We start from the raw sequence: 133,024 nt of genomic DNA, 5'->3' as shown, positions 1-133,024 counted from the left end.
TTTATAATGTCCCTGCCTGGGGACCTGTTAGAAAGCACTTTATTTTTTATATATTAAATATTTATGTGTGTACCTGGTTAGTATGTACAGTACATATACACAGACACCATCTGCAGTGTTCCCGTCGAAGATGAGCGGTGATGTTGTTTGGAGCTATTCTTACTGTTCCCTCCCACCCTTTCCTGTGGCTACTGATTTGCCCCTTCCTGGAAGACCTGCCTTGTTCCTGTGAACTAGGTCCTTACCTTTCTTCTGCCCTCACTGGATTTGAAGGACTAGTTAACTCCCCATACAGGTGCATTTGACTCTGTTAAACACTGAAAACAGGAAATCCGCTGCCTCTTTAACAGCTGTCACCTTTCAGAGGGTGCAGAGATAGTACCACAATTCCTATTAACTAGGATTGTTATATTTGAGCACTTACAGTAGGTTAGGTTGAACTGTATGGAACTGCTGTTTTTATAGGTCAAAAGGGGCTAGTGATGGCAATTTTATGGATAAACACTAGGCGTTTTGCTAGACCCCAGTAGCTCTCAGACTTTCTATCCATGTCTCTGTTTAAATCGTAGTTTTTCCTCTCTGAGCACTATTCTGCATTGAACAACAAAACAAATTTAGTAATCATGCCTCTCTATAATTTGTGCCATCCATGTTCTTAATCTATTTTTCCTTGGTAGTTTGGAAACACTAAACAGAAACATGTTGCTCCCCACCTCCACCCGCATAAGCCCCCATCCTTTCTGTAGGAACCTAGGAACTGGGGTTTATTGGATTTTTTTTTTTTTAACATAAAGGCTCAGATCCCCTCACAAAAGTTTGCATTATTCCTTGCACTTCATACCATGGTTTTCACATCTTCCATGTTTCTGTATATGTGCTGGAGGGGATGAGGTATCTGTGATTGGAAAGATTTTGTCACCTGAGTCTCTGCAGCTAACTTGGTGCCTGTTAGTCCAGAGATTCTCATTCAGCAGTGTGCTGCCCAGGAACACTCAGATACTCTCCCTCTGTACATCTGCAGGTGGCTATTACTTAGTTGCTCAATGTCTTGGTGAAATCCCTATAAAGTAAAATATCTCCTAATCACATCCATTCCATTGTTAGCATCCCCCTGTAAAATGAAAACACCACCAACAAAAGTCAAGAACAGTCACTAGGAAAATTAACTCCAGGATCGGTAGGTTTGTATTGTTTAGATAAGTGTGAATGTTTGGTTCCAAGAAGTGATAGAATTTGTACTTTACCTGAACTTTCCATAAATGCAAACAAAAATAATGAACTTTAAATATAGTAACTTAAGTCAAATTTGTGCTTTGTTTTAGTTGGGCAAATTTCCTTTTGCCCCAAATTTCTTTTTTCCCATTGGTTAATGGCACTGCCAGAGTGAAAAAGAAGGTGTCATTTTGTGAATTTCTGTTTCTTAGTGAACTAGTATGTCATCTAGTCATAGGATGGAGTTGTAAGTTCATCTCAACTTGGCAAGTCTCCACATTTTCTGTATATGAGGATAATCTGAGTAGTATGGAAAAACAATAAAGGCATCTGTCTTTTTACTCAATAAAGATTCAACACCAAAAGAGTTGAAACCTAAACCTGTCTTCCTTTTTTAGAAACTGGGCTACCATCAGCTCTGAACTGTTTACCTAATGGAACTATGTGCCAGGTTCAGGAGCTATAATTAGATAGTGAATTTTACAATTGTGAAGGAAGAAAAATAGGATACTTATAATGACTGTTTTTGTGGAAATAGTATAAAAGTAAGGTAAAAATGATAGTAGAAATGTCTGCAGTATCTGAGTTTAGATTGTGTATGATTAATCTTTGTCCTTTTCAGGGTAAACAATCACCTCTACTAATAGTTGGGGAAAGAATTGGGTGGTTTTGCCGTATTATTTAGCTGGAAAGGATGCTTAAAAGCATCCTACACCATGAATAGAACAAGTGTATTTAGCTAGTCTACCTTTATAATCACTGGCCACGTACAACATTTACAGTCCTCACAGATGACTTTCAGAATTACAGCTATTTTTCTCAGAAGGGCCAAGCTTACGTTCTGTTCTTTTTCTAGGACTTGTAGAGAAAATGCTTCTTGGACACTGTTTCTAGAAATCCTTAGTCTGAAGTGTTTCAGGCCATCCTGTAGCCTTTGGACAGACTATAGCTGTCCAAAGAGCTCCTGGGGGTTCTTCAAACTTGGGGGAAACCCTGGTTTTCACAGATGCTCCACATGGCTGTCTTTAAAAGACTCAAAATAGTTTTTTGGGGGATGGGGGTTTTGTCCACTTTGTCATGCTTGGAACCACAAACCCAACCCCAATGTGTCAAGTCGTTGCAAAGAAACCTATAGATGTGGTTCACAGGTATATGAATAAGTATCTGTGTAAAACAGTGAGTGTGCAGTGTGTAAATACTTTAAATTATTATGTTAGAAAAATAAAGTTACATACTACGCTGTGGAATGTTTGTTCTGTGATTATAGTGACACCTGCTGGGAGAACTGAGAAACTCAGGACCAGAAAGTGAGGGTGTTTACACAAAATCCTTTGGTTACTGACAGTAAGTTGTTACCACCTGCCCACAAACCCGCTTATTTTCTAAACTATCTCATTCACTACTGTACCGGGTTCCTTTTAAAATTTTAAACAATTGCTTCCAGAAAACCAAGGGGAGAAAATAATTAAAATTAAGTGAATGCAAAGAAGCCAGTATCTGAAATCGGCCCTCAGGTATTGTAAGTGCTTTAGTAATAGTATTGGGCCTGCACTTTGATTCTTTCAAGGCAGCATGGACTGCACCACATGAACTGACCTGGTGGGAAGTCTTGACTTTGGAAACTTGCAAATCCTCACTTCTTGAGTGTTCTATGAAGAGACACCACAAGTTCATCTTTGTTCAAGAAACACCAAAAGGTAGATAGAGGTGTTTGGAAGGGAAATGCAAGCTGAGAGCATTGTTACTGGTAGAATACTAAGTGGAGCTAAGTGTGATGGTATTTTTATTTGAAATTACCGTTCTCCCCTCAAGTACCTCTGATAAGCAAGATGTCACTATTAACTAAAAGCAATAGCACGTGGTCCTTTTTACCCACATGTGATGTCTGTGAGGTGTGTGCTTAGACAGTCCTTGTGTCTCATCTCCATGTGAGCAACATGCAGTTTACAAGGAGACTGGGCATCTGGGCCCAGGAGAATAGCTGACACGGAACGTGGGCCTTTGGCCCATTAGAATGGTGTTCGAGCCAACTAAGCAAACCAATTCTGTCAATTACATTAAAACAGGTTTATCAAAACCACAGGAAGAAAGCAACAGTTCGTTGTTTTCTAATTCGTGGGTGACAGTTCTATGACCTGTTTTATTTCAATAATGAAAACTCCCACCTCCTGAAGAAGAAAAAAAAGTAAGCTTCAGCCACCAGGTTGAACATATTGATACAAGACAAATGAGCCACATAAGAATTGCCGTAAATGAGATTAAAAAAGGCAGGAGTATCTATCAATAATGTAACACTGCCACAGGACATGGTGCTGTTTGATGGTACAAAGGGCTTCCGAAGCCTTCTAACAGGAAACAGTGAGGTAAGAGTCACTGAAGGGAGATGAGGACAATAAATTTATCTTCATGTGAGAACTTCTTTTGAGCTGCCAAATAGCAATGCCATTAATGCACTGTTGGCCATTGGTGCAGTGAAGTCTGTGGGGAGAGCTATTGATTGGCTTGCTCTAAGTACAAAGAAAGGATTCTAGTCTGTCCCCACAGGAATGTTCATCTTCTTGGGAAGAAAAAAGAAAGCTGTGAAATAACTGGAGATGGCACACAACCTCCACATCCTTCACTAGAAATTTCGATGACATCTAGAGGTTGAAAAGAGGTGAAGACTTATCTGGGGAGCTGGGAGGAAGGGTCGCAACAGGAAAGTAATTCCAGGATGATAAATAGCAACTCACTGATTGCATTTGGAGCCACAGGACATTATTAAGGATCAGACATACAAATAAATATTTATTTTACACATCCTCTTTTGGGGTGGGGGGGAGCAGGAGAGCATGGTTCTGGCTTGTAGGGGTGCATGGTTTTGAGTTCAATCCACCTACTTCCCTAGTTGTGTGGCCTTAGACATGCTGAGCCACTTTCCTCATCTTTAAAATTAGGGGTTCCTAATAGAATTTTGCACCACACACAAGGGGTTAAGGTGCAGCCTGTGAAGCTGTCCGCAGCCTGTGCAGCACAAGTTTGATCCCCGGCGGGCCAGGGAGCAACCCACATGGTGCAGGAGACCTCTCCTGATTCGCCCGCTGCTCCCCTTAGCAGTGTATTTCAGTCAATCTGCCTGTTCTGTTCCCCATTCTGTCTGTGGTGAATCCTCTCACCCCCACGCCTCTGTACCCCAGTTCTTGTATGAATCGATAAATAAATCTTTAAAAAAAAAAAAGAATTTAGCACCACAAACATTCATTGTAAAGGTTAAATGTATTACAACATCTAAAAAGTTCTTAGCACAGTACCTGGTACAGACTTAGTGCTCAGCATACCTTACTTAGAAATGTACTGGGTTGATACAACAGTCAATCTGTAAGTTCTCCAGAGCCACTCATTTTTGTCCACATCTATGCTAATAGCACACTGACCGTTGTATTTATAAGTCTTGAAATCAGGCAGTATAGTTTTTTAAACTTGAACTTTCTCAATATTTTTCGATTATTTTTTAATTAACTGTTATGGCATTATAAATGGGTTTGTTATTTTAATTTTATTTTTCAATTATCCATTGGCCATTTATAAAAATAGAATTGTTTTTGTATATTGACCTTGGATTTTGCAACCTTTTTAATTCACTTAATGCTACCACCTTTTGGGATTTTCTATACATAGATGATCTTGTTGTGTGAAAATAAATACATTTTACAACTTGGAAAAAAAAAAGAAAGAAATGTACTGGTTGGAGGGGTTATATGTTCACTTTGGGGAACGATCAACCCTGTGAGCTATTTGTATTCATGTCCCAATGAAAATTTGGGGACGGGCCAAAATTCTACATACCCCTTAGCTTAGACACACTCATGAGGTAGGTGAACTCTGTGTCATGTCTCCAGGGTGAGCCGGTAAGACAAAATGCAAAACTGTCTCTCAGGTCCTGCCTGCTTGTTCCCTCTTGCAGCTTCTCCAGAAATCTCAACATAAATGCTTTTTAAGGCCCCACTAAAAAAGTAATCCTGACTTGTGAGCAACCATTTCCCAGGAGAGAACTTCAGGGGTTAAGGATGAGCTGGGACAGGAAGAACTCTGTTTAGATTCGACCAGCTATACATAACTATGTTCTCAGAAACACTTGTCATAGAAAAAGGAAAGAGGTAAGGCCTGGCTATCACGGCGGTGGACACAGTCACCCAGGTCAGCAAAGTCCTTCCATTCTCTGATTTTAGGATTTTTTTTCCCCAAATATAAGAAGTGAGAGGGAAACGATGAGAAATTGCACACACACACTAAAAAGGTAACATGGAAAATAAGTTGATAGGAAGATGTTTAAAAAGATAACAAAATAATAAAAACGGGAGGGGAAAATGGATAAAGTGAAGAAGTTAAGAGAGGAGGAATGATGGAGAAAAGTTGTATACAACTATTAAAACACAGAGTACAGGGCCTCCCCTGGTGGCGGAGCGGTTGCGCTCTGGGCTGCAAAGCTACCTGCAGCCTCTGCAGCGCTGGTTCGATCCCGGCTGCTGGCGAGGGTCCCACAAGGCGCGCAGACCTCTCCTGCCACGCCCACTGCTCCCCTCAGCAGTGTACTTTGTCAGTCTGCCTGTGCTGTTCCCCACTCTGGCTCTGGTGAATCCTCTCACCCTCCCACGCTTCTGACTGTACCCAGTGCTTGTCTAAATAAATAAATAAATCTTTAAAAAAAAACAAAGAAAAAAACCACAGAGTACAGACACAAAATTTCAAGCCCCTCTGGTGATATTTCTGAAGAAAAGCAGTGCTGGGGAGAATCGGATCGCCTCTGTAATATTAATCATGAGAGGTGACTTTTCATAGGAATTTGCTCATGTTATACTAGAGGCAAAAAAATCCTACAATCTGCTGTCTTTAAGCTGGAGAACAGGGAAAATCAGTGGAGACCTCCAGTGTGAATCCAAAGGTTTTGAGGGATGGGTGAGGGTGGGGGATAGTAGGGGGGGTGTATAGAGGGAGTAGGGACTTGAGCAGGTGGGGAAGGGGAAGGCGGCTCGTGTAAATCTTAAGGCCTGAGCTCTACGAGCTCCAAGAAAGGCAGGGCATGTCCAGTTCAAGAAGACAGATTTTTCCTTCCTCCATAGCTTTGTTCCATTCCAATGTCTGGTGGACTGGATGATGCCTTCCACATTAATGCGTGTGATCTTTTTATTCCACCTGCTGAAGCAAATGCAAATGCAAATGCAACATATCTTCTGGATACACTGCCACTGACAGAAATGATGTTTTACCAATTTTCTGAGTATCCCATAGCCTGGTGAAGTTGACACACAAAATTAACCATCATGTGCTCCTTTTATATATTTGCTTTTAAATTGTATTTTATATCCCTCAGGCATCTGAGAAGCTAATTATTGCCCAAGACTCTGGTTTCATTGACAAAATTCAATTCAATTCGAACTATCTGAAACACAAAGAGGGAAAGGAGGGATTTATTTTAAGATTATACAGGTATTTTTTTTTAAAGATTTATTTATTTATACAAGCACTGGGTACAGTCAGAAGCGCAGGAGGGCGAGAAAATTCACTAGAGCCAGAGTGGGGAACAGAACAGGCAGACTGACAAAATACACTGCTGAGGGAAGCAGTGGGCAGCAGGAGAAGTATGCGGGCCATGTGGGACCCTCACCGGTGGCCAGGAATCGAACCGGCACTGCAGAGGCTGCAGTCAGTTTCACAACCCAGCGCTCCACCTCTGTGCCACCAGGGAGGCCCCCATTATGGAGGTATTTTATGGAACCCAAAAACAATAGTGGGAGGTAGGCCATAGGGCTGGAAACAGAGTATGACATGTTCTGAAAAGCTACTGGTCCTCATCTCTGCTTCTGATTCTACTAACCCTTTGTTCTCTCTCACTCTGCAGGCTGATTTCTCTCCCACAAAAGTATTCCTGGGTGAACATGGCTGCCTCACAGAGTTTTGGTTCCCTCTACCTACAGCGTTCACATTACTGGGCAGGGGCTGGGGGAGCTGTGGCTTTGGCCTAGCTTAGGCCAGATACGAAAGCACAAAGCAAAATGGGCAGCAGGCATCTCCCTCACTCAGCCCAGGCCTCCTGATGCTTCAGCACTTTGCGCTCTGAGGCGTTGGTGCTGTGACCTCTATGTTCAAGTTTCGAGCATCCCACCCAATCTAAATGATAGCCCATCCGGGGCCTCCTCTGGTGGTGAAGGCAGTGGAGCTCAGCACTGTGAAGCTGTCTGCAGCCTCTGCAGTGCAGATTCGATCCCGGCCGGCCTGCGAGGGCCCCAAATGGCGGGGCAGACCTCTCCTGTCTCACCCGCTGCTCCCCTCAACAGTGTATTTCATCAGTCTGCCTCTCCTGTTCCCCGCCCTATCTCTGAAGAATCCTCTCACCCTCCCGAGCATCTGGCCTGCACGCTGGTTCTTATATAAATAAATAAATAAATCTTTAAAAAAATAATAAATGATAGCCCATCCCTCACTCTCTACCCTTAGCCCCTACTTTATTTTTTTCTCCACTATCTCACAATATGCTGTATTCCTAGTCTATGTGTTTATTTTGCCTCTCATGCCAGGATGTAAATTCCAAAAGAACAGACTTTTTTTTTTCTTTTCATGTTTTGTCCCCAGAAAAGACAATGGCGCCCACTACCTATAAATAGAGTATTTGTGGAAGGGCGTGGGGAGGAAGAAAACAAGCAGAAATTCAACTTGGTGATTCTTTACTGGTAAACTAGAACTGAAACTAAAACAAAGAATGGAGGAGTCAATAGCAGAGTGGCAGATGTGACTACTATAATCAGGGAGACTTCGAACTTTGGGTAATTGCTTTTTCAGACACTTACCTATTAGGAGTAACAAGGTGGAGGCTGTGTGAACGTGAAGGAAATGATTCTAGAACTAGACTGATCTTGCAAGCAACAGAAGGGGAAAAAGAGGGATCTAGCATTGTTGATCATCTACTACAGCCAAGGCACGATGCAGGCCCCTTGCAAACTCTGTGAGCAGAGAGGTTGAGTTATTAGAGTCTGATCATCAGCAATGAGGGGTAGAGCCTACATTAGATCCAGACCCAGTGGTATCATAAGGTCCCTGTTTGCCACGTGAAACCTGCTCCAGCCCAGTAGTGTTTTACTGTTGCCATATGGTTTACATTAAATTATAGTATCTACTTGAAAGAATATACTAACAAAGTCTGGATAAATAGCCCTATTAAACAGACTTGCTTTTATGAATAAGGGAATACTACAAATTACCATTTTAATTGCTTGCTGGGAGGGCACCTAAAATATTTGAGAATATTGTCATGAGAAGGTAAATAGTACTCATATAAACTTACTTATCAAACACTTTGTGTAACTATTATAAAAATGAAATTCTTACTTTAATTGAAAAAAATGAATTTCATCATCCTTGTTTGGATCTGTTGGATCAGAAACCAAAGAATATTTGGCCTGCTGTGTGTGTAAATACCTTATACCTTATAAACATGTGTGTGCATGTGTGTGTGTAATGTCAATAAAAACTTCACCATTACTAATTACTTTTCGAAAATGTGCTGGAACTTGTCAACTCATCACAATCACATTTTTTGGCAATTACAGAAAATGGTTATGAATTCAATGTATAAAATAACTCGCTGCAACTGAAAAAGGGTTTCAGTGAGTAGGAAAATTAGACTGAATGTGGTAACAATGGAAAGGGCTATTCATTCAATAGACATTTATTGAAATTTCACTAAGTACAAAACAATGTTGAATGCTAGAGAGTAAAAGCTGGATAGTCATATCACCTTACCTAGAGGGACTCAGAGTTTAGCAGAAGAGAACAGAATGCTCAACCCTCAGTCCTTAGCCCTGAAATAAAATGTTTTAAAATGGGTTAAATTTGGGCCTCCCTGGTGGTGCCGGCAGTTGAGGGCCGCGCTGTGAAGCTGTCCGCAGCCTCTGCAGCGCAGGTTCGATCCCAGCCAGCTGGCAAGAATCCCACATGGCAAAGCAGACCTCTCCTGTCTCTCCGCTGCTCCTCTCAGCAGTGTATTTCATCAGTCTGCCTGTTCTGTTCCCTGCTCTCTCTCTGGTGAATCTCTCTGGTGAATCACCTTCCCACGCATCTGGCCCATACCCCAGTTCTTGTATAAATAAATAAATCTTTAAAATAAATAAACAAATAGACGAAATGGGTTTAAATTGTTTGTATAGATCAAGTATAATTCATTTCTGTAAAAATCTATCCACAATTTCAATAAAGTCAAGTACTTTTTCTCATGATTATGCATATTGACTGGGCTCACCTGGGTGGTTCATCTCTGAGTTTTTTCATGCAGTGGTGTGGTGGTTTGTGGTCACTTGGGGTCTCTGATCTGAAGTCTTAATTGGGCTGGACATCAAAGATGGCCGACTCATATGACTGATGTCAGTGGCGCCTGTTGCTGAGAGGTGAGCTGAGAAGTGAACTAAAGAACCTGCCCATGGCTGCTCCAAATGACTTTGACCTTGGCTTCCCATACACAGGATAACAACTCTGGCAGGGACTATATCAAGAGAGACCATAGTACAAAAGCAGTTTCTTAATATCTAGGGAAGATAGCAAATCAAACAATGTTAAGGTTTGACCACAAATTAGCACAATGTCACTTCCACTGTGTTTCATAGGTCTAAGCAGTCACAGAGCTTATTCAAATTTAAGAACAGAGAGAGGGTCTCCCCTGGTGGCGCAGGCAGTTGAGCGTCATGCTATGAAGCTGTCCGCAGCCTCTGCAGTGTTGGTTCGATCCCACATGGCGTGGCAGACCTCTCCTGCCCTGCCTGCTGCTCCCCTCAGCAGTGTTTTTCAGTCAGGCTGTTTGTTCTATTCCCCGCTCTGTCTTTGGTGAGTCCTCTCACCCTCCCATGCATCTGGCCTGTACCCTGGTTCTTGTGTAAAATAAATAAATCTTTAAAAAAAAAAAAAAAGAACAGTGAGAAATAATTCTACCTGTTGATGAGGGAGTATCAAGATTACATTGTAGAAGATTATGTGGAATTAGCGTTATCTCTAGATATCTTTGGAAAACATCATCTGCCACACATAAGAAAGTCATTGTTTTGAGCAATGTTTTATTTCAAATTATTTTAACCTAGTGTTCAAAGTTTGAAAAGCAGTATCTGCAAACAAGCTTATCCTAATTACAATTTCCTAAGGGAAAGAAAGAAATGCCTCCTCTCAAATGGTGAGACAAGTACTTGTTCAGATCTAACATGTGCATCGCACACAGACACACCCCATGTAGCACTTAAAGAAGTCCTAATAGCAAGTGCAAGACGATAAATCCAGAGTTTTTAGTGGTAATAAATCTAAATGCTTCTCTTAGAGTGCCATGTATATTTCACCTCTTCATCAGATAAACAGCAATTATCCTAATGAAATCATCTATATGGTATTGTTATGTTTTATATTGTATAAAAACTTATAATCCAGAAATTCCTGGAATTTATAGATTTTGCCAAAGGGCAGAAAAATAGCATCTCTTCTTTAGCATTAGTCTCAGCAGTGAATGATGCATCTCTCATTATCGAATGCTTTTGTTTTACCTTTTCCCTCAAGTGTTACCGGATAAAGTTGCATAAAATATAGAATTAACTTTGAGTTGACTGCCTTTTAACCTGCCTTCCTTTAGAAACAGGTTCAAGCAACTCTTGTTTATCCATCTGTAGAGATAAGATCATAGTAAATGTCTCAATGTTCTCCCCCGCTGCTCCATATAAACGAATTATGAATAATTTTCACAATAACTAAATAAATTAATTCAAGGTAGGCTGTTATCAACTCTTTTATACTTGGAAAGTGTTCATAGGTAGACTTGGAAAAACCCCAAATATTCTCCTAATGTTTAAAGGCTTTTAGCTCTCTGTCTATTCAGTCTTCTTTAAAAAAATTTTTAAGTGGAGACTAAGAAAATCCCGGATGGTGATATATACAGGTTCTGGCATGGTAGAAGATAGAAAAGTGTATTAGAAGGTTGCAGTATTTCCTGCCAAGAGCTTTCTCCAGCCTCACTTTTGATCAAAGGAAACAAGTTTCTCCTTCACCTCATGTTATCTGGGAGCAAAAACTCGGTTCGCTTTCCTCACTTATATGCCCACTTACCGATATGGACAGTTATGAGGGCTCCCAAGTTCTCTGAATGGTGAGGTTGGAAAGAAAGTAGGAGGAGGCTGGTTCACTGGGAGATACTGTGAATCGATGGTGAACATGGGTTTGGTATAAAGATCAGTGAATTCTGGGGGTGGGCTCTTGTGGTTTGGTAAAGAAGGTTACTTCCTTGGGCTACCTTTGACCTCAATTTGAACAACTTACAGTTAAGGACCATATAATTTTTAACATGACATTAAAGTAAATTGAACGTACCAATTGACCGTACCAATTGAACGTACCAATTGAACGTACCAATTGAACGTACACCGCGATTACTCACTATGAAGCCCATTTCTTACAGGAAAAAGATGCATTTTAGACCTTCGGGAAAAACTTGATAGGGACCAAGATGAGGAAAGTGTGGGAAGAAATTTCCAAAATAAAGATAAATGGTTTATTTTTTAGAGAAATAAATGGGCCAGTGTTCCAAACACTCCATTTCATCAATCAAGTTGGCAGCAGCATCAACAAGTGCAATTGCTAGCAAAAGATTATCTGATTAAAATGGGAAAGACATGCCCAAGTAGGTACAGTGTGCACTAAATTTTATAAGATTTTAAAATAGTCTTAATACATTCTTTTTTGGCTGTCAGTGGTGTGTTGAGTAATGCTTTTTGCCAGGAAAAAAAAAAGCTCAAAGATTTACTTCTTCTTTACAGACTATCCCTTGTTCTCTTAAGAATCTTACTCTACTTCTCAAGTTCACCGTAATACAGTGACCTACTTAAAAAAGTAAACTAACCTCAGTTAACCTTGTTCACGCTGCTAAAAATGTGTTCTGTTGTCCATGTCTTTTGTTATCCCATTCCCAAATATCTCCAGGTAACTAAATACGAATTGGGGAAACAATGAAATCACTAAACAGCCACCTTCTAATATACTGTGGATGCAACACTCCCAAATTTCAGAGATGAAAGGAAGAAATGTCCTTTTCATTCTACCATGGAATATGACAATGACCAAAACTTTTGCTCCAAGGATGGGCCAGCAAAGTTTAAGATGGGTATCTAGGACATTTGTGCTCCAAGCCCTGGGCCTTCAACGCCTGTCTCCAGCACCTGGATGACTCAATGCAGCAGTCTGGTTATTCTGGTCCCCATTCACCTGGAACTCTTGCCTAACTAATCTATTATGCCTAACGAGATAACTTTCCCAACAACTTCTGCAATCTCTTTCTCATGAAATATTTTGCAAGAAAGCTTTCCCTTTAGTACCTTACTTGGCATAGTACTGTATCATGTGTAGAGTAATATCACACTTATTCCAAATCAGTTATCTGGCAGATTTAACAATCCAGAAGACAGTCAAGAATAAATAGGAAGATAAAAAGCCGTCTGAACCAGCAAATCAAGCTTTCAGAATATGAGCATAAAATCTTGAAAATTTTACTCCCAGGAGCCTCTCTGGCCACCACTCAGGGCTTACTTACTTCTATTTTACATACAGATTTTAAGTGCTTAATCAGCCAACTTCTTATTCAGCATCAGAAGGAAAGCTACAAATATGCATGGAGAAGAAAGAAGAATGGTAGAATCAGGCACCCTGGCAATAACTAAAAGTAACCTGACAGCTGCTTAGGATGCGGAAAGAGAAATTTCAAAACATCTATCACTGGAGCAAACAGGCTAGGCTCTCAATATCCCTGGGGGGCATCCCTGATGTTCCCTGTGGTGGAACCGAGTCACCAAGAAAAGCTTCAAGTACATTTTGAATTCACCAAATAAGATGGCAAAATGTGTCTTGTCCCTTGTGTAACACTTTCAGTACAAAATAAATAAAGGATGTCTAAAATTGGCTACAATAAAGAACTTCATGCATTCATTCATTAGACATCCAGGGCTTACGTGTGCTGCATTCAATCGCATCCCTTGCCTTTGGCTTTTAATTCTACATCAAGGAGGCCTGGAAGTAAAACGATCTACTTATTGCTAATGACATTCTCCAAGTTACTCCTAAAATCAGCCAAGCCGTAAAGATAATATGTGACCGGCTCACGGTGTTCAGCCTTCTGCACACCCGCGGCAGCCCAGACTGCTCTCAACACATTGTCATCGGGGAGTGAAGAGATGAGACAGGCCTCATAAAACCTGTTACTTCACTAACTCTGGGAAACAATAGATATTACAACCTGGAAACACGTTTCTCTCTGTTCTTAATATGAAGAGTAGGACTATTTCTTGCTATGAGTCATTTAACTGAATTCCTTCCCTATTCCCACCGCTTGGTATCTGAAAGCTGAAAACCAACAGTGTGAATCAAGGGCAACAACTTCTCTTATTCATGAAAAGGACTTCCTGGGGGGTGAATTGGCTTGGTGAACTGCATTTTTTTGTTTGTTTGTTCGTTTATTCGTTTTCTTTTGTTTTTAAAGGTTTTTTTCCCTTTTTCCCTTTTTTTAAAAGATTTATTTATTTATGCATACAAGAACTGGGGTACAGGCCAGAGGTGTGGGGGGTGAGAGTATTCACCAGAGACAGAGTGGGCGGCAGAACAGGCAGACTGACTGAAATATACTGCTGCACCATGTGGGTCACCTCCCTGGCCGGGGATCGAACTCGTGCTACAAAGGCTGTGGACAGCTTCATAGGTTGTGTCTTAACCCCTTGCGCCACCAGGGAGGCCCCTGCCTTTTGCTTCTATACCTTTTGTTTTTGCTTACATGTGCTGAGTCCAATCACATCCCTTGCCTTTCCCATTTTTACCTCATCCTCAATTATTTTGAATTTTTATCTTTTTGCTATATTGTGTTTCATTCTTTGAAACATGTAGGGAATTTGACATGTGCTAGACAGGGTTCTAAGCACTTAATATTAGCTCATTTATTTCTCATAATTACTCCTATGCAGCAGGTGCAATTATGTTGATTTATAGATAATTAAAACTGAGACACCTAGAGATTAGTTATCATATTCTTTAACCTACATAAAATCTTCTTGGAAAATAAGAAACATCTAGCAATCCAGATGAACAACAAATAAAGTTATCTGGAAATTTCATTTATATTTATATCCTTATTTCCCAGCAGGGTCAAGTTTCGAATATGTGTATTTTCTATTAAAGACATGTAATAAAAAAATCCTTAAAATTGATAAACTGAGAGGCACCTCCCTGGTGGTGCTAGTGTGGATAGCACTATGAAGCTATCCACAGCCACTGCAGCACAAGTTTGATCCTTGGCCAGGGAGGTGACCCACATGGCACAGCAGACCTCTCCTGACTCGCCCACTGCTCCCTTCAGCAGTGTACTTTGGTCAGTCTGCAAGTTCTGTTTCCCACTCTGTCTCTGGTGAATCCTTTCACGCCCTGCGCCTCTGGCCTGTACCCCAGCTCTTGTATGCATAGATAAGTAAACATTTTTAAAAAATTTAAAAAATAAATAAATAAAAGTAAACCTCAGAAAACAGTTTAGAAAATATTTTTTTTTTCTTTCATGCAATCAGGGTCTAAAAACAATTTAACACTTTAGGCTTTTTCTCAGTTCCAAAGATGATTAGTTTGAGCTGCACACTAGGAACTTTTGGTTACCTTCCATGGAAAACTATCCTGCCTTACTTGCAGTTGAGGGGTCCTTGGGAATTGAACTAGACTAAGAAAATGAAAAACAAGGCACAAATTCTAAAGTAAACAAAATATCATGCAGGCCAGACTGTAACCATGGCAGGTGGCCTCAGCAGTGTCTACGAAATCCTCAAAATGTGAAAACAACAATGTTCCTACTAAAGACATATTTACACAGGAAGATTTGCACATGGGAATTTTGAGGCACAATCTTCCTCTTTCAAAACTGAAAGTCTCTGCCTAAAACTGTATACTTGAAAAGCAGCAACACACACATTTTATTTAGTGAGTTGCAATCATCGGATCAGCAAGAGAAGGCAGACAACTCTAGGGGTAAAATGCATGAGACAAGGAACTGCTTTTTTTTAATAATAAAGTCTTTGTAAAGGTACCTGTCTTTATATTGTGTTTTTAGTTTTAATAAAAACCACAGAGTGTATTTCAATTGCTAAAGCTCAGAATACAAATTGGTATGTATTATGATATGAAGAATTAGAAGACATAACTAAAAAAAGACAAGGATTTGGAGGAAAAAAATGTCTTCCCTACTCCTTAAAATAGTGATTAAATAAAATTCAAATGTTGAGGCTGCATACCTGTGCTCAGTTTTTTTTTTATCATAATCTCAATTCAATTAATTTCAAAGGTACAGGGGTGAGAATAACCCTGCATTTTTTTTTTTTTAAGTTAGGACAATGATCTTCCTACTGACATACAGATTTCTAGACACTCGTGTTTCATACATAGTGGTTCTTAAAATTGTTTTGCCTATTCCCTGGGGTTGAACTGCTGGTTTTCCTTGTTTCCTTTTCAAAATCACCCTGCTCCTAAAGTAGAAAGGAAATGCACACCCTTCAAGTCCCCAGTCTTAACTGTGGAATCTCAACCCTCTTACCTTGATTTTAAAAACCTTTGGAGCAACAAGTCATGGGACAATTCAAAATATTGGTTATCAAGTGAATGACTCCAATGGGTGGGGAAAAATCATTTTAAAAATCAAGTCGTTTTCAGAAAATTCCTTCTTACCATAAAATAGGCAGATCTAATCCTGTTGTCAACTAAAAGAATGTTAACACATTTCTGAAGATCAATCACAATGTGACATATGTTGTATAACAATGGAAGACAAGAGTTCAAGAAATAATGTATTGCCTGAACAAAACTTGTTCGATGAACACCCATTTATGTGATCAACTTTGTCAGAGTAATGGAAATAAAACTGATGCTAAATCATGTCTCATTCTAAGATAAACACTACCTTTAAAATATAATCAACAAAAAACTATGAACCAGAGACACTTTTAGGGGGGCGGGGGCGGGAGGGGAGGGATTGGGGTCAGAATGGGGGGGCTGCAATTGTATGGGGAATATAACAATAAAATTTATAAAAAAAAATTAATTTGTGTGTTTAGTAATTATTTGTCAACATTTATAATACATTTATACTGTTGTGAGTAATTACATATTAATTATATTTTATTAACAACTAATAATTATGAAAATTTTTAAAACTGCACATCAATATATATTGTTGCAGAAGAATGAGAGGCTGACTAACAAGTATATATGTATAAAAAATGGAATTTATACACAATAAGCAGAAAAATGCAAATTTTCCAAATGTTAAAGAAAACATGTCCACATAGTTTTTATAGGAGTTGAATTTTGTTTAATTACTTAAATATAAGAATGTGGCCAGGCAGGGGATGGGTACTGGGGAACCACTCAAGGAAAGCACAAATCCATTGGGGCACTCCCTCCCCTGCACCCTACCATATAATTTTTAAGAGGATGGTTATGGGTATCAAATTACCATGTATTGAGTTAAATTCCATTTTAATTTCATTAAAAAATGTCAATGTTTAGGGCCTCCCTGGTGGCACAAGGGGTTAAGATGCAACCTATGAAGATAACCGCAGCCACAGCAGCATGAGCTTGATCCCCGACCAGGGAGCAACACACATGGCACTGCAGACCTCTCGGCTCACCCGCTGCTCCCCTCAGCAGTGTATTTCAGTCAATCTGCCTGTTCCCCGCTCTGTCTCTGGTGAATCCTCTCACTGACCACATCTCTGGCCTGTACCCCCATTCTTATATACATAAATAAATAAATCTTTAAAAAAAATAATAAATAAGTCAATATTTAAAATATACCAGAAATGGTATCTTATTATACAGAAAGTATATTGAAAAAATTTTAGATATCAACTTAAGTTGGTGATAATGATACTTTTTTGGAGTTAATTTTGGAAGTCTGAGAGGGAAATTTTGCAAAATATCTGTCAAAAATAGCTTTTCTGTGGTTCAGTTTCATGGATGGATTAATACTGCCCTCTGGTGGTTACAGTGATTGAAACACATGAAATACAAATTTGGATAAGTGGCCTTTTGGAAACACAGGAATTCCCTTTCCTTTTTACTGCATTGAATAAATAGCAACTTGTAGAGATGACTACATCTCACATATTCTCACAAGTATTTCAAAATGTGGTCATAGCAGAAGCATTTTGAAAATTAATACTTGACAACCTAAGGGATGTCTGATTTTAATAATTGAGACTTCATCTTGACCAGGCAAGTTTTTGCTTTTCCATATCTAAACAGGAGTCCAGGAGTCCAGAGACATAACACAGACATTCTATCAGCTGAATACAAATTGTTGCTTCATGTAAGTCTCCCTGTGGTGTCTCCATGCAAAAGATTTAATCCAATAATGAGGGTCATGTGAGAACCAAGTAACATGAAAAAGAATTGCTTAAAATCTGAAAAAATACTTTGCCAAACATGTTTTCCAAAGCCATAACTGGAAAAAAGATTCAGCAGCAAATAAGCCATACTTATGTCCAGAACTACATAATAAAGGCCAAGTTAAGAAACATTTGTTTGACTTCACCAATAATTAACCTAAATTCACCTGGAAAGTTCAGTTTACACCTTTGTATTTCTAATTTCTTATTTACTAGGTGAAATAACTAGTGAAATAATTTTTAAGATTAATTTCTGACTATTTCTCTATGAATAAGAACCTCTAAACATATCCATGTATTTAGTTCCAAAATACTTAAGGAGTATAAAAGAAAATAGTTTAAAATATAAAAATACTTCCACTAACTATACTAATATTGGCATCAATATACTGAAAACATATTATTAAAATGGAAGAATTAACTATTTTATAATTATTTGTATAGATCAAAAAAACATAAACCCAGAGAAAGTTTTCACCAAAAAAAAAAAAATCACATTTTCTGTATACATTTTATTTTATTTATTTATTTAAAAAAAATTTTTTTTTAAAGATTTATTTATTTATTTATACAAGCACTGGATACAGTCAGAAGCGCGGGAGGGTGAGAGAATTCACCAGAGCCAGAGCGGGGAGCAGAGCAGGCAGAAGGACCGAAGTACACTGCTGAGGGGAGCAGCGGGCAGCAGGAGAGGTCTGCGGCCATGTGGGAACCTCCTCTGGTGGCCGGGGAGCAGCCGGGGATCAAACCGGCGTTGCAGAGGCTGCGGGCAGCTTTGCAGCCCATCGCTCAACCGCTGCGCCACCGGGGAGGCCCTGTATACATTTTAAATGTGTATAAATTATTGGAAACTATAGCGCCAAGTAAATAGACAATGAGCAGAGAAAAACACATTTGCCTGAAGATGTATACATGTCCACAGCAGCTCTGAGAACAGCAAAGGAGGTCAATTTGCTCTACTACCTAATAACACTCTTACAATCTAAGTATAAAGTGATAGTAGTAAAGGATGGATGAGGAGTTAAACAAAATAGAAACCACACAACTGGACTCATGTATAGAGAGGAAGTTGATACATGTCAAAGGTTACAGCACAAATCAGCAGGAATAGGAAGGACTATTGTTAGATAGTTAAAAGAACTGGTTCACAATATGAAAAAGAGTAAACCTATATTCTCGCCTAGAACCATGAATAAAATAGGTTGCAAGTGAATTAAAAACATAAATATGGGGGACTCCCTGGTGGTGCAGGGGTTAAACACAGTTCTATCAAGCTATCGCCAGCCACTGCAGCATGAGTTCGATCCTCAGCCAGCCAGGCAGCAACACATATGGCGCAGCAGACCTCTCCCATCTCCTCAGCAGTGTTTCAGTAGGTTTGTCTGTTCTGCTCCCCACTCTCTCTGGTAAATCCTCTTATCCCCTGCACCTCTCACTTACACCCCAGTTCTTATATGTATAAATTAATCTTTAAAAAAATAAATGTGGATGTAAGATTATAGTGAATGAATGATAATATAGGAAAATATATTGTAACCTATGTAAAGAGAAAGGACTTAATATTTAACCAAAATACAAAATTAAGACAAGGGGGACTCCCTGGTGGCGCAGGGGCTAAAGACAGTGCTATCAATCTATTGCCAGCCACTGCAGCACGAGTTCGATCCCAGTTGGCCAGGGAGCAACACATATGATGCAGCAGACCTCTCCTGTCTCGCCCACTGCTCCCCTCATCAGTGTATTTAACTAGATCCTCCTGTTCTGCTCCCCACTTTGTCTCTGGTGAATCCTCTCACCCGCTGCACCTCTGGCCTATACCCCAGTTCTTTTATGCATAAATAAGTAAATCTTTAAAAAATAAATAAATGACTACATGACATTCTGGAGATGGCAGAGCTATGGAGATAGTAAAAGGGTCAATGGTTGCCAGGGGTTGGGGAGAAGAATGGATGAATAGGCAGAGCATAGGGCAATTATTCTATTCTGTATGATGTTACCATGGCAGATGCATTTCATTATATATTTGTAAAAATGCAAGGGATGTACACAGCCAGGAGTGAAACTTAAGTGGTGATGAGATGTCAATGTACGTTTGTTGATTTTAACAGATGTATCCCTCTAGTAAGAGATTTTAGTAGTGGGCCAATTGCACCTTGCACCTAATTTTGCTGTAAAACTAAAATGGCTCTAAAAAGTAAAATTCTTTAAAAAAAAATACAAACTAAAGCAGATTTTTGAAAGAAAATTGCAGTTTATATTATTAATAAGCAAGAGCATATCTCAGTAGACATTTATATTAAAATTTCTACAGAACCAAGAATAAAATGCCAAGCCCAATAAAAGGCACCTGTAAAAAACATTTACAGCTAATATCATACAATTTTAATTCCTTCTTTCCAATCAGTATACTTTTTCTTGTCCTACTGCATTAAGTAGGACCTCTAGGACAGTTGATGTCTGGGAGTATTAAGAATGGGCATCGGGGCCTCCCCTGGCAGCGCAGGAGGTTTAGTGCAGAGCTGTGAATCTGTCTGCAACCTCTACTGCGCGGGTTCGATCCCGGCCAGCCAGGGAGATAACCCACATGGCGCAGCAGACGTCTCCTATCTCGCCCTCTGCTCCCCTCAGAAGTGCATTTCAGTCAATTTGCCTGTTCTGTTCCCCACTCTGTCTCTGGTGAATCCTCTCACCCTCCCCCATATCTGGCCTGTACCCCGGTTCTTGGTTCTTGTATGCATGAATAAATAAATCTTTAAAAAAATGGGCATCGTTAGCTTACCCTTATCTCAGATGAAAGCATTCACCTTTCTCTATTAAGTATGATCTTAGCTGTACTGCCCCAGCATCTCTATAAACAGAGTTCAGTTACAGATTCTCCTACGTCTTTCTGCCAGACCATTGTTCTTTTTCAATGCTGTAGTTGTCTATTTGTCTTGTAGGGGTTATTAACTTTGTTTTGCTGCAATGAAGTTGTGACTATATGGAGGAGTGAAGCCAGCATCTTCCATTTATATACCATCTTGCTGGATGCCCTGCTGCAGGAAAGTTTAAATGTTCAAAGGAAACAGTGATAATATTCATCTGTAAAAGCAAACTACCAGCTTGGTGAGTCCAGTTACATCATTTGATTTTACTACATTACAAAGCTGGTTTTTTTGGTAGCTTCTTTGATTTAAAAAAAAAAAATTATTGGGCCTCCCCGGTGGCGCAGCAGTTGAGCCCTGGGTTGCGAAGCTGCCCGCAGCCTCTGCGGCGCCAGTTCGATCCCCGGCTGCTCCCCGGCCACTGGAGGAGGGTCCCACATGGCGCGCAGACCTCTCCTGCCGCCCGCTGCTCCCCTCAGCAGTGTACTTCGGTCCTTCTGCCTGCTCTGCTCCCCGCTCTGGCTCTGGTGGATTCTCTCACCCTCCCGCGCTTTTGACTGTACCCACCGCTTGCATAAATAAATAAATAAATAATAAATCTTAAAAAAAAAAACTTAATTTAAAAAAACAATTATTATGAGTAAATCAATGTGGAACAGGTAATAAGAGTAGCAGGCTTCAATCTGATTTCACAATTTAAGTTGTACAACAGGTGCATGTATCCTGTGAATGGGTACTTACGGTTATTTTAAGAATAGAGAGCAGGGCCTCTCTGCTGGCACAGGGGTTAAAGACACAGCGCTATCAAGCTATCGCCAGCCACTGCAGCACAAGTTCGACTGCAGCAGGAGTTTGATCCCCAGCCAGGGAACTAACCCACATGGCTCAGCAGACCTCTCCTGTCTCACCTACTGCTCCCCTCAGCCATGAATTTCAGTAGATCTGCCTATTCTGCTCCATACTCTGTCTCTGGTGAATCCTCTCACCCTTCACATGTCTTGCCCACATCCCAATTCTTGTATGCATAAATAAATCTTAAAAAAAAAAAAAGAATAGAAAGCAAGTGTAATTTTCTTTTAATATGTAAAGATTAGAACTCTAAGATTAGAAGGGGACTTCCTTAAGAAGATAAAGATCATCTACAAAAAATCTACGGCTAATATCATACTCAGTGGTGACAATTGAATTCTTACCACCCCTCACCCTAGTGAGGGATAAGGTAGACTACCATTCTTACTAATGTGCATAAACATGTCTAGAAAGTACATTAATGCAAGAAAAAGAGGCAAAAAGATTCGAAGATACAAATAAAATTCTTTCACAGACGATACATGTAGAAAATGTCAAAGTATCTGAAACAAACTATTAGAACTAACCAATGACTTTGTCAAGGTCACAGAATAAAGATCACATCCAAAAGTCAGTGAACATTTAAAAATTGAAATAAAAGGTCATTTGCAATGCAGAATAGTATTTAATCTCAATCAAAATCCGTTAGACTTTTTGGTATACACTGGAAGAGTAAAGGAAATTAGGCCAAAACAATTTTTAAAAAGAGCAAAATTTAGAACTCACATTACCTGATTTCAAGATTTATTATAAGTTACAGTAATTAAGATAGTGTGGTAGTAGCATAAGGACAAAAATACAAATTAATAGAACAGAAAAAGGAGCCCAGAATAAGGAGCCCAGAAATACACCCACAAATACATATTGGTAATTGATTTCAAAAAAGGTGAAATAAATTCAGTGGAAAAAGAATATTCTTTTCAAGGAATGGTGCTAGCACTATTTGATACAAAATAACCAAAACCCAAACCACCAAAAACCCCAAACTGCTGTCTCCCCCACAACTTTGATTCATCCCTCACAATATTCACAAAAATTGGCTTAGAAAAATCATAAATCTAAGTGCAATTCCCAAAAGAATAAAGTGCAATTCCCTAAAAAAAAAAAAAAACCCACAAGCAAAAATCTTTGTGACCTAAAGCTAAAAATTTCTACACACAGCATCTTTCCTGCCCACCTATGACTATACACGTGCCTCTTTTTCTTTACTTTTTCCTAACAAACCTGTTCTTTAGAAATGTAAAAAAAAAATTGTATATACAAATAATCACAAGAAAATAATGGCTTATGAATCAATAGAATTATAAAATTCTGCATTTCAAAAGACACTGTTAAGACTATGAAGACAAGTCACAGACTAGGAGAAAATATTTGCAGTTTGTCTGAGAGATGACTTGCATCAACAACTATATTTTATAAAATTGGAAAACATTTGAACAGATAATTTACCAAAGAGACCAGGATGGCAAGCAACACATTAAAATATATTGAATATCATTACTCATTAGCGAAATGCAAATTAAGTTACTACCACACACCTATCAGAATGACTCAAATGAAAAATAATCTACAATATAAAATGCTCACATGGTTATAGTGGAAATGTCTGGTGGAACTATAAGATGGTTTGTTCCAATCCATAAAAATAGTTGAGTTTTTATATATTAAAACATACTACTGCACAAACCAGGAATCCCACTACAAGGTTATTTATCAAAGGAAAAAAATAGATTATTCCTTTCTATAAATGTATTTAATATCATTGTTCATAACAGCCCAAAACAGAAAACTCAGTAGGAAGGATAAACAACTGTACTAATCCAATATAGAGTAGTATATCAATCATTAATAAAAAGAAATGAAGCAGTGATAAATTCAACATTATTCTAAGACACAGGCAGGCTCAAAACTCTACACTTTGTATGATCCTATTTATGTAAAAATATGGAAAAGGTAAAACTATAGGGACAAATCAGTGGTTTCCAGGGTTCATGAGTAGGGAAAACAGCACGGGATAACTTTTGTAAAAATGGAAATGTTCATGTCTTGAAAAAATTGGTGGTTCTTACTATCAGGGAAATCCAAATCAAAACAATGAGATACCAGCTCACACCTATGGGAAAGGCCTATATCAAAAAGGCGAGAAACAGATGTTGACAAGTACGTGGAGGAAAAGGAACCCTCACGCACTGTTGGTTGGAAATGTAGACTAGGTCCAACCTCTTTGGAAGAGTATGGAGGTTCTTCAAAACATTAAAAACACATCCATCATATGATCCATTGATCCTTCTTAGATATCTACCCAAAGAATATGGAAAAAAATTACTTTGAAGGACTATATGCATGCCTAAGTTCACTGCAGAACTATTAATAATAGCCAAGATAAACCTAAGTACCCAAGGACAGATGAATGGGTTGAGATGTGGTGTTTATATACAATGGACTCAGGCATAGAATAAAGATGAAATCTTGCCATTTGCAACAACATGGGTGCAACTGGAGGGGGTCATACTAAGTGAAATAAGTCAGGTGAAAGACAAATACTGAATTATTTCACTCATATGTGGAATTATAAAAAAATAAAGGAGCAGGCAAAATCAAAACTAAACAAACCCTTGAAATCTCTCCGCATAAGTGAGGCTACCAGCACAGGAGAGGAAGTGGGTGGTAACAGGAGTGAGTCCCAGTGGACTATTATGGAGCATTATTGGTGTTTTGGTGATAACAATCACCATTTGGTGATTATTGGGCTTGGTGATAACACACACCTGTTGAGGTGTGCCCCTGAAACTTAGCGTTATAAATCAAAGTCACCTCAATAAACAGTCTTTTAAAAAGTGAAAGAGACCCAGAGATGGGGAGACATACAGAAAGAATTGTGTGATGGTAGAGGGTAAATGATGTGTCTCTAAACCAAGAGAAGCCAGAGATTGCTGGCAGCACCAGAAGCGCCAAGAGGCAAGGACAAATCTTCCCCTAGAACCTTCAGGGGGCGGATGGCCCTGCTAAAACCTTGATTTTCAACTTAAAGGCTTCTGAAACTGTGAGGCTTCTTAAAACCTCTGTGTTTTAAGCCACACACACACACCTGTGGTTACCCAACTACACATGCCAAAGATCATTACACAGTACACCTAAAAAGGGTGAATTTATGTAACTATAGCCTACATTTTTAAATTAAAAGAATAGTCATACCAAGAGGGAAGATTTTCTGTTTCACTTTGAAAAATCATTGGAAATGCAACATATTTCCTTTAGTGTATTTACAAGTTGTGTTCTTGTGAGTAGGAATAGTAGTATAACTTGCCATGTAAAAGTGCATTTCCTCTCAAAAGACAAATGAAAATGTTTTATTTTTCTGTATCTCACCGTATCTGCATATATCATTGCAGTATTTGCTCTGTATCATTATAAAATGTAATTGTAAGTTAAAGAAATCAGTTTTTCATATCTATTTACATATAACATAAGTAACTTCCATATTACCCATCAATAAAATATTAAAATCTCTCAAAACTCATATCAATTGGGGTTTTTCTTTGACAATTTTAATTCCTAGAACTGAGTCAGATGTTTCTGTATTTATCAGTAAAACTTAAAAGCAATATGATAGGAAGTAGATGCTAGTAATAGAAACACTGCTAACATAACTATAGTAAAACAAAAAATTGGGTAATAGTATTTACAGAACATTGCATTTCTGAGAAAGACACAAAAATAATGAAATACATCAATATGTAACATAGCTTTAGATCTTGCTATACACTGGTGAACAAAATAAACTTCCTGCCCTAATGAACTTACATTCTAGTGAGGAAGCAGTAAATGTCAAATGGAAAGGAAAAAAGCAAGATAAGGGGTATAAAAATGACAGTTTAGAAAGGATACTGATCTGGACACATGGCATTTGAGCTAAGACCTAAATTAATAAAGGAAGTTTGAACAAACCAGGCGTAAAAGCATTCAGAAGTATTCGTTGGTATATATACCTAGAAGTATTCTTTGGTATCTATTCTAAGAAAAGCAATAGAAAATAGTGTGTGTGAGGCAAGAAACGGAAATAGCAAGGTGAGAAGTGCCATAGATAGGTTAAAGAGCTGTGAATGAGAGGCCATTCATTTATTAAAGAACATGGAACAATGGAAGTTTTCTTTCTTAAAAAAAGATTAACAATATAGAAGGGTTTTGTACCATTTTATATATCTTAAAATCATTTAGATATCTAAGGAGACACGAGTTCAGGGAAGTGGTTGAAGATACACAGTACAGAAATGCAAAGGAAAAATACCAAAGCTGCTGAGACAGAAATAAAAAATTATGTAATAGCAATAATATAGGAAACTAGAAAGATAATTGGTCAAGGAAGACCTCAACAAAGAAAACAAATAAAACTACAATGAAACTGTAGTACATGAGAAAAAGTTTTGAAAAGTAAACAGTTTACTTCAATACCACAGTTGATGAATCTGCATATACAGATTAAATGTCTGCAATAGTAACCTGCCATAATGTAATTATGACACAATCCACATTTCTGCCATATAAGGTTATATATACCATCAATGCAATCAATATCCTTATTTAATAGAATCAATCAATCAATATCCTTATTTAATTGAGTTAAATTTTATTTGAGATCCAGCAAATACTACTGTGGGGTATAGAATTAAAAGTTTGAACTACCAATCAATCCTGTTTCAAATAAAGGGTGGGTAATTTTTTTTAAAACAAAGGACAAGTTGTCTAATGGCCTTTTAGCATAAAAATCTGGTATACATATTTGTATAGATACTTGTAGTATTAAAAGGAATAAATTAGCATAAAGTGTTCCACATAAAATTACTAGTAATTGCAAGAAAATGTAATTTCAATTGAATTTTCTCTTAAATATCTAAAATTAGATGCCTGAAGAATTTTAACACAGGAGTTTTGACATTGTTTCAGATTTGTTCTTATACTTTATCTAGTTGCCCCGTTGAAACACACCCAACTTATCACAAATCTTACATGAAATGCTGCAATACTGCTATAAGTTTTATAGTCTTGAATTTAATCTATTTTTTGATATGTATATTAATATGCTTAAATTCATTAATTCAGAAATGTTAAAAATTGTTTGCATTATATGCTAAGTACTGAGCTAATCAAACTTTAGCCAGCGACATGTAGCAGTTCACATTGTTTCAGATGAAGCTAGGAGTCTGCAAAAAAAAAAATCCATATTCAAATATTAGTTGCATTTCTAAGATCCCTCCCATTAAAAACGGTCAATTATAAAGTTACAACAGCTATTTTTTTTTTGTTACAAAGAGTAATGGGATGGAGATAAAAATGTCATTTATCCTGACTGCAAAAACATGATCTCAAGGAAAGTGTAAATCAGTGTATAATTTTCACAACCCTTTCATTATTTAACTACAAAAACAGGTTACAAAAGGGAAACAATCATATGTAATTGTTTTATACAACTGTAACAGTTCCCATTTATTAAGCCATTCACGAATGAATGAGTCATTCACACTCCAGTTTTCCACAGCTTTCCAATATGAAAATTTCCAGTATGGGAATATCCTAAACCAAGAATATTTTCTTTATAAGCAAACAGGCCACTGCTTTTAGTAAGAATCATTTATTGTATATTGTTAAAGTGGAGTTAAATTGGTACAGTACTATGCATAATCTCTCATCTTTGAAAAATTAAACACAAATGGATAAAAATAGCAAAGCAGAATGACCATGTAAAAGACAAAAATTAAGCATATTTTATAGAGAATGTTCCCTGTTATATCTATGTACTAATGCTGTTCTCCATTGTGTCTTAATAATTATTTATGGATTCCTTTCTACATAATTGTTGATTTCTTACAAATAATGAAAATATTTTCCATCAACTAATGTTACATACAGTTTTAGTTTTTTCGTTCAACTCAGCTAGTTGACTGAGATATTAAACTAAATATAGAATTAAGAAAGTTAGAGCCCATTCCATTGTCTCAAAAAATGTAATATTGTTCTATGAAATCTGTACAATAGGATATAATGCAAATGTTCCAGCTACAAAGTGATGAATTAAAAATGCCAACCCTGTTCATTTATTGTATTAATATTATGATTCCAATATGCATAATTTTTAAAAAAAATGCGATCTTCTGAAATAAAATCATTTATTGAATGTGGAGAAAATGGAAAAAGCTTAAAAATGCATACTGGCACTAAATTGCTTTATCACTTTTATAAATTATAAATTAATATTTAAAAATTGAATTATTTCTCATGTTACTTATATACCAGGAAGAGACAGATTATTCCTCTTAGGGTAACTGTATCTAAAATGGGATCAGTTTTTGAAAAAAGGGAAAAATTTGTTTTGTACACATAGTATACATTTTAGACCTAACTGGATAAAAAGGAGATGTTTAAAAATACATATATGGAAAAATTTCTGTAGATTGCTCCCACAGCTAATCAACAGGTACACATTTAAGAATATTCTAGGAATATACCAATATATTTATCAAAGTTAAGATTCAAATTTTTTACATTATAGCACACATCTAAGAATGTATGCAGTCTGTCAAAAATTCCCATTGAATATAACAAAATAAAAATCTGTGAATAAATATAAGGCATTCTAAAACATCTGCAGAAAACAAAAGTAAAACAAATACATCCATGACCTAAATTTTACTTCATAGATTCATAGAATTTTCAAAATAGATTTAGTTGTAGTGCTACACATTAATAATATTTAACTGCTTACCAAAATATCCTTTTCTGGCAGCTATGTAATTATTTAAAAAAAAAGAAAAGTTAAGTGCTTAAGGGAATAAGAATGCAGCAGAAAATTACAAGAGCCCACATATCCTTTTTTCTTAAATTTAATTTGCCATATATAAGGTTTTTATATACAATCAGTGTGCATTGTAACAGTTTATATTAAAAGTCAATCAAGTTTATCTAAAATGTTATCTGGCTGCATAGCACATTTGACATTATTGCCCACATGAAAAGGGAAAACAAGTGGATTTACAATAACTTTTGGCCATTTTGGATTCTGAAAGTGTTTATACACTTACCCTTTTAAACCAAATGCATCTGAAAAAAACGTTTCCAGAGCATGCAGTTTAGATTTTTACATATTATCTCATTTTGTTACAATAAACACAATTTTGACTAAAAAAGAAAAGGGAAGAAATAACATGTATCTAATAAAAGTCAATATAAAAAGAGGACTAATGGAATTAAGAGGCCCCTTTCCCCATTTTTTACATTCTAAACAATGATTCCGTCAAGACAAATCATTAAAAAGTGTTATTACACTGATTTTTTTTTTTAATGATAAGAAGGCCTGAGTTGGTAGGGAAAGGAACAGTCAAAAAAAGCCTGAGAAGGGGAAGGAAGTAAGGAAAGCTCATTTAATCCATTTACAATAATTTACAGCCATATTTTTTTGTGTGTAAAAAGGCATAATAATAGATCACAAACAGGAAAATTCCTGGCTATTTTACAGATATAAGTACAGAATTTAAATATTCAAGCTTGTGATGAAAGCGGCAAGGTGGTCGCAGTGTACAATGTAAACAAGTAGCTTTGGAAAGTGAACAAAGTCCTTGAGTGTTTTTTCTTTATTAAGAAAAGAACTCTCTTTTATTCCTTCCTGAAACATGATCAACAGGTCAGAGTAAAGTTCATATACAAACATAATTTAAATGAAGGTCAGTCTAAAATCACTGACTTAAAAACAGTTTTATCCAGCCTATATGGAAGGGCAGTGTTGAGGTCCCTATAATAGTAAACATTTTCCATTTCTTTAAAAAAGAAAAAAAGTACCACAATATTTGTAGTACAGTGCAGCATAATCCTTAAATATAAAAATATTTTCTCTTCTGGTGGGGTAATAGACCTTGCATCCTGGAAAGAAGTAACAATACTGCTACTGATAGAAGATCTGTTTATATCTTTCAAGTCATGTAAGGCAATTACTGTGTTGGTTTATGATATATGGCTAAAAGAAAAGTCCAGAAAGACAAAGCATCAGTTTTTGTTATGTTTTCCGACTACTCCAGGTATGCTCAGGTGTACTTTTGTGTTCCATTGAGTGTTCAAATGGAGATCTGGAGCCATAAGGGGACCTTTGATCTAGTGGTGATCTAGGGCCACTGTTGGAAGCTCTATGGTCCATTTGCCAATCTGAGTGGTACCTATAATCCCTGGACGATTTATGGTGTGTGTATTCAGAACTTGATCGATGGTCTGAATGTAATCGGTGATCTGAATGAGAACGATGGTCAGAGTGAGATCTATCTTTCAAACTTCCTTCCAAACTGGATCTATGATCTCTACTTCTGTGGTCGTCCAGTTTTCTGTGTTTCTCTCTATCACTGTAATATCTAATGAAATAAATTAAGAACTTCAGTTAATAATGCAAATCAAACATTTCCAAATAAAATCTTATTAAAAGACGAAACAAAAAATACTTTGACATACTTTTAATTGTATGTTGAGCTCAGTGTCTCATTACAAAATTTCGTAAGTAAGCTTAAGGGAATTTCTTAAGCTTAAAAAAAAAAAACACTGGAAATACTTTTCCATGCCATGCTTTTGGAAAACTAATAAATTCATAAAACTAAAGTGATCCACACAGGATCACATCTAATTTTACATGTATTTTATATTGATTGCTACTTTTTATTCTATGCATATCTAATATGGGTGTATTTTAATTATCTGGAAGATGAAATTTAACCTATCTACACCACCTACAAACTCAGACTTTCATAATTCCCTAAGGAGGAAAAATTAAAATCTCTAAAATGCATTCTGTGGGGGAGAAAAAAAAAACCCCACCCAGAAAACTTCCTGTTTATTCCAGACTGCAGTAATTACATCTAACCTTTTTTTAAAAGATTTATTTATTTATGCATATAAGAACTGGGGTACAGGCCAGAGGTGTAGGGGGTGAGAGGATTCACCAGAGACAGAGTGGCAAATAGACCAGGCAGACTGACTGAAATACACTGCTGAGGGGAGCAGTGGGTGAGACAGGTGAGGTCTTCTGCGCCATGTGGGTAGCTCCCTGGCTAGGGATTACACTTGTGCTGCAGTGGCTGTGGACAGCTTCATAGGTTGCGTCTTAACCCCTTACGCCACCAGGGAGGCCCTACATCTAACCTTTATGAGCTTTTTCACTTAATTTTTTCCTCATAAGTTTTTTTTTTTTTTGAGAAGGAAAGTCATTTAATGTGTCGACAAACTCTTGTCTGAAAGACAATTATCTCTTTTTGTTTTTTTTTTCCCAATGGGAGAAGATACAGGATTCCCTCACCAAATTTCAGACATATCCTTATATCCTTATTTTCAAACATAACCTTTTATCTTAGTCTATACTGTATTTTGAAGAGTACTCAAGTCAATATTCTCTAAAATCAGTAATAATGAATCCCATGAATTACAATACTCCGTACATAACCTTCATCTCTTATTGCACATTTTTTCATATTCAATCTATAATTAAAAAATAAACAACATATTTTTGAGAAATTCAGGTCTTATTAACAAAAATGTACTACATATCACTTTTTCTTATTTAGAAACAAATCTTTATTTCACTAAGACTTACTCTGTTTACTTGAAGACTGAATTGGCTGATAAGGTCAAATAAGCAAATAAAATAAAAAAGAAAAACATGAATAAAGAAAATTAAAAAAAAAAGGTCAAGTTTACCTGCTATCTTGCTTGTAGTGATCCCAATCACGATGATCTTTACCATTACTAAAGGAAGAATAGGGTCTTTTCCTAGAGTCACTCTTTTTATAAGAATCTCCCTGATGTCGGTCTTTATGATGATCATGATACTGAGATAAGTGTCTATCAGATGAATAACTGTCCCTGCTACTATCGTCATGATTGGTATTCTCTTTTAATCTTTCCACATCTGTTAGATAAAAGAGCCCAACTTTTGTTAACTTAAAAAACATACATGATAAACAAAATAAACTTGGCTACCAAATAATAGTAACTCCTTTTTCAATTCCTGACTAAACATAATCAGTTCCCAAGTACAGCAGGTTAAAACATTTTAGAAATAGTCTATGAAAGCAATACCTAATGCCTACAAGAGTCAGAAAATTCTGAAATGTTAAAAAAAAAAAAACTACACAAAGTACAAGGCCCATTTCCTTCTCAAACAGGCTATACCTTTGTGATTTTATGTATACAAATGCTGCATTATTTTTCCATATAATATCTTTTAAAAAACATGTTCATTGTAACAATTATTCTATGATGTCTGAAAACCTATAAAACTTGATTTTCGGAAAGGTTATCAAGCTAAAACAATTGTTTAAGATTACTGATTTGATATAGAAATGTGTTAAACTTCTCTGTATATAAAGGTACTTTCAAAAAAAATTTAAGGACCCTCTTTATAATTTACCTAAAACCCAATAAAGGAAAAACAATTTATTTTCCAAGACAATTATGAAGGCTTCCTTACCTGGGTTTCTAATCATGTGAGTATTCAAATTGCTGTTCTGGTCATTATTTTGCTAAAATAAATGCATAAAGTTAAGTATCTTTTTAGTAGCTTCAAATATCTTTACAAAACAAGGATAAATGCTCAAAAAGAAAATCCAATGGCTAGAAGAAATGCTCACATAAGGTATTAGAATGCATTAATGTAACACTTGCAAATATCCCTATTTTGGGTTATTGGAAAAGTCATGACACATTTTTTCTGATTTTCAATGAAATAAGTCATGACTTCTCCAACAACACAATATATTGCATATGTATTTTTAAACAAAATTTTAGCATAAGTTTGACTTTCAAATAATTTTAGACTGTAAAAAGTTTCCATATGCCCTTCACCCAGCTTTTTCGAATGTTAATATGTCATATAACTATAGTATAATGACTAAAACCAAGTAATCAAAAAACTGGTACAATTCTGTTAACTGAACTACAGACTACATTTAGATTTCTCATTTTTTCACGTAAGGTCCCTTTTCTGCTATAGTATACAATTTGGAATTTCATAGTACACTTAGTTTTCATGTCTTCTTAGTTTCCTCCAATCTGGACATTCCTGCTTTTTCTTGTCTTCTGCAACCTTGACAATTTTAGAAAGCACTAGATATTCTTATAGAATCTCTCTCAATTGGGGTGCATCTGATATTTTCTCATGATTAGATTGAGGTTATGCATTGTTGTCAAAAATTCCACAGAAGTGATGTACTATTTTCCCAGTGCATCAGTATTTGGGGTTCATGATGTTACATATGTCTTATATAGTGGTGAAGATAACATTAACTGCATGTATATGGTGATGTCAGGGACATTTTTCCTCTATAAAGTTATTAATTTTCTCTTTATAATTAATAAACATCTTGGAGGAAATACTTTCAGATTATGCTAATACCTTGTTTTGTTGCTAATTTCTCACTAATTTTAGCTTCCTTCAATGGATCTTACTGCAAAAGTTTTTATGCTGGCATTCTAAAGGTGATTGTCTGTCTGTCTGTCTGTCTGTCTGTCTGTCTGTCTGTCTATCTATCTATCTATCTATCTATCTATCTATCTATCTATCTATCTATCTATCTATCTATCTATCTATCTATCTATCTATCTATGCATGCATGCAAGCAAGCAAGCAAGCAAGCAAGCAAGCACTGGGTACAGTCAGAAGCACGGGAGGGTGAGAGAATTCACCAGAGCCAGAGCGGGGAGCAGAGCAGGCAGAAGGACTGAAGTACACTGCCGAGGGGAGCAGTGGGCGGCAGGAGAGGTCTACGCGCCATGTGGGGCACACCTCCAGTGGCCGGGGAGCAGCCAGGGATCGAACCAGGCGCTGCAGAGGCTGCAGGCAGCTTCGCAACCCAGTGTTCAACCGCTGTGCCACCGGGGAGGCCCCTCCCTTTACTTCTTAATGAATTTCTCCATAAGGAAAAATGTTTCATTGTTTTAATGACATAAATTAATGTTAAAAATGTATTAACTTACCTGCAATTCCTGCCTTTTTTTAATAGCATGCTTATATAGCTTATGTAGTTTTCTTGCATCAAACTCAGTAAACTTAGATACAAAAATCCACAGGTTTCTGAAAGGTGAAAGGGCAAATTAGTCAGATGGCAAGTATTTAATTTTTTCATGGGAAGTCCTTCCCTCTAGACAGAACACACACACACACACACACACACACACACACATATATTTATATACATATTTAGCTTTTCTACGGCATAAAGTCTAATGAGATTATTTCTAGTTATTTTAAAACTTCATTTTTGGATAAGATTGCAAAGGAAACTAAATATCATTTAACTATATTTCTCTTCCAAAACCCTTCATTTTATAACCTCTGGAATGGAAAAAGAGGTGTAACTTAGAAATTAGGAAGGTATTCATATTGTGATTCAAATAATGAATAAAAACATACAAGCTATGCTCGTAGTTTAAGATACCATCACATAATATGCATTAAGTTTGTGAAATAATCTTAAAAATGCATTAAGAGGCAACTGTAATTTTTTAATGGTAATGCAATGGCCATGAGAATAACATGACCAGAAACTATATACAAGGGCCGACACTGTGTCTTTAGTCCTCCTTTCCTGTCCCAAGGCATGAATCAATAAATGATCATAATAAATTCAGATGCAGCTTAAGAATCCCTCTTAATACAGAAGTAGCCACAATGACATGAGTTGAAATCTGTCTAGTATCAATTGAAGAGTAATGGCTTCATATTTTATTTTCTTAAACTGCTTGCTTTTCATGTAAAATGTGATTTCAACTTAAAAGAGTTTAGAATTTACTACTTACACAATGATGGAGTTTAGTGAACTACCCAATGTCAACATTTTAAATGGGTCAAGTGACAGATTTAAAAAAATAATAAATCTGTGTTTGAATAATAACTACTCAAGGAAAGAAGCCATTTTTCCAGAGACACTGATGGAGTCTAAGAAAAAGAAAAGTCTCAGCTAAATATAATTTTTAATTTTATTTTATGGGACGAATAACATACAGAAAAACTAAGTTTGGTGATTTCTAAATGGCTAAGCCATTTCTCTCGACTATCAAGTATCTATTGTACATCACTACAAAACATACATTAAGTTACAGAGCTTAGAATGAGATACTATTAATAGCAAGTACTTTACAAAGATTTTTGTGATTTTTTTTTTCATTATTGAGGGAACACTGATTTATAGTACCGTATACGATTTAGGGGAATAGGTTCACGCCTTCTCAGCTGTGTGTCACCACCTTAATTCCACGAATAATCATCTTTTAAGGTAGACAGTAAATATAGTAGCTAATTTTAAAAATAAATAAGGTATTGACAATAAGTGACTTGCATATAAAATTATATAAAATAAGTAAGTCTAGAAGACAGATCTCCTAATTCTCTTTCCACTAAGTAATTCCTAGTCTTTTCATTTTGAACATCAATATGTTGAAGAGCAGCTATTCTTTAAGCCATTAAAAAAAAATTGCTAAATGTTAGTAAATTTTGGAGTACATAAATCTAAGTCACAATTTAACTGCAAAATTATCTGAATATGTGCATACAGAGACGGGTATCTGGTAATCAGATAGAAGAATTCTTTTTTAAAAAAATATTTATGCATACAAGAACTAGGGTACAGGCCCGAGGTGTGCGGGGTGAGAGGATTCATCAGAAGCAGAGGGGGGAACAAAACAGGTGGATTGACTGAAATGTACTACTGAGAGGAGCAGCGGTGAGTCAAGAGAGGTCTCCTGCACTATGTAGGTCACCTCCCTGGCTGGGGATCAAACTTGGGCTGCAGTGGCTGCAGACAGCTTCATTAGTGCTATGTTTTAACCTCTTGAGCCATCAGGGAGGCCCTGGGCAGAAGAACTCTAACCACTATTAAATTATCCTTTCTCAATTGCCTTCTTCCCACACTGTTTTTACTAATTACAAATTACCAATTTAGTATTACTGGTATTATCAATTTAGTTTGTGAGCATTTTGGTTGCTTAATTGCAGCATCTGCTACCTATTGTTAAACAATATTTTGGCTGATAATTTTACAAAAACTGCAAAATATATTAGTGCAGTTACCTACACCTTTAATTAAATGCACATATATGCATAATACTCTCAAAAATCTGCTTTTGTTGTGATATTTCATAGCCTATAAAATCAGGCTATTTAAATAAAATAAATTATCAAGGCATATCAAGGTATCAATACTATTAGGCTATTTACATGAATGGGACATTTTCATTTTACATATTATAGGCCTATGATATTTCAATTTTCATCATGAAAATTTTCAACTTATATCGAAGATGAAAGAATTTTAAAATCACTCACCTATCCACTAGATTCTGAGTCTACAATGCTTACTTTATAACATGTCATTCCATAAATATATCCATGTGTCAATTCCTCTAATTTTTATTTAATTTCAGAACAAAGGCAGGTATTAGTGTATCTTCCCTTAAACACTACAGAATGCATTATCATTAGCTAGTATGTTTTTAAACAAAAAAGATAGAAATGAACAATTTTTACATTGACTGTATTTAATTTTGCTGAATTTTTCAATTTTAATGTATGATCAATGTATACAATTTAACATTAATGTGTTAATGTTAATTAATTACAGATTACAAACTGTAAAAAAAGATGTTTCACCTCTTCACAAAGTCTTAGTTCTTTTACCAATGCAAAGTTTTAACAGATAAATGGTCCAAAAAATTGAGAAACCTTCTCTACACTACATTATTCTATGTAATCAATTATCAATGAACTTAAAGAATGACATTAAATTAAAAATATATATTTAAAATTTTAAAACAATGCCTATAATGTTCCTTGGGGTTCTAGCATATAAAACAGATGAAAAGTGAGTAAAGATAAAAAAATATATACTAAATCTTAGAATTATCATGTTTAAATTATTAAAAATACTGTAGGTTAGTGGTTAGTGGAGAACAAAAATATACTCTTTAAGTATATCAACATTGAAATAAAATTTAAAAGCAAACTTAGTTGAGAAAATAAATGAAATGATACCTGAATGAACTGAAATCCACAGCAGCTCAGAAAATTCATCTACCATTTAAATGCATTTAAGATACTCTAATGTATTTACATTCTACAGTTAACTCACTAGAGTAAGAAGCAGGAAAAACTGCCTGTTTTTCCTTTTCAAAAATACATCTTTTTCCTAGACTCTCTAGTCAGAAATTAGATTTTGGTCCTAATTACATCAACTGCTGAATTGTGTGACCGTGGGCAAAACATGAGAGCTGGGACTAGCATTGGCATATACACAAATGTTTTAAGTGCATGTCTCTAAAGGTGGCACCCTAGATGCCTTCCTTTGTCATGCCCCAGTCTCAGCCTACTAAGCTGTTCACCCAAGTCTATCTTTTTTTCTGTAAAATGGAACAGTAAAATAACTTCAGTTTCCTAGATGCTGTTCAAAGGATGAGAATGAGGCATATGAAAGTACTCTGACACAAATATACATTATTACAGTCATGACTTGGTTACAAGTGATTTTTAAATAAACAATGTTTCACTTCAGCACCAAATATTTAGTCAGCATACATGTATGGAAGTATCTATGAGCAAGAAATAAAACAGATAATTATGGCTATAACTTGATTAATGTCCACTGCTTTATAATTATGTTTGTACAATCAGTAATTGCAGCTATGTTCTTGGGGAGGGGTGGAGAGAGACTGGGTTAGAAGTTCAATTATAGTTACTCCTCTTACTTCCACATCCAATTCCCCAAATTTTCTCTAAGACAACACTCAAACCAGAGCAAAAACTAATTTACTTTATGAAACATTTCTCAATTAATTTTTTCAGTTCTCCCTTCTCCCTTAAGGGTAGTATGGTATAACCAGAGACAGTTGCTGCAGGAATGAACACTAAGGCACATGAAGTCAAGACATCTGTGGGTAAAAAAAAAAAAAAATGGGGAGGGGAGCAAACTTGTTTCACTGGGTAAAAAAAATGAGCCAAATTTTAGGATGAAGATGAAGAAATATGTTTTCTGGCTATGTGTCTCTTCTTGTAGAAGTTTCTTTTTTTCCCTTTCCTAATAACAAATTAAATCTGAAATAACATCTATTCAGTGTATATAATTTCAATATGATGCTGCTTATTTCTAATGTATACAGGCAAGAAAAATAGAAATTCTGCTTTCCTTATAACCTCAAAAATTTAATAGGATTTAAAAACTGGTATCTAGTACACAAGTATTTTCAGATAGACACCAAATTTTTTTCCACTAAAAAAGTTGGAAAAGTTGGAAACAATTTTTGTATGATACTTTAACTAAATTTAACTAAGAATAATTCCTTACATTGCCTTTATCTTCCTAATTTTATCACCAACACTCAAGAATACTTGGGAACCACTGACACAGAATTTAAGAAATTAAATATACAAATTAGACTACATTCCCACTTAAGACTTAAAATAAAGGATTGAAGGTTACTCTAATTTTGTTCTGTGGTTCCATGTTTTGGGGATTATCATATAAACTGAAAGAGCTTACAAAGGATGAAATAATGTTTTATGATATGTAAAGAAAACATTAGCACTCCAGTAGATATATTCCAATCACAAATAAAAGATAAAGAATACAGTATTTTAGGATTAATGCTGCTCAGCCTTCATATATAATTAAACTTATTTAATAACTGAAAAATCTGCAGTGTCTTACAGTATATAAAGAAGTTCAAGTACAGGTGTTATAATTTTACAAATAATAACACCAGGATGCTCAAAAGTCTGTAACTGTTCAGTGTCACTAAACTGAAAATTAGCCAAGATAGGTCCTGAGCACGTCTTCTGATGCCAACTCTTAATCATTCTATGGCATTATAAGCACGAGACTTCACACAATTATTATCCAAGCACAGTTTGTTTCTTTGAACAAGATAGCTCAGTTTCACTTGTTTTCAAAAGCTTAGTGATCATAATGATCTTTTAGTGATCTCTTCTCTCTTGGTCTTGGTTGAATTTAAGGAGAAAGGGGAGATTTTTTGAAATAAGTGATAATAGTGATAATTATCACTATTCCAGTAATGTCATTACTTTTTTTTGGTTTTGATGAGTAGCTGCACCGAATGTAGAAAAGAAATCAGTAACTAACATGCTGATGTCAACGACTAGTTTGCGTTCATTTTATTTTTTTTCCTAAGTTGTCTAGTAGTTTGGCTTAACACTGAGCTAGAGCTGATAATCATTATTTGTAAAATAATGTAGTAGCTCAGACTTACAATTTAACATCAACTATAATGTTACTGCTTATAAAAACACAGGGTGGAAATACAAGTCTGCAGTTTACATTGGTTGAGGATATAAAGGATGTGGTTCATCATGATAATTAAGCAATCATTCATGAATAAAAAGTTTTAAAGTTAAAGGAAAAAAAAAAACAATTGCCCTCAGGTTATCTCTTTAAATATTATTTTGCTACCTAAACTTCTTAAGTATAATAATAAATTGAAATATAGGCAACAGATGGTTATATAATTATAAATTTATTCTGCACATTACTTACTTTCTCCACTGCTTAATTTGTTCAGGATTTGTATACTCTTTCAGACATTCTGTGATATGGTCTCCAATTTTTATTAAACATTGTCTAGTATGCTCCAATTGTTCTCTTTCTGAAAGGCCTTTCTCAGGCCTATCAAGTTGTTTCAAAGCTGCTTTGACAGGCCTCATTCTTTCTTTACACTTAAAAATAGAAAAATAACAGAAATACATTTATTAAAAACATGAATTTAACATCTATCTTTACTGACATTTACATGAGAAAATACATAGCATTGCCCTGAAATATCAGGGCTTTTCAACACACATTTTTTTTTCCAGAAAGCAAAATTAGTCTTTCTGTAGTAAAAACTTTTGATTTTACTTAACCTTGTATAGAATGGTTACTTTTTACACTACAGCACACCATTTTTAGCAGTCAAACACAGACTGTTAAATGACAGTAGCTTATATTCACTGTAAGATTAAATAAAAGGTAAAACATAAAGTTCTTTATATAATTAAATATACTGACAAAGTGATTAAAATCAATATAACCAGAAGTATAAATAGTGTGTCTTAAACTTTGGGGAAAAACAAAGTAGGTAACAACTTTTGCTACTATTATATTTTGGATGGTCAGGATGTGAAAGGAGGTTGAACAACCTGTCCCTTGGCCATATATATATATCTCTGGCACACTAAGGATGACATGCCAAAAACTGTACAATTCAGCTGAAATCTAATTTAATGTAATAAAAACTATGACTACCAAAAATAGAATCAAAATTATATTAAAACAAATTGTAAATAAATTTTATTTACTTATGTATATAAGAAAAAAATTGAAATTAATAATAAATCTATCCATGGGTAGCAAGTAATTTGTTTCAGAGATGTAAGGATAGCTCCCTGTGTGTGTGTATTGTAACAAGAACTATATTTAAAGAGCATGTAAATTATTTGAAACGTATTAGGATGTCATGAAATCAGTAGGAAATGAACATATGGGTTCATTAATCAAAATTCTCCAAAGTATAAAATACATTTTTTTTCCTATTAAAAAAAAAGGGTAAGAGGTGAGCTCAGGATCTAAAATGGCATACTGGATAAGACACAAATGTAATCCTAGAAGGTAAAAAATTTCCATCTTTCAAGTATAGCATTCTTTTTTTCTTTAAAATTACTCTTCCTTCTTGATTTTATCTCTATAGCTAGATTTTTTAGTCATCCATTAATCAGTTGGTATGTCTTAATTCAGTAATAACTGCTACCACAACCAGTATTAACTTCTATTTTTCTACACACAACAATGTTTTTGAGATTTTACATATATTAACTCATCAAACCTTCATACTTTCTTCACAGCAAGTAGTAGTCTGGCTATAGAGCCAATATAGTACACTTAACAAACACCCTTATTGCTTCCCCATACTGTAATCTCATTATAAAGTTTTTCTTAAAATTTACATAACAATTTCATAGTTGAAACAACTCTGGATTCCTGTATATCCAGTAAATAAACCCTTTGGGAAAAAGCCATGATAGAGTGCTTACTCTGATAAGCACAAAAGCACGACAACATATAAAACCAGTATTTTAGATCAGTGTTACTCAAAGTGTGGTCCATGAACCTATGGTAGCCCACAATGAGAAAAGTACAGAAATTTTAGAAAGCTCTGAGCAGGTTTAATTTTGAAACAATTTAATATTTAGTAATAAAACACATCATGGCATTCTTTTTCACCCTTATTTTCATTTTATTTTCTAAAAATATTTACCTGTAAAAGATTAGAAAATAAACCAGTCTTTCACTATAGGTAAAAGGCAGTATCAAACAGCTAACTGGTTCAGGAACTAAAGTTTAAAATCCTAAAGTTGGAGAAAAAAAGCTCCTTACACATCTGTCCCTACAGTCTTTCTAGTGAGTTTTTTCGAGTTGATTCTCAATACAAAATAACCTTTCAAAATTTAAATCTACTGCTTTTATCAATCTAAACTAAAGTACTACCACATTCAAATATATTACTGAATAAAAAGCACCAAAAGATGAAAATGCAATTTAAATGTTAGGTGAAATCATTATTAAAAACCAGAAAGTCTACTACTTACAATGCTGAATGTCTTCTGATCTAATTCTTCAGATTCTTCAGATATGGGAACTGGTTCACCACTTGCAGTGATATGAACTGGGGCATCTGATACTGAAGACTTCTTGGATCTTTCCTTACTGTCAGACTTGGATTCACTCAACTGAAGAAAAAGGAAAATAAAACAAAAACAAAACAACAAAGGCAAAATGATTACCACTTTTGGGAAAAACATATGGTCTTGCTTTATTATGTAACTGCTTATTCTCACTTACATTTTTATTTTCCCCCTAATTTACTTGGGGAAACCACAAATAAAGCTACTCTGTAATGTTACCCTATATCAATAGGCAGTTAGAAAGTAATCAAACCTATTTTTCTCCTCTATGAGATACCCATATATATTTTTAAAGAAGTCAACTGAGACTAACTTGTGTTTATAGTCAATTTATTTTCCTGATATGTTGACTCACTTGCTAAATTTTACATCATGATTTGCATACCTTTTCTTCCTTTATGTCTTTTTCTTTCTGCATAGCTTCTTTAACTTTGTTTTCTCTTTTTTCTTTAAAATCTTTTTCTTTTATATCTTTCTTATCCTCTTTTTCTTTTATATCCCTTTTAAGTTCTCTTTTATTCTCCTTTTCTTTTGCTTCCCTCTTTTCTTCTGGTTCTTTCTTTATACAAACATCTGGCTCAGGTTTTTCTTCACTGTCTCTTTCTGTTTTAATTTTTTTATTTGGATGTTTCACAGAAGTGATCTCATCCTGGAAAGTGCAAGTATGGCCAATGTATTACTAACCAAATCCTGACAAAGACTAATTTCTTTACTTTGCTTGAGTATGGATTACATGTACGTGGATTCTGAAATAACACAGAATCCCTTTAATAATGATACAAGCAATGTTTACCTTAGGATAAAAACAAAGGTAAACCAGCTCTCTTTAAAAGTCATAATAAAATTAAAGGAGACAGAACTTCAGTTAATTGGCAAATGTTTGAAAAGGAAGGACCTTGCTCTATCCCTCTAGTGATATATAGTATTCTATTGGATTGGTAGAACTATTCTATAAATAAGACTATATAATGCACTATATAAAAAAAAAAAGAACTTCACTGCTCTCCCTTCTGGCTCTGGTGAATTCTCTCACCCTCCCGCGCTTCTGACTGTACCCAGTGCTTGTACAAATAAATAAATAAAAATCTTAGAAAAAAAAAACTTCAATACCAGAAACATTTTAAATTTGAATTTCAAATGCAAATACTAATATACTTCATGTTCCCTTTCTATACAAAAGGTTGCTCTATATTTTTACCTTATCATCATCTTCATCAGACTTTTCTGAGGGTAAAGGAGAAGAATCACTCTTTATTTCTTCTTTCATTTTTATAGACTTCAATGCTTTATTCTTCTTTGCTCTTGCTTTTCTCCGCTTTGAACCTCCCTAAAAATAATTTATTCTAGTCAACTCCATAAATTTTAAAAAAGACACTTAAATGGCATATCTAAACAGCTAAAAGAACACAGTCCTACACAATGCTTAGTCTGTTGTTAATAAGCTACACCGATCTTAGAAAGTCAACAAAAAGGTTGTAACTTAATGAATCAGATACAATATTTATTAATGTTAACAGTAAATACTAACCAAGTAATTATTCTTTTAGAAGTAATTATTCCTTTTAAAAAAGAAGAGAAGCAGCTATAAGAAGGTTTTTCATCCTCTTAAATTTTTTCAACTACATTTGATGCTACCAGAGATAGCATTAAAAATGATTTCTAATGGTACACAGGTAATTGAAACGGTGTTCACAGGTAAACTTTTAAAGGTAGCTTTAGCTTCCAATTCTCTTTTTTTTGTGTTTTTTCCTCACATTTTTGAGTCCCCTTATAAGTTCAATGATCTTACAACTGTCCCTTAAGTTCTCTAAAATAGTAAAGGATGCTTGATCTCTCAAAAGCACCCACACTCTAACAAGTTGTCTCAAAATACTAAAAAGACAAAAAATGAAGAACAACCAGATCCCACATTTAAAGATATGATTCACCAATTTTAAGATGAATGGTGAGATAAAGTAAAATATTACCATATACAAATAAAGCCACTAAATTATAAAAAATATATACTTAGAAGTCCATATTAACCACAAATCTCTGAGATGATCAGTAAACTAAGCTTATATAAAAAGAAAACTTCAGGCCTCCCTTGGTGGTGGCAAGGGGTTAGATGCAACACAATGAAGCTATTCACAGTCACTGCAGCACAAGTTCGATCCCTGGCCAGGGAGCTAACCCACATGGTACAGCAGATCTCTCCTGACTTGCCCGCTGCTCCCCTCAGCAGTGTGTTTCAGTTGATCTGCCTGTTCTGTTCCCCACTACATCTCTGATGAATCCTCTCACCTCCCACACCCCAGTTCTTGTATGTATAAATAAATAAATCTTTAATAAAAAAAGGAAAATTTTAACTTACTGCACCAGAAAGTCTCTGAGCTTCTTTTTTTGCAAGATCTTTACTAAGTAATTTGATGAGGTAGTCTGCACGAGTCTGCAACTGTTTTGCTTGTGGCTTTTTATCAGGATCATCTGGAAGAATCTGAAAACAATTTTTTCAGTTTGTTTTCAGTAACTAATGTGAGAAATTTACTGGCTAAAAATGCTTTCCCTTTTTAAAAAAATATGTAATGCATTAACAAGCTACAATTCTTAAAATTTGCAGGAATAAACAACTCAGAATGCAAAATACATTTTTTTTAATCCCTGTATCATACTCAAAGATTTCATTTCCGTGGGAATGGATTCTAAATAAATTTGCAGGAATAAACAACTCAGAATGCAAAATACATTTTTTTTAATCCCTGTATCATACTCAAAGATTTCATTTCCGTGGGAATGGATTCTAAATAAATATGTGGGGGAAAAAAAAGTCCTCAATTTAAAACGAAAATTGAAAGTGTGAGGTTAATTTTTTTTTAAGGACCTCCCTGGTGGTGCAAGGGGTTAAGCACAGCACTATGAAGCAATCTACAGCCTCTGCAGCACAAGTTTAATCCCCAGTCAGCAAGGGAGCTACCCACATGGCACAGCAAACCTCTCCTGTCTCACCTGATGCTCCCCTCAGCAGTGTATTTCAGTCAGTCTGCCTGTTCTGTTCCCCACTGTCTCTAGCGAATCTTCTCACCCCTCAAACCTCTGGCCAAGACCCCAGCTCTTGTATGCATAAATAAGTAAATCTTAAAAAAAAATTTTTTAAAATCTACTAGAATACATTTCATATCCAGTTATTTAATATTAAAGTAGTCTTAGATTTTCTTCCTCTATCAATAACAGTATTTTACCTAAGAAGTATATAAAATTCCTAGAATCTACAGTGTCATATATGTAGATTACCCAAAGCATGCACTGTGAGAAAACTTTTACAGTGGGAATCTGCACTATTTAGTTTTTCATCAAAGTAGTAAATGACAGAGCACAGCATCTGAAATTTTCCATTTGTTCATAAAAACTTAAAATATAAAAAAGACAAATAAGAATAAGGCATTATTTTCAGTGTTTTTTTCTAGGCAAAAAAATGATTTAAGCTAATGTGATAGCATCTAATCAGCAAAAAAACAAAAACAAAACAAACAAAAAAACCCTAAACATTGTTTGATATTTAAAAAAGAAACTATAAAATATTTCAGGATCCTTTTTTGCCCTTGAGTGATATATAATGATGGAGTGAGAGACTGAATTTTTAGGTAATAATAAGAAAGAAAAATACACCTAATCCTTTGAACAAAAATATATTTCAGAATATATTCTCAAAGCAAATTCTCAAAGATGATTTAACTTCAAATCTCTTCATGACAACCAGCTTCTAAAGAAATCAAAATCACACAAATACTTCAGTTTCCTGACTCCCATTTGAGTGTATTTCCAACAAAATTTAAAGGCAAAAATTAGAATAAATTAAATTCAGCATTATAATGGTCAAAAGAATCAAGAAATAAACCTAAGTACCTACCTTATGTGTTAGACTGAGGTCAGGATCCATTTTAATCATTTCCCAGCTTCCATATCCATACTCGTAGATACCAATTAACAAATTGGAGTCATCTTCTTTGCCCCAGTCTATATCAAAATGAGCTGCCTTTGTGTGGCATGGTATAGTATACCTAGCAATAAATCACCAGTCAGGTTTGCAGTTGCCTTACTAAACATTTATTTTACATAACATGAGTCACTAGAACTTCAGTATATTACCCTTTATTTCTATAAACATGATTCAAATTAGCCAATGACAAAAAAGATACTTAACACATTTTTGAAAATTCAAATAGTAACAACAAATATTTTACAATGAAAAAGTAAGTAACTCACTGCTTTCTTTCTTCTGGATCTGAAGGAATGGATTTGTGCAATGGTATTAATTCTTCCTCATGGGAAATGACTAGCTTGGCATTCACCTGTACTCCTGAAATTCGGAATGTTGGACCCTTCACTTTCCCAAGTCTACCACCTTAGTTTTTTTTTAAAAAAAGAGAAAAGAGCATAAAATATATAGTTCCACAAGATACAAAGTAACAACGCTATTATATACATTAGTAAGTATTAACTTATTCATACTAAGGAGAGGCTACTGGCAAACCTTAAATTTTACTAAAGATGGTTCCAGTTTTTTTTTTTTTTTAAAGATTTATTTATTTATTCATACAAGCACTGGGTACAGTCAGAAACACGGGAGGGTGAGAGAATTCACCAGAGCCAGAGCAGGGGACAGACTGATGAAGTACACTGCTGAGGGGACCAGAGGGCGGCAGGAGAGGTCCGCGCACCATGTGGGACCCTTGCCCCGCAGCTGGGGATTGAACCGGCGCCACAGAGGCCGCGGGCAGCCTCGCAACCCAGCGCCCAACCGCTGCACCACCAGGGGAGGCCCTCCAGTTTTTATATATAACAGATATGGAGTCACAAGAATTATTTCAAGTAACTGTTTTTCCAGTTTCATAAATCAATTGATAACACTATTAGCTTCTAAATAAGAATTCTAGTAAGTTTTTTTTTTTTTCCCAGTACACTATTACTAAATCTTATCTAAATATTTTTATTTGGGGCCTCCCTGGTGGCGCAGCGGGTTGAGCACAGAACTGTGAAACTGTCTGCAGACTCTGCAGCACCCATCCAATTCCAGGCCGGCCACGGAGATTCCTACATGGCGTGGCTGACTTCTCCTGTCGTGCCCGCTGCTCCTCTCAGCAGTGCTTTTGGTCCGTATGCCTGTTCTGCTCCCGGTTCTGTCTCTGATGAATCTCTCACCCTCCCATGCCTCTGGCCTGTACCCCAGCTATTGTATAAATAAATAAATCTTAAAAACAAAACAAAAAACAAACAAACAAAAAAAAACAAAGAGACACCCCACTGGTTGGGAAAATTTTTTTTAAAAATGTGTATTTTTATTTGGACAAATTGCAAAGTCAGCATAATGAAGTAATTATGCTCAAAAAGCCAGTATCACATATGTCCACTTACATTATCTTTCCCCAGTCATCTACTCAAAACTTAGTATAACAGTAATTCCTAATGTCACCGCCTTGCCAAAATATACCAGGTAGCTAGGTTCTACTGCCTTCAATAACATAACCGTTGTAAACATTTCCTTTGACCCATGCATGGATTTGCTTTATTTGTAAAGCATCTTTTAAGACTGATGAATAGATAACTTAAAATATAATACGTGCCCAACTCAATAAAAGCTTAGTTTACAATTTCCATTTACTTCTTTTTAAAATCACTCTCATTTTAATGTTACCTGTTCGTTCTGTTCCTGAAGAATTATCCTTTAAAGCTTTAATGCAACCATTATGTACTAATTCTCCTAGTCGTCTGAGGTCTGTCTCTGATTTATCAACTAATTCAGCATCTCGAGCAATTGCATCTAATCTGCAACAAAATAATACAATTTTCAGTTCAATGAAAAGATACTGCAGAATAAAGTGGTGCCACGAAAGACAGAACAAGTTTCACTCTATCTCAAGCTCTACATGTACTTACTTCTATTGCATGCCCTACAAATTCTAGTTCGCATAAATGGGATGACTTAAGTAAAAACCAGGAGATCTGACAAGGATACAATTCACTTACATATTTAAGGATAATAATAAAGTTAATAGTTTATTACATATGTTATGTTTCAAATTTGAAGATTATGGAATATAATTGTATAAAAATTTACCAAAACTGATCAAATTTCAAACTCAAAAGGTAGATAAGTGTTGATACTAAGTTATGATAATTATATGAAAAAGATACAGTAAAGTTCTTTAATTTACCATGCAATGAGTTAAAATATAAATAGTGAATAACATTCAAAATGTTTTCTCATTATCTAAAAATAATTTTGCAATCATTTCATTGTACTTCATGCAATTCATCTCAGATAAAAAATTCATCTCAAAATAAGAAGGCTTTAGGGAAGAAAAAAGAGTTATAATAATTAAGTTTATGTCACTCTACGGGCTCCAACAAAGGAAAAAGAATATGCAAATCACCAACAATTAAGATAAACCAATAATTTAAGAACTCCTTGGCAATTTAGATTTTAATACAGTTTATATGTAAAAAAGGAAACAGCAATTAGGAAAACTTAATGATACTTTACTAAATAATAATAAGGGAAAACAGAACTGGTCTTAAGGTCAAAAGGTAGGTCAGCAGCTCAGTTTCTCTAAGAATGAACCTGCTATTTTGTGTTTGATTAAAAACAGGACAAGATAAACCATGTGAAAAGTACCTTAAGATTATAAAAATGCAAAGATTCCATACATTTTATAGAAAATCTCATTTTGTAGATAAAATTTTAGAGACTAGGAAGAACAGTATAAAAACTTTTACAATCAATGGCATGTGCTTTTTTGATTAATTGTAAATACCTATTAAGTAAATTTGACACAGAAACTAAACTGAATATTAGTATAAATAAAGATGACAGTATGCAACATACTCTTAGAATTCTGTAAGAATTACAAAACTATTTACCTTTCCAGAGGGCCACCAAATTTCTTGTAACTCTTGATAAACCTAACAGAGAATAATTGCTTGGTTTAAATGTGGGTCCCACCATACATAAACAAAGATATATTTATATAGAAATAAGAAAATATTGTTAGTTCAAATATTAATTCAAAGCACTATTACTAACAAAAATGAATAAACTATGCTAGAAAAAAATGTACAATATACCATGTAAGACAGACATTTCATAACACCCAGATGATGTTTACAAACCAAAATAAATAAAACAAAAGAAGCTAAATTTTATTTTAGAAATTACTTTATTATTTTCACAAGACAAAAAAGGGTTCCAGGCTATCACAGGAAGTGTCTTCAGAATTATCAATCAGTTATACACCTCCTCACATTCCAAGTGTTGATAAAAGTTTACTGAATATAGTTTCAATTCAAATGTATGGTATTATACCAACAATGGAAAATAAAATTTTACTTAAGAACAAAGCTACCTAAGTGGTTGATGGATGAGGGAAAATATCCAGGAAAAGTGGAAGCTGAAATGCATCTTCAACTAAAGACAGAAAGTCCAGTAAATCAGGTGATCGTAAAAGTACCCTTAACAAAATCTAACAATATATTTAGTTTCCTGGTAGAAAGAATGAGGAAGAATTTTATCAGTCAGGTCTATGATTTAAAAGAAAAGAGTTACAATGGTTTGAAAGGAATAACAAAACTCTTAAAATACAACAATGAACAACCTTTTTACAAATGTCACATGCAAAAATATAACAGACAAAACTAAGCTGTTATCCCAATAAATTTATATATGCAAATAACCATATTTTGAAAGAAAACTACAATTTATTCTGCATGGCCAATCTTACCTCAGTTCCTAATTGGACATAACAGAAATGCTTTTAACGTGGTTACTTTCAAAAAGCAAATCACTTCAATGTTAAAAAAACCCTCAAAATCATGGAACTAAATTTATTCCCACATAAAAATAGTAATGTTGGGAGTCATAGATGCAGTAAGAATTTTTAATAAATCTAATGTATTGAAATATACACTCATTATTCAAAAGGGCCACAATTCTGAACCACATTAACAAACCAAAGACACCAGCAGTCTAAATAGGCTAACAATAAATAAACAGCAGCAAAGATTAGATGTCAAACTTTTTCCCCCATAGTTACAATAAAACAGAACTACCCAACCTAAACTCAATTATATATTTGTCTAAAACTTTGATCTTAAGCTTTGAAAATTATGGGATTTCCATATTTTAGTTTCACCCTCTAACAAAGGCAAATTGAAATAAATGGTCTTATTTCATCTTACCGCCGAATCTCTGCATCACTAAATCCTTTAATATTCTCTCGAGGGATAGTCCGTGGTCTTCCACGTTTCTTTGGTCTTTTCCTTTCTGAGACTGAATCACTATCAGATCCAGAGTATCTTCTACTTCTACTGCGTCTCCCTTCACTTCCATTGAAACTAATCTGGAATTTGGAAAAAAAAAATTGGTGCTAGCTTAAAGTAAAGAAAGTTTCAATCATAAGAATTAAGAAAACACTAAAGGATTTATAGAATTAACAAATTCTATGAACAAAATTAAAACAAAATAGAAAAATACAGCATGTTAAATACAGTAAATTATTAACAGCCTTAATACTTAACACAATCTTAAAAATCATCAGGGAAATAACTATTGTCCTTTTATGAAAATGAGAAAGGTTATTAACAAACAAGCAATTAATTATATAACATAAACATAAAATACAACCTCACTGGGAAATTCTTTAAATGTGAGTTAAAGTAACAATGAAATACAATTCTTTTTTTAAACCATCAATTTGACCAATTCTAACTAAGTAATAATATCCAATATTATTAATGGTACAGAATAAGTTTTATCTCTGATGGGTATCTAAAATGGGAGAGAGGACCATTTGACAATACAATTTCAAAAGCCTTAAAAACTATCATGCTCATCCAGTAACACCACTCCTCGACATTTTTCCTGAGATCAGAGATACAAAGGAATGACTTTACATTATAAATGTAAAAAAGGGTGCAAACAATCTAATCATACATAAAAAAGAGACTGGACAAATAATCTCTACAATGGAAAGTTGAGACTCTATTAAAAATCACGTTGTTGAATAATTAATAGTCATTATATACTGTGAAAGAGAAGGAAACAAGTTCCAAATTGGTATGATTCCAATTAAATTCAACAAATATTTGCTAAAATATTTTAGCAATTAAAATATTTTAAAATATTGGAATTACGTATCTATAATATTAATACTAGTGCTATCTCTGGGTAGAGACTTTTTGTATCTGTTCACCCTTGACATCTACTTACTAGTAATTTAGTTAGGCTAATCAGATATTCAAAAGAAAAAAAAATGCCAGTTAAATCCACATAAAAACCTATATGAAGCATCTATTAGATTTTTTTAAACAGTGCGAAACATATTTTCTGTAAGTATCTGGAGTTTTTCCAAATTCTTAGTGCATATTCTGAATCCCTAATATGCTGAAAACTAGTCAGTATTTGGTTCTTTAGTTCTAACTCCCGCTCATACTTTCATAAGATCTAATGTAACATTGTGATTTCTGTGTACCATAAAATGAAATCATTTTAGGATTTGCAGAAATAAATACTATCAAGAAATTACATTCTTGATCACTTTCAGATCAAGAACACATTATTGGGCTTCATTTTTGCTTGAGGCAGAGAAGTTGACAGGTTGTTCCCACTCAAACTTATAAAACCAGAGCTGTTCTTAAATGCATCAGAATCCTAGGGCAATCTAGTAGTATGCACATAAGGAAACAGAGCAGATTCCAAGAATAGATGGGATGGAAACAGCCTCACTTGTGGAAAGCAAGAATGGTAGATAGAACACAATGCAATCAGGGAAGGCAAGCTAGTATTTGCTATGAGTTACCAGGATTCCCGGGAACCAAAGACATAGGGAGATCCTGCATCCACTCTTAGGAGCTTCTCCACAAACCTCCACCAGGTGGTCATGACACAGCCTAGAAACAGGCTGGTCTACTTAGAGGAAACTTTCTTTCCCAGTACAAGCCTGGAGAAAGGAAACAACAGCCACCTTTGAGAGGACAGGCAAAGCAAGCCTACCCAGATTCTTCTCACATACAGAACTTAGACAAAGATCTACTATGCAGGAAAACAAACAGAAAAATGGGAAACAAACAAACAAACAAACAAACAAAAAACCTACCCTTGGGAGAGGAGTAGCAAGATTAAGAGGTGAGGACTAGGGTGAGGGAGAGTCCCTCATTTGCCTTAGGCTCAAATTTTTCAGGAGGAACCAAAAAAAACTCTAACTAGATGAAAAATCTTGAAAGCAAAAGACAATTGGATTTTCCCCCTTTGCAGTAGGATCCAATATCGCTTGTACTGCATTGTTAAGTTTTTTTAAAATCTTACACTTTGTTCATTTGATCATGAAATAAACATCAACAAATTTGTAAAACTTCAGGTCACCCAAGGTGTGCTATCATGGTACTCATGATATAATAAAGTAGAAATCAATAATGAAATACTTGGAAAATCTCCAAAGTATTTGAAAATTAAATAATACACTTCCAAAACCCCAAAATAACCTAACGGTCAAAAAGGAAGTCACAAAGGAAATTAGAAAATATTTTCAAATGAATGAAAAGAAAACACAATAGATATCAAATTTAGGAACTCCTGAAGCAGCAGTGAAGAGCTAAGAGGGATTGTAGGATTAACATTAGAAATGGAAGGTCTTGAAGTATCAGCAGTCTAAGCTTATATCTTGACACACACAGATACACAAAAAAGAGGAACAATCTGAAATAAAAGCAAGAAAGAAGAAACAAAGAACAAAATCAATGAAGTTTAAAATAACAACAAAAAAAATCAATGAAACCAAAAAGGCATTTTTAAAAAAGATAAAAAAATTAATTTCTAGCTGGAATGATCAAGAAAAAAAATCACTATTAGGAATGAGGGCTCATTAAATATTCCAAACGCTAACAGAGTGTAACGAAAAACTACGCGTAACTTCATACCCATACATGCAACAACTTAGATCAAATGAACAAATTCCTTGACAGAAACCATTAAACTCCCAAAATATACATTCTAAATAATACTTTATTTATAAAAGAAATTTAAGGGTAAAACTTTCTAACCAAGAGAACTGCAGGCTTAAATGATTTTCCTAATACTGCCAAACTTTACAGAGGAAATAATGCCAATTCTACAAAAATTCTTCTCAAAATTAGAAGAGGAGAGAACCTCTCCAACTCATTTCATGAGGCAAGTATTATCAAATCAGATAAAGATATCATATGAAAATTATATACCAAAAACTCTTAACAAAAAAAAGTTCAGTCCAAATGTGAAAATTCTTATATTACCAAAGTACTTTTTAAATTAAAAGGTCACCTGTTTTGCACAGTTTCTCATTCTTGGGAGCATATAAATTTCTTCAAGTTCCTTTTGTCGTTCTTCCTCTTCTAATCGTCTTCTTTGATCTTCTGGAATGATTTCTTCCCAATTCTTTGAATTTCTTTCGGGTTCTAACTCAATGTCATCCTCATCCATATTTGAAAAGTTGGCAACCTGAAAAATTCAAGAATTTTAATGGAACAGCATTAAAAAAGAACTCATCCTTAAATTATATTTTTTTTCTTTTTAGGAAGAGAGTTAAGTGGTGAACTAGATTAAGAAAATAAAGCTTAAATATCCTCATACAATAAATAAGACTACAGACTAAACCACGTTATGACTAATAAACTTAAGTTCATTTCTCCATTAGGTCAAAGTAGAAAAACAAAATGACTTCTAAGAATTCTCTTCCAAGAACCAGAGGAAGTGAATACAACAACACACTATGTTATAGTAGCAACATACTGAAGTCATCTTCTATAGGCATTACACCAATCCATTAATTACTAAGTATTGAATAAGTCAGTATTTTTTTGGTATGACCATAAAACCAACCCTAAAGACCTACTGACATAAGGAATTTTGAAATCACAGGTAAATGATCTAGATTCCCTAATTTTGTCTTTAAAAAAAAAAAAAAGGAAAAAAAGGATAGCAACAGCACACTAAATTTTGTGAAGAATAAAATAATACATTTAAGAACTGTGAAGTGTTACATATAGAAAGCTTTCATTAAAGTCAACTGCCAACACTAGTATATAAAACTTATAAATGAAGATAAGAAAACTGCTTACTAAGTGTCAGAGTTAAAAATAATTTATTCTCTCATATTTAAATGTGATGATAGTCTTTTTTTTTAAGATTTTTTTTTTAATAGAGGCATGTTTTTATTTATTTATTTGTTTGTTTGTTTTGTTTATACATGCACTGGGTACAGTCAGAAGCGCGGGAGGGTGAGAGAATTCACCAGAGCCAGAGTAGGGAGCAGAGCAGGCAGAAGGACTAAAGTATACTGCTGAGGGGAGCAGTGGGCGGCAGGAGAGGTCTGCGCGCCATGTGGGACCCTCCTCCGGTGGCCGGGGAGCAGCCGGGGATTGAACCGGCGCCACAGAGGCCGCGGGCAGCTTCGCAACCCAGTGCTCTACCGCTGCACCACCTGGGAGGCCCTGATGATAGTCTTTTAAAGTCAACTGTATGTGATTGCCAACTCAATGGTATAAAAATAACCTGTATCAGTTAATTTATGACTCTTTTACAAATAGCATAAGAAGAAATAAAGCGAGGAAGGATGGGAGGGAATTGGATCATACCCAGACAGCTTCTCACCAGGAAAACTGAAATAGTCTTTTAACTTATCTCCCTACTTTAATTCTTGTGCTACTATCGATATCCTCCTGACTGCAGCCAGACTGACTCATCAAAATTTCAAAAGTTGCTATTCACTGATGCATCCCTATCCATGGTACATTGCAGGCACTCAATAACTTCAACTACTTGTTCAATGAACAAATGACAAAAATTGAATTGAACCTTAAAAAAAAAAACCTTGATTCACGGAAAATGGCTAGAATATAAAGGAACCTGTTTCTTTATACTAACAATAAGCACACAATTTACTGTCATGAGGTTGGTTGTTAACAGTTTCACCCTCACCAAACCAGGGTATGTGCTAAGAAATAGACACTTACTGTTTACTTTGACTGTTTTGAGTTCTCTTAGTTGTGATAATGTAAGTTAATCTAATGTCAAAGAGTGCTCTAGTAAAATAATCAGCTAAAGGCTCTCAGTCATGGAAATCTAAATTAAAGATGACACTCACTCATTTACCCAAATATTTGAGAACATGCTATTGGCCAACAACTAATTTAGTTGCTAATTAGGAAGTAACAGCTTCCCCATTCCAACTAAATATAACTATTCATAGAGGTTATGGCTGATTTGCAGGAATAAAGGAAAAATAATTTTATACATCATAGAAAATTTTAGACAAAAAATTATGTTGCTGTTTCTTCTTTAAAAATGGAAAGAATAAAAACTAAATGACAAAAACTCAGTCTGTCTCAATTTATAACATTTATTTTAAAAAATTAAAAAGAAAAAAATCTACCTTGAACTGGGACAGCAATTCATCTCCTACAGTTAGAGGGCCTGGTTCATTTTCATGAGTTTCAGCCCTCTTCAAGATTTCATCTATATCCATCTCCTGTAATCAGAAAATCTTGTAAATATATATCAATATGTTTTAAGATAAATATACTTTATACTTAGAGTTTTAATAGGTAAGACATTCTGAGACCAGGGGGTTTTTTTGTTTGTTTTGTTTTTTACCTGAGGCTCTTGTTCTTCCCCTTCGGGTTCCTTAAAAAGTTCCTCAGCACCAAACTTTAAAATAGCTGATAACTCTTCCTTATTGAAAGGAGTAGAACTAAAATCAGGAAAAACAGAAATACTTAACACTAACAGTTAAAAATCTAACATTTACGTAGTGCTTTTACCAACTATTAACATTGGCTACTTAATAGCAGTTACATGACACAGAGGTGAACTACCATAGTACACTACTGTAAAACTAAAAAACTTGACATCTGGAAAGTAAAGGATTTTCCCTCAAGATTACAAATCTAGAGTGGTGAAATTAGGAACTAATTATGTGCCTTTGATGAGAAATTAGTTCAATACTTAAAAAAATAAAAAAAATATTGTAACACAAAATATAGTATACTTCAATGATCTACTTCGAATTTTCAATTTTTCAGAAAAATGAGAGTAATATGATTTGAAAATTACTTTTTTTTTTTAAGTAACTACCTTGAGGGGGCAGAACCTGTGTGTAGTACTGTCTTCCCAGTTGTATCCATTCTCTGAATCACAAGATGATCTAAAACCATTTTCTTTTTGGCCCTTTCAAGAATATCCTCTTCAACTGATCCCTTTGTTACTAGACGATAAATATTTACCTGTAAAGACATGCATTATCAAACATAAACTGCAGTAAAAAGTTGTTTTATAATCTGAAATGCCCTGTATCAGTATATAAAATGAAGTTCATCCTATAAAAAATTTTCACTAGCCAAAATCAAAATGAAAATTAAAAATACATACAGCAATAATATGCTGAAAGTTAAGTTTCTTGAACTTAGTATTTTGAGAGTATGTCTTTCTTACATTCTGGCTAGGAGATTTAATTGCTCCTTTTTCTTTTTTTAAAAGGGTAACAGTAATTTTAAAATTACCTTTTGACTGGAAAAAAAGGACAAACTTAAAAACCCTTTAATTGAAAGAATTAAGTTCCCTCCATTCTGATTCCATAAAAGCCAAAAGAACCACTTCCCAAGTTAATGAATTCTAAGAACCACTTCCAAGTTGATGAATTCCTGCCATAAGATCAAATTTTCCAAAACAGACAAGAATTGACTGTAACAATTTTGCCAGATTTCTCACGGCCAGTTTGCTATATCAAACAGTACCACCATATAGGAACATTTTGAAAATTTAGAGAAATATATTAAGTTTTCCCAATGCTCAAATGGGTTTATTATTTAGAGCACAGGAACCTGGGATATTAAACATTCTGCATTAAACTGGACATTCTGATACAATGAAAAATTATCTTGTACCTTTTCAAATAACTTTAAAAGTCCATTTTAAAATTATCGTGTGTGTAAACTCTCTTTTAATAAAAACACAAAGAATATTTGTAAGGTTATACACTATTTTTTCAGGATTATAACTCATGTAAATCATTTGATACTGTTTTATTTGCAGTTTTTTCACAAGTTATTTTCAAATTCTCTTAAGTGTTGATATCCTCAATAAAACTCATCTGCATTAGTTATCTACTATTCACTTTGTAGTTGCTACATGCAAATATTTAACTCCTTTTGTTAGATGTGAGAATCAAGAAACCTGTATAACTAAAATATTAGTAAAAAAAAAAAATAGTACATGAAAGCTTAAGGACTTTACTATATTTTATCAACAATGAGATAATTAAGAATCTATCTTATCAACTAATAATAAAAATGCACTTTGAAATTATACCATATTTGTTTTAAAATTTGTAACATAATGGTAAGAAATCTGTATTGTCATTATTTTGCAAATTCAGGTAACTATTAACAGAGTATCAGGCAGCTTTCCATAGCTTTCAGTTTTACTTTTTCTTTTCCTAATCTATCCTCTTTTTTGCATCACCTATTAGAAAATTTGGTGACAAAGTAAGCGAAATTTAAATCTAGCCATGTTTGGGGACTTTAATATATTCATCTGCTCAGATCAATTACTTACTTCTCACATAATACAGGGATATTCTGACTCTCACATATGCATTAGGCCCAACTCATTTGTAGAAATATCTTGTTTTCTCACTTTCTACTCTCCAATTATCTATAATTTCTCTTGGAATGTTAACTCTACACTTCAAGTTCCCCCTTCTTTACAATGTTCAAATATGTCTCTTATTATCTAATAGCCAATTTACTTTGTTATGCACCAGGTATATTTCCTGGCTCTTACCTTCTTTTATACTTATGAGTAGTAGATCTCTCTGAACATTTTCTGAACATTCTAGTATTGTTTTTTTGCTTGCATGGATAAAATACAGGTTAACAAAAAACATTGTACTAGTAGGCAAAATTCATTTCAATTATTAAAAGAAGCAAATGGAAACATTTTAAAGAGAATACATTGAATGAAAAACATTGTCTCCAGAACTGTGAACAGAATGATCAGAAGAGAGTGAATTCTCCTATTTAGGAATAAGTATCTAATTTGTCAGACTTTTCAGAGGATTCTGGTAAATGTGAATTGCTCAACATCTTATTGCTAAGTAGGAATATCACTACTCCAATGAACTCACAGGAAGGTAAACCAAATAATTTTTCAACACTGGTCATGAAGAAAAGATTCTAAATAGTGAAATAAAGGAGAAAAAAATACCTGTTTCTTCTGCCCAATTCGATGAGCTCTAGCCTGTGCCTGAAGATCATTTTGTGGATTCCAATCAGAATCAAATATAACAACAGTGTCAGCAGAAGCTAAATTAATTCCTAGACCTCCAGCTCTTGTGGAAAGCAAAAAGCAGAAATCCTATAAGGAATTATAAATAGGCACGACTTTAAATTCTTCTAAACTATAACTGAATAATCAATGAGAATTTTACAACTGATTTTATGAATTTAAAAAATATCTTATCAACAAAATTAAAAGATCGTTTTAAAAAAACATTAATATATAAACCTCTAACAAAACTAATGAATTAGATTCCAAAATACAAATATACATGGGGATAATGAACACCAAATTAAAAATGAGTTCTATACGAAAGTAGGTTAACTTATTTTGAAGTAAATTGACTATCCTATGCTCAAACAATATTGATGAGAAAGCCTAAAGTTCTTCAGCTTTAACACAGAATACTGACTTTAAAACCATACTTGCAAATCAAAACTGGCTACCCCCAGACTTTTTTAAAAATGAACTACCAATTATTAAAATAATAAAACTTATCTGAATTTTTTAAAGCATTCATACCTCTGATCCTTCAGCATTAAAATGATCTAGAGCTTGTTTCCTCAGCTCTCCCTTTATTGATCCATCTAATCTCTAGAATGAAACACATTAAAATACTGTATTAATATAAACAAAATATTTAAAATTAAAATCAATTATAATATTAATTAAGATATAAGTGCAGCATTACTTTCTAAGACTATGAAAGTACATGATACTTAATTAGGCAGTAAAACAATGTCTCCAGAGTCTGTGCTATCACCACTATGACTACTTCCCCTAATAAGTAGTAAATAATTGCACCAGCTATCATATTAATCTGTCTGAAACCCACTGTAAAAAATATATTTTACATATGAACAATTACATTGATTCCCAGATTAACAGGTAACAGTCACAGTTTAAAACACACTGATTAGGGGCCTCCCTGATGGCGCAACCATTGGTTAAGACGCAACCAATGAACCTATCCGCAGCCACTGCAACATGAGTTCATCTCCGGCCAGGGAGCAACCCACATGGCGCAGCAGACCTCTCCTAGCTCCCCTGCTGCTCCTCTCAGCAGTGTATTTCAGGCAATCTACCAGTTCTGTTCCCCACTCTGTCTCTGGTGAATCCTCTCACCACCCCACACCTCTGGCCCATACCCCAGTTCTTATATGCATAAATAAATAAATCTTAAAAAAAAAAAAAGTCATTTTAAAAAAATACACTGATTAAGTCCACTATGGTTAACCGTTAGAAATGTAATACTGCATCTCATTCCAGATCTACTGAATCAGAAACTCTGGGGATAAGGGTCCAGGAAAAGCTCTCCAAAGTTTGAGAGTACTGATTTGGGTATCAATGTATTCAGGAATAGATGAAATTTATAGCAACAAAAAAGACAAAATGAAATACGTACTTGAAATGGGAACTGACGATATTTCAAATATTCCGCAAGTATATCTAACATCCGCACCATTTGAGAAAAAATAAGAACTCTATTGCCTCGTTCTCTTAGGCGAATTAACAGCTTGTCAAGAAGAATCAATTTTCCGCTACTACGGATTAAGTGCTAAGGAAACAATAAATTACAACTGTTATATTAAGGATCCAATCAGATGAAATAAATGTGCCACTTAACACTTCAGTTCAATTATTTCAAATTGAGATTTAAATTTCCCTAATGTTGGAAAATAAGTTTATTTCAGTTTTCAAAAAGTTCTAGGACAATTATTACTTTTGTTTTATTAAACTAAATTTTACTTACCATTTAACATCTATATTATCTTTTCAGGGGAACAAAGGCACTGTCTCACTCTATTTGTAAGTCACTAAAATATTTCTCTAAAATTCTTAACTAAAAATACACAATAAGAAGGAGCAACTAAGCAACCAAAGGTTTCAGAGTATAAGAAAATGTATTCTAATTTATGGATATTAGTCACTGATCCTAGTACTTCAGAGCTCTACTGTGGCTGGATAACAACTGTACGTTCTTCACACTTAATGTCTCCAAAATGATTGGAACTGTACTATCGGAGGTCAAGGTGTCCTTAAGATTATCATTTGCCATATCACTAATTTAGCATAATCATCACTAGTGATATTTATTCACAATTAAGAATACACTAAGGGATTCTCACTAGATAAATTACAATATCACATGGTTAGATTTATTTCTCGAAAACAAAACAAAGTAGCTGGGCAAATTATGATTTGAAAGCTTTTTTAAAAGTGCTAAAAAATAAGAAGCACCATAATTTAAATCATGATTAACCAAACAACAAATCTAACCAAAATATTAAAACACTGTAACACTTTCACTTAAAAGTAAAATAAATATTTCAAGAGCTCTGCTTTACCACAAAATAATATTTAAAATTCTTACTTGTAAGGCCTCCTGTTTATTATAGAATTCATTATTATCTGGTGGTTTAATGAGGTAGCAATGGTTACAACATTTCTTTAGCTCCATCATAATGTTCAAAAAGCCTGAGGTACTGCCCTTGGAACCTTTGCTGAGGGCTTTGTAATTTCTAGTTAATATCCACCTATTAAAGAAAAACATGAAAATTATATTAATATTTTTTTAAAGATTTTTATTTATTTATTTATTTATTTATATAAGCACTAGGTACAGTCAGAAGCGCAGGAGGGTGAGAGAATTCACCAGAGCCAGAGTGGGGAGCAGAGCAGGCAGAAGGACCAAAGTACACTGCTGAGGGGAGCAGCGGGCTGCAGGAGAGGTCTGCGTGCCATGTGGGACCCTCCTCCAGTGGCCGGGGAGCAGCCAGGGATTGAACTGGAGCTGCAGAGGCTGCGGGCAGCTTCGCAACCCAGCGCTCAACCGCTGCGCCACCGGGCAGGTCCAAAAAATTTTATTAATATTTCAAAAAATCAAGCACCAAAGCAAAACTCCATCATTATGAAATATATAACTGAAAAACCATGTTCATAAGACTAATGAGAAAATGTAATATATTATCAGAACTGCTAACTATATGAAGTAAAGGCTTAATGTAATACAAGGAGCATAGTGTATTAATCCATACCCAGCCCAAAATTTATTTTAAAAATGGTCAACTCTATTATTTATCTTAACCTTCCTACGAATACACTACATTGAAAAAAGACAATGCACAGATCAAGAAGCCTCATGAGGATATCTGGCTTAACCACAATGTCTTTTGTAAATTGTAGTTACACAACACATATGTAGCTTATAAAAAATTATGGGTGGTTATTTTATTACTCCAATCCATACAGACCATTTCCTCTCACCCATAATCTACTTTCCCTTCCACTACATTTATTTCCCAGAGAGACTTGAAACTATTTGATCTCTTGATCTGCCTCAAAATGATGGAGGTAGGAAAGTGGGGACATCACTAGAGATAATTTTCTATAAGTTAAAAATAAAGCTGAAAGGTGGCAGTTTTATGATCTTTTGTGTTTGTTTGAAATTTTTCACAATAAGAATCTATTAAAATTTATGCAATATATATATTTTCAAATGTGTAGCATTTACATATTTTACTATACATTGGGTTGTCGGAAAAGTCTCGACATATTTTTGCTTGAAAAACATAGGAAAAATATGTCATGACTTTTCCACAACTCAATTTTTTTTTTTTGAGAATTCAAGCACAGTAGTAGTGCACTTTATGGAATTAAGTGTCTCAATAGCTATTAGGACAAATTTTCCTTTTAGAGTCTTTGAAGTATTACTATATAGATCTGACAAGCAGAATTTATACAAAATATGATTAATATTCTTCAAAAGTCAGACAGGTCTGAAATTTTGTTCTAAATTTTTCTGGCATCTACTTCTATAAGTCAAGGTATATAATTATCATAGTTTCACAATCATGTCTTAGCTTAATATCATATAACTCCTAATACTTAAAAGAAATACTCATTAAGCTATTAGTATGAAACAAGGAAAAACAATTAATGATGCATTCAAAGACAAGTTAACCTATGTCATTAACAATATTGGACAAGCCATTAAGTCTCTCTGCCCCACTACATAATAGAATAAACCTGTTCTAAAACTCAAGAATTGTTATTGCTCTAAAAGATATGGAGAGAGAGAGGGGCGGGGAAGCACTTTGATAAGACAAGGATGGGGGAGTTATTCAGAACATATGTATTGACTGCTTACTTGTAATATTGTTTCTGTAAAGCACTCATTTCCATTCTTAAAATCTGCTCAACTTTGGCAGGAAGAGATTTTTCCACGTCTTTCTTAACTCTGCGTAATAGAAACGGCTCCAGCTCCTTGTGGAGGCTTGCATAACCATATTCTCTGCCTTTGCCATGTTCTTCTTCAAAATCTTCCCAGGAAGAAAACCTTAAAATTTTAAGAAAATGGAAGAATTGTTGGGGGAAAAAGTCACACTACAACTGAGACTTTTCAGGCAGTCATATGTAAAAAATTACATATTTTCAGGAAAAAGATTTGCTAAAATTAGTCACATTTAACTACCACCATTCCCTAAAAATTCACCATATAATACTGAAATATACTTCTCTCAGTTAAATAAAGAAGTATTTTTAAGCATGAGATTAATTACCACTCATATATATCACCAAGAATATAATTTCAAAGCTCTGAAATCTACTGAAAGAAAAGTTAGTTATCCTTATCTAGTCTAATTTTCTTCATTTAGAACATTTACCTGCCGGCATGTTTTATTGGTACTGTTAAATATTAACACTTTCAGTTTTTTAAACCAGGTATATTTTGAACATGAGGAAACTCAACTTATAATTTAATATACAGGGCGTAAGCTTATTTACAAAATTGAAAAACTAAAATAGCAATACAAATTGAAATACCCCAGTCTGTTTCCTTTTTCCCCCTTTTTAACAATCTGCGGTCCAATGTTTTAAAGCAACAAAACCTCTTACTGACCTTATTATTTATATGAATTATTTTCCTAAATTTAGCACAAAAAACTAAGATTAAAATCAAACGTATCTTACTTTTCTGGCATAATGAAATGTAGCAAAGACCAGAGCTCTTTTAGGGAGTTCTGTAGAGGAGTTCCAGTGATAAGGAGACGGTGATTGGACTTAAAGTCTATTAAAGTTTTATATAGAAGAGAATCATCATTCTTTAATCTGTGCGCTTCATCTACACCTATGAATGCCCAATTTAAACCTCCAAGGAATGCCTTAAAATAAACAAAACACAGTTAATATTTTAAACAAAAATCAGAACTCAATTAAGATGAAGCAAATTGAAATCAAACAAATTTCTAATTTAAAAAAAATAGCTATTTCTATTGGTGTCCTCAAACCAAGTAAATCAAGAGGCAAAATAGTTTCTTCCATGACTAACTTAGCCATTAAAAAACAGAACATAATATAAAGTGAAAGCTTTTATTAGTTTACATATTGAAAGTAAAGGAATAAAAAAATACCATTTAAAAATTTTACAAAATACTCAGGCACAACAAAAGCCTCTATTAGTCAATTTGGAGAAAATATGACCCAAATTTAGAATAGTGTCTTATTCCAAGGGTAAGTATAACTCATTGTATGATGTTTATGACCTGCAGATCTCTAACACAAAAACTTAGGTCTCAGGCCTAAAACAGAGTAAGGTATAATTCTTCTTGCAACTTTAATAGCTGTGTGACCTTATTATCAAGTTCATTAACCTCCTTAAGACTTGAGTTTTTTTCTTTGCTGGCATATCTTATACAAGAATTGAGATATTAACTGTTAAGAATTAAGTACAACAGCTACAAAGCATTGAACACAGCACTTAACCCTATTAGATCTTTTCTGCCTCCTTTTTTTTAAAATTTTAAAAATTTTTTTTAAAGATTTATTAATGCATACAAGAGCTGGGTACAGACCAGAGGTGTTGGGGGGTAAGAGGAATCACTAAAGACAGAGCAGGGAGCAGGACATGCAGATCTACTGAAATACGCTGATGAGGGGAGTAGCGGGCGAGACAGGAGAGGTCTGCTTACCATGTGGGTAGCTCCCTGGCTGGGGATCTAACGCTGCATTGGCTGCAGATAGCTTCACAGTGCCGAGACTTAACCCCTGTACCCAAGGGAGCCCCCTCTTCCTCCTCTTTAAAGGTCTACAAATTAGTGGGCACTATACCAAACAGGTTTCATTTAAGTACGAAATTACCAAACTTTTTCTGTGAAGAACAAGACTGTAAATATTTTAGACTTTGCAGAAAAAATGTGTGCTGGTCTCTATTACATTTTCTTTAGCTTTTCTTACAAGCCTGTAAAAATATTAAAATCATTCTTATTCCAGGTCATTAAAAAATAAGTCAAATTTGTAGTTTTCTGACCCTCATTTTAAATTATCTTTTCATCCTGTCCACAATGTAGGGTAATGGAAAAACAAACAGAAAAACATAGATAATACACACCTTATCCTTCAATAAAATTTCATAAGTTGTTAACAGTATATTAAATTTTAACCGTTTGGTCTGGGGATGCATCCATTCATGAGTTCTTATCTATTAAGAAATTTTAAAGATAATTTTAAGACAAACATCAAGAAAAGTATACTTTTACTTGAACATCTAAAATAAAATCCATCAAAAATACACAAATAACTATATCTCTATGTTCTTGTAATAAATTGTAGTTTTTATATAATCCTTATCATAAGTAAAATATAGATAGGCTTTCAATACACATCTTTCATTAAAAGAAATTCTTATTTAACAAAACACAAGTAATTCATTCATTTAACAACATAACATTCATGGATCAAATATACTTGGGAGATGTAGTAATTGGGAGGAGAACAGCATTTAGACACACAGGTGAAAGGAAAGTTGCAGTGAGTGTTAAAACCGTGAAGTTGGAGATGGGCACACGCAGATTTAGTTTACTTTCCTGTCTGCCTTTATGTATACTTGAAACCTTCTACAAGAAAAATAGCTAAGATATATGAAATGACACTAACCAAAAACTGATTTTCATTACATGTTTAAATATTAAACATTTTATTTCATGTTTACGCTAAACATGTTTTGAGCACTTTGTGACAAGTTCTACGTCAGAAATAGAAACTAAAACTATAAAGGTAAATAAACCACTTGTCCTCAAAGGTAAGTATGTCCACATTTCTAAATCTGAAGAGACAACTTACCATGTTTCTGCTGTTAATGTCACCTAAATAAACCACAGCATTCATTTGGGAAGCCCAGGTCTGAATTTCCCTTTGCCAGGAAGTGAGAGTAGAAAGCGGTACAACTAATAGAAAAGGTCCATATAATTGATGTTCATGAAACAAATAGTTCAGAAATGAGATCGTCTGTATTGTTTTTCCAAGGCCCATTTCATCAGCAAGTATGCAACTATTTCCTCTACAAAATTAAAAACAAAAATCAGAAAACAAAGATTAGTTCAAAAAGATATATATACTCCATGATCACTACAATGGCCAAAATATGGAAACAAGCTAAGAATCAATATATGAATGGATAAAGATGTGGTATACATGGAATACACACACACACACGTAGTATAATGGAATACTACAGTTATAAAACAGAATGAAATCTTGTCATTTGAAACAACACAGAAGGCTTTAAAGCATTATGCTAAATAAAATACACCACTGAGAAAAAGACAACATGATTTCATTTATGGAATCTTAAACTGTTAATAGTGTCAATTACACTTAATTTTTTTAAGTTCAAAGATCATATATGCTATATTCAAATTGACAATGAAACTTTTATATAACCCATATATGTTATTATGAAGTTAAAATTAATCTGATAGGTATTATACACAATACACCACATTTATTATTTATAAAAAATACATATAAGAAAAGAGGAAGTTTACCATTTTAAATCAGAAGAGTCATAAAGATTGACTGTCTTAGCTTTAATCAATTATGTAGCTAAGAACATAACCCATCTACTAAAACAGACCAGATATATTAAATAAATAAAAAGTACTCAGGAAGAACATATAGCAGGAAAAATTATACTACTATAAAGCTCAAAAAAAAAAAACCCTGCACCTTAGAGTCACCTACGTTGACAAGAACAGAGTGGGAAACACAGGCAAGATGAAAAATACTAGAGGCATAAATGGGTATGAGAAGTAACTAGGAGGAAAGAGAAATAGTCAAGGGCTAATATGGGATAAGAGTATATATACAATTTGATTTTAACTTAATAAAATAATAAAAACTCATGTAGGTACTGCAAACAGGTTAATCTCATGGAGTTTCTCATTAGCATAAGGATTGTTTACATAACATCAAATATCAAAAGGATTTAGGCTTTGTTGATGGAAATCTTTTCCAAATCCTGTATTTGTAAACTTACTCTCTCAAAGAGATAATTCAAAATATACTTACTTGCACCAAGAATGAGCAAGCCAATTTAAACCATTTAGTTGATAATCTCTTAATTCTAAACCTTCATGTCCTCCAATATAGGATGGCTGCTTCTTCAGAGCTACAAATCTTGGCCTTTGTTTTAATACCTTTAAAAAAATAAGTGTTAGTTAATATGCTCAATTACTGAATGTAAGAAATAATAAAAGATGACTACCTCAGTTTTTACCATGTTTTGAATTTTTACCTTAAATCATCAGGCTCAGACATTCCATGACTCAAAAGGCATGTTAAATTCATCCATTTAAGTAGTGCTCCCCAAAATAAATCATAAAACTGGCTTAACTTCCCATTTGATTTCTGATTTCTACATTATCATTATGAATTTAATTCAATCTTCCAATAAGAAAAGAAACTAAGTACATCGACTCCCATTACTCCAGTAACTTTCAAGTACAAAGATCTCAGGTAGTCCTGGTTATTTTCTTACGGGTACATCCCTCTTTTACTTTTCTATGTTCAAAGAAACACCAGAAATGTACAACTAGATTCCAAGAAATTTTCCTTATTTGGTCTTACTAACCCATTCCCCACAATGCCACCACTAACTTATCATCATTCTGAAAGTTTCACTCACCAAGGCTAAAAGAAAATGCCACATCTAAAATCACATAGGAATACAACTCCTTCTACATACTAACCAAGCAGCTCTCTCCTGTACCCCCAAGAGGGAAATCAAGATCCAGCTCTCTATTTAGGCTTATAATATTTATAAAGCATAAATACATTTCAATAATTAAAAATGCTAAATACTCACTTTGCAATCTTTAAAAGGGGTAGTTTTTGATTGATTCCTGCTAAAATACTCATCTATGCATGCCTGAAACTTTTTGGAAATAAGAGCTCCATCTTCCCAGCTGCACTCTGAGTATGGAAGGCCCTGCCATTTGCAGTAATAATCAGGATAACCAGCTGCTGACTTCTGATTGGAATGAGCTGCAACATAAATCATGTATTTATTTTACATTTAACCTTACCTGAAGCATGATTCTTAGCAAAAGCTACGCAAGTAAAAATTACCTGGTTTACAATATTATAGCAAGTACAAGTTACTGTATTTGGTGTGAAAGAAGTTTAAATTTTTTTCTTCATCATTTCAAATGTAAAAAAGGTTAAAAGTTTAATTAAAATCATTTATTACTAACCAATTATTCGCTCCACTATTTGATACTGTTTATGCAGATCATCTGTAAGTTCTTGCTGACAATTATAATATTCCACATCTTCTGGAGAAGCATTTTTTAACCTGAAAGACAATTAATTCAGGAATAGATTTCAAAATCTTCTCTAAACAATCCAATGCTCCCAAACAATATTTATGGCACAAAACTTCAAGTAAGCCAAATCTGAAAAATGTAGCAGTTACCAGAAGAAAAGGGGGAAGAAAAGTAGTTAAGTAGGGAAAACGGTAACAGTATGGTGAAGGATCAATTTGGACTTTCAGCAGTGAGCTTAATGTACAGACACATGGGGCCTCCCTGGTGGCGCAGCGGTTGAGCGCTGGGTTGCGAAGCTGCCCGCAGTCTCTACAGCGCCGGTTTGATCCCCAGCTGCTCCCTGGCCACCAGAGGAGGGTCCCACATGGCGCGCAGACCTCTCCTGCAGCCCGCTGCTCCCCCTAGCAGTGTACTTTGGTCCTTCTGCCTGCTCTGCTCCCTGCTCTGGCTCTGGTGAATTCTCTCACCCTCCTGCGCGTCTGACTGTACCCAGTGCTTGTATAAATAAATAATCTAAAAAATTAAATAAATAAAAAATGTTATAAAAAAAAGAAGAACATTAATGTACAGACACATGATGATTCTCAATGAACATCTGCAATTTTAGCTGTTACAATATAATGTTATTCCAATTTAAAAAATGATTAAGTAAAGCATCATTAATTCTTTACTTTAAAATCTGTAATTTATAGACATTCTAAGTAATTGGTTGGTTGTTTTTTAAGATTTATTTATGCATATAAGAACTGGGGTATAGGCCAGAGGTACAGGGGGTGAGAGGATTCACCAGAGACAGAGTGGGGAGCAGAACAGGTGGATCCACTGAAATACACTGCTGAGGGAAGCAGTGGGCGAGACAGGAGAGGTCTGCTGTGCCATGTGGGTTGTTAGCTCCTTAGCCTGAGATTGAACTCAAGCCACAGTGGTTACTAGCGTGACAGTGCTGAGACTTAAGCCCCGTGCCACCAGGGAGTTGGTGAGTTGTTATGATGGAGAAAGTCTGACAGGCTGGCGGGCTATTCCTAGAAGTTTTACTTGGAGGTGAAAATCAAAGAAGCCTATATAGTTATTTTTGGTTATCATTTCATTCTTCATTATGTATCCCTTAACAAAAAAGTATTGTAATAATCTTTGAACTATAATATAAAACATATTTACCATCTCTTTGTTTCCTGGTCTTTTTTCTTATAATTATCCAATTTTTTCATTCCTCTAACATTCTGCTGTTTAAGGGTTTCTTCTGTCTCCCAAGTGTTGTGAATATGGGACCATCCTTTCCATTTAATTAAATACTGGATCTCTCCAGGTTCTTTGTTTTTTTCAAATCCTGAATTAGGGTCACCATCTGCTTCAACCGCATAGATGGTTGTAGTAGCACCAGTAGCTAATAAAGAAAATACAAGAAATTTCATGTAATTTTGTCATTTCCTTTCAACTAAAAAAAGTCAAAAACAGAACGAGAACAAACTACATATCAAGCGGGACTATGAGTGGAAAGGAACTATTGCAGGCACCGCAACCCGCCAACGGGAACTGTGGAGAACCCTGAGGGAATCACCATGGAGTGAGGCAAACCAAACGGCTCCAGGAGCCATTAGAGGAAGGTAAGGACTCCAAGGAGAGACCTACAAATAGTCCAAGGCCAGCTGGTAAACTTGTGTGGCATACGGGGTCGGGGATGCCCAGGTTTGTGGGGAGACATGTGGGAACCGTCACTGAGGTGAATGAGCCTCACTGAGTAATCCTCACTGAGTAATCAAAAACCAGGCGCTCGGGGACGCGAGCAGGGTGCAAAAGGCGCCATTTTTGCGGACACTGAAGTGGTCTACCACCCGCATCCCAGGGCTTCGGAACTGAGACCCGGGGCACAAAATTCGGGAGGTGGGATCCCCACGACACGCGGCACAGGGCAGACACAGCACCCCACACCACTGAGCCATTCCACGCCACCCCCACTCAGTTCCGCGGAGACCCACGGGAAAAAGCACAGCTTTGGAAGGATACTATGAAAGATCTCTGGTGCCACCTAGTGATCAGAACAAAATCACCAACTTCCTAATAGCTGGAAGCCAGGGTTTCCTAAACCACCTCAGGCCCTGAGAGGGAGTAGGCCACGTAAATAGGGGAAAGAAGGCAAACAAGGCGTGGAACAAGACCCCACTCTGGAACTGAGAGCTAGGCACAGGATTCGGGGCGTGGGACGCACCATAACAGCAGGCACTGCACAGGGTGAGACCCTGAGGTTGAGAACTAGAGAGTAGAATTCAGGGCACGGGATACACACAGCCGCGGGCATAGCACCAGGTGAACACGGGGCAGACACAGCACCCAGCATGAGCAATGGCCCCTGTGTCGAGGTGCTCCCCTCCCCTCTCCCTTTCTCAGAGAACTACTGGGAAAAAGCACAGGTCAGCAAGTACAGGTCTCTAGAGCCACCTAGTGACCAGAGCAAAATCACCAACTAATTCCCTGCTGGAACTGAGTAAATACAGAGGGAGGGAAACTTGAAGAGACAGTGACCAGCAACACAGCCACAGCATCAACACCCTGGTCGAGTTTTGGTCTACCAGTGCTGGTCTCAGTCTGGTAAACAGTTTCCGACACCCCTGAAGGAGCAATCCAAAGAGATGCTGGCCAACATCAGTGGCACAATGTCCTAACGCATAGAACAAATTAGCCCTTTGCACTCCGAACCATTCTGGACATTGGCTACCAGGTACTCGATGCTACTTTGCGGGGGAAATGTGCATTTACAGACCCTCGTATTATTTAGTATAATTTTGGAACCAAGTAACGTATTATAATGATATTGGACTTATATAAATTGGGTGACATTGAGGAATGTATATTTGCCAAAAAAAAACACAATATTTTATTGTTTATAATTTTGTACAGTATGATAAGTTTTGTAACACTCCCCAATATGCATTGCAGGCTGATTAGTGCATGTTTGACATGTCTGTATAGAGGTCTATCTGGAGCTCATCTTCACTACTACTTGTGTCATGAGACTCATTCGTGGTTGGATGCTTTTGCCATTGTTCTAATAAAAAATATGAGTAAATGCATGGGTTGAAAATTTCTAATTGTTATTACTAACTGACAAGATGATATTTACCAAAATAGCTTTCACCAAACAATTTATTCACTAAGAAAAGAATCACTTTTCCGATTTTCTCCTCGTTAGATCTATGTGCACTGCTCAAAGCTTCAAACCAAAATGAGCTCAGCTTTGAAAATCTTTTCCTCCAGATGTAGACTTGTTTATTTGTAATTATATATCTCACTATACAGTGCGCACTATGTTCGAAAACCGACCTTTCTTCTACAAACCCCCCTTATCCGTCGCGAACTGCTCGGACCGTCGTGAGCACGCATCTCACATTCTCGTCCAACACAAAACCCGCTGACATTTCTTGTATATATCTTAGTAATTTTACGATATTTTGATTTAATTTCTTGTTCCATTTCAAGATAAAACTTCAGGGAAACACGCATGTCTCAAAAAGTTGCATTGAAATAACTCAATTCCCCGTAATCACTAATAAATTGCAATGTCCCCTGAGAGGGGACATCCGAGTGATATGCTAGAATTCCGATGTCCCCTGAGAGGGGACAGACAGAGGAGTGCAAAGGGTTAGAAAGCAGACAGCAGGAAGAAGGAAAAATTCAAATAACCAAGCAAGCCTGCAGGAGAAGGACACGCCACAAAAAGAAAATCAGACATCAGAACACACCATCAACGACATGAAAGAAATTCTCTGCCTGTCAGATAGAGAATTAATAATCATCATGATTAAAAAGTATAATGAGATGAAATAAACAAAGAACTGAAGAAGGAAAATGAGAACTTAAGAAAGGAAATAAAAGAAAAGGAGGAGACTAAAAGATTACTGGAGGAGACAAAGAGCTCTTGGAAAACCATTGAAAACAGAACTGAGGAAATGGGAAAATGGATCAGTTCTCTTGAATATACAGAAATAAAAAGAACCAAAAGAGAAAGAGAGAAAAGTGCAAAGGAAGAAGAATGACAATACCCTGAGCCAATTTATCAGATTCCATGAAGAGAGGAAATATGAGTTATAGGCATTCCAGAAGGAGAGGAGAGAGACAAAGGATCTGAGAAATTATTCAAGGAGATAATTGAAGAAAACTTCCCATGCATGAAAAAGGAGATGAATATACACATACAAGAAGGGAGAATACCACCCAATTACCACAATGAAAAGAAAACTACAGCAAGACACATGATAGTAAAGCTTGCAAGAATCCAAGACAAAGAAAAAATAATGAAACTGGCTAGGGGGAAGAAACAGGTAACTTATAAGGGAAAATCAATCAGGTTAACATCACACTTCTCTGAAGAAACACTATGGGCAAGAAGAGAATGGAGTAACATATTCAACAAACTTCAAGACAGCAAATGCCAACCAAGAATAATTTACCCTGCAAAGCTCTCCTTCCTCTATGAAGGAAAAATATGGACCTTCTCAGACAAACAAAAACTGCAGAAATTCATTACAACTAAACCCCCACTCCAAAAAATTCTACATGAAGTCCTAAAGCCAAAACCAACAGAGGAATGATCAAGAACAACAGAATAAAGTGAGGAATAAAATCACAAAGACAAAAAAATGGCAAATACAGATGCCAACATATCAATATTAACTCTAAATGTAAATGGATTAAACTCAGCAATAAAAAAGACACAGAGTAGCATACTGGATTAAAAAACAAAATCCATCCTTCTGCTGTCTCCAGGAAACACATTTAACCACAAAAGATAAACACAGACTGAAAGTAAAATGTTGGAAAACAATCCTACAAGCAAGCGGACCAAAAAAGAAGGCAGGAACAGCTGTACTTATATTAGATGAAATAAGACTTCAAGTTAAAAAAAGTAAAGAGACATAGACGGACACTACATTATGATCAAGGGGACAATACATCAGGAAGATATAACACCATCAACATATACTCACCAAATGAAGGAGCACCAAAATATATTACAGTTATTATCAGCTCTGAAAATGGACATTAAAGAAAATACATATATAGTGGGAGACTTCAACACTCCACTCTCACCAATGCACAGATTAACGAGACAAAAAAAAATAAAGACACTAGAGCCCTAAATAAAGACATAGAACTCACAGACTTAATAGACATCTATAGGATACTGCACCCAAAAAATAATCCGAGTACACATTTTTCTCAAGCGCACATGGATCATTCTCCAGAATTGATCACATACTGGGCCACAAGACAAACATCAACAGATACATGAAGATCAAAATCATTCCAACTATCTTCTCCGATCAGAAAGGCATCAAACTAGAAATAAATCTTGAAGAGAAAACAAGGAACCCTCCCACTTCATGGAGATTGAAATCCATACTACTGAAAGATGACTGGACTAATGAGGAGATCAAAGAAGAAATTAAAAACTACTTTGAGTTGAACGACAAGAAGGACACCACTTTCCAGAATGTGTGGGATGCAGCAAAAGCAGTAATACGAGGAAAATATATTGCAATACAGGCTCACATCAAGAAACAAGAAAGAACGCAAAGAAACAACCTAATCTCACATCTCAAAGAGCTAGAAAAAGAACAAAAACAACCCCTAAAGCCAACAGAAAAAAAGGAAATAATAAAAATCAAAGCAGAAATAAACAAAATAGAAATTAAAAAAACAATCCAAAAGATAAATAAAACCAAAAGTTGGTTCTTTGAAAAAATAAACAAAATAGACAAACCTCTAGCCAGCCTCACAAAGTAAAAATGGGAGAAAACACATATAAATAGGATTATAAATGAAAGAGGAGAAATCACAACAGACTCAGTAGAAATCAAAAGAATAATCAGAGATTACTATGAAACTTATATGCAAACAAATTCAACAACCTAGAAGAGATGGACAAATTCCTAGAATGATATAGTCATCCAAAGTTGGACAAAGAAGAAACAGAATACCTAAACAGACCAATTACAAGCAGTGAAATTGAGGCAGTAATCAAAGCACTCCCCAAAAACAAAATGGCTTCACAAATGAATTCTACCAAATGGTCAGCAGTGAATTGGTGCCATCCTACATTAACTCTTTCAAAAAATTGAAAAAGAAGGAATACTACCAAATACATTCTATGAAGCCAACATTACACTAATACCAAAAACAAACAAAGACAGCACACAAAAAAGAAAGTTATAGGCCAATCTCCCTAACGAACACTGATGCAAAAGTCCTAAACAAAATCCTTGCCAACAGAATCCAACAATGCATCAAAGGGATAATATACCACAATCAAGTGGGATTCATGCCAGGGGCACAAGGATGGTTCAACATACAAAAATCTATCAGTGTAATACAACACATCAACAAAAAGAAAAATAAAAACCATATGACCATATCAATAGATGCTGAGAAAGCATTCAAGAAAGTCCAACATCCCATTTATGATGAAAGCCTTTGAAATTCTTGGGATGAAAGGAACATAACATGATAAAAGCCATATACGACAAACCCATCGCCAATATTATTCTCAATGGTGAAAAGCTGAAGGCCTTCCCTTTAAGATCAGGAACAAGACAAGGATGTCCACTCTCATCACTGCTCTTCAATATAATACTGGAGGTTCTAGCCAGGGCAGTAAGACAAGAGAAAGACATACAAGGAATCCAGATAGGGAAAAAAGAAGTAAAACTATCACTATTTGCAGACGATATGATAATATACATAGAGAACCCTAAAAACTCCACAGAAAAACTACTCAAAATAATCAACCAGTTCAGTAAACTAGCAGGATACAAAATCAACATACAAAAATCAGTAGCCTTCCTATACACAATTGATCTGAAGAAGAAATCAAGAAAACCATCCCTTTTATAATTGAAAAAAAAAAAAAGTCAAATACTTGGGAATAAACCTAACAAAAGAGATGAAAGACCTATACAAAGAAAATTATAAAGCACTGTTAAAAAAAATAGAAGACACAAAGAAATGGAAAGACAGCCCCTGCTCATGGATTGGAAGACTTAACATTATTAAAATGCCCATCCTACCAAAAGCAATATACACATTCAACGCTATTCCAATAAAAATCTCAATGAAATTCTTCAAAGAAATAGAACAAATACTGATGAAATTCATATTGAACCGCAAAAAAAAAACACAAATAGCCAAAGTCCTACTGATGAAAACAAAGGAGAAAGGAGGTATCACACTTCCAAACTTCAAGCTTTACTACAAAGCCATAATAATTAAAACAGTTTGGTATTGAAACAGAAACAGACACACAGACCAATGGAACTAAATAGAGTGCCCAGAAATAAAACCATACTTATATGGACAACTGATCTTTGACAAAGGAGTAAAGAATATGCAATGGAACACAGTTTGTTCAATAAATGGTGTTGGGAAAAGTGGACCACCACATACCAAAAAAATGAAACCAGACTACTACCTTTCACCATGCACAAACATCAACTCAAAATGGATAAAAGAACTGGACATAAGACCTGAAACTATAAAATATATAGAAGAAAATACAGGTAAAACACTATAAGATATACATCGCGATAACATCTTTAAAGACTCATTACTCAAAGCAAAGAAAGTCAAGGAAAAGATAAACACCTGGGATTACATCAAACTGAAAAGCTTCTGCACAGCAAAAGAGACATTAACCAAAACAGAGAGACACCCCACTGATTGGGGAAAAAAAAATCTTTGCACTCCAGTCAACTGATAAGGGACTGATCACAAAGATAGACAAATAACTCACAGGACTCCACAAAAACAAAATAATCTATCCAGTCAAGAAATGGGCAGAAAAACTTAAAAGACACTTCTCCAAAGAGGAAATGCAAATGGCCAACAGGCATATGAAAAAATATTCAACATCCCTCACAATCAGGGAAATGCAAATCAAAACCACATTGAAATACCACCTTACACCAGTAAGAATGGCACATATCAAAAAAACAAGCAACAACAAATGTTGGCAAGGATGTGGTGAAAAAGGAGCTCTCCTACATTGCTGGGGGAGTGCAAACTAGTCCAACCACTATGGAAAGCTGTCCAGAGGTTCCTCAGTCTACTAAAAATGGAGCTACCATGTCACCCAGCAATTCCACTCTTAGGGATCTACTCAAAGGACACAGAAACACTGATTCAAAAGAACACCTGTACCCCTCTGTTTATTGCAGTACTATTTATAATAGGTAAAACCTGAAAACAACCCAAATGCCCAAAAATAGATGACTGGATCAAGAAGATGTGGTACATATACACAATGGAATATTATTCAGCTATCAAGAAAGGTATACTCATGCCATTCGCAGCAACGTGGATGGAACTAGAAGGAATTATGCTCAGTGATATAAGCCAGAAGGAAAAAGAAAAATATCGGATGGTTTCACTTATAGCAGGTATACAGGGGAGCCAAATAAGACATCAATCAGTGTAAAAAAATAACAATAGTACAAAACACAACAAAGCAAAAACAATTATAAATCAGAGACATCCTGTAGGGGAGGAGAAGGGAGAGGGATCAGAGGGAGGGAGGGAGGGAGGGAGGGAGGAGCACAGGGGACTGAGGTGATGGTGCATGGATGCATTGGTGAAGGAAACTCTATGGGGATTGCACCTGAAGGGGTGGGGAAAGCAAATATTGTTTAAAAATGAACAATGACATAATAAATTAAAAAAAAAGGGAAAAATGGTCAAAAGACACCCAGCACAATTAACTTATAGTAACTGATGATTAGGAGATAAGTAATTAAAAACTAATTAAATATAATTTTAAAAATTACATGACCAAAAAAACTGCATAAAATACTATTCAGCGATCAAAAAATATACAAACTCATGCCATATGAAGCAACATGAATGGAGCTGGAAGGGATCATTCTAAATGAAATGAACCAGAAAGAGAAAATTAAATATTGGAAAGTTTCACTTACATGTGGAAGAGAGAGAAACCAAACAAATGATCAGACAAAGACTGACCCTTAAAAGCAGACTTTAAATCTGAGGCATTTAGGAGGGAAGAGGTGGGGAGGAGAGTGGAGAGTAGAGAAGGGGGTGGAGGGGGAAGCCAAGTGGACTGTGGGCACTTTGGTGATGTGAAAACTATGATGACTGCACCTGAGGGGAGAAATCCTGTATTGTTAAAAAGTAACCGAGGCTTAAAACATAAATATAGATAGATAGATAGATAGATAGATAGATAGATAGATAGATAGATAGATAGATAGATAGACAGATAGATACACATACTCTTCTTTACAATATTTATAACAATAAAAATTAAGAAAAAAACTGCATGGCCAAAATAACTATGTTAAAGAGATACCGATAACCACAGGTACATCACAGCATTATTTACAAGAGCTAAAGATACGGAAACAACTTAAAAGTGTCCCTCAATAACTTAATGGATAAAGAAAACAAGGTTGTGCATGTGTGTGTTTGTGTGTGAGAAAGAAAAACATATATAATGATGAAATAAAATACAACCAAAACTAAGGAAGGAAATATCATTTGTGATAACATGGATCATCACTGAGAACATTATGCTAAATGAAGCAGAAAAAAGAAAAAGAACACACAACCACACTCATAGAAATGGAGAACAGATTTGTTGTTAGAGGGGTAGGGAGAATGAAATAAAGGTAGTTATCAAAATGTACAAATGTACAATTAGAAGATACGTAAGTGGGAATGCAATGTGCAACATCATGACAATAGTTAACTCTGTTTTATGGAGATATTAAAAGTTGTTTTAAAAGACAGTAAATCCCAAAAGTTCTCATCACAAGGGAAAACCTTATTTTTATTGTATCCATAGGAGATTATAGATGTTAACTGTACTTACTGTGGTAAAGCTGAATATATCTTAAACTTACCTAAAAGTCTTTATGTCAATTACATCTCAATAAAAACAAAAACTACAAGATGAATGAAAATCTACATATTTGAGAGGAAAAGATTTTTTTTTTAAAGAATGACACCACCAGTGATATATTAAGTACATAAATATCAACTATTATTTATGCAGAGCAACTAAAAAGTTCAAATATACAAATTAAAATTTTTGTAATCAAAACAGTGAAGTGAGGTCAAGTAGATACTTTCTATGAAGAAAATACTAAGGCTAAGAAAAGTATATTGTTATAGCAAACAAGTGAAATAGAAGAAAATCCACCCTCTTCTACTTTCAAAATTAAAAAATCTCAATATATTTTTTTACCTTAGTAAGTATTAGTGGGGAAAAAACAAATAAGTGATTTAAAAATAAAATACCTCCTTTTCTCCCAATCCGACAATCCATAAACCGTTCTATTGTTTCAAATTCCTCTTCTTCAGGTTGAGGAACATCCTCTCCACAGACTTCCAATAAGTCATCTGAATCTGTTTTCATTTCTTCATCTTCTTTATAGCTAACATTGACAGTTGCTTGCCGACGAGAACTTCTTTTATCATTATCATAATCTTCATCATCATCATCTTCAGATGAATCAATCTGCCTCTTTTTTTGTCCAAGAATCTTCTTTCCATTTTTTGACTTAGATCTAGGGGAGATGAGAGGGAAAAACTGGCATAACAAGGTCTGAGAAATCATATACAAAAAGAAGGAATGCCTTCTGTACACAACCTTTTTCAGCAACAGAGAACATAGTACCCTTACCTATTTTGAGGTTTTCTGCTTTTAATTTTGTTTTTTGGTTCATAATCTGATTCTGTCTCATCACAACTGCTTTTCTCTCTTTCTTCTTCAGATTCTGAGTCTGAACCAGATTGAGATGGGGATCCTGACCCAGACATCTGCCAATCTTCACTGTATACAAAATATAGAAAGTATCTTTATTTATATTTATATTGCACATAGCAAATCTATATTTACTATTTCTATATTTAAAAATACAAAAATAATTAAATAAAAACTAAATTACATTCCACGTAATGTCAAAAATATTGTTGCTTTCACCAAACTAAAAATAAATTATCTGTAAAATAAAAAAGACTAAAAGTATTCTTCATAGATTTGGTATAAGTCAAGTTTTGTCAATAATTTAGTTACAACTCAATGGATGGTAATTAGTAAATGTTATTTTTATCCTCACTATGGATTAAAACATAGCATGCTACAAGTGACAGGATGTAATTTTAGAAATCTTGTAATTATTATATTTAATTTCAAAAGTTTCTAAATTTCTTTCATTTTAATTTTCTAGAGACTGATATTTATTTATTTATTTTTTAAAATTTTATTTATTTATGCATAGAAGAGCTGGGTACAGGCCAGAGATGCAGGAGGGTGAGAGGAAGTACCAGAAACAGAGTAGGGAGTAGAACAGGCAGGCAGACTGAAATACACTACGAGGGGAACAGAGGGTGAGATAGGTGAGGTCTGCTTCGCCAAGTGGGTTGCTCCCTGGCCGGCCAGGGATTGAATTCATGCTGCAGAGGCTGCGGAATGCTTTATTATAGTGTGGTGCTTAACCCCTTGAGCCACCAGGGAGGCCCGAGACTGATTTTTTTAAAAGCATTTCCTTCAAAACTGATTTTTAAAATACAGAGTCATTAGGAAACTTAAACTACAGTGAAAAACATGAAAAATCAGTCCATTTAAACATTCAATGATTACCTTTATTCCTATTTTAGTCTGTTTAATTCAAATCAACATGTAGACAAAAAAAATAATGGATGCAAATGTTAATATCCTGCTGCAATATAAATGTCAAATGATACACATTAAGTTCCTATACGTTTCCGGTCTCATTTACGGCTTCTGTTCTACTGCTCAATATTGGCTATATTAAGGGTTACATTCAGTAAGCACATATAATCTGGTGATGATAACATCATAGAAAAGCAAATTTATAATCTTGAAATATTTTTCATTATGTGCAAATTAGAAATTGCAACAGGCAGAATATATGAAGTCTCCATTTTAAATTTTTATAACAAATTAAAAATTTTTATACCCAAGAAAGCTAGCCATCATTCCAAATTACTTGCTTTTAAAATAGTTCTTTGTATGCCCCCATGGTAAGATTAGAAATTGCTAACACAATGAAACATTAAATAACCAATTTAAGACACAGTAATTGAAAATGCACTTAAACGAAAAGACTGATGAATTTGGCCATAATATAGTATTATAACCATAAATGGTTGAAAAACATGATATAGTAAAATTCATGAAGGATGGAAAGGATGATCAAACACAAACACACACACACAAACACTACTAATAGCAACACCAGATTACAGAATGAGAAATTCAGATACAGTGACTAAATTATCAGAAACTAGTAAGTTATCTTCATATTAACGATACATAAGATAAAATGCATAATGGGATAAATGATACACCAAAGTCAAAGAACAGAATATCAAAGACAAATAAACAGAAGAATAACATAAGACAAATGCAACAATGTTTCTGAAGAAATTAGAGTCTAAAAAACTGAGACAATCCACAGAATTGAGAATTTGCAGTACTCAACACTTTTTAAGATCTTTAGAAAATTACTGTAGTGAGGTCTACAGGTAAATTTTACATATGGGAGGCCTTCCTGGTGGCGTAGGGGTTAAACACAGCATTATCAATCTACCGCCAGCCACTGCAGCACGAGTTCAATCCCTGGTTGGCCATGGAATTAACTCACATGGCACAGCAGACCTCTCCTGTCTCGCCCACTGCTTGCCTAAGCAGTGTATTTTGGTAGATCTGCCTGTTCTGTTCCCACTCTCTCTGGTGAATCCTCCCAGCCCCCCTCACCTCTAGCTTGTACCTCAGTTCTTGTACACACAAATAAATATTGCAAAAAAAATCTACATACAGATCAACATTAAGAATAGCTGTTACAAGGCCTCCCCTGGTGGCGCAGCGGTTGAGCACTGGGTTGAGCGCTGGGTTGCGAGGCTGCCCGCAGCCTCTGCAGTGCCAGTTTGATGCCCGGCCACCAGCGAGGGTCCCACAAAAAAAAAAAAAAAAAAAAGAATAGCTGCTACACATGCTAAGAGAATTATCCATGGTCATTCTTTGGTCTCTATACTCCTGTTACCAAAGTTATAAAAATTTTTGATATTATCATTAAAAGTTGATCTTTGAAATTAAAAATATATGGGGAGATAAACATGTGGCACAGAAACCTCAGGTCATTACCGAGCGACAAATATTAAGGAGTAATGGTTCAAATTAACCTACTAAAATACAATAAGCCAAGAATTTATAAAAGTCTACTTTTGGCAAAAACTTTTCATAAAGGAAGAAGTACAAAAGCATTAAAATTTCCCTCATATGAAAGTAATCAGCTGAACAAAATGACATACTCCTTATGCTTTTTCCTTTTGACCTCATTTGATGAGTCGTCAGAGTCTTCACTGCTAGAGGAATCCTATAAAGAAAAGTAAAATCAACATCACTAATGATGAGAATTTAACCATGATATATCAAATTTATGTTTGCAATACTATTTAATGTTCACTTTGCTATAAAATTAATTGTAAACCTCTTTTTTTCTATGCTGTTACATTATCATTAATTAGCACACAAACAACAATTTAATCATAAATCTGTAACAGTCAGTGGAATTAGGTAAATACTACAGTCAGCATTTTATATAAACCCTTAATTAAATCAACCTTTTCTGCAGGCCAATACTGTTACCTACTATGACGTCAAAAGAATCTTAACTGTTGCTATGTCAAAATTTAATGTTTTTGTTCCTCTTTGGTTTTTGGTATAGTTAGTTCTGAATGTTTTTGTGCCAAAATATATGCAGCATATGTGCTCATATACACAGAGAAAAAAAGATGCAGCCTATTATTTTAAAAATATGTGGAAAATTCTATAATTAGCATTTTTCATAAAAATGATTTTAATGTTGCAATAATTCCCTAGTAATATATGTATATGCTTAAATATGTATATTTGCCTAGTATTCATATATTTTTTAGCTTTGCTGCAATGAGCAACTGTAAACAAACTTCCATTGCTTGTTTTGTATTAATCTCTACAAGTGGTATTATTGGATAAAAGTTATGTCCACATTTCAGAACTCCTGATACAAATTTAAACAGTCATTCTTTTCCATTCTAACAAAACACTTACTACGCCTAAGAATCTCACAAATACCTACCTGATTAAATGATTAGGCTTATCTACTTTTAAAGTGACAATAATGAAACCTCACCTCTTCTGATGCACTATTAGATGAAGCTTGATGTTGCTGTTGCTGCTGCTGCTTCTTAAGCATCGCAGATCTCTGAACAGCCAGAATACTAGGACTAGATTTCCAAAACTATAACAGAAATATAAACCAGAGGATTTAGTGTTGAGAAAATTGAAAAAATGTCCTTATTAAAAAGCAGTACATTTTTCACTGCCTGCAAGTAAGACTATTTTGTTTATCCTCATTATATATAATACAATGTTATTATAATCTAATTAAAATAAAATGCTGAGCTGTAGATATATATAAAGAATTTACAATTAGTTGAGCTTCACAGGCAGACAATAGTAATTATCTTCACTGGTGTTAAGAACGTTGTTTTCAAAAACAAAGTGATAATATGTAACACTAGTGCTACTCAAAGTGAGATTTATCCAGTATCTTATAGTAGTGTGAGATGAAGTGCTTCAGTCAGAATGCAAATCAACAATGTCACAAAACAGTTTTCAGCTCTTTTCTGGTAGCAAGATTTTCTCCATGAAGAAAGTTGTATGTGGATTTCTTTTCTGGACCAACCATCTTATCCTAACTGGTACTCTAAGCAACACTATTATATTCTGTTATGAGGAACAGACAAGTTTTAGTTTATCTTGCAGTAGTTCTGGTCAAACAGAATGGTCCTTAGTCTATTCTGTAAGTAACTTCAAGGAAGCAGAGTCCTATTAAATTTTTCTAATTGTCAAAAAAAAAAATCTTTTGAAATCTTGAAAGATCATACTCTGTAAGGTTAACAAAAAGTCCACACAAAGCCTTTACTTTTTATCCATGAGACAATGAATATTTATGAAACTTCACTTCTGCCTCAAAATCAGGAAGAAAAAGATTTGCTTATTCTGTAGTCACTGTTTTATAGTTAAAAAAAGTGTTTCTATATCAAGCCAATTAGTCCACAGAGAGCTAAACTCAAGTTTGAGAGTTGTTAAAAACTATCTTAATGTTTAAAATGTTTTTTTTATTAAAGTTAGATTAAGAACCCTATAAAATAGTGTTACAAATTTTCCCACTGCAATATAAATCTGTTTTATTTTTTATTCATTACCTCAGCTCCATCAACTTTCGGTGGTTTTGCTTGAACTTTGTTCTCTCGAGAAGTGTCTGACTCGGACTCTGTCTGACTGCCTGATTCAGATCCAGAGTCAGAGTCACTGCTACCTGACTGGCTACTGCTTCCATCACTACTGCTTCCAGAACTCGAACCAGATCCAGAGCCTGAAGCTGACCCAGAATCATCATCCGACTGGCTATAATTTGAAAATAAACAGATTTCAAACAAAATTCATTAGGAAATTTTTTAAATGATCAGAAAGCCCCAAATTACTAAAGTTTCTTTATTTCATATTTCAATGGTCTATGGCAAAACAAACAGAAAAGGCAATTAATGTTAATCTACAGTAACAACTGACAGACTTACTTAGTACAGCTTTGGCTAAAAGAAAACATAAGCAATAAGATCACATTCTTCCTCAAGATAATGGCAAAACTGACCAAGCACATAATCCTGGCCTAGGAACTTGGGAAGGCAAGAAGTTTAAGCCACATTACTTGTCCTGAAAAGGCTATTTAGCTATAGTAATCAAAGTAGGAATTGTGTGGAGAGAAAGTTAAATGTGTTAAAAATCCTCAAGGTAACAGATGAAACATAAATTTGTAGCTTCTATTTGCTTTAAAGTTTATATTTATGTTCTATCATTTCAGGGGAATGTAGTTTATTATAATTAAGCAATGACGAAATATAATGTACTAAAAATAAATTCAGGAATTGCTTCTTCTACAGAACCACTGAAATTTCAATAAATCTGAAATAGCAAATTCTCAAAATCTTTCTTAATCTCTTTACAAACACATCTGTGAAACCAATTAATTGCTCACTGAGAAACTACCTTGGTCTCCATATGTAATTTCTAGTCCAAGATAGCCTAAAACGGTCTAAAATAGAACTAAATAGCTGATTGTATAAACGATATACTCCCCAAGATCATTAGCTAACATGGTATTTGAATTATTATTATTAAAAGTGAGGGCATTAAATATGATGCGCTGAGTCTTTGATGTAATTTCATCTGGCTTTATAAGGAACAACAGGTAACAATATAGTTTATGCATATAAAACAAAATCAAGCTTAATATCCTCTCCTGCAATTTTCACAAATACCACCAGATGGAGGCATTACTCTAATAGACTGCAATAGTAACAGTAATTCCTTACTAAAAGTAATCTCTCCTTTTCTAGTTTAAGGTCTCAATGATAGTTACTACATGGAAGGACAGACATAAAAGATTACTAGAAGACTTGATTTAAAAAGTTACACACAGGTTAAAATGATTGAAGTGTGAACAAAATGTTAAAACCTGGAATCTAACAGAATAAATGTTCTTCTTAGAAATGATAAAAACTTGCCTCTTAAAAGGTCATGCTATCAAGATCACTTTTTGCCACAATTTCTACGTTTTGGTCACATGGTTCTGAGTTGCAACATCTTTTAATCGGAGGGGGTAGAAAACCTACCATATTTTACTTGGATGGCTGAAATTTCAGCAAGAATATGAAATACTTCTCCTTTAACCAATTAGGTAAGCAGACACCTTTCATTTACTCAATAAACTTCACTGAGCACTATCATGTGTTAGACACTGGGAGGACTGAGATGAGAAAAGGTTCTTACCATTAAAAAAAAAAAATTCTAACCTAGTATGACATGATCGTCTTGTAGATCAATAAATACCATTATATGCTGGTGTTTAAGATAATTGATCCACATATATAGGGTACACTTAAAATATAACCAAGCCTGATACAATAATTGTGGAACATTTAGAAAAAAAAATGCAGTTGTACTAATTCTCCAGGAAAGAATTAAGCATCAGGGCTGTCACATTAATTGCTGATTAGGATCTTGAGGGTACTGGTTTTTTCCTACATTACCTAGACAAAGCACCTGCCATATGTGGGTGACTCAATAAAAATACTTGCTAACTGGATACATGAATGATTACATTTGGGGGTGGAAGCTATCATGGACCTATATGCTTAATTATATCTTGATCAGTCATTCCAAATAAGCAGCTAGTCAAAATTCCTTGTTAACCACTCAAAGTTCTCAACAACTTGAGTAAATGAATGCATCATATTCAATAGGCAGTACTATTCTGGCAGTAGATAAAAGCAAACAGACTGACTCTAGGCTACTCTCATGGCATATATTATTAGAATGCCTTTTTACCTTAGGTACTAGATGTGTATATATTACCTATTTAATCTAGTTGTTCTCAGTAGGATAAAAAACATACAAAGTAAGTAATACCTTATATACTGCTGCGGAATGATCTAAAAGATCTAGTTCAGTTAAAAAAAAAAAAAAACCACCAACAAAAAACACCAAGATAAAAAAAATTAAAAAAAAAAAACAAGATAAAATGTTTGCGTCAACTTCCTTTGTATAAAAAGGGGGATTATTTATATTTGCTTATTCTTTTAAAAACAGGAAAAAATCAAGCATGGCAGCATAAAGAGAAAATTAAATTAAAAATGGTTACTATAGAGGGAGGGAGATAAAGAGAGTAGAGGGAAGAGGGACTGAAATGAGTCTTCAGTTTTTAGACCATGTACATGTTTTACATGATTGGCAGGAAAATCCTAAAACAATGAAAGAATAGAACCAGGAAATAAATGTATATTCAGACAAAAATTTGAGCTAAAATAGGTTTAAAAAAGTCTCTCCCTGATAAAGAAATTCTATTCCAGCTCACTAGTGATCTTCCTAGAGTAAAAATTTGATAATAGCCTTTTCTTTTTTAAAGTCTTCACTATTTTTATAACAAAGTTTAAACATCTTTGAGGCCTTTCAGGAATTTGTCTCCCCCACCTATCTCCAGTCAGTTTTCCACTTAAAGAAAGCCCTAGACCTTGAGATGGCAAACTACTTGAAATTCTGAGTCAATTTCTCTTTCTACTTCTTGCTTTTGTACAATTCTCTTTTTATCCTACCATGGAAATCCTACTTGAGCCTCACCTTAGAGGTATTTCAATAAGTATCTTCTGACCTCATTTTCAACAATAAATTAGATATCCTTCCTCAGCATTCCCAAAACATATTGTATTACCATACTATATAGTTGTGAGCACATCATGCAATAATCACTACAGTTCAGTTTTGTTTTCTTTTTTTTGGGGGGGAATCCTACCTTTGGTATTCTACCATATTTCCTAGTGGGTTGAAATTTTTACTTGTTGCCCATTGTATGTTGAGTATTAAAAAGTTTGATGGGTGAATGGTTAGACAAATCAAAGCTCTCGCTATATACACATGTCACATTTGACAGATATAGTCCCTATGTATGGATATAAATTTTGGTATAAAATTCACAAACATAATTTGGCTAAAAGTGAAATTTCTGAGATTAACTTTTTAAAAATTTTATTTATTTTGATAATAACCAATATCACTGATTATTTATAAAATTTAAATAACTATAAAGCACCTATATTAACCCTTACTGAAATAGTAATATGGTAGATTATGAAAAAACTTAGTTCTTTTCTTCACTTTTCTCAGGAGTACAAAAGAGAAAACAACATTTATGTTTATGTGTACACTTTGATAAAGTAAAATACCAACACAAACTAGTTTCTTATCAATCTTATTTTTATATTCAATTTCAAATATAAATGAGAGCAATATAATGAATTAACATGTTTATCTATCAAGTTTACACTATCAATTCATACCAATCTTGTTTCAAATTATCTAGTTTCCCCTCCACAAAATCTCAGACATTGTAAAATTTAATCCATAAAACTCCAGTACTCATGAAAAAAATAAAACACTGCACTGTTTAAGCATTCATAACACCAGTACACCTCTAAAAAATAATTCATTCTTTAATATTAAATATGGAATTAAATATATTAAACAAGATTAAATGCCAAGTTAATTTACCTCTTTAATCATACAGTAGCTTTTTCATTGACTGAATGGGAATCCACACAAGGTTCATATACTGTGCTTGATTGTTTTTAAAAATTTGACAGTTCCCTCTCCTCGTCCCCGCCAACTCTGCAATTTGTGAATTAGGTAGCTTTTTCTGTAGACTTTCCTGCCTTACAGAATTTGCTGACTGAATCCCTGTGGTATTTAACATTTTTTTTTTGTCCCTTGTATTTCCTGTAAACTGTTAGATCTAGAAGCTCAAATTCAAGTGGAGCTTTTTTGGGAAAGTATATGTTTTAAGAGCTTTGGACTTCTACCAGAGGGGACTTAATGTTTGGTTGTTTGTGTAAGGTTAAGAATGATCTGTGGGGATTCAGGTGTTTTCAGCTTTATCCATTTATTATAAAGTTCTCTATGAGCAACATGTCTTATACTGTTTTAGCAGTCACTGATGTTCATACAGCTTCTTGGATTATATTATTCTGCATTTACCCATCAAATCATTTCTTCACCATAAGTGAAATAATTTTTTAAAGAGAACCATTCCTTCATCATATTTGTTAACCCTGATGTACTATTCATACAGGAAAGGCATTGTCATTTCTTTTCCTTATTTGCTAGTTTTCAAAATGAGTTAAGACTGCTAAGCATGCTACAAAGTAAAGTCAATTTTAAATTTCACTGAACTCTTGGACTTGAAATTATTTGATGAATTTTAATTCATTGTCAGTATCATCATCGATGTCCAAGTGTCCCATATTTAGCCAACAGAAAACCATTTGTTACCTCCTGAGTCCTCTGACAAGATGTCAAGTCATCTTTGACAGGCATGACAAGTGGCCTCAGTCAATTTCTGGTTTATGAGACTAATTCAGCTCTTTCTAATGCTTCTATTTAAATCTGAAATTAAACTGCAATCCAGTGTGCATACTACTACTGTATTGGTCATTGTTTTTTACTTTTATTGGAATGAGCTCCAGATTGTACCTTTTTAAAGGAAAGACATCAAATGAATCTATGCTAGTACTTCCAATTCACGTTCTTAAGTTATTTTACTTCTTTGATTATATATCTAAACATTATTTGGGTTGAGTTTCTTGGTTCCAAATCACACTAATACAATTATTTTCTTTACCTTAGATCACATGTAATTGTTTCAAAATAATACTACTTCTATTAACAATATGACCAGTAAATGTTAAGAGGTCTTTATAATGCTTTATATTCGTCAAGAATATTCACTCCCATAAATTTCTGTATGGCCATCAATTTGATATAATTAAGTCATTTGCTTTTTTTCATTTTTAGGGATGGCTTTATATTCATTTTGACTTAATGTTACTTTATTATTTACTTGGTCCAACTTTGGAACTACAGTAAGATGTCCAGCTTCCATCTTTCTCTACTATATACTATCTCCTCTCACTCCCTATAGTAATTACATTTAAAGTTTCAAAATGTTCCCATTATTCAATATAACAAAATTATGAATAATACATTTATATACCTTTCCCAAGTTAACACATTTTACACTCATATCAATAACATAGTAAACACCCAGGTATCCCGAAGACCATGCCACTGACGATATAGTTACCATTCCTTGATGCAACTGCATATATTCCATTTTGCAGACAGACCTGCTTCCATTATGTAGCTACACTGCAGTTTTAACTTACCCCTCAAAGATGAATATGCTTTGTTTCTGGTCCTTTCATACTATAAAATGAAATTAAAAAATGGCCCCTTGGATACCTCTCTTCTTATATATAGAAATGAATCTTCTGATTTGCTATTTATTATTACCTAATGTAAGTACATCCTTTTGAAATTTTTATAATCACCTACACTCAGATCTTGATTTCTAGGTCTACTCAACACTTAGATTAACTAGGGGTCCTTTAAGAAATGGCAGATTCTAAGGCTGGGACAGGGGCAGGAGAAGATGAATGATAAACAAAAAAAAAAAGGCTTTAAAAAAAAAGAAAAAAGGACATGTCAAAATAATAGCCCCAAAAAATGAACCCAGGAGTCAACTTAAAAGTCTTTCCAGTGGCCAAATCTAATCTGAGCATTAAAACAGACAGTAAAGGATTATTACCTAGCAATAAAACAGGAATCCTCAAGACCATCCTGAAAACACTTCTGTCTTCATAGATAGACAGGGGAGAAGGCTCTCTGAATGCCAACTGGTAATTGTGGAAGGGTAGGGTAGTGTTAGAAAATTACTATTTTTGCAATCATCATAGAAAATATTGGTTTGGGGAAAAATCATCAACAGATTCTAATTCTAGTGGGAGAATTTGATGAGTAAAATATTTGCAGTTTCTGAGTATCTTCTCACAAACTGCTTATTAGGTAAAATAGGTATAATATTAGAAACTACAATGTAGGGGAAAAAAATCAGACACCACCTTGTCCTGATGATCAAAACCTGATATAAATAGGAACAAACACCATAAACTTCCTGACACACTGCCTCTGATAAAAACCTATCACAGTACTCCAGTCAGTAATACACAGGATAGAGAATGAATAACTTAGATCTAAACGTAAGCGAACATAACACAAACCCAAATTGAGAAATATGTTCTAAAAATTAACTAGCCTATAGCTTTCAATATGCTGAAGTCATAAAAGACAAAGGAAAGGGAACTTTCAGATTAAAGGAGATTAAAAATCTTGATAGTTAAATGCAATGTGGTCTAATGCTGAAAACTGCAATGAAAGGTGATTGAAATGACTAACCAAAATAGAATACAGCTAAAGGTCTTAAGTATCATATCAACATAAACGCTTCAATTTAATAACTATATAAAACCATACGTGTGTGTATAGGAATACCATGGTTTGTTAAAAACAGGTATTAAAGTTTTAATATACAAAGAAGTATGGTTTTGCATTTTTTTTTCACTCAGGAAAAATAAGCATTATATACATATGATGCACATAAATACGTAGCTACAGAGAAAAATGGAAAAGGGGCAAAATTTAAAAATTAGTAAATATGGGCAAGATATATGAAGAAGTTCTTAATACTATTTTTGCAAATTTCCTGTAATTTTAAATTTCAATAAATCAGTAAGAAATATCATTTTTATTTTTAATTATATGAGAGCAATTTTACAATGCCATAAACTTTTACCATTAATAATCAATACTGTAAACTCTCATGTGCAAGTAGTTTAAGACACAAAGATAAGGAAATTCAAAAGTCAAAGAAGCCAAATGAATATAAAAGGGAAGCAGGGCCTCCCTGGTGGCGCAAGGGGTTAGGATGCAACCTATTAAGCTATCCGCACTGCTGCATGAGTTCGATCCCCGGGCCAGGGAACTACCCACGTGGTGCAGCAGACCTGTCCTGGCTTGCCCGCTGCTCCCCGCAGCAGTGTATTTCAGTCAACCTGCCTGTTCTGCTCCCCACTCTGTCTCTGGTGAATCCTCACCCCCCCACACACGCACCCCTCTGGCCTGTACCCCAGTTCTTATATGCATAAATATTTTTTAAAAAAGGAAGTAAACATTCACTAGCATGAAAAACAAATATGCAATCAGTCTATAAAATAACCAATCTACATAAGAAAAAAAAAAACACAAAACTTCCTTAGAAGACCTAAAATGCAAAAATATTAAATAAAGGAAATTAAAGACCAACTACATATACAACAGCTGCCTGAAAAATTGGTAGTTACTGGGCCTCCCCGGTGGCGCAGTGGTTGAGCGCTGGGTTGCGAAGCTGCCTGCAGCCTCTGCAGTGCTGGTTCGATCCCTGGCCACAGATCCCACATGGCGCACAGACCTCTCCTGCCGCCCGCTGCTCCCCTCAGCAGCGTACTTCGGTCCTTCTGCCTGCTCTGCGCCCTGCTCTGGCTCTGGTGAATTCTCTCACCCTCCTGCGCTTCTGAATGTACCCAGTACTTGTATAAATAAATAAATAAGTAAAAATAAATCTTAAAAAAAAAAAAATTGCTAGTTACCTAACTTAGCACATCATCATTCTCAGTAGCAGAAATCCCAAAGTTATGGTCACCCAGTAGAAGACTGCACAACACAAACTCCCTGCAGTTAAGTGGGGCTACTAGCTTAAGTTCCAACAAAAGAGACCTAAGGAGAAATGTTAGGTATTACTTCCCAGAATGTTGTACAATGGGGACCGATTCAGCTAAGAGGGACTCCCTTTTTTGGCCCTCTGGTTTTCCCTTAAATTTGCAGCTGTTAGGAGAATAAGACAAGGAAACTACTCAAAATACATGATTGCACAAGTTCTTTTACCAAAAAGTCCAGTATTTCCCCCCCCAATATTCCTAAGGTTATTTTAAATCAATATTTTTAATAACGTGACCAAAAACAAACCAAAAAAACCCATGCCTGTTTAATAGAAGACAAGAAATTCATTTTTAAATTGTTTTCTCAATTTAAATTTTTAGTAACTAGTAATTTTCAATAGTTCACACCTGCTTATCAGTTCTATATGACCAAAATGTTATAATTCTGTTCCTGTGGATTAATTTACAAAAATGACTCTAACACTTCAAGATCACCATATCACTCAACCTTTACATTACATATGCCTGAATCCCATGCCATATCCTGTGGTAAAGCTACACTCAAGCTTATCTTGAGGGTTTTAATGGCTTACCTTTGTTCTTGAGATAAAATGACTAACATCTGATTTCTGCCTACCTCTCCAACTTCTTAAAATCATTCTATCTCTATTCTGTATCCCATCACTAACTTCCTTCAATCTGTGAATGTGCCATGCTTTCTCCCTACCTGCAAAACATGTTCATCTCCAGCCCACCTTCTTCCCTAGCATGCAACTATTCTACTCATTCTCTCAAGTTGTTTTTTTTTTTTTTTAGATCTCCTCACGTATAAGACAACTAGCACAGTGTCTGGTACTTGTTTAAAATAAGCTAGTATGAGTGTATGGTTTTATTCACAATTGTGCCCTCTACTTTCTCGTACTGTACCTGACAGACAACGAAAATATATTTGTGAATTAATAAATGGTATTAGGTAGTACAGCTTCCAAGGAGATAGCTCTGTTTGGTTTTACTCAAAAGCACCATAAGCCAACACATTTTCTCATATTCTCCTACTGATTTCTGCACCTCTACTTTTCTTCTTTTGGGTTTATTTTTCCTCCAAGTTATCTAATTTAAAATTGTTTGGGGGGGAAATAATTTTAAGAAGCAGTTTCTTTTGAAGGATTAGAAAATCTGGAAACACTTAGGTCCACTTCCCCAAATGGTCAAATTCTCCAAGTATCCCTGGTTCCTTTCAATAATGCGTATGATCTCGAACTCACCAGTCAACTCCCTGAAACAAATGTCTTATACATGGGCAACTTTCATTTATATTTTAGCTAAGATAAAATTCATATCATAAAGTTCTTCATAGCTTTCAAAATATTTTCACAGGTTACCCCATTTCATCTTTACTACAAAATACCCTTAGTGGCTTTTCAAAGAGGCAACCCTTCCAAGGACCAGATTTAAGGAGTGTTAATTCCATTCCACAGCCAAATACTAAGTTCCAAATCCCAGTTCCATCCTCCTCTCCTAAGGGCCAGTGTCTCTCCAAGTATTTCCTGTGCTGCATGCTTACTTAGAACACACTGCTCCTTTACTGCACCAGCTTTGAGTTCCCTTTTGAAGTGAAAAGAACACTTCAATACAGCAACACTAAAGAAAAATAAAAAAGGACTGTTCGTGTGTCTTTGAATACTGTCTGCAATTAGACAACCTGTATCAAAAATTTAGAGTGATGGTTTCTCATTAGTTCGTTTATTTCTTTTGTCAATACATAAAGATTTTCACTCTAGTGTATCATTTCCCTACTTTTTCTTTCCTGAATGACAGTAGTATTTTAGATGAATTAGACTCCAGGAAGGTGGATGAGAGGTGCTATAAGATCATTGATGGAAAGTAAACTGATTTTCCACAAAAATATTATAAGAGGACTGTGTACCCAACAAAGAGTAATTACATACACAAACAACTGTATTTACTATCCTAAAGAACAAGCATACTACATTAAATTCTAACGTTACGCCTTGCTCACTTCCCCCTTAACCACTACTTATGTCAAAGCCACAAAAGGATCTCTTTGGAGGAGTGTCTGAAAGAATTTTTTTGACAGAAACAAGTGGGGGAAATTCAGGGCTAACATGATGGTGTTCTGAAGTGCAACCCTAAATTATCTCCTTTCCAGCCATTCTCATTGCAATTGTATTTATATCCATAAACCCAGTGAGTCTCAGGAAGTCTCATCTAAATTTTTTGTCATATAAACATACTTACAGATCACTATGAATTTTAAAAGAGATGTAAACCATGCAGTACGACACACGGTAAAGTTCAATATTGATAACAATTAGAAATAAAAAACTATTCATCTTTCTCCTGAGTTCAAGATCAGAATCATTACTTCAAAGTTTGATTTAGGTATTTTTCAGAAGATCATAACTGCAAGCATAGTTAATGTTTGTGAATAAAACTTAAGACTATACTATTTGTATATATTAGTATATAAACTGTTTAACAAAAAAGGGGAGATATAAGGATTACTAACTGATGCTACATGGCAGACTGGGCTCTCATTTAATCCCATGATTTTCATATAAAAATAAACTGAGGTTCAGACAAGTCTAAGTGAAGAAACAAATAACAATACCATGGTTGCAAACATAGAAATTATAAATACCTATGAACAACTTAAAGGAAATTCAAATAAGTAAAATAACTAATTTCTTAGGATAAGGAGTAATTTTAAAATGGTACTTTATTGTTATGGCAGAAAAAGCTATTATTCATTGTTTGCTTGCCCCTCCTTACCCACCCAGTATCCATTTTCTTTGTTAGCCATTGGGTATTACATAACTATTCCTCCAGTTTTTACTGGCACAGATTAGATTTCCCAGTATCTCTTTCAAGTAGATATGGCCATGTGAACAGTTTTGGGCAAAAGGATACGGTTAGAAGTGATCTGGGATTTCAATGTCATAGCCTTAAAAATAAAGAGGCTTGCCTTAAAATCCTCCTCATTCCCACCTTCTTCCTGATAGCTGGAAGTGGCAGCAACTGAAGCAATAGAAGTCATATGTTAAGGAACACAAAACTGTCCCATTAGCCAGAGTGCCTCAACAACCTCAAAGGATAAAGCTCATGAACTTGAGAGCAAAAAAGAAATATATTTGAGTTCCTGTGTTTGAGGTCTCTAACATAGCATCTTAACTGTTTCTCCAATATGCTATATTTTTTGTGCAATAAATGCATTTTTGAAAGGACTGATTTTGTACATATATAATTTGTATCCAACTGCTTGTTTATTTTTTAAGATTTATTTATTTATGCATACAAGAGCTGGAGTGTAGGTCAGAGATTGGGGGGGGTGGTGGGCGTGTGTGAAAGGATTAACCAGACAGAGTGGGGAGCAGAACAGGCAGACTGAAATACACTGCTGAGGGAAGCAATGGATGAGTCAGGAGAGGTCTGCTGCGCCATGTGGGTCACCTTCCTGGCCAGAGATGGAACCTGTGCTGCAGTGGCTGCGGATAGTTTCATAGTTCTGTGTCTTAACCCCTTGCGCCACCAGGGAGGCCCCAACTGCTTATTAACAAGTACTGAGCAAGGATTTCTACTAGGGACAAAATTTCACAGGAAAAAGAAACACTTTAAAGAATCAAAGATACTAAAGATGGATCATTTCATGATTGAGGGACTATAGGTAGAAGCAGAGGTAAAGCTTTTTTTAAAGATTTTTAAAGAGTTCAGTACATGCTATTACATGCTTATTAGGTAAAATAGGTATATTAGAAACTACAATGAAGGAGTCCTCTGAATCAACTAATAAAAATTTCCGCTCTTTAAATTGTTCAAAAATACATTTTATGTAACCTTCTCCAATGTCCCCCACAAATGACATTGTTCTAGTCCTTGCGTTCACAACATTTTGTTAATGTGCTATTAATAATCCCCTCACAGTACTTACAGTTGTTTTTTAACATGTATTCTCCTAACTAGGTTCTGGAATTATTTAAGTGGGACCTTTAATTTAGTTATTTTTGTAGACCATTATCCACTTCAACAAGTCTAGAGCAGCAATCTGGAAATTAGTAGGTACTGAGTAAATAATTAAAATTTAAAAAATGAGTTAGTCGTCAAAGGCAATGGCTTTCAGGCCTCCCCAGTGGCGCAGTGGGTTGAGCACAGCGCTGTGAAGCTGTCCACAGACTCTGCAGCGCCGGTTCGATTCCTGGATGGCCAGGGAGATTCCCACATGGCACAGCAGACCTCTCCTGTCATGCCCCCTGCTCCCCTCAGCAGTGTATTTCAGTCGTCTGCCTGTTCCGCTCCCCACTGTCTCTGGTGAATCCTCTCACCCTCCCATGCCTCTGGCCTATACCCCAGCTCTTGTATAAAAATAAATCAATCTTAAAAAAAAAAAAAAAAAAAAGGCAATGGCTTTCAAACTTTTGGGACAAAACATATATAATACATTTTACATGGTGATACAGTGTACAAACACACACACAGAGGTACAGGGGAATTAAGCAACTAAAGGTCTGATGAAATATTACTCTACAGAAGGAACACTATTTTCTATTCTAGTTCACATTATTCTTTCTCACTAAAAAAAATTTAATTATGATCCCCCAACATGCTGCAACTCACTTATTTAAAATATATTATCCTAGAACAAGTCCTTTAGAAAATGAGGATGAGTTTGGGTTAGATGATAACTAAAATCAAATCTACCTTTAAATTCTATAAAATTACAGTGCACTAAAATTTGTTATCTACTTTATCTTTTACTATGAGAAAATAAGCATCAAATATTTGAGATAATTCAGAAATATCTTTCGACCTGTCTGGTTCTGAACACCAGTTACTGCTATTACTTTGCTATGCACTAAATCAATGGTTTCTTTTTTTTTTTTTTTTTAAGATTTATTTATTTATACAAGAACCAGGGTACAGGCCAGATGTGTGGGAGGGTGAGAGGAATCACCAGAGACAGAGCAGGGAACAGAATAGGCAGACTGAGTGAAATACACTGCTGAGGGGAGCAGCGGGCGAGACAAGAGAGGCCTGCTGCATCATGTGGGTCGAATCTGCACTGGGATCGAACCCGCACTGCAGAGGCGGCGGACAGCTCCACAGCGCTGTGCTCAACCACCTGCGCCACCAGGTAGGCCATAAATTGATGGTTTCTTTTAGCATTCTAACTCACCAATCCATAACAAAATTCTATTATAAAATAAACCCTTCTTAAAGTACAAGTACAGTATGATTCTATCACCTCATAATCTCTGAATGAATAAATGAGAATAAAACTGATAGATGCTAAGATGGGTAACATTTAGTGTGACTAATTTCAAAGACGGCTGTTTGGGTTAGTCATATTGAATCTAGGGTAAAGATAATAAACTCAAAGTTTCTCAAATAATTATTTGGGAATCAGATGCAAAGTAAGTCAGTGTATACATCTGAAGCCATTTAATAGTTTGAAATTTGCTATTCTATAATTTTTATGTAACAATTAGGGCAGGCTCCATCTTTTCCTTGTTAATATTATCTATCATGCAGAAATCTAACATATGTGGACATTATATACTGTATCAAAACAGTCAAATGGAAGGAATTAGAGACAGGATTTAGAGATTATAAATTTACAGATTGGCTAGGAAATGAACTATGTTGAAGCTAGATGATGTATACACGGCAACTCATTTTACTATTGTTGCTACTCTTGTATATGGTTGAAATTATCTGTAATAATTTTTAAGTTAACACAAATATCAACTTTTATAGTTCAATTTTAATGATATTACCCATCTTAAAGATTTGCCTTCTTAAAAAATCTTAAATTTTTATATATTTTCAAATTAATGAATACTGCAGCCAAAAAAAAAAGGTTCCCAGCATTATATGCACTACTTTCTAACAAAAATTATTTGTAATGTGGCATTTCATTAGTCTGCATATACCCATGGAAATGTGCTATACCTAAGAATAAAATAATCCTGAAATAATCAACATAGTACATAATATGACTAAAACAAATTACTGCACAATGGGATCACTTCTTTGATATACACACTAAAACAAATACTTTTAAATAAAAAAAAATATATAGTTAACTGTAATTCTTATAAAACTTCCTTCTGATCACACCTTTTTTAACTGATGTAATTCATGATTTAGTCACACAGAACTAAGAATATTGTAGTAAGTGAACAAAACGGCAATAATACCTCTCAAGCACACTAACAAAAATAGTCTTTTTGGAGGGAATTTAGGTATAACATCACTCTTCTCCAATGGCCCCAGTCCTCTATATAAAAACACTTCAGCGCAGTACTTAATTGCCTTCTAACATCATTTTTCCCTAGTATAAAAATTACTCTCTGCTTCTTCCCTAAGTCTGTCAAAATAAATCATAAGTCACACTAACTGAGGGTTTAAAGCACATAAAATTTAAGCTTATGCTGGTTTTAAATGATCTCCCCCTCAAAAAAAACAAAAAACAAACAAACAAACAAAAAAACCCCAGAACTTTATTCTGATAATTGGGCTTGATTCCTGGAAATAAATCATTTGTCTTTTGATCAAACTTACCATTTTCCTACCTTTGTCCTGTCACAGACTATCTATCCACACTTACCATATCCACCTGGTACTATAAATATTTTAGGCTTTAGAAAATAATTTTAGTATTTCATGGTTTCTACAACACATAGTAGTAGCTCAATCATGTGAAGTAATTATTTAGGATAAAGAGCTATATTTCTGAAAGTAACAACAGGAGTGATGTGAATTAATGGAATGGTTTACATTAACCAAAGAGGGCCTATTATTTTTGTGCCTTATGTTTCAGCTCTGAGAGACATGTAACTTTGGAATCCAAAAGTCTGTACTGTCCAGCCTGAACTTTGCATGTCTGTGTGTTTTAATCTCAATAACTTAGATCTCCAGTTAACTGATCCACACCAAGAAAATTTCAAATGCAGCTGACTTCTGACTAAGCAGACACCTCATATCACAGTGATAGTATACTTTTAATTACAAACATCAACCTTCTCAGTCGCTCATGAACAGAACTTGATTCTCAAGCAGTATTTCCCAGTCTCTCCTTAAAACCATTAGTTCTGATCAGTGCATTCACATGGTTAATATACTCCCATGGGTACCTAAAAATGCATTCAACTATACTTCATTTTTTTAACTTTCTCCACTTAGGACTAAACCATAGAAAAACTCCAGCATAGAAAACCTTAGCAAAACACTAAATAGTATGTCCTTAGAATTTTTGAAAGACTTTCAACAGAGGTTTTTTTTAACTCTGCAAAACTGCAACACTAGGATGTCCAAAACATTTTCTTCATTAAAGGTTTTACACTTCTTTATTGGGGGACCATGTCTTTGTAAAAACTTTTCTCTCCATCACACTTCTGAATACATACCATTTGCTATTCTTTCTGTTTCACCAAACTATATCATTTTTCATCATTAAAATAGCAAAAGTTGGGCCTCCTTGGTGGCGCAGACGGTTGAGCGCAGTGCTGTGAAGCTGTCCACAGCCTCTACAGCGCCGGTTCGATCCCCGCTGGCCGCAGACCTCTCCTGTCTTGCCCGCTGCTCCCCTCAGCAGTATATTTCATCAGTCTTCCTGTTCTGTTCCCTGCTCTGTCTCTAGTGAATCCTCTCACCCTCCCGCGCAACTAGCATGTACCCCAGCTCTCATATAAATAAATCTTAAAAAAAAAAAAAATAGCAAAAGTTAAGGAGTTTCATTAAAATTTCCCACAAAGCCCATATACATTATTCCAATAATTTGCCTAATTCCTTTTTCTTCATGCGTACCTATAGGGGTCCATGAATTTGAGTATATTTATTTGATTGTGTGTTTAAACCTGGCTATTCCATTACCATCTCTGGATTATAATAATCTCTCTTCAGGTTTATTTTATAATTTTCAATATTGGCAAGATACTGTGAATAAGTTCATATATACACATATGAATTTAATATGCACACAAATCATCTGCATTTCTTAAAATGAAAATTCTGATGTATGAAATGCAAATTTTTTTATAAAGATTTATTTATTTATACATACAGGCATTGGGTACAGTCAGAAGCGCGGGAGGGTGAGAGAATTCACCAGAGCCAGAGTGGGGAGCAGAGGGCGGCAGGAGAGGTCTGCGCGCCATGTGGGACCCTCCTCCGGTGGCCGGGGAGCAGCCGGGGATCAAACCGGCGCTGCAGAGGCTGCGGGCAGCTTCGCAACCCAGCGCTCAACCCACCGGGGAGGCCCTGAAATGCAAATTTAAAAACGAAACACTGTACTGAGGTACCAAGGATAGAATGCATACTGTAACAAATGAATCTAACTTTATTACAAATTCATGGTCTAACTACAAAGAACGGTGTGGAATGAAAAGATAATAACTTGAGTAGCTCTGAAAAGCAGAATTCTGACTAGAAACTGTAAGGTAAAATATAATTGGATTGGTAAATTAAAAAAACAACAACAACACAGTATTGGGCCTCCCTGGTGGTGCAAGGGGTGAAAGCACCGCACTATGAAGCAATCCGCAGCCTGGGCAACATGTGTTCGATCCCCAGCCAGCCAAGGAGCAACCTACATGGCAAGGCAGACATCTCCTGTCTCGTCAGCTGCTCCCCTCAGCACTGTATTTTAGTCTGCCTGCCTCTTCTCTTCCCATTCTGTCTCTGGTGAATCCTCTCACCACCCCCACATCTCTGGCCTGCACCCCAGCTCTTATATACATAAATAAATAAATCTTAAACTTGTATATTGAGATTGAAGTGTATGGATGGTGAATTGGGGAGTTGGGGTTGAAGCAGGGACTCAGATTAGTCACTGCTGGAGATAGAAATTAAAAGAGCAAGAAAGGAAGTAAAAAGAGCAAGAAAGGAAGGTTAGAATGAATCCTGTAGTAGAGGGCTGAAGTTGAAGACATCAATATAAACTCATGCTTATCTTAATACACATACAGATGGACAGAAACAACTACAGGTTTGGAAATAGACAAGATTTAATATATACACATATATTACCTAGCTCTATCTGCTTGGTCTACTGAGGGCCTAGATGCAGTGACAGCTTAGTAGCAACAAGCCTGGTTTCTAATATCCTTTTCCTTAACAAATAGAACCAGGGCTCTTTAAAGAAACAGCTGACTCTCGGGCAAAAGGATAGGTGCGCGGAAAAAGACAACAGAAGTCAGCTTGAGAGACCCCAATGGATAAGGAAGAAAAATGTGAGCAACAAAAGAAATAACTTAGTGGATTACATCCCAAAATATAAACTATGTAAACATAAGGACATGCTTAAGGGAATAAATGAGGGCAAAATAACTTCTTTATAAAGTAATTCTATTTAATACATAAATATACTCTCAAGAAGAGAGAGAACTTAATTTCTAGCTCAACCCCTACCCACTTAGAGTAAGGGACAGACACAGAGACTTGTTTCCAATACAGTATTTAGTATGGAATGAGAAAAACAGTAAGTTTACAGTGGAGAATCCTAGCAAATATTATCACAGCCAAGTGATTAAAGATAACATCAGGAATGTCATGTGGATATGACAGAATTAGGAAAGTACTGCACTTCTGATAATCTTTATAAAAATTGATAACCCCAGTTGATCCTAAAAATATCCATACGAATCCAAGTTGGAGGACATTCTACAGGATAACTAAGACTACTAAGGAAAACAAGACTACTAAGGAAAACAAGGAAAGAATTAGAAACTCTCAACAGTCCAGAGAACACTTGGGAGACTTGACAATTAAATGCAACATGGTGCTCTGGACTGAATACTGGAACAGAAAGACATTAAAGGAAAAAAAAAAAAAAACAAAAACTATAAAATCCAAGTAAAGACTGGATTTTGGTTATTCACAAGAAAAAAAAATTTTTTTAAAATGGCTATAAACCTTGTTTCCCCTTCTGTTAACCATAATACTGCATACATCACAGGAGTTTTGTGAGGATATACTATGAAAATTCATTAAATGCACAGTGCACTATGTGTTCCATGCCTGGTTCAGTTAGAGTATGAATTCAGAAACTACTGATTGCCATAATTATTACTCTTAGAGAAATGAATTTTGCACAAACTTTTGCTGATAGGATCCAGGATATCATTATTTGGGGAATCCCAGAAAATAACAAGAACATGTAATCACATCAAAACAAAACCCAAAACACCTGACAAGGTGCTTATTGATACCAGGCAAATAGACTCACATACATTTGTATACATTTAATATCACTATGAATCACTTGGTAATCTTATTAAAATGAAGACTTCGATTTAGTTAGTCTGGGGTGAGCTGCAAAGTTGTACATTTCTGCAGAATTCCAAGGTGATGCCATTGCTGAGATCCAAGGACCACAACTGCAACTTTTCTACTTCTTTATATTTTCAAATTTTTCCATGTAAAAGTGTTATCCACCTACTAAGCACAAAGAAATGCTCTTATATTTAAACACAGAACTGTACAGATATAATCCACCAGCCTTCAAAACTACTTCAGCAGTATAAAAAAGGGACAACTTCATAATCAAGTTTCTTTCTGTACAGCAAAAGAGTCCATAACCAAGACGAAGAGACACCCTATACATTGGGAGAAAATATTTGCACTCTACACAACTAATAGGGGACTTATATCAAAGATCTACAAAGAGCTTACACAACTCAACAAAAATAAAGAATTCAGTGAAAAAGTGGGCAGAAGAGCTAAAAAGAAACTTCTCCAAAGAAGAAATGCAGATGATCAACACACACAAGAAAAAATGTTAAACATCACTTATAATCAGGGAAATGCAAATCAAAACCACACCAGTAAGAATGGCCCACATTAAAACAACTAACAATAACAAATGCTGGTGAGGATCTGGAGAAAAAGGAACCCTTTTACATTGTTGGTGGGAATGTGAACTGGTCCAACTACTATGGAAAGCTGTGTGGAGGAGCCTCAAATTACTAAAAATGGATCTACCAAAGGACCCAACAATTCCACTCCTAGGAATCTACCCAAAGGACACAAAAACATTAATTCAAAAAGAAAGCTGCACCATGTTCGTTGCAGCATTATTTACAATAGTTATTCTATGGAAACAACCTAAATGCCCAAAAACAGATGGCTGGATCAAGAAGATGTGGCATATATACACAACGGACTACTACTCAGCAATCAAAAAAGATAAATTCATGCCATTCACAGCAACATAGATGAAGCTGGAAGGAATAATGCTCACTGAAGTCAGAAGAAAAAAGAAAAAACAACAGATGGTTTCACTTATAGGAGGAATACAGGGAAATCGAATAAGGGGTCAGGGGAAAAAAGGCAAATATTTGCAGGCAAACTCTAGAACTGAGAGATACTACAGGGGAGGGGGAAGGAAGAAGTCAAAAGGGGAGGGAAGAACACAAAAGAGACTACAGTGACAGTTCATGGGTAATTTGGGAGTGCGAATTTTATGAGAATTACACCTGAGGGGAAATAATCAAACATTATACAAAAATGAACAAAGTGAAAGGCCTCCCCTGGTGGCACAGCGGTTGAGCACTGGGCTGCGAGGCTGCCTGCAGCCTCTGCAGCGCTAGTTCATTCCCCGGGCGCCGGCAAGGGTCCCACCAAAAAAAAAAAAAAAAAAAAAAAAGAGAACAATGTGAAAATAAAATTAAAAAAATAAATAGTAATGCCCTTGAAATTAAGTCACAATTTTCTTAACCTTTACTGTTGAAATCTAAATACAGTACTCAGACAACAATACTAAAATTATATGAAAATTTTAATTTGGTAAATTCTATTTGGAGAGAGTAAGCTATTACAAAGGTATTACAAAGGTTCCTACTTAACAATTTATTAAGTTTCCAAAGAAAAAGGAACTGGTACTATCATTAGATTCAGTAGCATACACAGATCTGAGAAATGAAAAATGGAATAAAAGACAAAGAAAGCACATATTGAACTGACAAATAACAACAATGAAAAAGATGTAAGAGCCATACTTTCTGCAGTTAGTAGCCTTATACAAAATTCAAGGCAGCTTCCTTCAGTCAGCGATTTCTAGCCATTCTGCTCTGATTTCACATTCTTGTACCCTTTAAAATACTTCTCAGTATAAACTTCTAAAACTTAAAAATGGACTTTTTCTAAAACTCTGAGATAATGTACAATAAAAAGCACAACTGTAACTGGCATTGCCTTTAAAAATTGTTCAAATTTATTTAGCAAAATAAACTGATTTTGATAGTAAGAAATCTTTCTGGTAACTGTATACTTAATTGCAATGTTTCCAAAAATGGTATGACATAATGATATGCAACAGGGCACTAACAGATATATGGTGAAAAACGTGGCCTGAGTTCAATTTAATTTTAAAGACCACACATTTCTAAAAAAAGGATTTTCATTTAGAACATTTCCATTGATCCCATCTCCTACTCACTGTACACCACCACTACTTCCCCCAAACAGCAAAAGTTGAGATCCAAAAATTCTCAAAATATAAAACATGAAGCCAAGGAAATTTATATGCAAAACCTCCTTTAAGCAAACAGAGTGTTATATTTACTTAATATATGTATGTATTAAGACATGTTAATATAGTAAGTCAAACATTGTTACTACTATAAAAAGCACAATTAAGTATTCTAAGAATCATGTCAACAAAGCTCAGTTGTCAGCTATAGATAAATTACACACAGTTGAGACTATTATAGCCTATCATCAACAATTTCTCCCAATTATTACTTGTGCTAACTTAAGAGTTTTTCAAAAATGTAACATAGGAAGACTAATGAAAGTGATTCAAGTAAAATCTCAAATATGTATAGATTACTGAAAATTATATAACCATATTCTTCTGAATATTAAGCAGATGTCAATCATCTAAAAATTAGCATCATGTGACTATATATTATTGACCTTTACCCATAAATCTATTTGTGCAGTAAATCATCCTAAGAAAAAAGATCTAATCAGGACTGAAAAACTTGGTTGCAAATCATCAACACACACAACTAGAAACTGATGCATTACAATCTTCCAACAGCATCTTTACAAAGTTTAACTTCAGTTAGATAATAAACTTTATGCTGAGCTGAAACTGTTGTACAGGTGCATCCTGACCCACATTTCTTAGTAAATAGTTTCAAATTGTCAGTTACAGGACAGCCAAAGAGACATTTTCCTGTGCATTATTCTTCCTTTCAGTCAATGGTTATAGAGAACTTTCCACATGGAAAGCATTAAAAAAAAAAAAAAAAAGGCATTTTTATTAGAAAGCTACTTGTAACAACCAAAAATTCCAAGTGACTTCTTGCTTAATGCTATTTCATAAACTCTCACAAAGGAATAAAAAAATATGAAGCAAAAATGTATTTTAAAATTCTAGCCAGTACAAATAAAATTTAACTTAAAACGCTTTACAATGTATATTTATTTTAGAAGCAAAGCATTATTTCTCCTTTTATCACTCCCTATTAATATCGTTTATGGGAATGTTTGTTTCTTAGAAGAAAATCCCTACCTATATCTATAAAGTTTACTCCATCACTCTTTTTAAGTGCTTCATTTTCTAACCAGTATTTTTTTCTGAAACCCTCCTAACTGCCAAAACTTGCCTGTTTTTTGTCCATTATATTTCTCCATAGTACAATATGTTACATAAAACATGATAACAAGCAAATATTGAGTGCTCATTATTTCAGGAACTATTTTTAGCTCCTTTCATGTAGGTTCTCACTTGATTCTTTCCTCTAAATACAGTAATCCAGGTTTAAGTGTAAAAATCATAACCTCAAACATTAAATAATTTGTCCTAATTCACACAGCTAGTAAGAAGTGTGGCTGGGTTTAGTTTATCAGACCGACTATACTATATTCCTGATCTCTCTATGTATAGGTGTATGAAACTACATGGATTATATTATTAATGTGCAAAAAACTCAAAATTAAGGACTCCAAAGAACTTAAAGAATCTTTGTATTTGAATAGATTTCTTATGTTAAAATAGCTTCAGATGGGTTACTGCTGTTGTCTATATCCTCTGTGCAAAGAACTTTTATTTGCCCAAGTAAGAACTCATTCATAAATAATTAAAACTCAAATTTGAAAAAGCAATAGGGAAAAAAGGAGATGCAGCAATACTTTAATAATGTCCTAATCAGCACTGCCACCTACCACATGTTACTACTGAGCATCTAAAATGTATCTAGTACATAAAGAAGTACTGAATTTTGAGTACCTTGTGGCTAGCTTATATAGCCACAAATGGCTAGTGGCTATTATACTGGACATTATAGGTATAAAAGCCAAAAATGCCAAAAAAGATGACTAAGGAAACTTGTGTTGCCTTTATTTGAAATACACCAACAGCCAAATTGATTTAGATGTCTTTTTTTTAACTTGTTCTTCAATTATTAACCCAAACAATATAAAGTCCCAGACAGATTTAAGTAAGCTGAAATTTCTATATTTAAATTCTTTATGCACGTCAATGGAAAAATAATTAAAATGTGCATCATCAACAAAGCTTTAAATATTTGAAAACTTTCACTGTCCGCACAGCTAGGATGAAGAATATGAAAACACTGCTGCCTATTAGGAAAACTGAAAAAAGAATCAAGTTTGCAATTCTATTCACAATCTATATGCGATAATAAAGTGCTTACCTTGATTCTCCACTACTGTTTCTAACACTTTCTTCATCACTGTGTCCATTCATTGTAAATATCAAGAAGTTTTAAAATAAAAATATAAATCTTCCCAGTTTAAAAGATGAATATAAATACTGTCTCCTCCTTAAATATCAAAAATTCACAGATGAATTTTCTTCTGCATTCACAGGTTCCCTGGCACCCTTTTTGATTCACCTAAAAAAATATATTAAGAAAGTAAGAAATTTTCATGCAGAGAAAAAGACAAGTTTATTTTAGAACTTGCACAAATCTACCAAAGCTAGTTAGATTGTAGATGTTAAGAAAGGGGTTGAAGTCTTTTACTTAAAATACCAAGGTATTAACTACATTCCTGGCAACTTACTAAAATTTAACACACCACTGATTATTTTTGAGAGAAGAAATTAAAATATTTGTGGTGTGATAAAACTTTTAGACGCTAACTGCAACTGTGTAGCAATATAGATAAATGTTATAAACAAAAACAACCATACAATGGTATAATGTAACATATACATACATCCCAAAGAAACAAATGGAGTCTTCATAGATTCTCGGTGAAACAAATGAAGTAAGGGGAAAGATTGCCTTTTCTCAAGCCCTAATTCCTAACTTCCTATCAAGAACGTCATATACTTGAGTGAGGGAAAGTTTCGAAAATGCTCACAGGTGACCAAGAGGAAAATAAAAGGGTTTCATATACAATCTTAGCAAAAACGGTACAGGTCAAAATACACGTTCTTTCCCAGGTAAACCCATAGTGAAGTGATGAGGTTAAATAACATTTAGTTTGGACCTGAAAAGATTCCTTTTTTTTTTTTTTCCCCCAATGGGAATAGAATATAGACTATTATGTTTTTTTCAAGTAAGGGCTCCGGGCAAAAATCAAGGACCAAAACAAAACATTTCCATCTTTCAAGATTTCAGCACTGCACTGGAGAGTCACCTACAAGCCATCCACGAATAAACAAAGGAGATCTCTGGCAGGGGAGGGAGAGGAAGAAGCGGGGGAAGACGTCAGATCCTTCCCCAGCCAGAAAGTACCGAGACAGCGACTGAGAGCAGAGCTGTCCTCCAACATCAGCAAGAGAATTCACTCCTACTATTATTTCCATTCCACAAAAGGGGGGGGTAGGGGGGGAGAACATGCTGCTGCCAACTCAGTCACCGCGTACGCTGCACCTGAGCAGGGATTTTAAGCCTCCAAAGACGATCCACGGTCCAGCAGACTCTTTACAAGAACTGGTTCTCCGAAAACTACTGCACGCAATATTTATAACTAATGTTAAATATTAATTCCAACTGCCCCAAGAGCTTTACCATTTAACAATGAAGTATTTAAAAGCGGGGCGCGCTAGCAAACTGCCTCTTTCCTGAACGTCTCTCTTCCTTGAAAGTTCATTCCTCTTTTTCGTTCTTTCTTTTTCACCTTCCTTCGGCCTCTCAAAATGGCTTTCTCAGTACACTGGAACTTCCTTTTCACCCCTCATTTTAATCCTCCTCCGAGTTCGGGTCCTCTGAGCGCCTTTCCGCAACGGTGAGCTCCAAGCGCACGCACCTCTCCCCCGCCTGCCTTTCACGCGTCTCAACAATGCCTCGTCCCCAAGCCGTGCAACTTCCACGAGCCTCCCCTGGCAGGACCAGCTTGTTCGCAGTTGCTCCGCTCCCACTAAGTTTCCGAAGCGGTCCTCGAAAGGAGGCTGGAAACCTTCCTCCTCCCTCATCAGTTCACCGCAGCTTTGCTCCAATCAGCCTCCTACTTGGACGCAGCACCAACCCCCCCTTCCTCCCCGAGTCTCCCAGGGCCTCCATCCCGGTCCCGAAGTCTCTCTTCCCGCCTCAAACTTCCCGCAGACCCGCCCCGCGCCCTCCCGGGCTCGCCCGGGCCGCCGCCCCCTCCCCCTCCCCACGTGCTGGCAGCCCGAGGCGCGGCGGGACCGGCGCCCCGGCCGGGGAGAGCCCGCCGCCGGCGCCCGGAGCGCTCCTCCCGCGGCCGCGCCGGGCCCACGCCGAGGAGGCCCGGGCTCGGCCGCCCGGCCGCCCACCCGTCCGGCGCGAGGCTGCGGCCAGGGCGGCCTGCGCGCCCCGCTCACACGCCCCCTGCGCGCCCGGCCCGTCCGCCGCGCCGGCCCTCGCCGCGCTGCCCCGGCCTGCGCCCGGCCGCTGGGCCGCCGCCCGGGCACCGCGCCGCCCCCGCCCTCCGCCCGGCCTCCGGCCTCCCCGCCACATCCTGACCCGCCGGCCGCCCCCTTCCTTACCCGCGGGCTCGCAGGCGTCGTGGGGCGGAGGGGGCCGGCTCGGGTCGGCGGCCTCCCCCGCGCCCGGGCCCGCGGTCGCCGCCGCCGCCGAGTCGTCCGGCTCCAGGCGTCGCGGGGGAAGCAGGCGTCCGTGAGGGGGAGGGGACGGGGAAGGACGCGGAGGGGAAGGGGAAGCCCCGGACAACGCGCGATCCCCCACGGAGCGGAGCCAACAATCAATTCATTATTGAAGCACCAACGGCGAGAGCAGCGAGAGCGAGAAGTAACCAGCCGTCGTCGTCGCCGCCGCCGCCGCCGCGCGCGCGCTCCCGCTCCCGCCGCTTATCGGCCGCCGGGAGCCGCCATGACGCGGAAAGGGAGAGCGCAACCGTCTCAGTCGTAGCCGCCTCGCCGCCGCCGCCACCGAGGTCGCGGTCGCCTCCGCCTCCCGCGCGACGTAAGCTCCTCTGCTCGCTCCCCTTCCCCACTGAGCGCGAGGCGGGCGGGCGGGCGAGCGGGCGCGCGCACGGCGAACCCCTCTCGCGGGCTCCCGGGCGGTGGGCGGGGCCACGTTTTGGAGCCTGGGGGCGGCAGGAGAAAGCGATTGGCGTTGAGGCGGGGCGGAGAGCGAGGGTGCGCGCGCGCGCACTGATGGGGGCGCGCACGCAGGCCGCGCGGAGGCCGCCGGACTCTGGCCGCGGCAGTGGCCTGCAGTTCCACGCTCGGGCGGGCGCCCTCCCTGAGCGGCCCGGAGTTGAATTCCGGGAAGTGGGAGCTGCAGGCTCGCTGCGTGCGGGTGTGGAGGCTGCTGTCACGCGGGACGGCTGCGCGGGAACCTCACGGCGGAGAAACTGAGACGGGATCGCGGAGAGGGGTGGGGGTGGGAGCGGGAGATGCCGACGACTTTGCCGGGCGCCGGGAGCCGGCGGGCGGGTCGCGCTGGGGAGGCGCGGGGACGGGGCGTGCGTGCGGTCCGGTCGCCCGGGCCTCTTCCGCGTCGCCCGCGGGTCCCGGGCCCTGCCTGAGCGCCCGTCCGGAGGGCAGGGGAGGGGGCTGCTCCGTCACCCCGGGCAGCCGGGGAACCCAACTGTTGGGCAACTGTGGGCGCCTCCCGCCGCCTCGCGCGCCTTGGCGACCTGCAGCTGCGGCCCCCGGGCCTGAGGTCCGGCCCGGGCGGGGCTCCCGAGACGCCGGGAGAAAGTGGAGACCGCGCTGTCGACTTCCTGTGACGATTACTCACTTTGTGCAGCCGCTGCCCGGTGCAGAAAACAACTTTTAGAAGCATTTTCAGGTCCTCCCCGGAGGGCGGGGTGAGGGCGCGGCGCGGAGCGCAGCAAATAAGTCACTCGAGGGACGTTGGTAACTGTCTCCGTTTAACATGCTGCAATTTAGTTGACGGTTTCTTTCATAACTGTTACTGCAGACCTCGGCTACAACTTTTCAGGGGTGTCTTAAGGAAACACTGTCTTCTCAAGCCTGAGGGTGTCCCTCTTCACTCGTTCAAAATACTTTTTTTTTTTAAGTTAATTCTCTTAACACTTAATGAAACAACGCCCCCCCCCGCCCGCCACAGATGAGTCTTGAATAATTAGAAGTTAATTTTAAAACTGTTCTAATCGCATTCTTTTTTGATTTGGGGAAAGGCCCACTTCCAAGTCAAATGAGTTGATGGTAACTAGTCTCAAAATAATTCTTTTCGCGCGGGGTTGGGGGGGCGGGTCAAGTTTTAGTCCACCAGATGTTGAAAGTTTGTTTCAAAGCCTTCGAAAAGATCTCAAGACATAAATCAATTATGTGATCCCGCCATGAAAGGGTGTATTGTTCACCTTTGGGAATGGAGTAGGTAAAAGGTATGCATTGTCTTCTCAATAAAATGCTAGGTTTGCGATCAGTGAATGGTAAAACAAGATAGAATACTGGCGTTTGCAAAACGATCTGTACTCAGCCTCCTTTTTTCTTTTCCTATTATATAGGTATAATGCTAGATTGTGAGAAATAACAAGATCATACAAATTTTTATCTCTGAAACTCCCTAAAAGTAGGGACTAAGAGCTTATCTTTAATAATAATGCTTGTAAAATATAGTAGAGATGCCTTAATGATAGGAACTTTCTGTACCTCCGACTAATTCCATTTTTGGATTTCTGGAGAGGTCAGTAAAGAAAGCCCTAGAAAAACCAGGGCAGATAAAGAATTTTGTTATCAAATGATTCGCATAATAAAAGTCCTCAGTTATAGCTGCGGGGTGTTTTCCCACTGTCTTATAAAAATGAAGTACTGTTTGGATTTAATCTATTTTATGTTTTCTAAAAGCACATATCAAACCTTTATAAACTACTGACTTGCTGTTGTATAATGCCTCCTTTTTTATCAGAAAAAAATTTGTAATAAAATACTGAACCTAAATTTGTATTTCTGTTACAATCATAATATACTTTATGATCCCACAGAATTTTAGAATAACTGAAAATGTTCGGAAAGATCAGGTAAATGAAAAAATTGAACTTATCTTGTCAATTTGGTTTATGAAAAGTCGATAATAACGCAAAAGTATTTTTAATCATTTGTCTACCTGGTTATAAGTCTCAATTTCATTTTGCTTAAATTTTTTTATATTTCTACTTGCTGGTAGTATACTGAAAACAGTATACTAACAGTTAATAATCTCAACACATGACTTGCAAAAATCCCTGAAAATTAATATCAACCTGGAGGGTTTTTGTTAGTCTCTAATTTCCCTAGTGGGAAATTTCATATTCTTTGGAAGGAATTTTACTTTTACAAAACCTCAGTCAGCCCTTTGTCCTTAATGCTGATATGCTCCATTGGAGGTCCTTACTGAAGATAGATTGAGAATCATTTTCCATAGCATGAGATGGGAAACAAAAACAATAATTTTTGCTTTTCTGTTGTGGATAACAATATAGTCTAATTCCATAATTATGTCCTTGCTGCCTAGCATTTTCTTTTGAGCTGCTAAAACAATCAAGACAGTATAAAATATCTTAGAATCTCAAACTACTACTTCATGCCCCAGGTCCTTGCCAAGCAGACAAAGAGCTTTCTTAATAGGATACTAAAATTCACAAAGTCCTGTATAAATAGAACCTGTGAAATCCTAAAACACCTTCTAGTAAAAAGTTACAGTATGTTTTCTAGTCATAAAAACTATAAGGGAGAAACTGTGGTGCCCTGTGTTGGGCAGGGGACAGGAGTCAGTTATCTAGAATTTTTTTTTTTTTTAATCTACACATGCCTGACTCTGTTTCCCCCTGTTTTTGATACGAAGAAATTCTAAGCTCTATTCTGATACTCACCAATAGCTCATCCACCTTTCTGTGGCCACTGTATTTGGGATTTTTTACTGATAAAATTCTTGAATCACAGAAATTTCAAATGGGAAGTTCTTAGAAATGATGTTAAGAACTATGTATAAAATCTAATAAGCTTTGAAATGGATACAAAGATTCTACTTACAACATAGTGCACAGGGTAAGAAAAAAGTTGCATCAGTGAAACTACCCTCAAAATATATTGGTTCATTGATTCTGTATCACTGCTTCTTTTTCCCTAAGTCCTTAATTTACTGTCCATTTTACTAATATGTTATCATCAGCCTTTCTTCTGAATTCCCACTATTTTAGGCTCTATTTCCTCTACATCTTATCCTGTAGACTCCCTTCAGTCTTAAAATTGAGTGATATCATTCACCTGCTTTAAATACATATATTTGAATATACCAAATATTTGCATACACATTTTAATCAGTCTTCACAATCTAATCCCAACATTGCCTCCTATCATTCCTACCAGACACTTGACACTGTAGCTACATATTTCTTCACAACATTGGAAAAATATCTCATAAATGTATATAATCCATTCATCTTGTGAGTCTGTAGTATTAAGTAAACCTTCAAGAACAAATAAGTGACTTGACACAATTGCACTGTCAGGTTGCCCTTGTCCCTTTCCAAACAGCAATTTCTGGATTCTGTACATGTACCATGTCATTGTATTGTAATAAATCATGTTTCCTTACTAGATTGTGAGCTTGAGTGCAAAGACTATGCCCCCTCTACATTTTATTGACATGCAATAAATTGCACACCAGACATACTATTGTGTAGCAGAAAAGGGACTATAATAGAGCAAAAATGAACACTCAAGAGTTAAAGTCTAGTGCAGGAAACATAACAAAGTATAAAATATGAAAAAGCATACAGTGTGGTAAAAATTCAGTGAAGAACTCTGGTCAGAAAAGACTCCCCTAAGGAAGTGCCATAATCAAAGAAGAATTAGTATGAAATAGGCAAAAGGGAAGTGAAAAGTTTTTCCAGTAAAAGAACCAACATAATCGAAAATTTTGGGGGACAGGGATGATGTCAGTTTACAACCCGGTTTGCCAATGGTAGGCTTTTTAAACTCAGAAATCCTGGTTTTGATGAGTCAGTTTTCACCCTAGAAGGACTACATGAAGCACAGTATTGCTAGAGCAAACAGAGCTGAGGAAAATGACACTGCATAGGGATTAAAAGCCTGGTGAAGAAGTAGGTTCTTTCCTTGGAACAATGGGAAACCTTTGAAGGATTTTGAAGTGGGTGGTGATGATGGGATTTGCAAACTGAAAATTTGGTTGTAAATTAAAAAAAAAAGGATTAGAGGCAGGTCAAAGAAAATACAATGTTATTTAGTAAGTTAGGTGGTTACGGCAGGTAAAAGATTAGTAAATGACTTGAGGGGCCCAAATAGTATAATGGAAATAGGAAGAGGATTTGGAAGGAAAAGTCTATTAGACTAATGGAGTTGAATTCAGGGCTAGGAAGCGGAGGAAAGCAATACATTTGCACCTGCATGGTGGTGACAGCCACTTGAATGGTAATTTGAAGATGAATAGGTATGAAGATATAAGTTTATCTTAGGACTCACTGAGTTTTTGATGACAGAGTTATCTAAGAGACTTGGATAAATGGAGCTAGAAGGTAGTGAAAATAAAAATGGTTAAGTGTGTAAGGAAACGTAACATGTTGACTATATATGAAATAGACTTGGAAGACAGTTTAAGAGTGTGAAATGAGGAACAATTTTTGGCTAGAAGATGAGCTGGTTAAGGAGTTGCCAGTGTCAAGAAGCTATTGTGTAATGGAGGTCAAAGACATACGCACTTTGAGACATGAATAGTGTCCAGTGTGTTGCGCACTCACACAAAATAAGGTCTGAATAATATTCACTGGATTTAATAACATGGTGGTCATCAGGTACCTTAGGAAGAACTATTTTGTTGGAATAATAGGCCCAGAAGCCAGGTTGAAATGTAATATGATAAATAAAATGACATCAGTAGGTCTAAATTTCTCTTTCACAGGATTTGACTTTGGGAGGAAATAAAAATTTATGGGATTTGGTGGTTTTGTCAATTTTTACTTTTTTTTAAAGATTTATTTTTTATTTATACAAGTGCTGGGGTACGGGCAAGATGCACGGGAGGGTGAGAGGATTCACCAGAGACAGAGCGGGGACCAGAACAGGCAGACTGACAAAACATACTGCTGAGGGGAGCAGTGCGTGAAACAGGAGAGGTCTGCCGCGCCACGTAGGATTCTCACCGGCCGGCCGGGATCGAACCTGTGCTGTAGAGGCTGCGGACAGCTTCACAGTGTGGTGCTCAACCGCCTGTACCATGAGGGAGGCCCCAATTTTTACTTTTTGAGGCAACTTAAAGTGTAGAGAAGTTGGCTATATTAGAAAAGAGTTTCAGCTATCAGAAAAGGGAAATATATGAATATTTTATAATCTGATTGGGGAGGAAATTAATCAGAAATGGAACAGAAACCATTGTTTATAGTTATAAGTGATATGAGAGTTCATGTGTTTTGTACTCCACAAATATATACCTCTGACTCTACTAATGTTTGGAAAGTTGTTGGTAGAAATCTATTTTAAAGCCTATATTTCTGGGAAGAGCAGTATGTTAATAAGGCAGTTTTCAACTGTGCCAAAATTTAGAATTACCTGAGAAATTTTACAATTAGAATAGAACTAAGAAAAGTGACTAAGACAACAGACTGGTTATATTTTCCATTTTTAAACAAAATTATAGTGCAACAAAAAGTCATGGCAGTCGGGGATATAAATTCATCATAGCCACTTTGGAATATTGGCAGATAGTACCCATTATAGTTGAACTTATGCCTATAATTCATAATTTCACTCCCGAGTATGTATTCAAGGACATGAATACAGGTGTGTATTAAGTATTATTAAAGAATCTTCATAGCAATTTAATTTCACTGTAGTTTCAAAGGAACAGTAAAGTGTTTTCATACATTAGCATACTATCCAGCAATAAAAAAGAGTAAACTGCTATACACAATAACATGGACAGATCCCACAGACATATCATTGAATGAAATAAACATGAAAGAATTCGTGTTGTATAATTTCATGGGTATGGAATTTGAGAATAAAACTAATTTATGGATGATAGATGTCATGCTAGTAGTTACCTCTCTGAATGTGAGTATTAACTGGGAAGGGTATAGAGAGCCTTATGAAATGATGGATATTTTCTGTATCTTGCTCTGGGTGGTGGTTATAGGACTGTATGCATGTAAAAAATTCATGGAACTGAACATTTAAATTTTGTGTATATATGCAAGTCCCCAATTTTAAAAAGTCCTTTACTTTTAAAATTGTGGGGAAAGGAGGGCCTCCCTGGTGGCACAGTGGTTGAGCGCTGGGCTGCGAAGCTGCCCGCAGCCTCTGCAGCGCTGGTTCGATCCCCGGCTGCTCCCCGGCCACCAGAGGAGGGTCCCACATGGCGCGCAGACCTCTCCTGCCGCCCGCTGCACCCCTCAGCAGTGTACTTTGATCCCTCTGCCTGCTCTGCTCCCCGCTCTGGCTCGGTGAAATCTCTCACCCTCCTGCACGTCTAACTGTACCCAGTGCTTGTATAAATAAATAAATCTTTAAAAAAAAAAAAAAAAAGACTGAAGATACTGAAGATAGGCACCTGGAAGAATATGGTGAAGAGGAATTTATAAAAAAAAAAAAATTGTGGGGAAAGGAAATCCAGTTTTGATCAACTTGTCATATTTCAAGTGCTTATTAAATCAGTATCAGCTGCCTAATATGTTCTTAATAATATAAACAGTACTAATGAATTGTTTAATGAAAATAACTTTTGGACTTGAAGTCAGCACTCGTTTTGAACCTCTTCTTCACTTGGGCAAGTCACTTATATCAGGACTTTTTGTGACTATTGAAGGAACAGAAGATCTGTGAAACAATATAAGTATATATTTTTTATATTTTTAAAAATCAGGGCCTCCCCAGTGGCGCAGCAGTTGAGCACTGGGTTGCAAAGCTGCCTGCAGCCTCTGCGACGCCGGTTCAATCCCCAGCTGCTCCCCGGCCACGGGAGGAGGGTCCCACATGGCGTGCAGACCTCTCCTGCTGCCGGCTGCTCCCCTCAGCAGTGTACTTCGGTCCTTCTGCCTGCTCTGCTCACCGCTCTGGCTCTGGTGAATTCTCTCACCCTCCCGCACTTCTGACTGTACCCAGTGCTTGTATAAACAAACAAACAAACAAACAAATAAATCTTAAAAAAAACAAATCATTTAAAATTTTTAGCCTGGGCCTCCCCTGGTGGCACAGTGGTTGAGCACTGTTCTGTGAAGCTGCCCGCAGCATCTGTAGTGCCGGTTCGATCCCAGGCCACCTGCGAGGGTCCCACATGGTGCACAGACCTCTCCTGCCGTGCCCGCTGCTCCCCTCAGCAGTGTATTTCATCAGTCTGCCTGTTCTGTTCCCTGCTCTGGCTCTGGTGAATTCTCTCACCCTCCCGTGCTTTTGACTGTACCCAATGCTTGTATAAATAAATAAATAAATATTTTAAAAATAAATAAATAAAAATTTTAGCCTGGATTCATAATCCCCACAACTAACACATGTCCACATGCATTCAGCAGTAGACCTGAGCAAATTGAGTGTGTATTAGGTGACATAACACCTCTGACTAGGATGAACAACTGAACTCTACATGGACCAATCAGGTTTTTTTGAGAATTTAAAATTGGGGTTGAGAAAGTTAAGCCAGGGCTACCTTGTTTGATAGTAGCCACATGAACAATTAGTGTTGTATTTGTAGAACAAGAATAATCTCAATTACTTTCTATGTCACTCAATTTCTAAGTGGTTTTGTGAGGTTAGTAGTATTATCCCTATTGTACAATTAAGAAAAATGACAAGCTTGACTAAAGTACTGAAGCAATAATACAACCAAGGTAGTTTGACTCCCAAGTCTACTTTCACAAAGCAGAGTTAACATATCAGATATGTGTGCTGCCTTAGTTCCTCATAGTTTTCTAGTTCCTGATCTCATTCCCTTGAAAAGGTCAGGTCTGTTCCTTATCTTTGACTTATTTATCATAATTTATCCTTACAGGTAAATTTCATGTCTTTGCTTAAGCTGACATAAGTGAATTTCAGCCAATTGCAACTGGGAGAGTCCTACTCCCATTTGATTATGAATGGGACTGCAAATAATAAACCTTACAGAAACTACTGACTGAATCAAGGTGGGGTAGCAGACTATGCAGACTCCTGCCCTAAAATGGAACTTGTTAGCTTGTGTTATGCAATAGTGACTCTTTTACCCAGACTTTCTCCAATAGTGTCTTAGAATTCAAATTATATAGTCACTAAGGTAGGGCGCTGGAGAATTTGGTAACCAAATATAAAAAAGGTCAGGTGCATTACTATATGTGGAGTTTTGAAAACTACATTAGAAAAGATAGGTACTGTAAACAAGGTTCCCAGATGAAAGTAGATTGGAGCAAATTTGGCAATTCCTTGATACCAGTTCACATGTTTTCTGAAAACAACTAAGAAATCACTCACAGAACTCATTTAATTGTTGAATTGCAATGTTTTGCCACCTCTTTTCTGACACTAAAGTTTTTATATTGAATATCAAAAAATGAAATTTTAGTGGGCCTCCCCTGGTGGCGCAGCAGTTGAATGCTGGGTTGTGAAGCTGCCTGTAGCCTCTGCAGCGCCGGTTCGATCCCCAGCCACTGGCGAGTGTCCCACCAAAAAAAAAAAAAAAAAAAGATTTTAGTAATAGGAATAGGGTTATCAAGGAGGGGCAAGTGATATTAAGGGACTCCAACTTCTCAGCTTCCTCCAAAATATTTTCTGCAGCCCATTCCCTGCCATGTATCATGAAAGTGTGATGATCTTTTACGTTGTCTGTCAGTAGCCACTAAGATTGGAATGCACCATGTGTCTGGGAATATTACTAAATGGCAAACTGCAAGCTGCCATGCTCACTTTTTCTCTTGTTTGCTTTGAGGCTAAAGCAGAGAACAATGAGATGGGCAGAGTCCCAGCTGTTGCTAAGAAACCCAAGTCCAGAAGAATTGACAACTTAAGGAGAAATCTGATCCACTAAGGTCTTCAGCATTAGCTAAATACAAAAAGGAATCTCACTAAAAGAAAATTGGCAGGCAGTCCTCCATAATAGTTGCATGCCATAACTGCCCCCCGCCCCCCAAATCTACAGTAGATTCTGACTGGAGATATTCTAGTTCCTCAAGCATCTTATCTCCTGTACAAGAGAATCTACACAGCCAGAACTGGGTTCCCTTGCCCCAAATGAAGAACTTTAGTGTCCTTTCTCAGGAGTGTTACTGGGAGATTCATAGAAGAGAATCCAAACTCTATGCATTCAGATATCCTAAGAACTGACTAGGAAGAAGTTTAATTATGGCTTAAAATATTTCAAGAACCTATTACTGCTCTACTCCTGCTAAATGTAATATGTTCTTTAGTTGAATCACTAAATTTACATTTATTCTACCGATTATAGATTTCCTTGAATGTTCTTTATCGTTGGATTAGGTTTGTGAAAAAACAGTGTTAAGATGGACAAAGATTTTTCTCATTTAGGCTTGACATTCTGGTTTAGGGGAGAGGTAGAAGACAGACATGAATAAGGAAATAAAGTTACAAGTTAGAATGAATTCTATAAAGGAAAGACAGGCTAATTTCAGAGAGAGTAAAGAGATACTCTTATATGAAAAGCACAGTAGGGTGGTCAGAGAAAGCTTCATTGAGTTGTATGGAATGATGAGGTTGCTGGAATGATGAGTTGCTGGAATGATGAGGTAGGTGTATCTTTTTGTAGGAAGCACCATGGGAAAAGCAGGAAGAAGAACAAGTGTGAAGACCCTAAAGTAGGAAGCATTTCCTAGATGTTAAGAACTGAAGAAGGCAGGATAACTGAAACATAGTAAGTGGGAAGTTAGTGTTATATCAAAGAGAGTCAAGGAACCTTCTTCGGGCACAGGTTAGGGGACTATTGATAGCATTTGAGGTTTAAATCCAAACAATAGAAGCATGCCATTGAATATTTTACACCAAAGAATAATATGATCTGATTTACTTTCTACAAGATTGTTCTAGCTGCTATGTAGGAAATGGATAGTAGCAGCAAGAGTGGAAGTGACTGTCCACTCTTAACTCTCCACTAGAAATCCATTCTAGTTTATCATGGCTATTAGGATTAGAAAGTAGCTTTGAGGATGTAAAGGAGATGTAATTAAGATAAATTTGGGGTATAAAAGTAACAGCATATGGTAAATGAGAAACTCATTCGCCATACATTTGTATCTACAATTGTTAATAATAGCAGTGCAATCATGTTATTTGGAAAAGTGGAGATAGCAAAAGAAAAAATTGAAATGTTAAGAGTAGTTGGGGATGAAGAGGGGTAGGAGAGGTGACTGCTTTTTTATGAACATGAAATATCAACTTCTGCACAGATTCTGTTGCATGTTTATATATAAATGTATCTGTGTATGTATAACCTTTGCTTCAAGAAGGGTAGAGAGGTGTATGGTGGTAAATGGGAGATGGCAAGAGAGGATTTTTTTATAGTAGAAAATACTAATGTATTTTGGTAGACTGGCAGGAATAATAAGCATAGAATGAAAAAATGATGATACATAGTAACAAGTGGAGTAACTAAAGAAGCAAAATATTGAGAAGAGAAAATATATCAATAGATGTCAAGAGTTAAAACTTTCCCACAATAGGAGAAATGATGCTCTTTTAATTTTAACAGAAAAGAAAGCTGAGCAGGTGAATGAGAGAGATTTGAATGTTTGTTGGAATGAAAATGAAGTTTTCTTCATTTCTTATTGCACAATGAATTATTGAGTAAGATTATCAACTAAAAATGAGTAGAGTGAAGAAGTTTGAAATACAGGAAGAAAAATGACATTGTTAACCTCACAATGTAAATATGAACTTCCTAGGGAAGCATAGTGAGATTGCCTTATTGATTTGGACAGTCATTGGTGGTCAATAGTAGTGGATTTAAAGTGAAATCACTCAGGTAATTGTATTATTTATTAAGTTGCTTTGGTCTTTGCACAAAGAACCAAATAATTGAGTTTAAGCAGGTTTGGGACTGTCAGTAAATTCAACAGAAAGAGAGGGGAACCAAGGTAGTTGATCATGTTGAGAAGGAGTGATGATAATGATAAACCATGACAGCCAACCTGGGTGAATGTGGGAGTGAATATAGATAATTATATGGACTGTGGGTGTCTCAAAGAGGCTAGTGACATATTGCCAAGCTAAAATGAGTTGAAGAATGGGAGGTAGTGGGTTGAATAGAATGTTTAATGTTGGTATGCACAAATAATTCTGTTATCAGTGCTCATGTGGTCCAGGGTTAGTCTAGGATGTGAAATGAAGTTGAGTATTATTCTTTGGAAGGGATGATATTAAAGAATTAAGTTTATTTTATGGTGCTGCATATAAGGAGCTTGAAGTGACCACTCTGTCCTTACAGCAAGTAAAAAAGTTGAACAGCCTGGACAATGAACAACTCTTCTCGGATCCATACGAGAGGGGAGAACACAGGACACACCTCTGTCCCTAAAACTGAAAACAGTGGGTCACAGTTGCAAAGATAAACAGAAACCACTGCGGAAATCCAGCTAGCATAAGAAAATATGAACAATATGTAATTGACAAATTGCTGGAGAATCAGTGTGGATGATTCTAAGAGTGTAAAACTTCAGGGGACCCAGCTAAAAGGGTCTCCACCATATTGTGAGATTTAGTTCCAGGAGCTCAACCAGATGCGCACTGTAAATATTGGAGAATAATCCTTGTGTTTCCAGCAGGAGGTAGGGAAAACAAACAATTTTGAAATATGCAAGAACACTGTCTTCTAAATAAGGCCTTCTCCAGTGGAAAACTAGTTAATCAACACCTGACCTGCTGGAGAATTATCAAAGCTTACCGCCTAAGGTAAGGGATGGGGAAAACCCAACTACAGCTCTCCCTACACATCCCATACTGCATAAGGGAGGAGGAAAAACCTGAGAAACTTGTGAAGTTCATAGTCCAGGCTGTGAAGGCACAGGCTCACTAAGACTGTAGATTGCTATACCTCAAAAATCCTAAAATCGCTAAAAGAACCATAGAAGGCTCTCCTTTCTCCAACCACACCTCCCCAACACATTACTAAAAGTCTATTTTCAGTGATTCCTTTTGCCCATACAATATGCACAGCTATCCAGATTATCAAAAGACAAAAGAGGGAGGGAGGGAAGACACAGTTTGAAGCAAGTATCAGAATCAGACATAGCAGTCATGTTGGAATTATCAGCTTGGAAATTTAAAACTGCTATAATTAATATGCTAAGGGATGTAATGGATAAAATAGGCAGTGTACAAAAGCAGGTGGGCAATGTAATCAGAGCAAAGAAAAACCTGAGAAATGTTAGAGATTAAAAAAAAAATACTGACAGAAAAAAGAATTGACTCTATGCTCTTGGATGGGTCATCTACATATATTTTGAAAGTTACAGAGAATGACTGTGTATAGTATTGGAAAAGGAGACCATGATAGTAAGTCAGGAACTAATGTTTGAAATTGGCTACAGAGGACTGACCAGTAATAGATTTAAGGACGTAAGCTTCAAGGGAATTTATATGTTGGAGGCAAGGAGGACTCTGGCTCCAGATTACCCCCTGATATTCATAACATAGAAACAAAGAAAATTTTCACTCAAAAAGAATTTAATTAAGGGGCCTCCCTGGTGGCACAAGGGGTTAAGATGCAGCACTATGAAGCTATCCACAGCCACTGCAGCATGAGTTCAATCCCCAGCCAGGGAGCTAACCCACATGGCGCAGCAGACCTCTCCTGTCTCGCCCACTGCTCCCCTCAGCAGTGTATTTCAGTCGGTCCACTTGTTCTGCTTCTCATTCTGTCTCTGGTGAATCCTCTCATCCCCTGTTTCTCTGGCCTGTACCCCAGCTCTTGTATGCATAAATAAATCTTTTTAAAAAAGTTATAAAAAAGGATATAGTTGAGTCATACTTTAATTTAAGACAGCCTAAACTCAATTATGCTAAGGATATAAGCCTTAATTTGGTAAGGACATGTTTTATTGTGCATCTGTGTATTTATGCCATTTGTTTCAGGATTTTGAGGTAAGCAGTAACAGAAAAACAAAATTCCTGCATTTTTCTGGACTTACCTTTCTGTGAGGGAAGCCAGAAAATAAACATATGTTCAATTTGGTAATGGTAAGTGGCATGAAGAAAAAATATTGAGAGGGATGGATGGTAATGGGAATAATATTTTAAGCAGGGTCACAGAAAACCTCTCTAACAAGGTAATAGACATGGGAACCAACACTTGAATAAGTGAAGAGGAGAGAGAGAGAGTGATTTACAGCTATTTGGCAGAGGCAGTGGCAGGACATTTCCAGAAGGGAGAGCAAAGGCAAAAGCCGTTGGGCTGGAGAGTATTTATTATATTTGTGGAATAGCAAGGAAACTGATGTGACTTCAGTGGAGTGAGCACTCCTATACAAATATTTATTACACACACACTAATTTTTGTATTATCACAAATTTGGGTAAGAATGTTGATTTGATTAGTAGCTTCTCTAGCTCTTCTCTTTTTCTTTCTAGCACTTTTAAAGTATTCCATAGTCTTTAATTTTACTGCTACCTGAAATTTGAAGTAGTTGTATGTTTGATTTATCAGCTACCATAGACATAAATGCTTTATATATTTTTCAGTGTTAAAATTAATTTGAGTTTTTGTTATCTTAATATTTTTTAAACTTTTTTTTTCTTTTTTTTTAATTTTGTATAGAGGCATATTTTATTTATTTATTTGTTTGTTTGTTTTGTTTATACATGCACTGGGTACAGTCAGAAGCACAGGAGGGTGAGAGGATTCACCAGAGTCAGAGCGGGGAGCAGAGCAGGCAGAAGGACCGAAGTACACTGCTGAGGGGAGCAGCGGGCGGCAGGAGAGGTCTGCGCGCCATGTGGGACCCTCCTCCGGTGGCCGGGGAGCAGCCGGGGATCGAACCGGCGCTGCAGAGGCCGCGGGAAGCTTCTCAACCCAGCACTCAACCGTTGCGCCACCGGGGAGGCCCATTTGTTATCTTAATATTATTTGTTATTGTGTATTACCTATTTTTCCTTCAACTAGTCAATATTGCTTTTAATTCAAAAGAAATGAGAGTAAAAATTGTTTGAAATTATCATTATATAGCTGTTACTAATAAAACTTTCAGAGGAGGTAGAAAGTGAGCCTACATGATTCAGCTGAAGTAGTTACTCGAGACAAATAGACATTTGGAGGAATGGGAAAATAAGTGCCAGTCCTTTTTCTAACTTGATGTCCTATAGGTCTTTTTTTACCAAAAAAAAGATTTATTTATTTATGCACACAAGAGCTGGGGTACAGGCCAGTGGGGGGGGGGCGTGAGAGGATTCACCAGAGACAGAGTGGGGAACAGAACAGGCAGATTAACTGAAATACACTGCTGAGGGGAGCAGCGGGGGAGACAGGAGAGGTCTGCTGCACTGTGTGGGTAGCTCCCTGGCCGGGGATCAAACTTGCACTACAGTGGCTGCGGATAGCTTCATAGTGCTGTGTCTTAACCCCTTGTGCCACCAGGGAGACCCTGATATCCTATAGATTTTTATGGTTAAATTAACCATCTACTTTTCAATGATAATACATTAATAACACTGATTAAATGTTCTCAAATCTTTTTAAACTTCCTTTTAAAAAACTATTTTTATAGATCAAATAATACAGTTAGTAGAGCTGCTACAAGGCAGCCTTACTAGAATAGAGTGGCAAAAGTATCCTGCCTATTTGTCATACTTCCATTTCTGCCCTATTCTCCCATCCTCCCACTCCCCAAATATTCTCAAAATAGAAACCAGAAAGGTCTTTAAACACATAAAATCATACAGCTCCACTGTTTAACACCCTTTCAGAAAAGTCCAGCCTTCTTTCCATGGTCTTCCAGAAGCCTGCATGATCTCATTCAGTCTAACTCTCCAAAGTCCCATCCCTGTCATTCTCCCCCTTACTCATTATGCTCCAGCCTTTTGGCCTCCTTTCTGTTGTCAAGACTGCCAAATTCTTTTCCACTTGCAGGCATTTGCTCCCGTGGTTTCTATGCCTGGAATTCTTCTCTCAGCTCTTCTCCTGCAGGCTATTCGTCATCCTCTAGGTCTCAGGCCAGATGTCCCTACCTCAGAGAGGCCTTCTCCACAATGTTCTCTTCAGAGAATGTTCTTCAGTTACTTTTGCTAGTTACCCTGTTTATTTTCTTCATAATAATGATCATGATTTACAATGACCTCGTTTTACTTGTCTTACTTGCCTATTGTCTTCTCCCCAGTAGAAAGTAAGTTATCTGATAAACAGATATGATGATACATTGGAAAACTTAAATATATGTTTAAGTAAATTTTGCAAGATTCTTTTAAAACAATTAAAAATTACTGGTAAAGCATAAAAGTTACATTGCCATTTTTTTCATGGCCATCATCACTGTTACTGACGTAAATACATACGCTGATAGAATTCTATTGGCATGGTAGGGGCAGAAGTGGTATGTGCATATTAACTACTTATAGTGGAAGTTGGCATTGTTGAGTCCAAATCATTCACCTTTCCCCCTATTTCGTAAGAGCCATTTAGTACAGCTTTAGAGGTCAGCCTGATTAATCTAAATTGATCAGTGTCATCTTGTTCCCCTTGCCATTTTAACAACTTTATAAATGGGCAAGTATAAGCTATAAAGAAATGCATTTTCTAGGCTGTAGGGGATAGTTCAGGAATAGATATTGACCTACTATATAAAAGAGAGCTATGAGAGGTTTATCTAAGAATTCAGAAAAAGACATTTTCTTATTCTAGTGTGAAAGATCAGAGGGGAAATCTCTTTTTTTCTCTGGAGGTTGGGTGTGTCAGTGTTTGCCTCCACAGGAAAAACAACCTTAGTGAGGAGGGATCACACAGAGGAGAGTGGAATTAAGGGAACTACAGAGAAATGCAACTAGAGTCACTGAATGAGACTGAGGTTTAGCATAAACTCCAGGCTCCCACTTGTGGAAACCATGCAGTTCTTACTTCCTAAACCAGGTGGATTAGGATTAATAGAAGTTGACAATTGAAATCCTACTCTTAATAATAAGTCAAGAGACATTCCTAAAATATGTAAATGAAGAAGTAATATATTTTGTTTTTAAAGAATGCATCTTGCTAGAAGAAGAAACAGCTTCAAATAGCTGAGAAGTGTTTACCTCTAGAAGGAACAGAGGTAGAGACAAGAGAGATGAGGCATAGGCTATTCTTTTTCATTGTTAGCCTTCCCAAACTAGAAATCATTTTTTTTTAAGATTTATTTATTTATGCATATAAGAACCTGAGTACAGGCCAAAGGTTCAGGGGGTGAGAAGCTTCACCAGAGACAGAGTGGGGAACAGAACAGGCAGACCAACTGAAATACACTGCTGAGGGGAGCAGCAGGTGAGACAGGAGAGGTCTGCTGTACCATGTGGGTAACTCACTGGTCAGGGATTGAACTCGTGCTACAGTGGCTGCAGATAGCCTCATAGATTGCATCTTAACCCCTTGTACCACCAGGGAGGCCCTAGAAATCATTCTTAATTATTTAGATTTTTTCAAAAAGAACCTAAACAAGTTTAGAATTTTAAATTGAGTTAATTCTGAAAAAAACAAAAACATGAAACTCCTTTAGTTGCTGTTTTAATTCAGGCAGCCTAAAAATGAAAATACAGGTTTTTTAAATGTAGTGAAGGGTAATAGAAGAGTAGGGTACATAACGTTGATAAAGAAGGAATGTCAGTGTTAAAATTATAAGATATTTGAAGTGGTTTTTGTTTTTTTTTAAGTGCCTAATAGCTAATATCTTTAAATGTATGCACTATGCTACAAAAGTATTGACCAACCAGAAAAATACTGGATACTTATTAAGATAGATTTCTTAAAGCAAAACAGGCATTTCAGACTTAGAGTTAGTATAGTGTTTCTGAGTGGTAAGAGTATTAAGTTTTTCTTAACTTGATACTGATAGCATGCTTTCCCGAAGTAATTATATGGGCCCCTGTTCTACTGCTCAAATACTTCCCTATTTCTACTTGAAGCAAATATATTACTCCCCAATAGATTTTCAGAGTGCTTTATGTTCATTAGGCATAAATTCCAGATAGATGTTTGATGCTTTCCTCCTTTATTACAAATCCACTTTGTACCTTTTCTCATCCACATATATTTTAGTGGAGTGTTTCTGTATCTCCCCCAACCACTTAACTTTTATGCAGGATAAATAGTTGGAGATACATTGAGTCATCTTTTTCACTACACAATAATGCCCACAAGAGAGTAAAAATGGTAACTGAAACCAACCTGTATCCACTTGTTGGGTAGGGTAGAATTTGCTGCCAGGAAGAAGGGGTATATTTTGTAACACATATAGTTTCTATATGGATTAGTGGTGACCAAGCTTGGAGACCAGAAAAATAAAAACAGCAGTAGGAGAAGGTCATAGACTGTATCATCAATTTCTAAGGTTTTTAGAACACCAGCTAAATGTCAGGCACTGGGATCACAGAAATGAGCAAATTGGTGGCCTCTAAGGAGTAATTATCACATGTCTGTTTGTACAGGATGATCGCAGTATGTATGTGTTTTCCATCATCCCATCAGATTAAATGTCCCTTTACACTCTCAAATGTGTCCCATTTGGACAATAAAGTATATAGTCACCTTAAAAAGAAGGAAAAATTCACTCTAGACTGAGTGGCCCAGTCATGAGTAAGTGAAGAGCATGATCTCAGTTTGGCAGGCCAGGAGACTTGGTGGGGGAAAATGTGCAAGGTGGAAATATGACGCAAATGAGAGGCAGCATCTGAGGTGGTGAAGGGCCTTTTACTTTCCTTTCAAGTTTATGTTTGCCTTGAAGACAGTGTGGACTGATGGTGGTTTGGGAGCAAGCAGCCAAAGATAAGATCATATGTGTTTAATGATGAAAAGAACTGAAGTACATTTACCTACCATCACCACCATCCCCTCTCCCCCAACACACACACAGGACTAGGGAGAAGCACAGAATCATGTTCTTGCTGAGTGTAAACACTCTCAGAACTGAGCTCTTAATCTTAAACCACTGTAATTCCTTGAAATGCATAACTGACCTTCATTCTATCTGTTAAAGACACTGCCGAGTCTCTAAATGCGTACAAGTGAGAAGCTACACTACCACAATATGCATTTCTGCTTCTTTAGGTTGAATTGTGTATTTTATTTATTACTTATTTATTTATTTCATTTATGCATACAAGAACTGGGGGTACAGGCCAGAGGTACAGGGGGTTGAGAGGATTCACCAGAGACAGAGTGGGGAACAGAACAGGCAGACTGACTAAAACACACTGCTGAGGGGAGCAGCGGGCAAGTCAGGAGAGGGCTGCTGCACCATGTGGGTAGCTCCCTGGCCGGCCAGGGATGGAACTTGTACTGCAGAGGCTGCGGATTGCTTCATAGTGTTGTGCTTATTTACCCTTGCGCCACCAGGGAGGCCCTGAATTGTATATTTTAAAATACATAATGTTTGTTCTTAAACCTGTTAATGCTCTTTGAACTTGTTATTGTAATTATGTAATTGAAAAATTATGTAAACTGATGAACTAAGAAGGCAAAATGTTTCTATGAAAATTTTGATGAGGGCCTCCCTGGTGGCACAAGGGGTTAAGCACCACACTATGAAGCAATCCACAGCCTCTGCAGCATGAGTTCAATCCCCCGGCCGGCCAGGGAGCAAGCCATATGGTACAGCAGACCTCTCCTGACTCTCCTGCTGCTCCCCTCAGCAGTGTGCTTCAGTCAACCTGCCTGTTCTGTTCCTCACTCTGTCTCGGTGAATCCTCTCAAACCCCCCCCCCCATCTCTGGCCTGTACCCAGCTCTTGTATGCATAAATAAATAAATCTTTTTTAAAAAAGAAAATTTCGATGAATGCTTTTGAAAAACTGACACAAATAGCTAAAAATATTCAGGTAAATGAGGTGTGGTTGAAACTACTCTAAAGGAAAAAATCATAAACATTGAGAATTTTCTTTGCTTAGTTACTTTACCACACAACTTCTATGACGTGGCTACCTCTACAAGTCAACAGGTTCTGGATATGAAAATTGTCACGTATTTGGGAACTGGACAAGGTATCATGATACTTTTTTATGGAGTCACCATCTTTTTTTTTTTTTAAAGATTTATTTATGCATACAAGAACCGGAGTACAGGCCAGAGAGGATTTACCTCTCTGGGGGGGTGAGAGGATTTACCAGAGACAGAGTGGGGAACAGAACAGGCAGACTGACTGAAATACACTGCTGAGGGGAGAAGCGGGCATGTCAGGAGAGATCTGCTGCACCATGTGGGTAGCTCCCTGGCTGGGGATCGAACTCGTGCTACAGTGGCTGTGGACAGCTTCAGAGGTTGCATCTTAACCCCTTGCACCACCAGGGAGGCTGGGCAGTGACCATCCTTAGTCTCCTCATTCACTTTGCTTCCTTTGCTTATATATTACATACATAATAAATAAATACAGACACACACACACACATTAGGCAGTAAGTACTCTTGCTTCTGGCCTAACTTTTCCCCTAGAAACACCGAGTTATATAAACCACATCAACCCTTTTCAGGTCAACCTCTCTCCCATCCCCCTTGGGTATCATTCTGATTTTACCTGTCATTCTGGTCACTGGGACTCCACCTAACTTCTGGCATTAAGTTCTACCTCCTGGATCTGATGTGCTTTTGGGTGCCATCATTCCCACTGCTGATAGTAAGCTAAGCCCATTAACAGTATCTCCTGCCATGAATCCTGGCCTTTAAAGACTGTCACTGACTTTCGTGAGGCTCTTATTAGGACATTCCTTATTCCTTGGTGACTGCTGTATCTTCTGACCTTTCCCGTGGAACACAATTCTGCCTGTGGGTTTCTTGCCTTACATAATGTAACTACTCCAGCCAACCCACTTATCTGAGCTTTTTAATTCGATCATCCACTGTCAGTTATGGCAACTCAGGCATTTCCGTATTTTGCAGCTTGGGTCATTGCTTCCTCCAAACTTCTAAGGACCATCCTAACAGAAAGGTTGCACTATCACCTGTGACTCTGCCATGGTTTTAAATCTCACATCTCAGGAGTGCCTCCAAATTAATAACCACACTGTATCTGATTCTACATTCTCTTATGCAAGTACCTTCAAATTCTGATCCCACTTCCCACCAGTATATGCTTATTAATTCTTCTTTGGTGAATAAACCAGGACTAGCACTTTCCCATCTGGATTTTGTGGTCACTTAATCTTAGTTACTGGTGTAGTAGTCATGAGAAGTGGTGGATAAGTTTCTGAGAGCTCTTCTGCTACCTTCTTTAGAAAAGCTTGTTGCAGTGATTTTCCACTGGGTGGTAACAGGGAGAGCTAACCGTTAGTAGGAAAGGTGGACCACCTCAGATGTTCTGAGTCTTTAGAAGGGTCTTGGAGTCAAAATCTTTGGGGGTGTCCACCTTGTATCCTCATCCTTATGGCAGGGTACCTGGCTTTCTAAGATGCTGCCTAAACCTTGGCTTTAATTGCTTTTAAAGCTCTTGACTATTAAGTTGTGAATTTGGTGTTTATCTTCTTTTTAAACTACTAAAGCCATCTGGCCCACAGAATGAGTTTTCACTTGTTAATTGCTCTCAGGTTTTCATTAACCTTCTATATAGCCCTCAATGCATGTTAATAACCAGCCAATAACAGCTTGTATCCATTTTTCAGACATGTGCATTTTTGCTCAAATCAGAGTATTATTCTACAGCAGAATAATCTCCCAAATCACAACTGGTGAAAATTTTAGTAGTGGGGCCACCACATTCTGGCACGACTATCTGTGCCCCAAATACCACATGTGCTAAGGTTCTTTGACTGTGGGTCAGTTGAGACCTTGTTCCCCAAATCCTGTCTTACTGCCTGGTATTCCTTTTACTGACTGGGTGTTCCAAGAGACAGAAGACATGAAGCTAGGAGTACAAGTACAAGAAGTCTGTTGGAAAAAGTATAAAGGGAAGGATTTTTTGGGAAAAAGGTAAAGAGCAGAATTGGGAAGAAAAAGCCTCAGACTGTGGTTTAGATCTGATAAAAGCTCCTTTATTGTGAAGCTCTGGAGCAAATATTACCTGTTAGAGAAATTGGGCAGAATGGCTAGGCCTAGTGCCATCATCAGGCTCAGGCACTACCTGAGCACTGCTGGGGAGGAAGTCATCTCCCCGGGAAATGCTGTGGCCAATCTTGCAGAAGCTGCGGGTGAAGGCAGTTAGCTTAATGTCACTCATCACAGCAGAGTGCCAAGTTTATCTTGAAGGAGCTCTAACTAGTGCATTTCCTTGGATGACCTACCCATCTAGCCTCAGAAGGCTCATGAGGTGTCAGAAGCTAATCACAGGAGAGCTCAAAGGAGGTATCAGGAGAAATAAGGAGGACTGGTTGAAAGTGGTAGAAGCAGCAATGAGAACACTAGATCTCTGCAAGGCTTTATCAATAGGCAAAGGCCAACTGAAAATAGGAGAGTTTTACTGGAACAAAGTCATGCCCATATTACATATTTCTTTGGCACTTTGTCTGTTGTACAGAGAAGAGCAAATCTGAAAGTATTTCCTACCTCATCCTAAATAGAAAGATTGCTGATTCTTGATTTATGCTCTTAATACTTATAGAGGCTGGAAAAGCACAGTGCAGGATCTCTATGACCCGAGCAGAAGGCAAAAGAGGAGTCCTGTTGCCCTTGCTGGCTTTTGCAGACTTTTATTGGGATTTACCAGGTATACAACACGCCAGGGTGCCGGGGGGCTGTAAGGTCTTCACTCTTTTTGGGCTCTCCGATGTTCTCTTGTGGCATCTGCTTCTCTGCTGGTTCTCTTTCGCTCTACTGTTTTCCACTGGTGTCCCGTGACACCGCCTTATAAGCCCAGTCTCAGCCCAGGTGAATCCCATCTAAATAGGTCCACACCCTATTCCAGGTGCCTGCTATCAGGCATGCCTTCAAGACCGCAGGGATCCATCATCGGTCCTAATGGCTGGAGGGCAGAAAAGCCTGATATCTTTCACCTTACCCTACAGACTACTTACATCTGTGACTCTTTATGGTAGAAATATTGTGCTATTGTCTATCTCTACCCAACTCTTTATCAGAGGAATCACATTGATAGCCTAAAAAGTGACTGTGATGAGAGAATTTTTACCACAGATATTGCAAATGTTGCAATTCAAGGTTTTTGTTTTTTTCTCGAGAGCTTCTTGTTAAATAAATTTTAGTCAGCAGCATTTATTGCTTCATGTTAAGTGTTATAGACTGAATTGTGCTCCCACATGTTGGAGTACTAATCCACAGTACCTCAGAATTTGACTGGTTTGGAGATAGGATCTTTAAAGAGGTAATTAAGTTAAAATGAACTCTCATTAAGGCGGGCCCTAATCCAATAAAACTGGTGTCCTTGTGAGAAGAGGAAATTTGTAAACAGACTGCTGCAGAGAGAAGACCGTGTGAAAACTCTGGGAGGAGGTGGCCACCTACTAGTAAAGGAGAGAGGCTTCATAAAAAATCAGCCCTGCTGACAACCTTGATCTCAGACTTCTAGGGTCATGGAACTCTGAGAAAATAATTAGGTGTTGTTGTCTAAGCTGTCCAGTCTGTGATACTTTGTTATGGCAGCTCCAGAAAACAAACGCAGTAAGTGACCCCAGAAAGTGTCAAAGTTCCTACAGAAGTAAATTTATTCAAATGAGTTTTTAAGAGCTTTGAATTAGTGAGCACCTGGCACCTCACTCTTATTAGCCCATTGCATTTTGGTGACACTAAGTAAGCCTCTTGGGTATTCTAGGTGCCAAGTCAGCATTTTATACTCTGAGGATTAGTCCCTCTAGGAAATAAATACTCACTGTACTAATCCTAGAATATATATATATATATTTGAGTAGACTATTTGGCAAAGTGTCTTTATTACATCTTTGACTTTAAACATTTTTAAAGTATTTTCTTTTTGAAAGTGTTCTAGGAAAGATGCTAACTCTATTTTCAATTTAGCTTAATATTACAGAAACTATGGACAAAAAAAATGCTTTTAAATGTTGATATATTTCCATCCTGTTGATAGTCATGAACCCACATGTATTTTTTGAATAATTTTATTATCAGAATTTGATATCAATAAGTGAAAAAAATTTTTTTCCACACCCCTGCATGGGGTTTGCTTGCAAGCATGCACAACATTTTTTTTAAATTCTGCTAGCATAAAATAGGAGTGATTCCTAAAATATTTACTGTTTACTTAGTAAATAGTGAGTCTATTTACTAAGAAGTTTGTTGAATGGGTGATGTTGAGCAGTTTTCTGGGCAGAATATTTAAGCTGTATGTACAGTAATAGTGATTTCCAAAAATTTTAAAGTATTTATGTCTTAGTGGTAAAACTGTCTTTGAACAAAGCCTGCTTAGAATGCTATGATCAAAGTAGTAACAATGCTGGAGTTGTAGTCAGAGAAGGTTGCAGAGTCTATTCCACTCAGCCACCTCTCCATTATCCTCGAAGCCCTTGGGGCTTCTCCAAGAATCCTGGGTCCTTGAGAAAAACACTTTGCATACTGGTAATAGAGGATCACGCACTAGGTAAGTATCCAAAAGCTTTCTTCTGCATTTGTGACTTTGGACTAGTCTTGAGCAGTCTGGTTTTGGTTCCCTGGTCTGTGTAGTAGAGGAATAACATAAGGGATGATCTGCCAAGCACCTCCCAACTTGATAGTTCTTTAATATCTATTTCTATTTGGTGACAGACCATTCCACATCTGTCCAGTCAATACTAGAGATTTAATTGAAGTTCAAAAGCAAGCCAGGCTATGCCAAGGAGGAAATAATTCTTGACTCTTGTGCACTCCATTTTATTTAACTCTGCAAGTATATTCCATTTTTCACAGTGGCTATACTCATCTCTGTTTAGTATTTGAATAAATAAAATAGCTGTGTTTTTGTGTGTAGAAGTAAGGGAATTAATATTACGTTGTTAATACTGGTTTTCTAATGATTTTGATCTAAAGAAGTTACATTTAAGTTTACACTCCCTCTGTTGCTGTGGGTATTCAAATACTTGATCCTCTTACTTTTGAGTGTAGAAGTAAGGGAATTCATATTACATTTTAAATACTAGTTTCTTATGCTCAAAACAAAAACAACCAACAAACAAAACAAAGCAAAAGCAAATAAAAACAAGGACAAAATAAAGACCTAATAACACAGTTAAATCTTAGGAGACATTAAAGATATTTGGATACATCCTTCAACTTTGAAAATCTGGCAAGCTTTTATATAATGGCAATTTCATTGCTTTTTCAGAGACAAAATAGTGAATAGATCTGTGCTGCTCCTTTATGGCCTTTAGAAATGTTTTTACTGTTTTTAGGTATATATGTCATGACAGGATTTCAAGATGCCTAATATGTTACGTATTATTTCCATGGGTTGCTTTTTTTCTTTTTCTCACTGAGGTTTACAACATTGTATTTGTTTAGAACACAGGTTACACCACCTTAAATATGTTACCACACCCGCACACAGCACACACAACAAAGCACTGGTAGCCCTCTACCAACAGCTCATGGACTCTCTCTCCCTCTAAGGTAACTGCATATCTGCAGTCCATTTGTTTTATTTCAGTTTAGTCTGTTACTTTGCTTTGTTTCTTTATATTCCACACGTGAGCAAAATCATTTTCTCCTGACTTACTTTGCTTAGCATTTATCCTCTCTACTTCTATCCGTGTTGTCACATATAGCTATAACTGAGTCATATTCCATGTGTATGTATGTTCTTGAGCCAATTTCTTAATGCATTGACAGAAATTGACTTTCTCATTAGCTGTAAAATCTATAATCTTTAATCAAAGCACATGAATGTAGTATTTTAATATATTTCCACCTTTCTGAGTAAATGAATATTTGTTGGGAGGCGTGATGGGGAACTTGTAAGTTATTCTGAAATAAAAAAATGCATTATATTTAGGTGATTTCTTACAGTCATCATATAATTAACAGGAGAGGGCAGTCATAGACTACTTTCAAGAATTCTGTAGCTCACAAATATTTCAGAGACAAGATCGCGGCAGCTTTCTTGCCTGCCTGTCACTATGCAGGTATTTCTTTTCACAAATCTTTTCTCTTTGCAAAGCAGTAGCAGTATCTCTTTCTGCCCATTTGTGTCTGTGCAAGTGCCCTTTTCTTTCTTTTCCTTTTTTATTATATTAATATATATTTATTATATTAATAAACCTGCCCTTTTGGATATTAAAAAAATCCTATAATTCTGATTAAAAATTACTTCTTCAGTAGCATGTGTGAT

The 133,024-nt window shown here is 36.2% G+C and overlaps 1 protein-coding gene across 2 annotated transcripts; it reads right to left on the bottom strand.

Annotated features, from left to right (window-relative positions):
* Positions 1-29,429: 29,429 nt before the first annotated feature.
* Positions 29,430-105,030, bottom strand: CHD1 (chromodomain helicase DNA binding protein 1; the record flags this gene model as incomplete). Of its 2 annotated transcripts, XM_084233536.1 has the most annotated exons (36): positions 29,430-29,775; positions 31,109-31,319; positions 31,881-31,932; positions 33,386-33,482; positions 38,950-39,128; positions 41,037-41,177; positions 41,518-41,781; positions 42,331-42,459; positions 43,486-43,608; positions 45,019-45,169; positions 45,375-45,513; positions 46,804-46,934; positions 48,030-48,071; positions 49,344-49,504; positions 52,459-52,635; positions 54,569-54,664; positions 54,790-54,886; positions 55,270-55,418; positions 57,400-57,549; positions 57,994-58,065; positions 58,877-59,029; positions 59,846-60,008; positions 61,622-61,810; positions 62,446-62,636; positions 63,863-63,952; positions 64,594-64,810; positions 65,821-65,948; positions 66,617-66,795; positions 67,005-67,105; positions 68,235-68,460; positions 77,382-77,650; positions 77,767-77,916; positions 80,421-80,485; positions 81,284-81,391; positions 82,362-82,563; positions 104,978-105,030. In XM_084233536.1, 36 exons carry the CDS (start codon positions 105,028-105,030, stop codon positions 29,430-29,432), a joined length of 5,391 nt encoding a protein of 1,796 aa, XP_084089662.1. The 2 variants fall into 2 exon arrangements, with proteins under 2 accessions (XP_084089662.1, XP_084089663.1); XM_084233537.1 differs by lacking the exon at positions 41,518-41,781.
* Between the last annotated feature and the right edge of the window lie 27,994 nt (positions 105,031-133,024).

This window comes from Talpa europaea (assembly GCF_964194135.1).
Source record: "Talpa europaea genome assembly, chromosome: 5".
Classification (NCBI taxonomy): Eukaryota; Metazoa; Chordata; class Mammalia; order Eulipotyphla; family Talpidae; genus Talpa; species Talpa europaea.
This window is presented reverse-complemented; position numbering and strand designations above follow the sequence as displayed.